At 36.4% G+C, this 105,668-nt stretch overlaps 7 protein-coding genes and 1 long non-coding RNA gene across 10 annotated transcripts; 5 read left to right on the plus strand and 3 right to left on the minus strand.

The window, feature by feature from the left end:
- Nucleotides 1-6,692: 6,692 nt before the first annotated feature.
- On the minus strand, nt 6,693-8,223 carry LOC115962563. The gene is made up of 3 exons (XM_031081420.1): nt 7,794-8,223; nt 7,554-7,684; nt 6,693-7,147 (listed from the first exon to the last, which is right to left on the minus strand). The coding sequence occupies exons 1-3, from the start codon at nt 8,098-8,100 to the stop codon at nt 7,016-7,018; spliced, it is 570 nt and encodes a 189-aa protein (XP_030937280.1). The 5' UTR covers nt 8,101-8,223; the 3' UTR covers nt 6,693-7,015.
- Nucleotides 8,224-22,723: 14,500 nt separating this feature from the next.
- LOC115963260 (nucleobase-ascorbate transporter 6) lies at nt 22,724-31,019 on the minus strand. 2 transcript variants are annotated; one of them, XM_031082203.1, is made up of 15 exons: nt 30,877-31,019; nt 30,246-30,484; nt 29,158-29,255; nt 28,868-29,047; nt 28,415-28,515; nt 27,971-28,046; nt 27,831-27,890; nt 27,492-27,676; nt 25,339-25,435; nt 24,863-24,949; nt 23,940-23,998; nt 23,752-23,843; nt 23,557-23,634; nt 23,304-23,464; nt 22,724-23,189 (listed from the first exon to the last, which is right to left on the minus strand). In XM_031082203.1, exons 2-15 carry the CDS (start codon nt 30,370-30,372, stop codon nt 22,974-22,976), a joined length of 1,617 nt encoding a protein of 538 aa, XP_030938063.1. In that variant the 5' UTR covers nt 30,373-30,484; nt 30,877-31,019; the 3' UTR covers nt 22,724-22,973. The 2 variants fall into 2 exon arrangements, with proteins under 2 accessions (XP_030938063.1, XP_030938062.1); XM_031082202.1 differs by having other exon boundaries at nt 30,246-30,685.
- Nucleotides 31,020-43,337: 12,318 nt separating this feature from the next.
- LOC115965499 (39S ribosomal protein L47, mitochondrial-like) lies at nt 43,338-51,611 on the plus strand. The gene is made up of 4 exons (XM_031084741.1): nt 43,338-43,606; nt 45,343-45,515; nt 48,402-48,559; nt 51,084-51,611. The coding sequence occupies exons 2-4, from the start codon at nt 45,359-45,361 to the stop codon at nt 51,189-51,191; spliced, it is 423 nt and encodes a 140-aa protein (XP_030940601.1). The 5' UTR covers nt 43,338-43,606; nt 45,343-45,358; the 3' UTR covers nt 51,192-51,611.
- A 3,500-nt stretch (nt 51,612-55,111) lies between these two features.
- Nucleotides 55,112-63,510, plus strand: LOC115965966. 2 transcript variants are annotated; one of them, XM_031085291.1, is made up of 4 exons: nt 55,112-55,713; nt 57,288-57,659; nt 57,774-62,211; nt 62,599-63,510. In XM_031085291.1, exons 1-3 carry the CDS (start codon nt 55,570-55,572, stop codon nt 62,169-62,171), a joined length of 4,914 nt encoding a protein of 1,637 aa, XP_030941151.1. In that variant the 5' UTR covers nt 55,112-55,569; the 3' UTR covers nt 62,172-62,211; nt 62,599-63,510. The 2 variants fall into 2 exon arrangements, with proteins under 2 accessions (XP_030941151.1, XP_030941152.1); XM_031085292.1 differs by having other exon boundaries at nt 57,288-57,602.
- A 1,291-nt stretch (nt 63,511-64,801) lies between these two features.
- On the plus strand, nt 64,802-72,247 carry LOC115965965. The gene is made up of 3 exons (XM_031085290.1): nt 64,802-65,550; nt 67,044-67,421; nt 67,516-72,247. The coding sequence occupies exons 1-3, from the start codon at nt 65,380-65,382 to the stop codon at nt 71,968-71,970; spliced, it is 5,004 nt and encodes a 1,667-aa protein (XP_030941150.1). The 5' UTR covers nt 64,802-65,379; the 3' UTR covers nt 71,971-72,247.
- Nucleotides 72,248-72,656: 409 nt separating this feature from the next.
- LOC115965299 lies at nt 72,657-75,516 on the plus strand. The gene is made up of 3 exons (XR_004086019.1): nt 72,657-73,012; nt 73,085-73,129; nt 75,459-75,516. It is a non-coding gene; the product is annotated as an uncharacterized LOC115965299 (long non-coding RNA).
- LOC115965298 (rac-like GTP-binding protein 3) lies at nt 73,225-78,515 on the minus strand. Its single transcript, XM_031084492.1, has 8 exons — nt 78,215-78,515; nt 77,764-77,851; nt 77,455-77,564; nt 77,259-77,322; nt 75,517-75,581; nt 75,368-75,433; nt 74,078-74,175; nt 73,225-73,700 (listed from the first exon to the last, which is right to left on the minus strand). The coding sequence occupies exons 1-8, from the start codon at nt 78,317-78,319 to the stop codon at nt 73,661-73,663; spliced, it is 636 nt and encodes a 211-aa protein (XP_030940352.1). The 5' UTR covers nt 78,320-78,515; the 3' UTR covers nt 73,225-73,660.
- Nucleotides 78,516-84,776: 6,261 nt separating this feature from the next.
- On the plus strand, nt 84,777-90,882 carry LOC115964126 (protease Do-like 9). Its single transcript, XM_031083460.1, has 9 exons — nt 84,777-85,539; nt 87,371-87,570; nt 87,663-87,843; nt 88,008-88,199; nt 88,477-88,709; nt 89,840-89,941; nt 90,022-90,072; nt 90,164-90,268; nt 90,364-90,882. Exons 1-9 carry the CDS (start codon nt 84,975-84,977, stop codon nt 90,460-90,462), a joined length of 1,728 nt encoding a protein of 575 aa, XP_030939320.1. The 5' UTR covers nt 84,777-84,974; the 3' UTR covers nt 90,463-90,882.
- The last annotated feature ends 14,786 nt before the right edge of the window (nt 90,883-105,668 follow it).

Below are 105,668 nucleotides of genomic sequence, written 5' to 3' on the forward strand. Positions count from 1 at the left end.
CTTGACTCCTCTAATTTTTAGCAAATGATCAATAATCACATGTTTAATGGGTATCGATTAGTAGGGCTGTGAACAAGCCGAGCCGAGTCCAGTATTAAAAGTTTAAGTTTGTTTATTTAATTTTATTTTGAATATGACACAAGTTGAGTTTAAGCTTATCACCAAACAAAATTACATGTTCAAGTTTGGTTCATTTTGTTATCGAACAGGCTTAAGCTTGTTCACAAGTTACTTGATTAATTTATTATTTTCTCATGAATAGAAAAATTATGACTAAAATTTATTACACCTTAACAAATCTATGGATTATTACTATGAATGGACTAATTATATTATCAATAAACTACAAATAATCATTTGACATCATATAAACCTATTTACAAATTTATACTATCCAATTTTAATCCTATGTAAATATATTTTTAGATAAGTATATATATAAAAGTATAATGGTATAATATTATGTATAATTAAATCAAGTTTCATGTTCACGAACATAGTATTATGTTTGAGTTGGCTTGCTTAAGCCAAAATTTGGGCTTGTTTTGCTAAACAAGCTCTTTCATGAGTTGAACTCGAGCTCAGCCAATAGCTAATAGATATCATGGGTTCAAGGAGCTAGTAGTAGCAGCAAAGCCAGCAATAACATTCTTATGATCGAACCTGGGCACAGACTAGCCTATGCACAAAATCAGTATTTGTTACAGTCCACTCCCCATCATGTATTGCTTAATAACCCCAACTTCTTTTGATCAAAAGGTTCGCAGCCTACCTGCTTTCTCTTTTTACACGCTTCGAATTCAAAAGTTGTCCCTCTTTCTTGTTCATCAACAACATCTCCCGCCATCTCCAACACAATCAACCAAATCCCAAATGATCACCCAACTCTACAAAGATATATTTGCTTTCAACTATGCTAATAAAGCAGCTTTAGAACTCTCTCAGCTCAACAAAGTCATGCCCAAATTGTCACTCAAATCTGAAATCACTCTCATCTCATGCTCTTTCACGACCTCTCTCATTCTCTGCCTACAACCCCATTATTGCATGAATCTTATTTGATCAAAGATTTGCCATCTACTTTAATTTATGTAACCTCATGATCAAGGCCTGTTCAAAGTTCCACAACTTCCAAAGAATCCACTCATCATTTCAACCCAATGCATGCTAACATTAAAAAATAGGGTGCTAATGGCTAAACTGGATATAAAGTACAAATTCACCTTAGTGATCTTCACTTTGTGTTAGGACCAAGGATTTCAGGAATATAGAGAAATGATCAGGGGCTAGTGATTATTGTTTATGCTATGATTCTGAATTCTGATAGTGACGTATCTAATGACATGCCATAATTGTCTTTCAGCTCTGAAGATCATCTCAGAAGTCTATGGGCTGATCATCGAATACAAATTATACAATACATGGATCCATTTTCGCACCATGGTGTATATCCGATCTTCTCTCTCAGTGTGTCCACATGCTATGAGAGGAGGATGCATAGTTGCATACATCTAATGCATGAGACAATTATTGCGTTTGTAAAGAATCCGTACCATAGTTTTTTGAGTTGTTATATAAATAGATGGCCTTTTTATTGTACATTATCCTCAAATGACTTTGTTTAATTCCAAAATTTTGATGCTTGGACTAGGTTTCTGAATGCAAAAAGTTAATGTTGGATGTTGACATATCAATATGTAAACAAAACTTGCTTGTAGTTTGTTTGGAATTGGTTCTTGGTTGGAATTTTACAGAATGGAACTACTCACATGGGAGGGGATGATTATTCTGTTAGGCCAAAGAGATTTTTCAGGCTTTTGTCAATTGAATGGATGCTAAATGCTATAAAGCTCTGAAGAGTTGATAATTTGATGTTGGGGACTCCAAATTAAAGGTTGGTCTCTGATGGGTATTGCTGGACGCACCCAATACATTGTCTGCCACCAGTCAGGGAACCGGGACATCGTGTAGTCTTCTTTTTTAGCAGATGAAGGAGCCATTGTCCATTGAGAAAGTTAGAACCAGTCACTAAAGTGAATGTGTGACTTTTGAAAATGATCCTCCCTCTCTCTTTTTAACATTTTTTTTTTATTTTTTTTTTTTTATAAATATCATGTATTCATAATGTGTACATGATAATAATGAAATTTCAAAATGATTGATGACGTATTAATGGAACTAGTCCCAGACCTATGCACGAGAATAATATACAATTTTTTATAGTGAGATATAATATATATATTTTTTTTTTGAAAAGAAATATAATATATAATTTATTTTCTAAAATATTTTCAAGATCATATATTAATATTAGTCATATAATCATATATATGTACCAAAAGTTTTTTCTCATGAAAATATTTCATTTTAGGTGTACTAAATAATTAAACAAAAACTCTCTTTTTTCTTGCCCTTTACAGGCAAATATATATATATATATATATATATATATTGCTAAATAAATTATCTGGATATCATTTTAGAATGACTTTGCTCCTCCAATTTCTAGCGAATAACCAATAATCACATGTTTAATGGGTAGCCAATAGTAGTGTTGTGAACAAACAGAACCAATTCGAATATTAAAACTTCAAAGTTGTTTATTTAACCTTGGCTCATTTTGTTATCAAATAAGCTCAAATTGTTCATGAGTTACTTGATTAACTTATTCTTTTCCTATCTATAGAAAACTAAAATATTTTACACCTTCACCAATCTATGAATTTTTACTAGGAATGGACTAATATTATTATCAATAAAATACAAATAATAATTTGATATCATACAAACCTATTTACAAATTTATACAATCTAATTTCAAGTCTATGTAAATATATTTTTAGACAAATATACATATAAAAATATAAAATTACGTATAATTAAATCGAGTCTCATGTTCACGAACACATTATTATGTTTGAACAAGGCTTGTTTATTAATCGAGCCTATATTTGGGCTTGGGCTTAGCTTATTTGCTAAACAAGATTTTTCATAAGTTGAACTTAAGTTGTTCATAAATAGCTAGATTTATTTACAGCCCTAGCCAAGCCAATAGATATCATGGGTTCAAGGAGCTAGTAGTAGCAGCAATAACATTCTTATGTTCAAACCACAGACCAGCCTAAGCACAAAATCAGTATTTGTCTCAGTCCCCTCCCCTTTACGCATTGCTTAATAACCCCAAATTCTTGTGATCAAAAGGTTCGCAGCCTACCGACTCTCTTTTTACACGCTTCAAAATCAAAAGTTGTCCCCTCTTTCTTGTTCTTCAACAACACCTCTGGCCATCTCCAACACAATCGACCAAATCCCAAATGATCACCCAACTCTACAAATATATATATATATGCTTTCAACTATGCTAAAAAAGCAGCTTTATAAGTCTCTCAGCTCAACAAAGTCATGCCCAAGTTGTCACTCAAATCACTCTCATCTCATGCTCTTTCACCACCTCTCTCATTCTCTGCCTACAACCCCATTATTGCATGAATCTTATTTGATCAAAATTTTGCCATCTACTTTAATTTATGTAACCTCATGATCAAAGCCTGTTGAAAGTTCCACAATTTCCAAAGCATCCACTCATCATTTCAACCAAATGCATGCTAGCATTAAAAAATGGGGTGCTAATGGCTATCCTGGATATAGAGTACAAATTCACCTTAGTGATCTTCACTTTGTGTTAGGACCAAGAATTACAGGAATATAGAGAAATGATCAGGGGCTAGTGATTATTGTTTATGCTATGATTCTGATAGTGACGTATCTAAGGACATGCCATAATTGTCTTTCAGCTCTGAAGACCATCTCAGAAGTCTATGGTAGAGGAATGATAGTTAGAGATTGTTCTCTTCTCCACACTTTCGAAGATGCATGGAACATTATCCTATTATGATCAGTGGTATTGATCTTTCTTCCAATGCAAGCAACACAGGCTATATGAAGTAGCTTTCAAACCAGTGATGATGATCATATCCTGGAGTGCTGTGAAGGAACACTTTTATTTGCCAAAGCAGTTTCGAAATAAAAGATAATAATACGGATATTCTTTCGCAACCAAAAAAAAAAAAGGATTGTAGTCGTGTTTGGACGGTGAAAAGGACGATCTTATTGAGAATGAAAAAGGAGTTATTCCTATTCATCACTCCAAGTCAAAAGTTGTTCTCTTTGATAAGTATTGAGAGACTAAAGGTCTCAAACTATGGTATTAGCATCTTCTCTATTTGAAACTATTTCACGGTTCAGATTATATATTATTAAACATGTATCTAGTGTCGTGTTATTTTAAAAGAATTTAACTGTGAAATAGGCTATCCCCAAATGAAACTATGGTTAAAATTTAAATGTTTGATACAGCTAACTCAATTAGGTACAGCAAAGCTTTTCAATATCATTCAAAAGAAGATGCTTCTCCATAACTTCAAGCATCTGATTGATGTCATTTTTAATGAGTAATCAAAAATAGAGACAAATTTTATATGATACTTTGTATTTGCCGAACAATGGGCAAACAATTGATGGCCCGCACGGAAGGTATTCTATGTACTTTAGCAGAAACTGAAGATGCGTAATGCACCTAAAAATTATAACTCTTGCAAAAAATGCTTGGTATGGTGAGCTGGATGCAATTTGTACTACTCAATAAAAGCAATCTACGAAAGTGGATCGAGCAATATCTTTAAAAGTTCCAAAAAAGAAAGAAAAAGCCATCTTTTGCTTTGCTAGCTTTGGTCTGTCTTGCTCTAGGCACCAAAGAGAAAACCAATCATGCATAGGGTAGTGAGGAAGATTCGCTTCTACTCGTGCAATAATAAAGGTCAATCTGATGGCTATCTCAAAGTCAAAAATTTACCAACATTATCATTGCAGGTATTCTATAACTCTTTTTTAGCTCAACTATTTCGGTTAAGGAAGAACCTTCTGCGGTGGAATGCTGATATATATACTGATAAAAAGCCTTTTTTTCAATAGTTTTCAATAGTTACGATAGAATTTCAATCTATGACTTCATGATGAGTGTTCTTTAGCATTAGTTAAAGACTTTAATTGATTTTTAGTGTAAGCGAGTTTTAAATCAGATTTTTATTCGACGGCCAAAAATCTATCAGTTAAGCCATGCAAGTCTTTTTCTTTCCTATTGGTCTTCAACACAAAGTTAAAGATTCCATACAGTCTCTGTCCATTTCTGTCAGTACATTTTAATCCAAGGAAGTGTTTTTTAATAAAAATTTCAGGATGTTTCAGTCTATTTCAATGAATGTTAGGTGTGAATTTATTTCTTTATATAATGACGGACTAACTCAAGTTGTTTTAATTAGTAAATATTATATGTTCTGCTAAAACAAAAGAAGTAAATATTATATATATGTATAGAATCATGAAATAGTACATACCTTGGTATCAAAATTTTTTTGTTTGTTTCTCTAATAGACAAACACAAAATGGCCACTAGAACAATATTTATAGACTTGCACGAGCAACGTATATAAAGAACTGTCCGAATCTTCTTCCATTATGGTTTATGAGAGATACCATTAAATGAAATTGCTTATGTGACATTGTCACTCTTAATTTTTTAAACCGGAATGTGTACTAAACTTTACTTTTGGAAACTTCAAGGGACAATCTGAAACTTAATATATTGATTACTGTACAAGTTCTTGTTAAATGATTCAGAGAAGACAATTAACATTAAAAAAACGACATATTTATTGTTCTTCCAAAGTCTAAATACTCATAAACTAAGTGACATGATTACATGAGCTGTTTTCTTTTTAGACTATTACTGATGAGCTTGTGGAGGGAATAAATTAAAAACAAGATTTGCATTTTTCATAATTCTTTCAGTCACATCCATGGAATCTATTTTGTCATAAATGGGGAGTTGGTGACAATTTAATGATATTTAATAGCTCTAATTTTAATTTCTAATTAGTTGGACTTTGAAGGCAATAATTAGAACTTTCTTGGCTTGAAAAATTGTAGATTCAATGTACGTACACCAGAAATAAAACACAGCACAAAACTGACCCAACTCTAAAATTGTTTGTTGGCGATTGGGTTCATTCATAAGTATTATCTTCTTCTTTTTTTTCCCCTAATGCAAGGCTGACCGAATGCTGGAAATATTACTTAGCAAGACATGAACATAGCAAAAAGTACATTTATGCATGATGCTTTTCCCCTTTACGGAGGATTTTGCAGCAGTAGTTGATTGAAACCCACTAATACTAACTATAGTGGTAGCTTATGGAATTAGTTACAGTAATTATAAATTATTGATAATCTGAAAAGCTTAAACAGTTAGAAAATGATAAATTTACCACCGCACACCCTTGATGCAATGATCACTTCACAAGTATAAGTGCTTGTAAAGTATAAGGGGTAAGGGTTAAGATTCAAGCCTCAGTTTCACACACCTATACACTTAGATTAGGTTAAAATAGAATTTCTATATAATATAATAAATAAATGACGAATTTAATTTGACACTCTTTTGCCAAGCACCTTTTAATTTATTTGCCACTAGTCCCTTCTCTCCCACTATTGTACCTATTGAATTTAGATAATAAAGGAGCATAACTCTACCAAAGATTTATACAGTATTTTTTTTAACATACGAATTTTTATTTTATTTTATAGAAAGTGAAGTGGAGATAGGGTTTGAACCTAATAAATTACGGATTGTCTCAAAAGATTAAATAGTTAGGAAATTGTGAATTTAAGGTAACAAGTCAAGTATTACACGAGCAATTGTCTAACATGAAAGTCTAATTTCTTTCAGAACAACACTAAATTACAAATGATGTTGGATATGTGCCCCTTTGCTATACACCACTATGCAGTCATTACCCAGATCAGAAATTGAAAAAAAGAAACTTTGTATCACTCAGCTTACAATAGGCCTCCTAGATGATCCAAAAAGATCTTCACAGGTTTTGATCTATTGAACATGAGTTTTGATCCACTGCTCCTCTGTCTCTTACACACCCTGTTAAAATTGTTGGAAACATGGTCAACTCGTAGCCTCTGAGATGCTTTTTAACGATGGTTGCCATGTTCTTGACCTGGCTGTGGTGGCAGAGTTAGTTGATGATGATGATGATGATGAGGTTGTCCTTGGTCGGTGTCTCTCATGTTTGGTTACCTGAAATGCAATGATATAATTAGTCAACATAATTCATGAATGAAATAATGGATTATTATTATTATTATTATTAGTACACCAGCACATATTATTCTTCATGGAATCCTTTAGCTTGAGTTAAGGAAGCTCAAGACTTTCCTACTATTTTTCACTGATCTAGTTCTAACTTCTAAGATTCCCTAATGTTCTAAATTAACCAGTAATAAAAGTTATTACCTTTAAATGTGATTTTGTCTGAATTATGTTGCATGTACTAGAAAAACTTCAATTAGAACCAAAGCTGACTAGAGGATCTGAGTTATCTTCCATTCAACTTAGCGAAGGAAAGGAAAATCTACCTTAAACTCAACCAAAATTGTAAAGACAACATATTGTAACAAAAAAATTACTGTTTTTGAAGTTTTACATGTTTGTCATTCTCTGCATCAGATCTTCTGGCTGCTGTCTCTGGCTGATCAGAACCTGGCTTCTCTGCTGATTCTGAGTGGCTTTTCCTCATCTTTGCTTGCTTCTTTGCCCACAAGCCTTTCATAACCTCTAAAACCCACAAAGAAAATTGCACTTCCTTATCAGATTAAGGCACAAACCTCAAAACAAAGTCTTTTTGTCACAAGTAAAAGGAAAAAAAGACAAACAAAACACAAACCTTGAGTAGTGATGAGTCTATAAACTTGGCCAAGAACAAGAGTGTCGGTGGGACGGAGCAGCTTGATCCTTGTTAAACGAACCTGATTGCTGTTGCTGTTGTTGTTATTGTTGTGTTCATTCTTAACTGGGCAGTTTTCTTTGTCACTGGTTTGACACAAAGTGGTGGAGATGAGAAGAGCAACATAGTGACCAGGGTTCATCTTCATGATCTCATTAGCACTCACAGGCCAATAGAAAGTGTCTACTTTCCCACTTGGGTGTTGAACCACTAGTGTTGCTGCATCAATGGCTTGGCAGTTTCCCATCTCTCTCTCTCACTAAGAAGATGATAATGAAGAAGAAGCAAGCAAGGAAGAAAACTGAAATATGTACCACCCTCTTTATTAGGCCACCTTGCTATAGTGCTAGTAAACTCCCAAATGACTTCCTAACTCTTATGCAAGCCTTAAATACTAGTAACTTGTTAGAATTTGAAATGCCAAAAAATAAAAAATAAATAAATAAATAAATAAAAGTCTATTTCAAAATGAAAAAACCAATTTGGTCAAAAATGCTTTGTACTAATCATTGTGAGACACATTATGATGATCAAGGACAATTTGGAGAATTAACCTTAATATAAAGTGACATAATTATGACATGGCGAGTTGTGATTGGTTGGCTCAAGAGACAAAGACGAAGTAGGAACCTGAGGTGATTGTTACACTTTCTCATGTACGTTACATTCTTTTGGTCTATACCAAGTCAAGTCCACCGTTTTAATTTTGTAACACTGTTACATAGATAGAGAGAGAGAGGCTGCGTGACTGCCACGTCACCAGATTGCATATAAAGCTGTTCTTGAACGGTTACATGTAGTTCTGGCTTTAAAATGCCAGTACTACTTGCCTTATTTGCCATGTGAATCACACGCCCCAATTGGAAATTTTCATTGTTCTTTTTTTTTTTTTTTTGCTGAATAATTTCATAGTTTTCATTCTTCATTTGCATCATACTGATATTATGAAATGACTTATTTTCATCTTAAAAAAAAAGAAAAAAAAAGCATAAAATAGAAAAGAAAGAGTAATGTTCATCAGTCAAAGGCATAATTATATATGGTATAATTTTGACTAATATATAAAATTGTTACAGCTACTTTGTTGTGTGGCATTTACAATCTTTTAAATTTTCATTTTAAAAAAAAAAAGTTGGTAAATTATATGATAATCTGGAATTAGACTTTGTGTCATTAGTTCTCAAGACAAGATGATCATTTTTCATTTTTTTTTTCTTTATAAGTTTAGAAGAAGAAACTCAAACCAAACATGTTTAATTCTTGGTTTGTGTTGCACTTTTGCCAACTTCAAATATTTAAAATTAATCCAAATGCACGCTACATTAGTTATTAATTTTAATTTTAATCAACAATATTTCATGAATTCTAGCTACTATTTTAAGGTCAAAAGACCTAGTCTAGTCCAATAGACTATATAGTTCCAAGGTCTGATTCTTAAATTTGCAAATTTTTTGCTTACTTTGAACCTTATTTATAAAGATGTAAACTTTTAACTAAAAACATTTTACGACAAAACTGGAAACTTGTTGGGCACAAAATTTATGGTATATAGTGTACATTTTACTTTAAACCTTATAAAGATGTAATTTATCATTTTGATTAGCCTTTTTTGTTGACTTATTAACTAATTTATTTGTGTATGAATTTTCAACACCCTACTTTTCTTTATGTACAACTGTACTTTTGCCAACTTCAAATAAATAAATAAAAAAAATTAATTCAAACGCACGCTAGACTACATTAGTTATTAATTTTAATTTTAATCAAAAATATTTCACGAATTCTATCTACTATTTTAAGGATTAAAAAGCTAGTCTAGACCAAAACTATATAGTTCCAAGATCAGACTCTTAAATTTTCCAAGTTTTTTGTTTACTCTAAACCTTATAAAGACATAAACTTTTAACTAAAAACATTTTACGACGAAAATGGAAAATTTTTGTCTCAAAATTTGTCATATAGTGTACATTTTACATTGAACCTTATAAAGATGTAATCCAGCATTTTGATTACCTTTTTTTATTGACTTATTAACTTATTTATTTATGTACAAATTTTCAAACACCTCACTTTTCTTTATGTACAACTGTACTTTTGCCAACTTCAAATAAATAAATAAAATTAATCCAAAGACATGCTACATTAGTTATTAATTTTAATTTTAATCAACAAGATTATATATTTCCCAAATTTGCAAAATGATTTTTTTTTTCTTTTTTTGCTTTGAATCGTGAAAACATTTTCCGACGAACCCGGAGGCTTGTTGGTCTCAAAATTAATGGCGTATAGTGTTATGGTTCAAAGCTCACACAGAGGACCACAAAGAGAGGATAGAGACGTGTATGGAGGAAAGGAATAGAAAACCTATCTCTAATCCTTATGTATACTACAGTTTTTTGAGAGCGCGTGGTACAGTACTTGTATGTAGCAAAGACAAGTGGGAGAGGAAAAAAAATACGTTTTGTATTGCTTACCAAACAGAGCGGGACCATAAGCGTGAAATTTTGTGTTGTAGTGACAACCGAGAGAGAGACTTCACTGTCAATGACACTGAAACAAAACGTGAAAATAAATAGACTTTTTTCACTATGGGTCCCTCATATTATTCTCATTTCTCACACACTTTCACTCGACACGTAATGAGTGTGTGTCGCGTGATGTGTGTGAGAGAGTTTTTGGGACACTTTTTTTTCTCTTTCTTTTTGAGTTACTTCCAGCTTTCTTCTTTGTCCGTTACAACATGCCTAGCCAAAATGAACACATAATGATGTATAATTTTGTGTCATAAGTAGTCACGTAATGAGTTGTGAGTGGTATAGGTGTAATGGTGGGCTATGTGAGAACACACTTCGACCACTCACGACTCGCTACATGACGAGTGTAAAGAGTTATGACATAAAATTGTACATTTTTATGTGTCTCTAACATTTGTGTTGAAATTATATTCCAAAAACTCCTACAAAAAAGAGGGATCCCCATTTTGCTAAGGTTCTTTCTTCCACTTGAACCAAGTAAAAGCAAACAAACACCAAATTGCCAGAAGGAAAAAAGGGATTTGGGAACAACTGAACAAGGCTGCAAAGTGGGTTCCTCTTCTTGTAATTTGAAGTGTTTGTCTTGATGACAAATCCAAAGGTTCTATTCTGAAAGAAATGTATCAAACTTTTGTGTGTGGTTTTTTCCTGTCATCTATTATAAAAGATTCTTGTTGTGTTCTTTTGTTTTTAAACTACAAAAAATTCGAACTCAAGTTTTTTCTTTTGGGGTGAAAATATGAAAATCTGACTTGAGTCATAACTTATGACACTCCTGACATAAAATATAACCCGGAGATGGAGGGGGAAGAGAGAACTCAACCTCTGTTCCAAATTTTCCATAATATTTAACCAAGAGATTTGTTTTACTCCACTTTTTTTCTTTTTTCTTTTTTGTGATTTTAAGGAAGAAATTTAGAATTCAAATACTTTTCTCCCTGTTATTGTAACTATTGGATTATAAATCTAGAGTAATTTTTTTGGGTTCTTTTAAGTTTCATTATTGTAACAATTGAATTATAAATCAAGAGTAGTATTTTTTTAGGCCTCTCACAACTGGCCCTCCATTTCTCCTTATTTCTATCTCATTAATATCAAAGTCATCTCATTAAGGATGGAAAAATGTCTCAAACCTTCCTCGACCTCGACCTACCTTGACCCATTTCACCATGCACGTGTTTTCTTTGTCCTAAAGAGGGGATTGGGCAAGAACAAGTCAACCATGGTCTGACCTTGTCTTGATTCATTGCCATCCCTAAACAATCCTGCCTTTCATTTTTTATGTTTTTATGTAGACAAATTTATACTAGGTTTTAAGACATTTCGAATTACTAAATAGGATTTCTGTTAATATTTTTCATGGGGAGAGAGAGTTAGGGTACAAATCACAGATATGGAATATCACAAATAATGTTATTATCACTGGGGATATCATTTGAATCATAATTTATTCTATCTCTAGGTAACAAAAATAAAAATAAAAATTTGAAATTAGTGATTTCATTATGGAAGAAGATTTTTTGGGGTTATTGCTTAAAAAATATATAGGAGAAGTGAGTGGGTGATAATAGAATTAACATGAATCGGCACAACCACCTTAATCTCAAAGTTAATTTCTAAAAAACGTCGTTTTAAGAATTAATTTTGCAAAAAATAGATTATATGTTTGGAAAGGAAATTTAATTTTATTGATGTGTGTATATATACACACACACATCAATGGTTAAAAGGGGAGAGGATTTGAACTCTAAATATTTTCGTTGGAGAACATCACAAAATGTCAACCAAGTGAACTTTAAGCTCTTGACTTATTGGAGGTCATGTTGATCATATTATTCCTAAACAAATTTCCTGACTTATGATTCAGAGGGATTTTTTTTTTCATTACAATAAGTGGGGGATGGGGAATTCAAATTTTGGTCCTCCATATTAGACAATACCATTAAATTACTAAACTTTTAGTCTTTTATTATTTAGAGTAAGCTTTGAATACACAGTCAATGGACAAGTTTTCTTCCATATTAATTTAGATTTTAGAGTATGTTCCTCAAATCATTACCTGTTAATTATATGACTATCCACATATATTTCATATTCATTAAGTAATTCAAACAAGTTGAATTGACTACAAACTAAATCATGTAAATTAAAGGTAAACCTAAATAATCATTTAAACAGCCAAGTCATTGTTCCTTCAACTGATTTAGATAGAAATTTTGTCCCCTGGGAAGAAATAGTATACACCCCCCAAAATGATTCCTCCATGGCTCCATGCCTTGAGCTATATCAGTGTTCAATGTGGGGACCATAATAAGGTTCCATGCCGGGTCGTTCAAACTGAGAACAAATTAATTGATACAGATCAAGTGGTGGAGCCACCATCCTGTCAGGCCTTTTGTCTTTGAAAGCTGTGTTTTGGCAAGGTCTATGGATATCTTGGTGACTGAAAATTAATTTGATCCAACTTTTTTTCTGGGTAAAACCACAGTTTGATTACAAAAAATTAAGATGTAATGTTGTACTAGGAAAAAAAAAATGAATTACAAAGAATACACATAAATTTCTCATACATATCCTTCCTCTTTTTATTTATTGCCCTTTGGTTAATTACTACTGTATAATTAGTATTTTTCTTTTTTATGTTAATGTGTTTTCTTAAGTTTAATTTGAAATTTGATCTCTCAAATTAGCCTTTTCAGGTAGTTGCATCTACAGAGGACAATGAGAAAATAAATGGTAGCCTCAGAAATATTGATAAAAATGATTATATGGCTAATTTTCTCGATGTTCATGCACAGTGACATGTAAAAGAAGAGAGTTTAGAGACACAACAAATTTTGAAACCTGTTGATGCAGCAGATTGTTAGTAGTAAGTTAAAAAATGATAATAATAATGAGCTAAGATGATAACTAGGGAAAACTAGCTAACTCAACGAGTACGAAAAAAGTTGTCAATTTTTTACAAAATGTTCATAATATTGCATACATCAATGAAGTTTCAACCCTTAATTTGAGAATTTCATCTTGAATAGAGCAACCATACCTAAAATTAAAATAATATGATATCTCATCTTCTAATCTTTTCCCTTTTTACTTTTTTTTTAGTATATAGTATTAATATTTTGATACTCCTGCATTTTTTTACTTTATCTTCTGAACTAAAAGGACCTCGTGTAATTAAGAAAAGAATAACTAGCACATCCATGCTCCATGTGAAATCAATCCAACCACATGCTAAAATGCACTTTTCCATATCTTGAAACACCTGTTTATAACTACAAGACTTTCCCCTCTTTGCTACAAGAATTCTTTTAAATTGGGTTAACAAGCATAAAGCAAGAGTTGGAGGCAACCATATCCAGAAAGCATTGGGAGCTTCAATATCTACCTGGGAAATAGAGACATGATCTTTGCTTCAACGGAAAGAGAACACAACAGTAATTATTTAAGAACATGCAAACTTTTGACTCCTGTAGATCTTTCAATCTCATAATCTATTCCTCGGGAACCTTTTGATAATTTTTTATTTTGTGTGGCAATGCTAACCTAGGCTAGTAACATAAAATATAAGAGTCTATGGACTATGGCTTTCACAAAGCCCCAACAGAAGTTTCAGTGAAACCACGAAAATCCTAGTAGTGAAACTTTAATTAGAACATTAATAACAATTTACAAAAGGAAAAACTTTTGCCACTAATTGTACCCAAGTTTGATTAGACAAAATCCCAGAAAGCATTTCTTGATATGAAAGTTGTGAAATCTTAGGTATTAAGGCTTCCAAGTTCCAACCTTAAATAGTGCACTTTTTTTCTTGCTCAAAATGTTGCATAAGGAGGTGGAGTTTAAGTCTATAACCATTAAATATTTCAAGAGAGATCTTAACTTCTTTCGTACAGAATCTGCAGAACCATATATTTTATATCCAAAGTCCACGAATTATTTGTGTTTGATTTGAGTATTAAACTAGTGGGTAGCATTGAGCTCCTTCTCCTTGTCATGACTCATGAATTGAATTGAGTTGGGTGGGTGCAACATTTGTAGGACCCCTTGTCATTACTTTGCCATTTAACATTGTGATCAGAACTTCCTCACCAAACAGCATGGAGAGGATTTTTGGGATTATTGTAAGACTAAGGATATGATTGTTGTTCATTTCAACTTATGTACCTAAAACACATGACATGAGCCAAGAAGCTAGCGAGATGTCATCACTTTTATATATATATATATATATATATATATATTTGTGCCTAGCTAGTTCATCGGAGGAAGAAACACGTGAAATTTTAATAATTATAATTGTTATTATAATAAAAATATATATATATTTATATATATATATATGTAAGGACACAATTCTCTGGTGGCCCAATAAGGATGTTGGGCTCGCGTACGAAAGATCCCTCACAATATGATTTGTAGAGAGTGGGCTTGAAAAGCTAGCCGCTGGTCACGGGGCGATGTCCGATCCTGGTTTTAGAGGAATTCAGGTAGAAAAAAGGGATTGGGCTTGAACATTTAAGCCCTTAGACGTCGCACCCTATGGGATGGGACTCCTCGGAGTAGATCCGAGGACCATTGAGGCCTTACCCCGGTTATCCAACGACGGACTTTCTTCTGTGAAGTCCGGTGTTGTTGAGATGTTCTCCCCCCACGTGATATTTCTTTTTTCGAGGTGGAATGGGATCCCCTTTCGATTTACTTACTTTCTTCTTTTATACTCGTCTGCATTCGTTATCCTTCGTCCACGTGTAGGGTCAGTCTTTACAAACACTGACATTTGTCCCATCAGTCCAATCCCGGAATTGTTGGGGATGGTTTGATAAAACTGCAGAGTGCGGCTCTGTCAAGCGCTGGGTCTTATCTGGAGGGGTAGTAAGGATAACCTCCCCAAGGTATCTTGGATCTCCTTACGAATTCGTCCCTATACCAGTTTCACCCCTTTGTTCTGGTGGGACTATGGATCTGCCGAGGACTACACTGTCCTCGGCTGCCTACCAAAATTCTTTTGTGCTCTGCGTTGTAGAGCTTGGGTCACAGCTCTCCTCGGATTGGGCCTTCGGACTCTCTAAAGGCAAATGGGCCTAGTCCACGAATTGTTGGGCCCCACAATAGCCCCTCAAAACCCTTCTGTCTGACTTCCGGGTTGGAAAGGAGGGTTTTGGCAAACCCGGGCCCTCAATATGGCCCATTTAGTTTGACCCCGCATTTATGTGAGCGGTTTCCCAGGAAGTCAGCCGGTTTTCAAGGGATTCCGTTTAATCCGCTCGTGATCTACTCCTGCCGCTTGGATGTCCCAGACGCGCCCTTAAATGAATTCCCTTTACGAGGCACATTTATGTCCGGCGGCTCATCTGATAAGGTGGGGAAACGGAACGGGCGCCTCTTTTCTCTTCAGATCCTTTTGGAAACTCTGAACGCATTTAATTCCATCCGTTTTGCCCTTCCTATAAGAAGGCAAGCAGGTGGCAGTGACTTTCGTACAGACTCCTCTCCTTCCTTCTGAAATCTGAAATCCGTATCCCCCTTTAGCGTCCACTTAGCCCGTTTGTTATATATCATATCTGCATACGCCCTCCATAACGAATGATGAAGGAAACACGCTCCTCCTCAAAACACCATATTCTGACAAAACTTGAAATGGCTCGGTCAGGGCAAGGGTGGCGCAGACTTAAGATCTGTCTCGCCTCTCTTTTAGCCAAAATCCGAAGCAGGGGCTCGTCATGTCGACTTCTCGGCGTGACTGAGTCGAGAACAACCAAGACCAGCACCACCCGGCTCCTCGCGAGCGTACCTAATATGGCACCCGCGTGTTAGGAGTCAGGGCTGAGGCAGGGGCTAAGTGCTTCTGCTTCTCCCTCTTTTGCTCCTTTTCTTTCTTTTTATCTCTTCTCTCTTCTTCTCCTCCTTCCTTACTCATGTCCTCCATCTTCTTCATTGATTTCTTCCTTACTATTTCCTTCTTCTTCGTTCTCTTTTTTTTTTTTTTGAAGTGAGTTCTTCTCTTAGTATGAGCAACAGTGAGGCAGGGATTGGAGAGACTTTGAAGACAAGTTTAAAAGGCGCTCGACCGTTTGCTTATCTGTACTGTGGATGTTAGTACTGCTTCGGCAGCCCCTCTTTTGTATAGGCTTGTTGAAGCCTCTTTTTGTACATTGTAATAATTTTTCATATTAATAAAACTTGTTTCTATTTCACTTTGCATGTTCTGTCTCTTTGTTTTTATAAATTTGTAAGCGCCGCTCGGAACAATCATATAGCATCTAAATCAATGACGACTAAGACCAAAATACTTAATAATAAAAAGATGTTGCCATAACTTTAATGGAAGTGCTCGGCATAATAAGGCAGACCAATAAAAAGTAATACTTACCCCCTTGGCTTGGGCCCGAGGACCATGCAAGGCCTTAGTTCTGTCCAAAACTTGTAATAAATAATTTTTTGTACTTGGTTTCCCCATAGGCTTGAGTCCGAGGACCATACAAGGCCTTGGTTCTGTCCAAAACTTGTAATAATAATAATTTTTTGTACTTGGTTTCCCCATAGGCTTGAGTTCGAGGACCATACAAGGTCTTGGTTCTGTCCAAAATTTGTAATAATAATAATTTTTTGTACTTGGTTTCCCCATAGGCTTGAGTCCGAGGACCATACATGGCCTTGGTTCTGTCCAAAACTTTATGCTCTTTCTTCAGGTGTCTCATAGTCTGCCGAGCAGGTAGTTGTCCTCGGCAATGGTTATTCCTTGGTGTGGGCCATAGTCCGTGGGCTTCCCTGCAGAACGGGCCTGGGCCGCGAATTTATTGGGCCCACAGATTTAGAGGCATTTCCGTAGTCTTTGGTCACGCGGTACTTTTTGGCGTCCCAGTATTCGAGGTGCGCCTTCACGAGGCTCCTTTAATCTCAGGGTTGCAGACGGCATTGGAAATCGAGCCGGAGACATTTTGTCTGTAGCGTTCCTTGGGACGCTGCGTGAATTCAATGCCATCACCTCATCTTTTAAATAAATAGGAGAGAAAGTTGCTTTACCTTCGCACGAATTCTTCAGTCTCCTCTCTTAGTACATCATGTTTGAGGCGAGGATTGGGGCAAAGGAGCTCTCTCCGCCACGAAAGCGCCGTGTCCTCCTGAGACTCCAGATAGTGAGGTACGGGTCAAGGAGGCGTAGACTCAAGAGAATATTTCAGTTCGAGAGAGGGGAAAGGATGTTTCTCCCTCTTTTAGTCAAAATCCGAAGCAGGTTCTGGTCATGCCAGATTTTTGGTATGTCCGAAGAAGGAATTTCCGCCATCAGCGCCGTCTGCCTTGTAGCAGGCAAATTTCTGCGGGGGCTTCCCAACTTCTGGCTCCCTGCATCTTTTCTGTAGATGGTGTTAGCCTGAGGTCAGGTTCTTTGGCTGCCTGAGTTATAGGGCATGTAGAAGCGTCGAGGAATAGTTTCCTTAGACGACATCTTGGAACAGTAGCCAACCTTTCCTCTGAGATATCTCCTCGGCATCATCCTCACTCTTTTGTACTTTTCTTTTGCTTACGCAGTTAACTCTAACGTAAGCTTGTTTCAGCTTTTATTGTACACTGTACTGTTCTTTTGTCTTAATAAAAGATGCGTTTGTTTCTTTATACATACTTTTTTTTTTTTGCAACGACCACTTTGGGTCTGAATATTAAGTCTAAGCCTGCCCTTAACAGTATTCTGGGCAGAAGAACACTTTAGCACAAACCCTTATTAGTTTAAACTCGCAAATATTATCAAGTATAACAATGGTAATCTTCAATAGATTAAATTCATGGAACTAACCGAGATAGCTGTTGAGTGCCGCGCGATGCACGCTAGACTAATTCCCGAGAATGATAAACTCTAAACAATTCGTCTGAGATGATAGTCGAGTAGCGAAGGACTTTGTGCTTTCGGGTAATATGCTATACCGTAGCGCATCATTCCCTTTGGTACGGGGGATCCGAGGGTAGACCGGGGAACCCGTGCAATTAAGGGATTGACCCAACCGTTAACGAGAAGTTCTCTTCGGATGGATCTTGAGGTTTACGTGCCATAGTACTTCCGAGGACCATGCAAGGCCTTGGTTCTGTCCAAAACTTATGATCTTTTTATGTACTTGGTTTCCCCATAGGCTTGAGTCCGTGGACCATGCAAGGCCTTGGTTCTGTCCAAAACTTATGATCTTTTTATGTACTTGGTTTCCCCATAGGCTTGAGTCCGTGGACCATGCAAGCCTTGGTTCTGTCCAAAACTTATGATCTTTTTATGTACTTGGTTTCCCCATAGGCTTGAGTCCGAGGACCATGTAAGGCCTTGGTTCTGTCCAAAACTTATGATCTTTTTATGTACTTGGTTTCCCCATAGGCTTGAGTCCGAGGACCATGCAAGGCCTTGGTTCTGTCCAAAACTTATGATCTTTTATGTACTTGGTTTCCCCATAGGCTTGAGTCCGAGGACCATGCAAGGCCTTGGTTCTGTCCAAAACTTATGATCTTTTATGTACTTGGTTTCCCCATAGGCTTGAGTCCGAGGACCATGCAAGGCCTTGGTTCTGTCCAAAACTTATGAGATCTTTTATGTACTTGGTTTCCCCATAGGCTTGAGTCCGAGGACCATGCAAGGCCTTGGTTCTGTCCAAAACTTATGATCTTTTATGTACTTGGTTTCCCCATAGGCTTGAGTCTGAGGACCATGCAAGGCCTTAGTTCTGTCCAAAACTTATGATCTTTTATGTACTTGGTTTCCCCATAGGCTTGAGTCCGTGGACCATGCAAGGCCTTGGTTCTGTCCAAAACTTATGATCTTTTTATGTACTTGGTTTCCCATAGGCTTGAGTCCGAGGACCATGCAAGGCCTTGGTTCTGTCCAAAACTTATGATCTTTTTATGTACTTGGTTTCCCATAGGTTTTGAGTCCGTGGACCATGCAAGGCCTTGGTTCTGTCCAAAACTTATGATCTTTTTATGTACTTGGTTTCCCCATAGGCTTGAGTCCGAGGACCATGCAAGGCCTTGGTTCTGTCCAAAACTTATGATCTTTTTATGTACTTGGTTTCCCCATAGGCTTGAGTCCGTGGACCATGCAAGGCCTTGGTTCTGTCCAAAACTTATAAGATTTTCTTTTTTTTTTTGCTTGATTTATTTTTTTTTTCGACCATAAGCCCCTACACCAGGGCGGGGAAAGTTGACTCGAGGCTGGGAGCCCCTAGAGATGCCCGCGCCCTTAGTACTGCGAGGCGTAGCCCCTAGCAGAAGCTTTCGTCGGAGCGACAACTATATGTCGCCGGAGACGGAGGAGATCCCTGAAATTTCTGCTTGCCAATGAGTTGATTCCACCGCCACCTGCGCCAACGCGCAAGCTTTCCCACAGACGGCGCCAATTGTAAGGACACAATTCTCTGGCGGCCCAATAAGGATGTTGGGCTCGCGTACGAAAGATCCCTCACAATATGATTTGTAGAGAGTGGGCTTGAAAAGCTAGCCGCTGGTCACGGGGCGATGTATGATCCTGGCTTTAGAGGAATTCAGGTAGAAAAAAGGGATTGGGCTTGAACATTTAAGCCCTTAGACGTCACACCCTATGGGATGGGACTCCTCGGAGTAGATCCGAGGACCATTGAGGTCTTACCCCGATTATCCAACGACGGACTTTCTTCTGTGAAGTCCGGTGTTGTTGAGATGTTCTCCCCCCACGTGATATTTCTTTTTTGGAGGTGGAATGGGATCCCCTTTCGATTTACTTACTTTCTTCTTTTATACTCGTCTGCATTCGTTATCCTTCGTCCACGTGTAGGGTCAATCTTTACAAACACTGACATTTGTCCCATCAGTCCAATCCCGGAATTGTTGGGGATGGTTTGATAAAGCTGCAGAGTGCGGCTCTGTCAGGCGCTGGGTCTTATCTGGAGGGGTAGTAAGGATAACCTCCCCAAGGTATCTTGGATCTCCTTACGAATTCGTCCCTATACCAGTTTCACCCTTTGTTCTGGTGGGACTATGGATCTGCCGAGGACTACACTGTCCTCGGCTGCCTCCCAAAATTCTTTTGTGCTCTGCGTTGTAGAGCTTGGGCCACAGCTCTCCTCGGATTGGGCCTTCGGACTCTCTAAGGGCAAATGGGCCTAGTCCACGAATTGTTGGGCCCCACAATATATATTTGTTCCTAGTTCATCGGAGGAAGAAACATAGATGAAATTTTAATAATTATAATTGTTATTATAATAAAATGTTTTGTTAGTTTAGGCCTTTCGGGTTCAAATTGAGGCACAGTTTTATTTCAAATAGGACCAAATAGGACAACATCAATTTAAAAAGGTTAATTGTACTCTCTCTCTCTCTCTCTCTCTCTCTAAACTATTGGAAAAGTGAATATACAAGGAAAATAGAATTTGAATTTCAAAATGAGAAAATTCGCTTAACAATAGATGCGAAACATATTGATGAAAAAATAAGGGAGAGTCAATTTGAAAATGTTTAGTCATGTGTAGAGGAGAGAAATTAATGCATTATGCACTAATGATAGAGAGAGAGAGAAAGTAAATTCATATAAGTCAAGAAAACAAACAAAGATAGAGAAAGACCTAAAATAACATTAATCGAAATAGTTAAAAAAAGACATGTTATTAAGGAGGTAACAAAGAGTATGATTTCGAATATAATCGAATACAATAAGATGATGAAATGATTAGTTTTACAATACTCTTAAATTAACCTACCACCTTAAACTGTCAAACACATGGTTGTATTAAATTAAATTATCCTTGGAAAAGATAATAATGTTTGTGCTTCATTGATCAATATATAATTTGAATTTGAATTTAATTGAGGCATCTAATATACTATACATCTATACCTAAAACTTACCCTTTCTATATGTTTATGGTCTATATTTTTTGAATCAAATTGAATATGATCTTTTCTATAAATGCCAAAAAAATAGGTAGAAGAATTTGTCATTATAAGACAATTATCAAGATAAAGAATTTGTCAATATAGGGTGGTCCACTCTTGTAGATTGTACACTCAATAGTCAATAACAACTTGTTGAACTTGAACCTAATCTAGAAATCTTGAGTTACAAAATAATGAAGCCTTGTAATTCCATCATGTCGGAGCCAAAGTCCTCAACCCCATTTACATCTATGCCATTAGGAGCTTATAATCTCTGATAAACATGCCAGAGTAAATCCAGATCATGGATACCTTATTCCTGTTACAACCCTTATTTAAGATGGGAAAAACCTGTACGAAATAGGACCAGGACAAGTTGAAGCCAAATAGAGTAAAGCTATTTTGACATCCCTAATAAGGTGGCACTAGCGTTGATGCAAGTAAACTAAATAAGACAAAAGGAAGAGGGACGACAATAGAGTTTTAAATAAGACAGTAAAAGTTGAACCCACACAAGGTGTTGTAGTATTGGTAGATCAAGGCAAGATAGAGACATTTTGCCATCCATAATAGCATAATAACTGGAATCATAATTGGTTTCCATGTTCTTGCAATCATTTAGATTAACCCTTTAAGCATATTGCTTTCATATGGTTCCCCTCACCTGGGTTATTTATGGCACATTAAAGTCCCCTGGCTCCATACATGGTATTTGATCTAGTCATTGGGTCAAATTGGACTTTAAATGGCAACGACAGGTGGATGCCCTATCAGTATCACCACTCATATCAAATTGTAGGGTGCCCTGTCACCTGATTAATTAGAGGTGACTCACAACAAAGCCCATGTAAATTGGGACTCCCTAGCTAGTTTACTGTGAAAATCAGAAATGAAGCTGCCAGGCCCAGGACTCCATCTTGTTTTTCAACTACTAAAATGAGTTGACTAGAAATTCTTACCCGTCTATTAGCAAGGAAATTTTTTTTTTTTTTTTTAATAACCATGGCCTTCTTTTTTACCATTTTATGCGTACAATTAGATTAAACTGGTTTTTTAATAGATACATTAGAATTTTAGTCTATAGCATCCATTCCATAATACTTGCTTTTTATCATCAAGCCAAAACCACCATTTGGTTTTTGGTGTAAATGGGGATCAAACCCTAAATCTCTTATTCAACAACAATAGACCTTTAAGTCTTTAACAGTTGAGCTAAACTAACTAGAACTCATAGATTAAGCTGATTTTAAGTTCATTGTACAAGTGCATTGTGATATAAATACAGATCAAGGAGGCATGGACAATCTCCACAAGCTAAAAAATCCAGCAGTTAAAATAGCATTCAAAATCATAATTTGCAGTTGAGCAAAAGTAATAATAATAATATTCAAGCATTTGTGTTGAAGTAACACGGACGGACAATTATAAAATGAGAATCAGAACCCGGCAAAAAGAATGAAGAGACATAAAACTGCTTCATTAGTAGTTTAAAATTTAAATCCAGTTCTGCCATTGGATTTACAACAAAGAAAACAATTAAATAAATGTTCTAAGGCATTCTATAAAGGAAGAGATAATCTTATACTGATGTAGCCTGTAATAAGATTCACAAGTAATAGAGACAACAATGATTTATAAAATGATCCTGCAAAGAGCCTTTGAACCTTCAACAGAGCAATATCTTATAGAGAACCTTATAATATCAGACAGATGGGAAATACTTGTTTAGATTGAAGGGCAGAGAATAAAATTCTTCACTCCTTGTGTCACCCTTGAAAGACCGGAACTTGTCCCACCAATGTTTACCTCTGTCTTTCCTGATATTAGCATCTCGATGCAGTGTGTTGTCCAGGAAATATGCCACCAAGCCAGCAACGAAAGGTTCTGATGAAAAAGGGACGTTTACGATATCGTTGAACTGCCAAGAAAAGAGTGATGTTTTAGTTAGTGGAATCGAAACCAACCATGACATGATTTTAAGATAAGTTTACTAAAGCAAGACACATTCAGGGTTCACATATGTCATCCATACCCATCTTGCTCCTGTATGGACAGGACCATAACCCTTGATTGCTGTATACTCGTTGAAGTACTGTGGCACTGACAAGCCCACGAAGATAGAAAAGCCTAAGATGAACTTTGTTCTGAAGCTGTTTAGGTTGCAGAACTGAAGAAAACTAAGACCAACAGAACCTGCAATGCAATATAAGAATAATTACGAATGATAAAAATGATTCAGATGTCAACCTACCTGCTTGTTAACCTGTTAAATCATGGACACCTACCCACATAAGCAAAGAAAAGACAGTACAGGGCAGCAACAATTGGTGCTGGGATTGAAGCGAAGACGGCTCCAAATTTTCCTGTACAATGATGAAAAGTTCTGATAAAAGGAACAAAATGCTTGCAGAGAAAGGCCAAGTAACACTAATTATTCAATTATCATGCATTTCAAAACATCTCACGCAACAACTTCTTACCAAGAATGGAAAAGAAAATCATAAATCCAGCTGATATTTGCACTACCCTTCGACTGCCAACACGAGTCAAGGCCAAGAGACCAGCATTCTCTCTGCAAAAAAGCAAGTAGAGTCCTCAAATCTGTTTTTCACTTAATTGGAATAGAATACTCAAAACAGGATAGGTGTTCCCTATTATTAAGACTTACACAGATACAGAGGATCCATTCACAGTTCCAAATAACCCAGATAACAGAATGCCAACTCCCTGTCAGCAAAAACAATTAACTACAATAAGAATCCAATTTTCACAAGAAATAGATCTTCAAGAAACTTGCATAATGATATTGAACACAAATTTTTACCTATATGGGTATTATTCTGAAAAATAGTCACCAAATCCCACAATTAATTAGAGTCTTCAGCAACAACCCAGAGATGGATTAGAGTAAATATGATAATTCTCTAAATTTTGGGTCCATACATTTCTTATGATATCAAGTACAACCATTTTATTGAGTGCTTATCTTTATATCTTTTATCCAGATATTTTCTTCACTAAAAGAATTGTTTAATCAGATTATGTAGATAAGATAGTGCACTCAGTAAACATGGACAGGCTGAGGTTTAAACATTGGTAAGAACATATAGGATATGAAGGGGAAGCATTAATATTTGGATACATTAATGTCAATTACATACATGTATAGTAGAATTTTCTGTTTCTTCTCTTGTTCTTAAGAATGGTTATTATTTATTAACATTTCTTACTTTCTGGTTCCTTTCATGCACATGCCTGTGTAGGAGAGAGAGATTTGCAGTATGCACTCTTTTTTCCCTTTTTTTTTTGGGGGGGGGGGGGGTAGGGGAGAGAGAGAGAGAGAGAGATTTGTAGCAGTGTATAGAAGCAATAACAGGCTACACATGATCAAGGGCACAATTAAAATCATTTTCTTTTATTTGTTTCATTGCATTAGTATATTGATAAATCCATGCATACAAGAAGAAAAATTAAGCTGGAAATTATCCACATGATCAATGATGAAAAAACAACTAGAACCTCAATTTTACATTGACAAGTTTGCCACATTACTTATATATGAGGGGACAAATCACAATCCTTCCTAATTACCTGCCAGCCAACTCCACGGCTGAGAATGGAAGGTGGCAATGGAGTTGCACTTGCATACCTTGCGACCGCATAGAAAGCACCAGTGGACTGCTCAAATCATTGGACAGATACAAGAAATGAGAAAACTCCAAGAAATCAAATGGTATTAACATAGTCAAAATAACAGGGTACTGAAGTCTGAAACAAAAATTGACTCTGAAGACAAGAACATCATAATGCCTAATTGAAGGTTAAATTGTCCACTCATGAAAAAGTATGATAATCATATAATCTCAAGATGAAATGGAGTTCTACTGATGAGGAGTATTTTAGTCTATCAACTCATTAATGGACTTCAAATGAAAGGCATAAGAATAACTGCAAGAGTACAAAATAATTTAGAACTGCAGAATAAATTATGTCAACAACAACGGCAGTGATGTAATGGATTTTGGTACTTAATTTGAAGCATTTCAAAAGGAAGAAAGAAAGCAGACCTCTACAAGAGCAACAAAAGAAGTCATCATCATTGCAAAGGCTTCACCAGCATCAAATGAAGGAGTTCCCCATTGAAAGGGATATGGAACTCTTATCCTGCAAACCCAAATTCCAATAATCAATTCTTTCCCACTCATGTCAACTATCAAACACATACTAATGTATGTTTTTACCAAAGTAAACATGATAATGCAGCATTTAATCAAACTATAATCACAATAGTACCACTTTTATATCCCAGATCATGGCTCCATTCAATAACATGTATACAATGTAATAAGGGTTTAAGATGATAACTCAATGAAAAATAAAAGGGCATACCACCTAAACTGGGCTCAGCTGTATGAATCCTTTATCAATTAATGATTTATGGAAACATAAAGATGAAATTTTTTCCAAGTACCTTTGAAGAAAATAATAAATATATCACAGTTCAAGATGCAAAAAAAATGAATGTCTTTGCAACTATTTTGAACAAATCATCTGTGAAAAATCAGCTTTTACCTCTACCTGTTCTAACCATCAAACTTGAATAACGCTTAGATTCAAGATCAATCAACACGGTATCAAGCTCTCAATAAAAGGCTAACAAATATGCATCACCTTGATTCAGAAAACAGTTTAAAATAATAATAATAATAATAATAATAATAAAATAAAAATAAAAACACAAAGAACACAATAATTTGGTGACAAAGTGGAAAACTTTTGAAGAACTTTACAAGGGTGACTTACAAAACCTTTGTAGCTAGACCCTATGTAACCAAGTAAACAACCCATACACTTCACCATAATGATTCCAGAACCTTAGACTGTTTCTATATGATCTCCACAATGAATGACACACCTGTTCCAAGCTGGAACTCCGGGAAGTCAGTGCACACACTAACACAAGGTAAGAATCTTGGCAGTTTCAATTAGGTTCAGGTTCAATGAGCAACAACAAACAAAGGATCTCTTTGATTTGAAACTCAAGGGAAGGCACTCAGGGTTTGCCTTGGTATGGCAGCCTTCTTGGGGTTCAAAAAGTCATGCATCATGATGGATTTATATGAAGGTTAAAGACCAGCAAAAATCTGCTCCGAGTAGAATTAGTATTCAGTGTCCTGAGATCTCGCTCAAGCAATCATCAAGCAATAATCACATGAACTCTCTGCCTGACTTACTGTTTCACTCAAGCAAAATTTCCAGTTGTGCAAAACTTAAAGCAGCTCTTCAACACTTGACTCAACCTAACTTGAACATACATGTTTTACAACCATTTTTGACACATACATTGTCATACAGGATTTGACAACTCTAAATCCTAACAATCTGTGTGAAATCTCAAATACCACCAATCCCCCCAACCACCAAAAAAAAGGGGAAAAAAAGAAAAGAAAAGAAAAGGTAATATCTCTAAATAGTCCATGAAAATGTAGGCATGCCAAATCTGCGTGCTACATGTAAATATGGCTAACCAAAGTTTGTCAAAGGGAAACTAAATGACTGTAAATAGCATAATTCACTTGCAAAATAATCATAAATTACCCAAACACATTCCCTACAGGTAAATTTGAGCTCCAATATAGTAACTAAAATAGCAATCAAACCACACAATCCAATTGAAAGAGATTTTAGCGCGAACTTTATCTAATGAATAAGAAAGTTTTTAAAAAAAGGATTAACAATAAACAAAATGATCATATAGAGCTACATATCAAGGCCTTGTATCCTGTGCCTCAATAATCAAATTTATAGTCATTATAGAAGAAATGTTGAAACTTTCAACTTGAAAGGAGCAGTCATATATATATAACCAAAGCTGAGAGAAAATCCAATTAGATTTTCAATTGGAATCTAATTTTGCATGTGTCACATCTAATTTTTAAAATTTTTGTGCCCAATGAGTTAACTCAATGCAAAAGACAAGGAGTTTAATATAAATTAACCATCAAAATCCCAATTATAAAACTAATTCTATATCTAAAATTAGAAGAAGAGAAAGTTTGAAAGGTTTTGCTTTTCAATGCCATTTGTTTGTCTAACTAAAAATAATTCAAATTGTGATATGTATGATGTGTGTGTGTGTTTTGTTTTTTATTTTTTATTGTGCCCGTGCATATGCATAGGTTTCTAAACTAGTTTCTTTGATGAAACAACCCATCCTTACCATGGAGCACCATCTATAAGTCCAGCACGATCAGTACGACAGGTATTTTGTGTTTTTGGTGATGCACCATTATATGCCCCGCCTACAGTAAGTAGGTGAGCATAGATCCAAACAATCACAACTGAGAAAATGACTGCAAAACGGTCAAAGAGATGTCTTCCTAAATGTATCACATGGGGCAAATACTGCACAAAAAGCATCAACAATAATAACCTCAGCTTAACAATAATCAATGCTCTGTAAGGTTTCAGAGATAAAATTCACATAAGGCAAGAGATTATAACACATCAATAAATTCAATACCATAAAAAATGGGTGTAACACATTAAAGACCATTACCTGTGAGATAAAAATTAAAAGAACAAGCTCTGGCAGCCCAATCTCCACGCATTTGGCAACCTAGACATTCAAGGCAAAAGTTAACATCCAAAAGTAACAAATGATCTAGTGTGTGCACATTGCAGAAAAAGAAGGCTTACCCCAGGAAAACCTAACTCGTAAAGCCCAAATCCAACTAATGCTACCAAAGGTACAGCAGAAAGTGGACTTAGAAACCTGAAGAATGGAAATTAGAAAATTATTCATCAAATTGTAATGAGAAAAAGTCCCAAACAGAGTATTCAATTATTTCTGTTTGATGAGACTATTTTGGAGTAAATGCGGAGATATGTCAGTATGAAGCTAGTGACAATAATTGCTATTTCAGAAATCAAGTTGATTAAGAGTAACTAAATTGAAATTAATATGAACCAACCAAAATTAATCCATGAAAAATGACATATAAGTCAAGAGGCATTTTACAGGATGCTTTCCTATATGGCCCAAGCAAATAGAATCTAGTTAATTCTATAAAATGGGGAAAAGTCCAAAGTTGCCCAAGACTTTTGCAATTTGATATAATTTTGTGTTGGTTTTGTACTAACCTTGTAACGTTGCGCCAAAGGCCACTGAATCCTAACACAATCTGAAGAGTTGAAGCAACAATAAGAGAACCCTGGATTGCCCGCATTGTCCTCTTAAATTTCTGTATAGGCATCAAGACATCGTGACATGGTTACAACCAAGCTGGAGCAAACATCAGCAAAATTAATGTGAATTTTGAAAGAATTATAGACTGATAGTCAATTTTCTTGTTATTTTTTTCAAATGGATATCTTTGTTTTTTCCAAAAGTGTGACATTTAGTGTTTTGGTTTGATTGTATGCTCGCTCAAATTAGGGGAAACTAAAGACACATTGCCAGCAATATCCCATGCTGGACACTAGTTTGTAATATCCCATGCTCAACAATACTTATGTACACCATATTAACAAGCAATTCGCCAACTTATACAAATAGCAACAACTAATATGAGGATGGGTTTGAGATCACAAAACCTCCACAGGGTCACCAGTGCCATCACTGAATCGACCAGCAAGGATAATTGAAATTGTGGCAGGGACAAAGGTATATGACCCTCCAATGACAGCAGGCAGTCGACTCCCAAACAATGTCTGCAGCAATGTGTTCAAACCAGCAACAAAAAGAAGGGTCTGGATCACCTCGGCCTTCTCCTTCTATTACAACAGTACATGTGATTTAAGTCAGAATTATTGGAGACACCTTAAAAATAAACAGATTTTTATTTCTTTTCTTTTTTTTGCAATTTTTTTCCTCGGAAGCTTACATTTCCACCTCCCATTTGGGGAACCAGAGCAGTGGGGATGAGAACTGACGTGCCAAGCATCACAAGATAGTGTTGAAACCCAAGAAGGATGGCCTCGGCTGCATTATTTCCCATAAACACATTGTTTTAATGATTTACTAATGAAAGCAATGGCGAAATTTGAAACGAAAGGTACTGAAGTAATTTGAAGATAAGAAACAGTACTCTGAACTATGACAATATGTTTGACTTGAAATTCTTCTAATTACATCAAAATTGCTAGTAAATATTTGGGTAGCCATCCCCAAATAGTCAGAAAGAGACATTCTTGAGTTGAGACTAGCCGTATAGTGTGTATTCTAAAGAACCAGGAAGGAATGAAAAAAAAAAAAAAAAAAAAAAAAAAAACCCAAAAAAGAAAAGTACTGTATAGAAAATTTTCTATAAAGGGAAATCAACTAACAAAAAAAAAGGAAATAAAGTGGTTGCAACATATAACATGGAATCTAGTGACTGAAAACCAAATCCCAAGTTTCTGAAACAATACTAATACATAGCATCAACAGGCCCAAAAAAAAATTTTAAGTAGGAGACTCAATCAGCAGAAACAAAAAACTAAAAATTTTCCACCAAAAGAAAAGTCATAATAAGTTTAGTGAAAAAAGCAGTTGGTCTTTTCTTTTTTTCTTTATTTAAAGAAAAACTAGAATTTCCCAGTGGACAAGTGAGGTTTATTTCAGTTTAAAAAAAAAAAAACAAATTCTCCACTTTACTTTCTGGAAAAAGGGGTATCTGCCACAGAAAAAAGAGAGAGACTTCAGAAAAAAGCTACTTTGAAATTTGAACGGTTAAAAGCAGAGAAAAAGTATCCAAATCAAGCTAACTTGTAATACTAAAAACCTACCTTAAAGATATACCATATAGATTCAGAAGAATCAGAGTGAGAAACTATGTCTACAAGATCCACCAACCATGAATAATTTAGCAACACTTTATACTTTCCAAAAATGAAAAATACTTCAGAATCCAAGCCATAAAGTCAGTACTCAGAAGCAAAAAAAAAAAAAACACAAACTTTTAGTGAATGAGAAAGAGATACTGTTACTCACGCCATGGCGGTGGGCTTGTAATGCAGTAAGCAATGTTGGGTAGCTGATCCTTTGGTGGGTGTGGCGCTGGCTCAGAAGATTTTCCTCCTCCTCCTCCACCACCACCATCACCTCCTCCTCCAGCCATTGATCTCTCTCTCTCTCTCTCTCTCTCTCTCTCTCGCTTTCTTTCTCTTTCTTTCTACAACTTTCTCTCTCTAAAACTCACTAGGAAACAAAAACTTCAACACCCACTTACACTACAAGAAGTAAAAAAAAAAAAGGTGTATGAAAACACAAATATAAGCACAACCCAGATCTTAAATACCTAAGAAACCCACTATAGAATGAGCATTGAGTAGAGGAAAAAACAAAAGCTTTACACTCAATAATATGAGGACCCAAGAGATTGAACCAACCACATGGAAACCCACTTAATATAACAGAAGGTTAGAGGAGAACTGTTACAAAGAAAAGAACAAATTAAAAAAAGTGGGAAAATGATAGTGTAGCTACAGGGCTTGGATGTAGTGTGAAAAAATGAAAAATAATAGTAGTAGTTATAATTTTTAATCATAGTCTAGCAAAGAAAATAGCTATGTGACTATGTGAGTGATGTGGATGAAAAAAAGGGTCCAGTGAAAAAAGGTACCTTTGTTAACACTCTTTCTGAAGCAAAGATCAAGTGGGAAAAGGCCTTTGAAGTCAATCAATCTGAATTATGTAAAGGTATGTACCCTACAACTAAAAAAATGTTTCAATAAAAAGTGGGGAATGATTATTTGAAAAAGAAGAAAAAAAGTATAGCTTAAAAAAATTGTGTGTGGGGGTATATGAGTGAATAGGTGAAGAAATGAAGATGTATATTGAATGATATATTTAAAAGGAAAGTGAGTGCAATTATAAACCAAGTGAGCTTTATTAAAGTCTCTCTTTTTCTCTCTCTAAATACGTGAAGTCACTCCATAACTCCATAACAAACATTTCTCATTCCTTTTCCATGAATGATGATAATATTTGTATGCTTTTCTTTTTTTACCATATTTGTTTGTTACCAAGGCAAGAAATTATGGGTGCAAGTGAAAATTCTAAAACCACCTTGCTTGGAGGTTAATTTTTAACTATGGATACTGATAATATTTGTATGCTTTTCTTTTTTTACCATTTGTTTGTTACCAAGGCAAGAAATTATGGGTGCAAGGGAAAATTCTAAAACCACCTTGCTTGGAGGTTAATTTTTAACTATGGATAATTTTTTTTCGTACTTTTCCTATATTTAGTGATATAAAGAAAAATCATTTCTTAACTTTTTTTTATTTAAAAAAACTTTATTGTACACAAAACTAAATAATAATAAAAAGTTAAGATTTAATTTTTTCAACTCATTTTAAAGTCACTACTAATTATTAAATATAACAAAATGAGATAATTTAAAATATATATATATATTAATGCCAAAACAAACCGATAGCGGTGTAATCCTATAAAAAGCTTGCCTTAGCAATATCACTTCCCGATTACCAACTTTTCCGGCTAAGAATGCACCTAGTTTTGACAAAAACTACACGTTATTTTCACAAAAATGACATTAAAACCCTTAGATACTAAAACATAATAACAACATAAAATAATTGAAGGCATGGGCATTTAGGGAATTATGTAGATGATGATCACGTGTAGCCTAGTATCAAAGGGAATATATATTGGGGCACCCAAAGGCCAAAGCAACGCAATGGTGATGAATAAAAGGACAGCCGACAGGAGCCTCATAACGCTTGTACAGCAAGTCGCCCAATCAATGGGCTTGAGTTGTGTTGCCTTGACCGGCCGTTCCGGATACAACTGGCACCCATATATGAATATATATATATATATATATATATAGCTTTCATTCAACATTCAACAATTCCTATCATTGAGCTTGTTTTGCAACTAATAGAGAATGTAAAACTATAAAATAAACCCTTATTAAAAGAATTGCCCTATAGCTAAAGATCCCACCTTGGGTTGTTGAATGAGTAATAACTAGGGTATGTTTGAGTATATATTAAATGGTCTTTGAGGGAATAATAACACACCTTTTAAGAATATATCACCCTAACTTCAATTTGCAACAACAACAAAAACAAATGTTAAAATTTAGGTATAATTATCTATGTGAAATAATATATTAGGTTACTTCCAATTCAATGCAATTTTATGTTTTAATTTATTTGGAAAACGTAATGTACCTCACTTAAAACAAACCTAAGTTTTATTTACCCTTTAAAAAAAAAAAAAAATTTGGATTTGATAAAGTATCTTACGAGGCCACCTAATGAAGCGTCTCTCTCGCATTTTGTAGGTTCCACATATTTGTAGAATTCACATATTATATGAGAGTTGCTTCACAAACAGTTCTCATACAATAATTTTTTCACAAGCTGTTCTCATAAGATATTGGTTTGTGTTTTAAAAAACTAACTTCAATTTTAAAATTAAGAAAACATAAAACAGTTTGTTAAGGGGTGTTTAGATTAAAAATTTAATAAACATATATATGTGCATAACAATTTTTATGAACCTTCAAGGGTTCGTTTGGACAGGAGGCTAAAAACTGACATCTATGATTTTTCCAACAACAACAACAAACAAAAAAAAAAAAGAGGACTTTTGAGAAGAGAATGCCTATTTTTAAAACAAATCTAAAAATATTATGGTTTTTCTAAAGAAAGAGCTGGTATCTCATGTGTTAGGTGCATGAGACCAACCTCTGACAGGCAGGTGGGTCTTACACAAGCATATGAGAGATTTTTCCCTAAAGAAAATAGAACAAAGACTGCCAATGTCTATTTTTAAAAGAGGATGTAGAAAAAATGAGGGTGTAGAAGGGAAGGATCAATAATTGCTTTTAAAGGAATGGCTTGGGTGAGCTCTTGATGAGATCATCATGATGTCATGCAAGCCACTATTTTTAAATTTCCTCCCAATTTTACTATCCCTAGTTCCCTTTTTCAAGCTTGGATGACCCTTCTGTACCAATTAAACCAAAAGGAATCCAGACCAAATGAAAATTTTCAAATATAAGCTCAATTCAAGGTTTATGTTAGAAACATGATCGGTAAACACTACAAAAAAAAAGGTTTATAGTTGCGTATTTGTGGCAGCGTAGGCCCACTTGCTTGTGAGAGGCAGGTCTCATGCACCTAGCGCATGAGAGATTTTTCCCTAAATAAAATAGAACAAGGATTTCTAATGTCTATTTTTAAAAGAGGATGTAGAAAAAATGAGGGTATAGAAGGGAAGGATCAAAATTACTTTTAAAGGAATGGCTTGGACAAGCTCTTGACGAGATCAAGATGATGTTATTCAAGCTACTATTTCTGAATTTCCTCCCAATTTTACTATCCCTCATTCCCTTTTTCAAGCTTGGATGATCTTTCTGCACCAATTAAACCAAAAGGAATTGAGACCAGATGTAAATTTTCAAATATAGGCTCAATTAAAGGTTTATGTTAGAAACATGATCTATAAACACTACCAAAAAACAGGTTTATAGCCGCATATTTGTGGCGGCGTTTTCAAAAAAAAAAAAGAAAAATGTAATTCAGTCTTTATCTAACATCACTTATTTCAACGAGACATTATACAAAGATTGGGCACCTATTATCACTTCCACTCTGACTCCATTTGTCTTGATTGTATTAAGCAACAAACCCCAATGTGAAATTGCTGGCCAAATCCTAAAAATAAAAATCTCAATTAAGTTTCACTAACTTTGATTAAGGTCCAAATGTGTCAATTTTTTGTTGAAAATTCATAAACATTATATATTCTATCATTCATATTGCTAATTGCTAAATTCCATAATTGACCAAGTTTGACCAACTTTAACTGAATTTTAATTATAAATCTAACTATCAGTTCGAAGCACTTTGTCTCCGTCTTAAAGAGCACAAAAGAAGCTTTAAATCCACTGTTCATGGAAGTTGAATCAAACAAGATGTCACAAGATCACGGGGAAAACTTCTCAAAAACTTAGCAAATTTTGCTTTATAGAACTATTGGATTATAAGCTTGATCTTGGTCAAACTGGGTCAAACCACCATTGTCAGGTTATGACAAATCCTACAATTTTACAAATATAGAGAATGAAATCTTGATCAAAACTAGTTTAAGGTGTTATGTTCCCATGCTCATAACTTTTCACATTGAGAGAACTGAAGTGCAAGCTTGGTACTTAAAGAAAATTGTGGTGAGGGGTTTGAAAGAATGCATGGCATTCCAAATTTCAGTACCATCTCTTTCATCATTCCTAATCTTTTCTTTCCTCTCGTTTATTCATCCTCCTACCAAACAAAACTTTATATCCTGAAATTATATCTCCTTCTCATATTCGTAAGGTTGTTGAATTAATATATTTCCTTCAAATTCTGTGGTTATTAAGTGCTTAATCTCAATCTTTTAGTATATTTATGCGTATGCAATTATAATAACATTACATCTTTAAATACTAGGGGGTGTTTGGTCATGTTGTTTGGACAACAGTTTTCATTGTTTAAACAATACAACACGTATTTCTACAATACTTAAATAACGTTACTAGAATAATATTGCCAAACAAGCCCAATGGCATAGGTTTTTTTTTTTTTTTTTTGGACCAATCGATTGGCATAGTTTTTAGTTTCATATCAACTTGATATTTTGCAAGTCTAAATATCATGATAAGTAAAACACCTTTAACGAACTCTTTTTTGTTCTTTGGGAGTTACCCAAAAGTATAATAATTTGAGTGCCCCACCCTTATCTTAAAAGAGGGAGAATTATGATTTCGCTAAGATTTGGTTGTATTATAAAGTAGCAATTTGTTCCCCACTCCACAAGTCATGTCTTAATTTATAGTTTAAATTACAATGCCATTAATGTAGTTGGTAAAATGCATAACATACACGTACAAACGAAACAATAAAAAAACTCAGTCACGTCTGTTTATTTTTCAATTGTATAGTAAAGTACTAGGTATTTTGGAATGGAGAGTTTCATTCGCGTTAGTTACAAAAAAGAGTTAAAATTGGCTCATTATTGTATATAACTAAAAATTTACTAGAATATACCCAAAAAATTGGAGTTCAATTCCCTCTTGTAATTGGTTGTAAAAGGAGGAAAGTTGGATACTTGCGCTCCCACACATTAATTGAAACACCCTAATTAGCTTGAAAATAATTGCTAAGTATTTTATAACTCAACTGATTTACACTTCTACATATATCCAACAGAGATATTCAAGTTCAAATTAATTTGTGCCCATCAATCAAATTATAAAATAATTAATTGTACCAAGTTGATGAATTGTGCAAGCATAGAGATGCATTCAAAAATCAAAAGTTACTTCACTTGTATTACTTCTAGATAAGTAACATACTAGAGGACAACATTAGGTGAAATAGAAATAGTCGGTGGTAGCAACCTTCCAAAAAAGAATAAGGTCGGCGAGACTTGGACTGGGATAAGGAAATTGCATGGAGAAATTCAATGGGTTTTTTCAAACATTGATCACCGAATTTAATATATGCAAACTTGTACTGTCGGATTCCTACGTGTACAAACGTTAAGGAAGACCTAGTGGACATGCTTTTGACGTATAGAAGCGTAAAATTCGCTAGATTTATGCAAATTATATTCAGGAAAAATCTATTGTCTTTATCAAATCTCTCTAATGCTCTTCGACTCATGGTAAGAGCATTCACAGTAGTGGAGCTAAATTTTTAGCAATTTAGCTCCATCAAAAATTACGTTATCCATTTTACCTACACACATGTTGCAGCAGTAGATCTATTTTAGCTTTCAACACAATAAAATAATATATTCATCACAATAAAATAATATTTCTACTACAATAAAATAATATATCACCACCACCACCACCACCACCAGTCCATAATAGAGAAAAAAAAAAAAAAAACCCAAATCCTCAATCCAAACCAAACAAAATCACCAACCGGAGACAAACCCAGCACAAATCGAAGACAAACCCACGCGTCGATGCTGCCCACGCTGTCAACATCCTCGCCAACGCTTTGGTTTCCAATTACGCTACATCGGAAAGAGACAGTGAGAGAGGAGAGTGGGACGGCGACGGCGTGGATTGGGATGGCGACGGCGTGGGCTGGGCTGGGATGGCGATGGCGTGGGCTGGGTTGGGATGGCGTGGGACGGCGACGGCATAGGCTGGGACGGCGACGACGTGGACTAGGCTGGGACGGCGACGGCGTGGAGTGGGCTGGGAGATGAGAGCTTGAGAGATGAGAGATGAGAGCTTGAGAGAACTGAGAGTCGATGAGATAGAATAAAAGAATGAAAAAAAAAAAGTGAGTTATATTATTTTAATCGGAGTTGGAATAAAAACTTTTTTTTTTTTTAGATGTGTGCTACAGTGCACATCTATCTATAGATGTGTACCGTAGCAAATAAGCTAAAATTTATAGGTTTGCCTCCATTGCTGCAAGTCTTTTTTGGTATATTGGTGGAGCTAAAATAGCATTATAGTTTTTTAGCTTCACTGCTGCAAATGCTCTAACATCTTAAGCCAAAAAGAAAGAAAAAAAAAAAAAGTTAGGTTTACAATATGTTTACAATAAATTTTATATAAAAATTTTACTAATAAGTGAGTAAAAGAGTAATGTTAGTGGTAGACTCAAATTATAACCAATAACAGTTTGTCATATAGAATTTGTTGTAAAAATATTGTGAAAATGTTTTAGACCCAAATTATTAAAAAACAAAAACAAAACAAAACATTATTCCATGTGTAGTGAGTTATGATACACGGATACTCTCATACTTTCTTTTTTCTTTTTTAAATACTCTCTCTAAGGAACAAACAAAGTTTGGCAACAACCGTTCAATATAAAGATGATATGTGTCTCCATCATATGCATTGTACATTAATTAAACCACACTTAAGTGATTGTATACAATAAAAAATTTTGTTGCTCAAGAACATACTTAATTATTATATTTGTTTTGTGTTAATTCTCACCAAATTATTATAGAGAATAATTATATGGGGGTGACCCTAAGGTGCTGACAAAAGGTTTCAAACCCAGAATCTCATGGATATTATGAGACCTTGGAAACCACTAAACCAATCCCTTGAGGTTGTTAGTTATTAATATGATTTATTATGATTGTGTTTGTATAGGACACTCGTTCGCATTTCCCTAAAATAATTTACAATTAAATAAATATATGATGTGTCAAGATTCTAATGGATGTTTTAAATATATAATAAAATTAAAATTCAATTATGAAATATATATATATTAGAATAATGAATTGTAAATTGTGATGCTTAAAAGTTTACATAGAAAAATACATAACGTGAACCAAAACCAAAAGTAAAGCGTCTTCAGTTTAATATATGTTATAGATAGATTATAAGTACGTAGTTTTATCTTGAAATAAAAGAAACAAAACCCATAAAATTAATCAACCAATAGATTACTCATATTCCGGTAGCTTTTGTCATAAGTCATGGATAAATATTAATATAGAGACATGGGTCTCTTTCTCTTCTTGATACCGTAAGTATGATAAACAAGTTCCATATTTTAATTTAACTCTAAACTTATAGTGTTTGTAGCCTACTATTTCACCGAATACATCAGTAAATAGTGATTAGTGTAGCGTGCATGCTTGCAAGTTACAACCCATAACATCCAAGAGCATTTCAAACTTCAGAATTTTATTGCCAAATGCCAAACACTTTCTTAACCCAAGAGGCATGGTTTCTCTAAAAAGCAAGCCACAGAGAGTCACCTATGCATAATGCATAGTTAATTAGCAGGCTGAGGTATCATTTGTTAATGAAAGTAGCTAGACAAATCACTTAACCAACTAAGAATGATCATGTACCACTACCCATAAAATTAAGAAGACCTCTTAATCTATTAATATTTACTGTCTACGTATTAAGTCAAATTAAAGCACAAGCTCCACTTTTTGGTGGTTTTTTTTTTTTTTTTTCAATTCCTTTAAATTTCAGCCTTATAACCATACTCCCCCATTCGTGATTGTACATGGGGCTATAATTATAAAACATCTGCCGACAAATCCATATATGAAACATGTTATAAAAATTTTCAACAACAATATGGAATACTTGGAGCTCTTTTTGGAGCTCTTGTTTTAGAGCCTAGCTTCATGTTTACCAACAATATCTAGTGAAACATGTGCTAAAGCCTAGCTTCATAAATATTAAAAAAAAACAAAAACAAAAAAAAGGCATATGCAAATGGCAATTGGTGTAGTGCATTGTACTGGCATTAGATTGAGAATATCAAGAAGAGGTTAGTTTAAATTTGAAGTTTAATGATTTCTAAGGCTATTCGTGTCTGCAATTGAAAAGCACAGGAAAAGTTAAACTAATTTTGATTGACATATAAAAAAAGCCATCATTATAGTCCGTTACATTTCCTTCTCTCACATGATAGCCTCAATTATGTCACATTGAAAGATTAGTTTTTTTTTTTGAGAGGCATTGAAAGATTAGTTGAACATGTTGATTGGACCACGTGAAATTCGTCAAGATTGAAAAGCTAAAGTAATTTAGGCCTTGGCAATATAAAATTAGTAAGGAGCGGTTTTTGTTTGTCCTTTTCTTGGTAATTCATAGATTTCTTTGTCAACTTTTGTGAGCACTCAATGACATATGTCAATATCATATTGGTGAGTGTTCAAAAATATTTATTAAAATCACCTAACCGATAAGAAGAGTGTATAGGTTGTTAGTAATATATATTATATACCGGGTCCGTTTTAGGAACAACTTACTTAGTTTTTTTATGAAAATTTTTTTTATTAAAAAAGTGAGAACTTTTTTTTAAAAGAAAGTGAGGAAAGAATGATTTATTAAAATCACCTAACCGATAAGAAGAGTGTATAGGTTGTTAGTAATATATATTATATACCGTGTCCGTTTTAGAAACAACTTATTTAGTTTTTCGAAGGAAATTTTTTTTATTGAAAAAATGGGAATTTTTTAAAAAAAAAAAAAGTGAGGAAAGAATGATTTTAAAAATCTGTACATAAAAAATAAAAGTTAAAAGTTGAAATTGATACCAAACAGATTCTATAGTAAAAAATAATGGCAATGTTAGAGGTGTGAAAGGGTAATGAAATATGGGCATGGATGAAAATAGGAAGAGGATTGAGAAAAGTGTATAAAGAAAAAAAAAAAAAAAGGGACAGAACATGGGTGTTGCTTTCAACTCTTTAGGGAATACTCATATATACAATGGCCAGCCAACCTTTTCATTTGAGGGACCACAGCTTAGCATATTCCTTGGCTTTTTTTTTAGATTATTGAGATATGGTTGTTTGGTGCTGTCACTTTCTCTCATTCTATGCTTTCTTTTTCTTTTTTTCCTCTTCAAATTTTGGAGATATATATGGTTGCTATTTGTTTTGTAATCCCTTCTAATACAAGCAAGCCATACATATTTTCTAGGTGTACACCCACGAGGTTGGACAAAGTGGCTGCATCGATTTCACAAAAACGTGATGAGACTGCAACAATTTATTTATTTTTCTTTGAAATGTAATTTTCATCCCTTAAATTTGGTCAAAGTTTATCTATGTGCTCTTGAATTTATAAAGTTACAGTTCTAAACCTTAAATGTTTGATTTTTTTTCAATTTGATTCTTCCATGCATTTATTGAAAAGGAAATGCATACAGGTGAATATGACATTACAGAAACTAAAACAGTTTATTAATAATATATATTTTTGAGAACCCCTGATAGACGAATTTTGAATAATAATGAATTAATACCTCAAAATTTACAATGTTAAAAATTTTAACCTTTTATATTTAAATCGAAATTGAACTTACCAAATTTTATGAATGAAAAGTGCATTTTCACTTTCTTATAATGAATAACAACCTATAATTCAGCACCAATAAAAGAAAAAGAAAAAGAAAAAAGAATAGCAACCTATACCAATAATTCACTCAAATTCATCAACAACCTACAATAAGTATATATACGGAATAAGAGAAGGACATGACATCTACATTTAATGCTACTTGTATTCTAATCTACCACTATTGTTTGTTTCGAAATTACTCAATGGGTGCCTATTTATGATATTTGGAAATTTAATTTTTATTAAGATTTACTCCATTTTTCAAGGAAAATTATAGTTATAATAACTAAGGAATAACGTCTTATATTGCTTAAGATAGTGTGTTGTGTGTATTGTATAGTACAATTTATCACACCATCCTTTAAAAGTTACCATGACTTTTGATTTGTGATATGCCTGTGTGTTAAAACTCATTTCTCTTACTCTTGTGTGTGTGTTTTTGTTTCTTAAAAAAGAAAAAGAAAAAAGAAAAATGTATTTTGTGGGTTCTAATTAATTCAAATTGTTAATAAAGTCTTTTATTATCAAAAAAGAGATATGTGGTTTGGTGGGTTCTAATTAGTTCAATTCTTTGATGGTTGAAATAAGAGTTCTAGGATTCAATTGTTTACACCAAAATCCGATTAGAAAACCGATTGATGTTTTAACCTAATGATAAAAAAACAATTATCATAGAGTGAATATCATAGATTCAAATTTCATTGTATCTATTTAAAAACACTATTGATTCACTGTTATGAAATTACAAAAAAGTAAAAGACATAGAATGTGTATGGACTGAGAATAGCAAGTCAGCCCCCGAATTGTGTTAGGCCCCATGTCTATAAGGACAACTTCAGCCCAATTCGGCCCATATCGTGAGCAGTTGGGAGTCAGCTAAGTAGATAGGGAAGTATCTGAGATATGCTGAGAACAAGAGATAATACTTTGGAGGAATTCACCCGCAGGGTATCAAAACCCAATGTCAAATTACAAGCGAGTCATTTTAATAGCAAGAGGTGGGTCCCCTTTGACAAAAGATATGATATAGGGAACCTATTGACATGCCAAATATTCCTCTACCATGGCTACCCCACTCAGAAAAGAATATAAAATAAGAAGGCAGAGGTCAGAAGAAGGGGTTGGGACAAAATTGGGGAGAGAGACATGAGAGAAGTGAGAAAAATACATTATGGGGAGAAGGTAGTCTTGTTCAGACTTGAGAGAAGGGGCTCGACTGCTTGGTAGCCTTCACAACCGAGTTGAAATTAAGATAGTTCAGCATTGAGGGATCATCATAACACCATCAGTGACACCACCAATCACTTCTTTGGACTTCCCATTGAGAGATAAGACCAATTCGGAGGACAAGTAAATTTGGGATCTAGACTCAATTGCCCTAGGTTATTGGAAATAGACCACCACAGAATGTATGACACTCTGATCATATGAATACATTTGGAATCAAAATTTTTTTTTTTTAAATTAAAATTTTATTTGTTGTAGTGTGCCCAAGTATAATTGTATCTAAAAAAAATGTAATTTTAAAATGCCGTAGGTTAACAAAAAAGCCAAAAATACTTTAAAAAAAAAAAAATTCAATGCCAAACGAGAACGTTAGACAAGTCCAACCCACCTCAAAGCTTTATCTTAGGGCCATGTTGGGTTATACAAGCCTTTTTGGTGGACCAATTAAAAAGACACTAACTCAAGCCCACTTTAGGCCCATTCATAAAACGAACTACCTAAAAAGCCCAAAAAGGCTAAAACCCCCCAAAGCTTCCCAAAAACCCAAGCACCACGAACAAAACAATCATAGTCGCTTATTACACACATACCCACAGTGAAAATTTCCATAGCATAGCACTACTAGCTCTTAACAACAAAATTGAACCATTTTCGTTTTTGGCCAATATTTACAGTGCTTTTGTTTTTCATTCAAATTCTTGCCGCAAAGGGCTCAAGTTCTCTTAGGTATACGTTTCTCTTTCCAAAGCCTTTGTTACATTCATTTAATTTTTGCATTTTTGTGGGATCGAATCCAATCTTTGGTGCTACGCTTTTAAGAGTCTGGTTGAAACTTCCTTGATGATTTATAGTGTATAATTTTTTTTTATTTGTTTAAATTTGTAGCTTATAGTATTGTGCTGTATAGCTTCAAATTTGACTATTCAAATTTGAAAAATCAGTAAGAAAATCTAGTTGCTGAGGAAAAGTTCGTAGTTTTTGGTTATTAACGTATATAGAAAGTTACATTTTGATCGAATATAACGATTAAAAGATATAGTATAACTAATGAACTACTATAAACTGATTATTTGGGACAGTAAATTGTGATTATTCTATTTTTTAGAAGGGAAAAAAAATTCTTACCCAAATTATGGATAGAGGCGGTCCTAGATATTTTGGGACCTAAGGCGAGAACTGAAAATATGGCATTTTTTATACTTATATATTAATTAAATTAATGTTTATTTAATATTTTTATATTATATTTTTCATCATTATTTTCATTTTCTTCTAAATTATTTTGAAGTTCATTATCAAGATTTGTTGTATTGCAAAATTGAACATCATTTTCTTCTAAATTATTTTGGTGAATTTCTTACTCATTTGTGATATTTTCATCTAAATTTTGTGTTATATTTTGTTTATTACTAATAACAAATTTATCCATTGATCCTTTTTGAGACTCAATTAATTTTTCTTCTTTTTTTCTTTTTTTAAGTTTTTCATATCCAGATGCATATTTTCTAGTAGACATTTCTAATCAAACAATATATTTATAAAGACTAAAATAAAAAATAACTTTCAAGTGCAGAGCAAATGAGAAATAGAACTTGATTTATATAAAAAGTATTGTTAGTTTCACTGAACAATAACAAGTTTTTAGCAATCTCAACCTGCATAAATTAAAAAAAAATTAAGCAAAAACATAAAAAATATTTAAGCACAGCCATAACACTGACACAAGACTTATTAATAAGACCCACCTACCCAAAAATAAACACAAAACAAATCCTATTTGTAACCAAAAAAAATAAAATGCAGGCTTTTTAAAAAAAAAAAAAAAAAAACTTGAAGGCCCAAACTTAACGCCCAGTTCAGGGAGGGTCCAGGCAGCCATAATGATAAACTGATAAGTGATGAACAAAGTTACAAAACCAGCCAGGGACAGGGAGGGCCCAAATAAACAAAGTTATCTTAAGTTCTTAACAAATACTAAAATGGCCCAAATATTTATAATCTTATACCTGATTCCTGAACCTCAGAACCTGATACGGTGAGGTGAGCAGTTGAGACTTGAGAGAGGCGGAGAGCAGAGAATCAGAGAGAGGCTGAGGCGGTCCAGCTGGACCAGCCGTCCAGGCGGAGGAGCTTCAAGCTTGCTGCCTTGCTTGAGCCTTGAGCTGTTGTCTGTTAAGCAGATGAGAACAGACTGAACGGTGGAGACTGGAGACTAGAGAGAGGCGGAGAGCAGAGACTAGAGAGAAAGGTAAATTTTTTAGGGTTTTGAGTGGATTTATTTGTGATTGTTTTGTGGTTAATCTCTTTGACATGATTTGTAGTTTATCTGGTTGTTTTTTGGTCAATGATTTTGTTTAGAACCAATGTTTAATAGGATTTACCAAAATTTTTGTTTTTTTTGGTTAAAAGGATGTGCCAGATTATTTTTGTAATTCATTTGAAACTAAATTTTTTTTCCTCTACTACCCGGTTGGTTCTTTTCTAAAATTTTGGGGCCCCCTTCCACTTGGGGGCCTTAGGCAATTGCCTAACTCGCCTAAGGGAAGGGCCGGCCTTGATTATGGATGAAATGACACTCCTCCCCACTCTTGAGATACGTATAAATCAGGTGGATTTTATTTTTTTAAAATTTTTTTTTTTAGATAGTATCTTCTGTTAATGAAAACCTAACTGTTGACTATTGCATTTATACAAATGTCAAGGGGGAGTGCCATTTCATAAAACTTTTGGGAAAAGTGTCATTTTGATAAACCTTAAGCGGGCATTTGGTTTGCCGTGATGTTACATTAATGTAATTTGAATACAAGAATACAATATTACATTATTTAGGAAGGTGATGAGATCAAGGTGATGTGATATATTTTGTAATTTTAGATTATGGTAATGTTAGAAAAAATAAAATAAACCAAAAACTTTAATGTCACATCGTCATAATGACGTGCATTAGATTATTGTAATGTATAAGGACACATCACAACGAACCAAATGCCCCTTATGGGAGGTTGGTATAATTTGCCATTTTTTGTGTGCGTGTGTTTGGGGGGGAAGGTAATTCTATAGGTTACAAGATTTTCCTTTTGGTTCAATTTTGTGGTTTCCATTTCCAGTATTTGACTAGAACAGATTTGTTGGATTCCTTCATTAGTGTCTCATAGAAGTCTCCAAAGTCCTTGTATCACTTAACATGATTTTTACCCTATTATTTGTCAATAGAGAAAGTATTTGTGTCACAAGGATCAAAATTCCATTGCACTTGATCTTTCATTTTCCTTTTTAATTTTTTAAAATTTATTTTGATTTCTAGTCGGTCCAAAGTCCAACCATATGAAACAAATCTAGAAACTCATTTCTAGAATATTGTACATAATTATAACTTATACTAGTGAGTTTGCATGCTTTGTCAGAGTACACAAGGTATATGGGGATATGTTTGTAAAGGAAGGATATGAAACTTGTATTATGATATTTTCTTCTTCTTCCATTATGTCTTATTTTTCTTGTGACTATCATTGTAGCAACTAGCAAGAAAAGATGGTTATTTGGAAAATTTGGCATATTGAACATTTTGAATGGAAGATGGTTATTTTGCACCATGAGAAGCATATTTGATTTTTTATATAAATATTTTAAAATGTTTGTGGACTATTGTATGTTATATTGTTGATTATGTAGTTGTTTTACTCAATATACATGTCATGAATGAGAGTGTTGCTCTGTTGCTTCATATAATTGTTTTGAATTTCAAGAAATGTTACTGATCTTCTACGCATACCAAAACACTAGAAAACGTTTTCAAACTCATTTTCCGGATCACTACCAAATACAAGAAAATGAGATAGTTATCTAGAAAATGTTTTCTTGAAAGCAACTCATTTTCCAAAATCGAAACAAACCAAGTGTTAGTTTGTGTTTATGTTGCCTACATAGGATAATTGCTGTGAGAGCGCTTCCTGATTCTGTTTCTGTAATTGCGTTGTGATGCAGCTAGGTGATAACAATAATGCTATTATCAAGAATTTTTGGGAGAACACTGTTTGCAGCGGCCAAATCAGAAACATCTAATGCAACAGCTGCAGCTGCTTCTGTAGCAAGGAACCCTCTGCAAGAGTTCTTTGAGGCTGATAGGAATATAGATGATGATAAACCTGTTGTCTATGGTATGGGGCGTTTTCTTGTTCCTTCATTCTGTTTGCTCATTGCTTTTAGTAGTTGTAATAATTTATTATTCATGGCTTTATGTTATAAGATATATAGCTGTTTTTTTTTTAATTGGTAATTACACACACCTTATAGCTTGCAGCAGTGGGAGTGTGACTTACTGGGACAACCTTTTTTAATTACATACACCCAATGGGTATTGAATCCAATACCTCACCCTCTGCCTTGTTCTTACAAGGAGAATAGGTGTCATTTGAGCTAGATCTCAGTGGTAACATATAGCTGGTTTTTTATTTTTTTTATGTTTATAATTATTATAACATCCATAAGAACAAGGTCTGTTAATTAGAAATGGAACTGTGGCAATAGAAGGGTGGAAACATGATAATGCTTGATGTTCATTTAACACTGAAGAGACCTTCAACCGAAGTGGAAAAAAGAAAAAGATTAAAGTGTTTTAAAGTCATTCAAGAGATTAGGCAAATAAGCTAAATGGTATTTACCTTTGAAAGGCACATTTGAGAATAGTTAATAATTATCAAAAAGTGGGAATTGAATGAAAACAAACACAACACTGGATATCCATGGGTTGATAGCACAAACCCCAGGTGCTTGATATAGGTCCTTGGGTTGGGGGGCTTTCTTGTAGTTCTATAATTAATGTTTTAACCTCATTGGTGTCTGTTTGTAATTCTTTAAGGTAGCTCACATTTGAGCAATCCTTCTTTCTAATAAATTATTCTCTAACTTATCCAAAAAACAAAAGTATAGGTTTTACATGATTACTTTTATCGCATCAAATCCTTCTATCAAACAGTCTTGTGCTTGGTAAATTAACTCACTCACCAAAGGGGGCTTGGAACCCCCCCAACCTCACACACTACCCCATACTTTTTTTTTGGGGTTTTTTGTTATAGGTACCCCATACTTATGGATGGTGGAGGGGCTATTTGGTCAAGGGCCATTGGCAAATCCTTTCCTATAGATTTAAATAATGAATTAAAATGTCATTGCTTCAAAGTTATTTGAATTTTTTTATAATTTTAAGATAAAATTTTGTCAAAATTTGAAGTCTTTTTTTAATTAGTAATAAGATTCCATTAAAAAGAAAATAAAAAAGGGATTAGCCCTAGTACGCTGTAAGTATACTTTATGTAGGGTGGGTAGTCTGCCTATGAAATACTTGGGAATGCCACTGGGCACCTCATACAAAACAGCATCTGTGTGGAATCCTATATTGGAATGGATGGAGAAGAAACTCTCAGGTTGGAAGCGTCTTTATTTATCAAAGGGGGGTAGACTTACCTTGTTGAAGAGTACTCTTTCTAGCGTTCCTACGTACTATCTATCATTATTTGTCATCCCTGTAGCTGTGGTTGATAGATTGGAGCGAATTCAGAGAAATTTTTTATGGGGATCTTTAGAGGAGTGTTTCAAATATCCTTTGGTGGCTTGGGAGAAGGTGTGTTTACCAATAGATATGGGGGATTTAGGGATTAGGAAGCTGGTGCATTTTAATAAAGCCTTGTTAGGGAAATGGTTATGGAGGTTTGGACAAGAAGGCTCTCATCTTTGGAGGAGGGTTATTGCAACTAAATATGGAGAGGGTCAAGGGGGGTGGACTACTAAAATATGTAGTAGGGCCCATGGATGTGGTTTGTGGCGTGGTATTCATGATGGTTGGGAGAATTTCTCCAAACATGTGGCCCTAGTGGTGGGTGATGGCACTCGTATTCTTTTTTGGCATGATAAGTGGGTGGGAGATAACTCACTTAAAAGGCTCTATCCTCAGCTGTATGTGTGTTCTAATGACAAGGAAGCTTGCATTTCTGATGTATTATGCTTCCTGGAGGGCGGAAATGATAGAATTTGGAATTTGAGATTTCATAGGGATTTTCATGAAAGGGAATTAGAGGCTGCCTTCTCTTTCCTTGAGTTCATTCATTCTCGGATCCCTAGAGGTGGTGGGAGTGACACTTCTCAGTGGTGTCTCAACGGGAATGGCAAGTTTGATACCTGGTCCTATTACCATAACATGAGGGGTGAAGTTGCCTCCAATTTTCCATGGAAGGGTGTTTGGAAAGCTAAGATCCCTAAGAGGGTGGCTTTCTTTGTGTGGACAGCGGTTCATGGGCAAATCCTTACACTGAATAATCTTAAACTTAGGGGGTGCATTTTGGTGAATCGGTGTTGTATGTGCCATCAGAATGAGGAAACTGTGGATCAGCTCCTCCTCCATTGTCCTGTAGCTCACTCTCTCTGGGTTTATATGTTTCAGATCTTTGAGACCCAATGGGTCATGCCAGGTTCTGTGGAAAGCTTGGTGTATTGTTGGAGCTATTGGCTGGAAAATTTTAATTCAGACATTTGGAATATAGTTCCTGGTTGTTTGATGTGGATTGTTTGGATGGAAAGAAATCGACGCTCTTTTGAGGATACTGAGAAATCCTTGGCTCAATTACAAGCTCTATGCCAGAAGACTTTATTTGATTGGTCTAGGTGTTGGGGCTTCTTGGATTGTTCCACTATCTTGGAGTTTATTGCTTCTCTTAGTATTGCACTTTAAGTTTTTTCTTGTTGTTTGATGCTGTTTGTTTGTTTGTTGCATTTCCTTGTGTTCACCATCATGAACACCTTATATTTGCTTTCTTTTGTTTTATAGTTTGTTTAATAATACTCTTATTACTTATAAAAAAAAAAAAACATTTTAAGTATACAAGAGATAAACAAGCATTTTGAAATCATTTTGCACATGAGATCATATTGCTTGTAGTTCTTCACTATCATGTGAATGAGTGTACTTCTAGAACAATTTTAATTCTGAAACCTGTTTTTCCCAATGATGTATAATGATAATCATCCTTTTAGTGCTTTGGTGCTGTCAGGTCGTAGTTGGAAGGCTTCTGAACTGCGACTGAAGTCTTGGGATGATCTTAATAAGCTATGGTATGTCTTGTTAAAGGAGAAAAATATGCTGATGACCCAAAGACAGATGCTTCATTCACAGAATCTACGGTTTCCTAACCCAGAGCGCATTCCCAAGGTATAACGCTGTTACTTTGCTTCTCCCTTGACGCATTATGTAATTGTAGTCATTTTTGGCTCCTTGAATGCTTGGCTAATTGTCAGAGGTTTAGCATAATTCGGATGAGATAACCAGTAACTCTCCAAATACAGGACATCACTAAAACTCGTGCTGCTAGTAATAGAGTTCTTGAAAAATTATTGGGATACTCTTCCAGTAGATAAATACAAGGACTTTAGTGTTATGAACTTATATAAACTGGAATTTGATGTTAAAGGTTCAGTATCAGTATGACCAATAGTCTTTTTTTTCTTGGTTTCCATGTAAGTACTGGATAAAGCAACCAAATTCATTTATTTAATTATAAGAATCCTTTTTAGTGAACAGGAATCCCTGTTGTTTCTTTGAATTCAATTTCTGTGCGGACTGAAATTTTTACTGATGTAATGATTTATTTCTTTTCATTTTAATACATAGCAAGTGAATGCATTCTTTTTACAAATAAAATTATCATTATTAAACAGATAAGTAAAACTCAAATCCAGTGAGTTAATGCATTGGATACAATATTTGACCATGAAATGTGCCTGCAAAGTGAAGCAAGACATTGCTCTTGAGATATTAAAATCTTCTTTAAGTATACCTTATGCCAATAGATAACAGTACTTACAATCTTGTTGTTCCACTCTTTGGGTGACCAGCCTAAAAATGTTGGAAAGTTGTGCATTACACTTTGCAGTCCATACTTAGTGTAGAGATGGCCCAAAGTATGTGAGAGAATGTGACATCCACCAATTTTACTCATTCTTACTCACTGAAATAGTTTATTTTTAAAAGTTATTCTGTATGTTTAGAGCAGTAAATATTTTGATCATTTTTGGTGTGTGACAATAACAAAAGACACATTAAATCTACTACCAAGTAAAGTGATCCAATTGGCTGTGCAAATCTAAGGCAGAAACGGTCTAAAATCTGCACCCCCCCCCCCCCCCCCCAAAAAAAAAAACCAACAATTTTTTAGTCTCATTCTTTTCTCACTGATTAGTGATTACCAACAAGTTAAGTGATCCGATTCCATTTTCAAGTTTTTTGATGATTCGATAGTTGGGTTAGGGGGATTTGAATCATGAATGTGTCTTCATTGGAACACCAGGAGATGCCAATTGAGCTTCAACGCTCTTGACAATCCAATTCCATTTCCAAGTGATTTAAGAAGGTAAGTACTTATGTATATTAATACCCAATTAACCTTTTGGAACACCCTTATGGATGCTGTGAACCCCATTCTGGTCCCTTCTAGTGCCAAGCTTCTATATCTCATCACCTTGCTTTGGAATTGCCTTTCCTCATACATTGGTTTGTGGTATTTGGTTGGCCATTTGTCAGGCCTTCTAAGAGATGTGTCTTTCCATATGTTAGGCATTCTAATGGGATTAGAGAATACCTTCAGAAAATGGATGGTTTAAAAAAAAAAAAAAATAATTAGCTAATCATTGTCTGCTGTTGCTTGATGCTTCCTTGAGTAGATCACGTAGTCTAAAAAACAAGAATTTTCCTGTAGATAACAAACAATATTCCATCTATCAGGGAGGGTTTCTGACCGGAATGGATTCACTGGTCTTATATACAGGGGCAGAATTTCTTTTTGATAAGTAGAGGGGCAGAATTACAATGTTAAAATGGAGTGCAAGCTATAGCTTTGCCAATATCAATATCAGATTGCATCCTAAATGCCATAAATGCGAGAGGTTGGGAACCATCTGAACACAAATGTTACCAATATTTTAAACATGCTACTTAAATACTTGACGTTCTTTTAATGTAGAGGGAAGAACACTTTTTGGAACTTGGCTTTTTAGAGAATCTCTCTTTTCTTGTTCATGGTAAAATTTGACTGCTAAAGTATTGAGTGCAGCAAAGTGAAATTGACTCCATGATCTAGTTCTACCTCAGCCACTGACTTGTATTACATGAAATAGCTTTGGCATTGTAGTTATATCTGCATCATTTTAGTTATATCCATCTAGTTCTTTAATTGCCATTTGGATTGCTCTGCCAAAATAAGGCGGGTGAAATTAATCAAAATTTTATCTAGGAGGAAAAGCTGATGATATGTTGAAAAATGAAAAGTAAATAGTTTCCTAGCATTAAACCTAATCATGTCTTGAAATTGCTCCAACAAATTCTTGGATTTCCTAATTGGTTTAGTATGTTAGGTCATACCTAGAAACTGGTTATATACATTTTATATAAAAATGTTTAGGGGTCAATTGGCATTGTTCTCTTTTTTTCATTGCTTTCAGCTACTCATTTATTCTGAAATTCATCTTGCATTTCACATTAAGTACTGTAACTAGAAATACCACATTGGATTTGTCTCACTGTGTTTCAATTGGTAGACTGAGTACATGAAAAACAAGTTTTGGAATATTATGATTTAGGCATTAAATTTGTTGCATGTGTTAATACTTTTCCTCCATCTTTCTGGAACCACAATTACTAATTGGCATTTCGGTGATTCTTGTTGTTGAATGAAATTAAGGTGAGGAAGTCAATGTGTCGTATCAAGCAAGTGCTCACTGAAAGAGCGATTGAGGAACCTGATGCTAGAAGGTCGGCTGAGATGAAGAGGATGATAAATGCTCTTTGATAACTTCCAGCTTGTGTCTATTCACTAAACACTGTATTGGGTATGTTTGTGGACTGCAATATGGCCACATTTTTCTGGGTGCAACTTTGAATCTTCTGGTAATCACCTAGTATCACTGTTATGAAGTAAATGGACAAATTGCAGCAATTCATGAATTGACAGAGTACTTGTTTCCTATCTCTGAGATTAGTTTTCCTGTAATGAACTAGTGATGTTTTTGAGCACATAATTAACACTGCTTGCGCCTGGTGGATATGTAGAACATAATGCATATTCTGTTTGGGCTATCATGTTTGAGCATTGTAGTCTCTGTCTCATTTTCATTTTTGAATTTCCTTCTTTTGTAGTCTCATGAGTTTTGGCACCGGGGACATGATCTGCTTGAAGGTCCTTTACAATGTTTGCTATAGTTTTAAACAAGTCAAAATCGTGAATATATTTAATTTGCATGGAATATATTTTGCCTTTTACAGGGAATAAAGGCAAAATATTTCATCAGTAGTGCTCTGGAATATTTAATCTTTCGGACTTGAGAATCTTCTGTCTAATTTTGTTATTTATTTTGGTTATAAGGTTGTGCTAAATTATCAAACTTTGGGTTTAGGCATGCATTTCAGCAGAAGTATAGACTCTAGTATTCTTTGTGTACTATCATCAGTTCGGTCGATGAGGTTCATGGCTTTAAAATTTAAATGCATGAGGTTCTTCCGATGATAAGACAATAATCAAAGTTGATATATGTATGTGTGTGCATTAATTTTTCTTTTGGCCGAAATCATATTTTCTGCAAAATCTATTCGATTGGCTGATGATATGACAATAATCAAAGTTGATATACGTACGTGTGTATTAATTTTTCTTTTGGCTGAAATAATATTTTCTGCGAAATCTATTCAATTGGCTGTTGGCATCAGAAAGTCTCTCTTTCTCAAACTTATTAGAGTTTGTTGATCGTTGTAATTAAAGTATTCAGATGTGATGAGCCTCTAGTATTGTCTAGTATACTTCCTGTGTACTTGATGTTTTCTTTTTTCTAATAAAACTTATTAATTAATTATATATATATAATTTATTTTCGATAATTAAAGATGTTATTTACTCCCTGAAGGTTGGTACTGGGAATAGTATCAGAAGTCTTAGTAGGTGTACAGTTTGTGGTGGGTATATGTGATATTTCAAACTAGGCCATCATATTGACTTTATACTCTTTTGATAGATAGATTTTGCACCACATGGTCTGTTTATGTTGATAGAGACTTTGAGCCAATTACATAATTCCACAGCTAGGCTAGTTTTTGCAATTACAATTCTTAAATGATATGTTAAAAATATTCTGTTATTGCCATGGTGAAAATGGTTATAAAGATTACAACAATTCTAGGTTTATGCATTTATATCTGTGCCTTCAATCGTTCTGCCTCTTGCTCTACTAGGTGTCCAGAATGATAATAACGTATATGATGCAAATTACAGAACATGTCGTTTGTTTTTATTGTTTTTTTGACACCAAACTCACAAACATGTTTTAAATTTCTAACGTGGCAAGGAAAACTGATAAGAGGAAATAGAAGCTGGGTCCATATGAAAATTTGGTGTTGCCCAGGTTTGGATATCCGTGCACGCACGAAATAAGATACATGAATAGGAAGTTAAAGATTAAGACAGCCTAGATTGTAATTCCCCATCTATTTGGGTTTGCAAGATGGGCAGAGTTGATGGTACAAGTAGCCCTGGTTTTTCTTTAAAGACACATTATTAAGTTTTGGAAAAAGATGGAGGCACAAATGGACAAACTCAACATAACCCATCAAAGAGGCATGGACCCTTTTGTCAATATAGAAAGCACCCCACATGCCTTAATGGGAAAATATGGTTTTGTCACTTTTGAAAGCGATGTTTTTACATTTGATTTGTAGACCTTCATAAACTTAATATTGTTGTGATGATGTTTCTCCAACTTGCAGTTTGGCATGATTTTTCCATACCATCATTATACAGGTTGCACAAGAATAATAAAATATAGATGACCAACAAAAAGAATTTGACCTTAAAAATTACTTTGTTTTTTGTTTTCTTCCTTTTGTGATCAACTATATAGATTCCTTTTGTGATCAACTATATAGATTGCCTTAAGTAATGATGGTGATCTTGAGGTATAATCAAAATCAATTAAAATATAGTTCTAAGCACTTCTTTTTAATATTTTAAAAAAAGGCGAGGGGTGACTAGTGCAACAATTTTTATTTTGATAAATATATTAATTCTTTTATCTATTGAGAAACTGTTGTTTGAGCGATTAAACAATAAAGAAGTTGAGGTAGGGGGTTGAGTCATAGCTTGATGTAAGTCTTATTCAAATCACCAATAATTTTTAGTGGTAATAATTTTAAAGTTAAATTGGTGCCAACTTGTAACTTCCAAATGTTTAAACTCAAGATCTACACCTATATCAAGACCCTAATTGGTGGATTACCCCAACTTTGAGTTTGAGTTGAATCATAGTTTAATGCAAGTCTTATCCAGATCACCAATAATTATGGGTGGTATAATACAATAATTATGAAACTAAACCGTTGTCAAATGTTTACTTTTGAATGTTTGAACTCAAGATCTACCTATATCAAGACCCTAATTAGTGGACCACCCCAACTTTGAGTGGTGTTTTTTTTTTTGTCAATAGAGTTGTAACAATACTTGACTATAAATACTACATCATGGTTCTAAGTTCTAACACATTGAAGAGTAGAGGATCCAAACTCAACCATCTCCACCTCTCACATTTATTAACCATGTGAAATGTGACTAGGTGGCAGTGCGGCAACTCAAAATAAAAACAATGGAAAGAAAAATCCCCAATTTTTTTTTTTGGTTTGAGAATTCCAATGGTACATGATTTTCAGGCCCCCATATGATCTCGAATTGCCTTATGCTTACTTAAGCAACAACCTCATAAATCATTTTCCTGCCAAAAACAGAACATTTACATCATCCCTTTATTACTTTTTAGTAGTGTGTTGGAACAACTCAAGACAACCTTAACTTCTCCATCATATGCCCTCATGTGGATGTTACCTAATTTGATATTACAATCTTACCCCTCCCACCCTATACCCATCCATCACCTACAGGTCACCCAATCACTGCCCGATTAACCCTAAAAAAATAACCCACAACACCAAACAAGTCACACAGAAAGATTAAATCAACTGGCCTCGAAATCTCAGAGCCCCCGAAGTTGTCTGGAAACTCAAAGTCAAAGCCCCTGGATGGGTCAACATTTCTCACTTCAACCATGCCACACATAAAAACACATATTTTACAACTGTTCCACATGGTAGATTTTTTTTTTTTTTTTTTGACAGACCACATGGTAAATTTTGAATAGTAAATAAAAAGATGACGGGTCCATGTGACATGACGAACAATAATCACCATGATTTAAAAAATTGGACTATACTGGCTGGTCGAACCAAGAACCAAGTACCAATCTAATCTAATAAAAACTTATAAAATATGTCAAAAAACTGGCCATAACCGATCAAAAATTGTGAATCAGGAGCAAAAATGTTCTTTTTAACCATACCAATTTTTAAAATTATAGTATCATAATCAACTACACAAGACAGTTCTAATAAATAATATAAATTTGTGTGCAATACCTAGCATTTAGATTCTCTAAAGTTCTCTTCACACACCTCCTTACCCCAAATGGGCCCAAATCTTATAAATAAATAAATAGGTAAAATAAAAAAGAAAATGAAAGTCTGAAAGTGCTCACAGTCAGTCAGTCAGTCACATTCCCTTTAAAAAATTAATTGACAATCATAAATAACCTGCGTCACAAGCGTGTAACTTTATGATTCTCTCCTGCCCGAACTGCCCGATCTGCCCGAACTCTGCTCTACCCAAGTACCAAGTACACCTTTCCTTTTTGCCGTCTGAGGCTCGCTCTCTATTTTTCTCTCTCTCTCCGATATTCTCTCTCTTCGCTATTTTCTCTCTCTAGATTCTCGCAGTTTCTCTCTCTGAATCGAAAGGCGGCTCGAATTTCTCTCTCTCTCTCGCGGTCGTTGTAGATCTGAGGCTTTTGATTAGATCGGTTAATCGGATTCGACGTGGAAACCCTAGAAATCGGAATCGAAAATTTTTGAGGTTTTTGGGGGAGTGGAAGAAGAAAGGGGATTTAGGGTTCGGAGTTTTTTGAAATTGAAATGGTGCGTGTGGGGGGTTAGGGTTAGGGATCGATCTAGGGTTTTTTTGATTAAGCGTATGTGAAGAATTTGGGGGAAAAAAAAGGAGAGAAGTGGGTTTGGGGTTTTGGGGAATTGATGGTACTCGTGGTAGGGATTGAAGTTGGGAAAGGGGAAAATGCAAGGCTATGCTGCATGGGCGGGTTGGTGAGGAAAGTAAACGGAATCGGCACATGTGGACAGTCCCCACGCGTGCGACCATAGCTGCTTCCGCCACCGCAACCGATGGTTCTTCTTCGGTCACTTTGTGTTCCTCTAATTCGTTTTGCAAGGTTTGCTTTTGATTGTTTTTATTTTGATTTTGATTTAAATTTTTTTGTTTGTTTGTTTGTTTGGTTGGATTTGACTGTTTGGTGTGTGAGAAAATTTTTTTGTGGGTTTTGATTGTTTGGGACTTGAGATGATTTGGGATGTTTGGTAAGTGAGAAGATGAGGTGGGGTATTTGTGTTTGATCGATTTAGAAAGAATTTTTTTTTTGTTTTTTTTGTTTTTTGTTTTTTATTTCTGTTTTGGTTTGGGTGTTGGGGGAAATTCTTGATATGAATGAAAATTTGTGTGAATTAATGTGAAAGTTGATTGATTTAGATTTGAAGGAATGAACCCAATTTTTGTGAATCGTTTGTGTGTGTGTGTGTGTGTGTTGGCTCGATTGATTTGGAAATGGAGTCCCATTTTTTTGAATTGGTGTGATGGATGTAATGCAAAAATGAACTTGGTTTTGCGAAATGTATCAAGAAGCTTAGAAGGGGTATTGAAAGCTACTATTTTGGCTAACTGTTGATGGGTTTTGAAAACACTGAAATCTTCTACCTATTTTGTGTTATGTGGGGATAAAGTTTTTCTATTGAACTGTTTAAATGAGTGCAGGGAAGGATTTCGGCTCTGCAATGACCTTTAGATTTAAATTTCTCTTGGGATGGAACTCCTTTTGATGGGAAATTATGTAAACATTTGGAATTAAATTTTTTCTACAATCTGGTTGTTCTTATGTTTTAGGTGTCAGTTCTGGATGTTTATTCATGGTCAGGATATTATATGGTTGATGGGCCATTGCAGATGACACGATATTGGACTATGTTGACTGGTATTTTACCTGTTTGGCTCATGTCCTGATATAAATATTATTAATGCTTAACAACATCATAATGTGGTCACGTTCACAGGAACAGCTTCTTTTAAGTGAACATAAAAATGCAATTAGTTTATGGAGTAAATATTTAGATTCTAGATGACAGAAAATACACCAAGGTTAGCATGCATTGTCGGTCAATTGAATTGAGAAAACTTATAATATATTTTTATGTTTTTGAGACATTCGTTGCTTGCATAGGAGCAGACATTTGTTGCTTGCTTAGGAGCAGTAGATTCTTGTTGAATCAATATGTTTATGTTTACAGTATCAAGTTAAATAACTTTCAATAAGTTTATTTTAATGACGTGTATCAAGAAATTATCAAAACAGAAGAAGTATGTATTGTTGCTTGGCATTGGCACTGGTATTGGTATGTATAGGCATTAAGTAATACTGCTAAGGGTTAGACTTGGTGGCTTTCTGGCATGGAGTTAAAGGCCTTAAAAAGTCACCTAAGTTCAAATTCTTCTACTTTAGCCGTTGATTGACACGAGTTAAGTGTTATTGCTTTTTTGACTGCCAGATTTCTTATTACTATTTGAAATTATTCCTTAGACAAACTGAGTGCATTATAATGCCTACAACTAGCCAATGAAAGTCCTCTTTCTGCCCTTCTGTTTGTAATGTGCATCGATTGTGGAAGTGCGTTTGGTTTTCTCAAGACCTTCAAATTTATAACTGCCTTAATTCCTTTTTTTGCCTCCACTTCTCAGGACGGACGCAAAATTAGTGTTGGTGACTGTGCTCTTTTCAAACCACCTCAGGATTCCCCACCTTTCATTGGAATAATTCGTTCATTGACTCAGAGTAAAGAGAATAAGCTAAAGTTAGCTGTGAGTTGGCTTTATCGGCCTGCTGAAGTAAAGCTTGGCAAAGGCGACCTGTTGGAAGCCGTGCCAAACGAAATCTTTTATTCCTTTCATAAGGATGCGATTCCTGCTGAATCGTTACTCCATCCGTGTAAAGTCGCATTCCTTCCTAAAGGTGTTGAACTTCCATCAGGGATTTCATCATTTGTGTGTCGGCGGGTATATGATATTACAAACAAGTGTTTATGGTGGCTAACTGATCAAGATTATATTAATGTGAGTTTTTAACGCTCTTGCAGATACGTCTCCTTGCTTACATATGCTATTTCTTTAGGGTAGTTCTGAATATTCTTACTTGCACAATGGAAATTCATTAATTTTCTTTTACAGGAACGACAGGAAGAGGTAGATCAGCTGTTATATAAGACGCAGAAACAAATGCATGCAACTTTACAGCCTGGTGGCAGATCTCCAAAGCCAATGAGTGGTCCAACATCAACATCGCAGTTGAAAGCTGGTTCAGATAGTCTCCAGAATAGTGCATCTTCCCTTCCTTCTCAAGTTAAAGGAAAGAAAAGGGAGCGGGGAGATCAGGGCTCTGAGCCTATCAAACGAGAGCGTGCTACAAAAATTGATGATGGGGATTCCAATCATACTAGACTGGAAAGCAATTTAAAATCTGAGGTTTCAAAAATTACAGAAAGAGGAGGGCTAATAGACTCTGATGGTGTTGAGAGATTGGTGCAGCTCATGCTGCCTGAAAGAAATGATAAAAAAATAGATTTGTCTGGGCGGTCTATGCTTGCTGGTGTTATAGCTGCCACGGATGATTTTGATTGCCTTACTCGGTTTGTGCAACTCAGGGGTCTGCCTGTATTTGATGAATGGCTCCAGGAAGTCCATAAAGGGAAGATTGGTGATGGTAGTGGCCCCAAGGATGGTGATAAAACTGTTGAGGAATTTCTCTTGGTTTTACTTCGTGCCCTTGATAGGCTGCCTGTAAATTTACATGCCTTACAAATGTGCAACATTGGGAAGTCTGTGAATCATTTGCGCACTCATAAGAACTTGGAAATCCAGAAGAAAGCAAGAGGTTTAGTTGACCTATGGAAGAAACGTGTTGAGGCTGAAATGAACATCAATGATGCGAAGTCTGGCTCAAATCAGTCTGTCCCCTGGTCTGCAAGATCACGCCTTCCTGAAGTTTCCCATGGTGGGAATAGACACTCAGGTATGTCGTCTGATGTTGCAATGAAGAGCTCAGTTACACAGCTTTCTGCATCCAAAACTACTTCTGTGAAGATTGTCCAGGGGGAGAGTATCACCAGGTCTGCATCTGCATCTCCTGGGTCCATAAAATCAGTTCCATCACCTGCACCAGTGAATACTAACTTAAGAGACAGCCAGGCTCGAAATGTTGTTGGTAATGCTGCTGATCTCCCTCTGACAACAGCAAGGGATGAGAAAAGCAGCAGTTCTAGTCAGTCGCACAACAACAGTCAATCATGTTCTAGTGACCATGCTAAAACAGGGGGACATTCAGTGAAGGAGGACGCAAGGAGCTCTACTGCTGGTTCAATGAGTGGAAATAAGAACTCACGGCATCGAAAATCAATCAATGGCTTCCCTGGTTCAGCTGTATCTGGAGCGCAAAGGGAAATAAATTCAATCAAAAGTTCCTTGCTCAAAAATCCAGCTTCAGAAAAATTATCACAGTCTGGATTGTCATTGGAAAAGACACTTGAAAGCCCCTCAATTGAGGGTAACAGTCAAAAATTGATTGTTAAGATTTCAAATCGAAGTCGCAGTCCTGCACAAAGTGCCAGTGGAGGATCAATTGAAGATCCTTCAATCATGAATAGCAGAGCTTCTTCTCCTGTGCTTTCAGAGAAGCATGATCAGTTTGATCGTACCCTGAAAGAAAAGAGCGATACTTGTCGAGCTAATATTACTTCGGATGTGAATACTGAATCCTGGCAAAGTAATGATTTGAAGGATGTACTGACTGGGTCTGATGAGGGTGATGGATCCCCTGCAGCTGTTACTGATGAAGAGCGCTGCAGGACTGGAGATGACAGCAAAAAATTGGCAGAAGCTAAAGCTACTTCCTCATCATCAGGGAATGAACAAAAATCAGGGAATTTGCAGGAGGCTTCTTTGCGCTCCATAAATGCTTTAATTGATAGTTGTGTTAAGTACTCTGAAAGAAATGCATCTATATCCATTGGGGATGATGTTGGGATGAATCTCCTTGCTAGTGTGGCTGCTGGAGAGATGTCGAAGTCTGATTTGGTTTCACCTACTGATTCTCCGCAAAGGAACACCCCTGCAGTTGAGCATTCCTGCACAGGTAGTGATCCCAAAGTTAAATCATCTCCAGTAGACGACCTTGCTCAAGACCAAGGCCAGTCTAATGATGGTGCTGGTGATGAGCCTGAGAAGCAGGGTGTTGTTTCCTGTAATATTGGGACAAAAACTGTTGAAAGCACATCTATTTGTTCTTTGTCTGGGGAGAAACCTGCAGGAGAGAACCATGGTCATTTAAGTAGTTCTTGTATGGATTTTCAGCAAACTGTAGACCCATGTGTAGAAAGTGATGGTAAATCTACTGAAATAACAGTAGCTGCTTCAATGACTTCCTCACCTGTGAGCACTGTAGAGAAAACTATGGATATTGACGGAGTCAAATCACTTCAGGAGAAAAAGGCAGTTGGTGAGGTGAATGCAGATGCCATTCCAGATGTAAATGAAAAGACAAGTTGCTCTTTGTTGAATGAAGATAAGTTCAATGTAGTTTCTGCTCTAGAGTTCCAGATGGAAGCAGCTGAAGGGCTGGATGGTGGTAACCAGACAGAGCTGAAGCCACCTTTATCCATGATGCATATGGAAGATGTGAAAGGAACCAAAGAGGAAGTTGTGGTGCCTTCTGGTGGTGGGAAAGATATTGCTTCAGAGAAAGTAAAAGATCTGAAGGCTGAAAAGATTGATGAAGCAGATGCCAGGAATCATGTAAATCAGGCTGAAAAACAAAGAAATGAGCAGGAAAGTAATGACCCTACAACTTCTGAGAATCGAACTTCAGTTGGTTTAGCTTCCACTGTCACTGATCATGATGGTGAGTACGTGGAGGAGAATTCGGAAAGCAAAGCAGGTCATGATCAACAGGTTAGACCAGCTCCTCACACGATTTCACCTGCATTAACTGCACAAGAAACAGAACAGCCTGAAATGACTAGGGGACCTAAGAGGACTGGCACAGAAGCAGTTGACACAGAGGAAAGTAAATCAACCAATGCAGATGCAACTTCTATGCCTGCTGCCAGGGCATCAGATATGAATGCAAAAGTGGAATTTGATTTGAATGAAGGCTTTACTGTGGATGAGGGAAAATTTGGGGAACCGAATAGCTTGCCAGCACCAGCATGTTCATCCACTGTTCGATTGGTTAGTCCATTACCTTTTCTTGTTTCTTCCGTGTCTAGTGGCCTTCCTGCTTCAATTACTGTTGCTGCTGCTGCAAAGGGCCCGTTTGTTCCACCAGATGACCTGCTAAAGAGTAAAGGGGAACTTGGTTGGAAGGGATCAGCAGCCACTAGTGCCTTTCGGCCAGCTGAACCCAGGAAAGCTCCAGAAATGCCACAGGGCACTGCAAACACCCCTCTTCCTGATGCTGCAGCTGGCAAGCAGAGTCGCCCTGCGTTGGATATTGATTTGAATATACCTGACGAAAGAGCCCTTGAGGATTTGGCTTCGCGGATTTCTGCTCAGGAGCCAGGTTCATCATCTGTCCAAACAAATAATCATGACGTGGCACGTGATGGAATGATATGTTCTGAACCTGTACGTGGCTCTGGGGGACTTGATCTTGATTTGAACCGAGTTGATGATGCTTCTGATATGGGCAATTTCTCAATCAGCAACGGTCGTAGAATGGATATTCCACTTGCGCAAGTTAAGTCACAATCGGGTGGTGCTCTTAATGGTGCAGTGAGTGGCCGCAGGGACTTTGATTTGAACAATGGGCCTTTAGTTGATGAGGTGTGTGCTGAACCATCACCTTTCAGCCTGCATTCCAGGAGTGGTTTTTCATCCCAACCATCCGTTTCTGGCCTTAGAATGAACAATACAGAAATTGGGAACTTTTCACCATGGTTTACTTCAGGAAGCAATTATCCTGCTGTGCCTATTATGCCAGATAGAGGGGAGCAGTCTTTCCCAAATGTTGCAAGTGGTGCGCCGCCAAGGATGTTGGGTACCACTGGTGGCGGCAGTCCATTTAGTCCTGATGTCTTCAGGGGGCAAGTGTTGTCTTCTTCTCCAGCAGTGCCCTTTTCCTCCAGCACTTTTCCATACCCTGTCTTCCCTTTTGGAACCACCTTCCCACTGTCATCAGCCGCATTTCCTGGTGGTTCAACAACATACATGGATTCATCATCTGGTGGGAAGGTTTGCTTCCCTGCAGTCCGTCCCCAGTTTTTAGGACCTGCTGGTACTGTTTCTTCTCATTTTCCTAGGCCTTATGTTGTTAGCTTCCCTGATGCAAACAACAGTAGCGCTGAGAGCAGTAGGAAATGGGGAAGACAGGGTTTAGACCTTAATGCCGGGCCTGGAGGATTAGACTTGGAAGCAAGAGATGAGACTTGTCTTCCACCAAGGCAACTGTCTGTTTCCAGTTCACAGTCCATAGCAGATGACCAAGCAAGGATGTACCAGGTTGCAGGTGGTCTTTTGAAGAGAAAGGAGCCTGAGGGAGGTTGGGATGGATACAAGCAGCCCTCGTGGCAGTAGGAATGAGTAATGGCACAATCTGGTGACCCATGAAAAGCTCGTAAGTTTTCGTTTCTGTATATATAGCACATGTGAGTCTAGTCACCTAGGAGAGTGATAAAGGTTTCTTTAAGATTTTTTGGATATTACATAGGAAAACTAGAAAAAGGTTTTGGTAATGAATAGTTTGTAAATGACATAAGATAATTTCTCAGTGTTTGTCCATGTATGCATCTCTTTTTCATTCCTCTGTAGCTAAATAGAGGGAGTTTCGACTTTTTATTATTATTTTAATAATGTATTTATCTTTTTCTCTGAATTCATTGTGGTTACTGTCTTTTCCATAGTATTTATGTATTTATCTCCATTTATTATTATTATTTTTTGTACATTAGAGCTGCCATTCTTAACTTTTTATATTAATTATTATTTAATTTCTTCTCTTCAGTGCTTTGAGGATGGGTGTTGGCTAATCCCAGAGGTTGTCATCTAACTTGTGTGCTTTCGGAGGATGGGTGGTAAGTGAGTTATCTGATGTTGTTCATAGTCTCCGACCCCCATCCCTTCGCTGTATCAAAATGTAATCTGTCCGGGGTCTACAAGCTATTTGTTCCTTGAATTTGTTCTGGGTGGCTGCAGATCAGTTTCCCCTTTGTAGATATTTTAACTGTTGGAAAGCATGCAGTCTGTGTTGCCCAGACATTCAAAATTGGTTCCTTTACTGGTATTCAGTGCAACAACTATATATGACATTGGACCCAAAGCCATCCCTTCCTTTTCCAACACTTCCTTTTATGGAGGTTGGGTTACTAAACTGCTTATAAGCCAACACCTTTTGTATGTGATTTGTTGTTAATTTATCTTTCTTTGCCTTTCCCCTTCTACCTTCTAATCACATATATATATATAAAGCTGACTGGTCATCGAATTTTGGCAACTGAACTTCTCTTGTTTTGTCATGGTTTAGTTGCTATGCTTGATGTTGTATTCTAATTTCATTTTATTTTATTTATTAACACTAATATTAGTCTTCGATCCAGTTTGGTTTTCTGTCCAGACTTTGTTCCAATGTTCCTACTCATCAAGATCAATATTTTTATTACATGGTGTTTTCCCACAAGCCACATCTAGGAGCTGTTTGGTTAACCATTTTTCATTTTTTGAGGAATCATTCTTCTGAAGTGTGTGTTTACATATGCATGGTCAGTTATTGTGCTAAAAAGTCTTGATGTTCAATGAATGAAATTGTGCATCATCTGTATGATTTTATGCAATCATTGACAACTCTACAAGAGAGGCCTTAGCTTTGTATTGTTCGAATTATTTGGTACTGTAAACATTCTTTTTAATTTTTTATTTAGGTTGGATGTTGTATTTTTGTTTATTTGCCCAAGTTGCTGTATACTAATTGTTGATGGGTGCAAATGGCTGTGGGAAGAGTTTGAATGTCTTCCTGAAATAGAAGTTATAACATGGATTATAATAAGATGATGGAAACACTGTGACATGGAGCATAAAGATTTATTTATTTTTTCGAAGTCTCGATGCAATTGAAAAACCAGCAATTTCACCATTCCTAGCCCCTTTTAGAGGTGGGGGCATCAGGCATGGACAATTGGTTAAACAGAGCAAATTTGTACCATGATTATAAGGAACTCTCCCTGTTTCAGCGCTTTGTTAATGCATGTGCGTTTATGAGGATAACTTTTGGCATAAATTAAATAAGATAGATAGCCAACTCAAAAGTCATTATAGCTTCCAGTACCACCACTTTGTACTATATTTGTCTGTGGCTTAAGATAAGAACTTAATTGATAAGGCAAATAACTTGCGTACCAAGGATAATTTATATTGAGCAGTTTGTGGTTGAGAAGGCATTGAATTAAATGGCTCGCTTTAGCTATAGATGATGGCATTGGTCTACTAAGATAGTATGGGGACAATTCTGCCCAACCCAATTATGGTCTCCACTTTCCACAGAAATTTCAGTACTCCCTCCTAATATTTGATGTCATTAAGCTTATCGTCTTAAAAAGTTGTGTAAAAGATAATGAAAATTTATAACTCATACATTGTTCTTAAAATTAACCTACAGAAACCTACAAGGATTAGAGGCATTTTTTTCCCTGCTTTTACAGCAAAAATTCAAAACTTTTTGCTGTATTGAGACTATAATCAATTAAGCAATGAAGCTATTCAGAAAAAGAGGAATTTTTCCTTTGTTGTTCAATTCTTTTTACTATGGCAAAATAAACAACAATTGGTGTTCAAATAATCATTATAAAGACAATTATATATAAACAAATGGGAAATAAAAAGAAAATAGCCACAAATAATAAAAGTGATTTGTAAACATTACCATCAGTGATTTTTTTTTTTTTTTTTCTAAAAAAAGAAAGAAAGAAAGAATTGATTTAGAGGATAAAATCAAGCGTTTTAGCAAATTCAACAGGCCCAAGAAAAGGGACTGGCAAACACAACTAAGAATAGAATATGATAGTAAATGTGTGGGGAATAAGGGGATAAAACTCATAAAAAAAGGGTAGGGCATAAAAAAAGAAAACAAAATGAAGGGTCATTATCAGTTGACCTCACCTAACAAACAACACAATATATATTGCATTGCTTTGAAAAACCCAAAAAAAAGAAGAGAAGAAGACCCGATTCCGAAAAATTAAACCCGAATCCGTAACAGACTTTAACCCAAACCAAACCCAACCCAAGACAGCCCCGTTGCCAAGTCTAAACTACACCTTTCCTTTTCCCGTCTACCCCTCTCTCTCTAGATTCTCGCACTTCTTTTCTCTCTCTTTCTCTCTCTAACTTTCTCTCTCTAGAGACCGAAAATTTCTCTTTCTCGTTCGGCGGATCTGAGCTCCAATTAGGCCGATTAATCGGGCACAGAAAATCGGAGTCGAAGTTTTTTTTTTTTGAAAAAAAAAAAAAAAAGAAGCAAATTAGGGATTGTATTATTATTATATTTATTATTGAATTAAGTTTGTTTGGTAGTTTGTTTGTTGGCGTAAGATATGGTGGGAGCTAGCTAGGGTTTCGGATCGATCTAGGGTTTTTTTGCGGAATTGTGAGAAAATCATTTGGGGGGGATTTTGGTGGTGTAGAAAAGAAAGTGGAGAGGGTGTTTGGGGGAATTGATGGTTTTCGTGGAAAGTGAAAAAGAAAAAAATTTAGGGATTGAAGGACGAAGGATTGGGGAAAATGCAAGAGGGCTATGCTGCAGAAGGTGCATGATGGGAGTAGTGGTGGTGGCGGTGGTGATGGTGAGGAGAGGAAATCGACGACTCGGCACATGTGGACTTGTGTCCCCACGCGTCCAGCGAATTTGATCCCAGCCGATGCTTCTTCTTCTTCTTTTGTTTCTCAGCCTAATTCATTCTTCAAGGTCTGTTTATTTTATTTTGTCTTAATTATATTATTTGATTTGATTTAATTTGGTTTGGTTTTGTTTGATTCTATTTGTTGGGTTTGATTGTTTTGTGGGTTTTGGAATAAATGATGGGGTTGTGAATTGATGGGGGTTTCTGGGTTTGATTGGTTTAGAAAGTAGGAAATGAACCTGATTTTCTGAGAAAATGAATGTTTTGATTTTGGGGTTTTTTTTTTTGGGTATGAATTATAGGAAATTAATGAAATTTTGTTTCAATTATTTGAATTGCTGAAAATGGGCCCTTCTTCTTCCAATGAAGTATGAAAGAGGAGGTTTATTTCGGTGTATTTAATTATATATATGAGCTAAAAAAATTTCAATGAATGTTCCCAATTGACCTGTAAATAGGAATTTGAAAAGGGAAAGGTATGGGGGGATTCAGTTTGTAGTTTCATAAATATTGGTGCTAGGAATAGGATTCATGTGATGGTATTTAAGTAGAGGTAGAAATGCCTAGGGGCTAGGAACCTTGCCCCAAATCTTGGAGTAAAGGCACCTCAAGAAGCATGAGCCAAGCTCGAATCCTATTAGTTACCTCTTTGATGGTAAATTGGTGGGATTTATCCTAGTAATTGCCAAGTAATTGTAGCCGATAAGGTCTTGCTCAAATGGCACCTCCTCCCCTTGTAAGAGCAAGGTGGAGGCTGAGCCCGTGGGTTCAGGCTCCACCAGGTGCATGTGTAATTATCAATTAAACAAATGCCTGCTACTTGTTATAGACGTGCTCGGGATTAGTTGCGTATTTTAAGAGTTCTCCTCGTTGGCCCTTAAAACCAAAAAAAAAAAATATATATTAATTTTTATTTTGCATTGTAGTCCTTGTTAGAATGACTATTAAATTTACTGGCCCTTAACATTTTAAAATTTTAGTGCTTAGGTGGTTTTTTCTCATGTGCTTCTACTTGGCTCACGCTTTCTTGGCATATTTTAATAAATTATATTACTCTGTTCAAAAGAGATAGCAGTCAGAGTACATGAGACATTTAATTTTTTTTTACTAGTCTGGGAATATAGAGATTATCTTGAATTGACTCCCTACTTTTTACTTTTATACTTTGAAAATTCTGAAAAATTGCTCACTGTTGCGGATGGATTTGAATACTATCTTTATTCTTCTAATAATGAAGTTGCATAATCTAATCTTTGGCTTGCTAATCAATGTAATCAGTGATGTGTATTTGGTGCTTATTTCTCTCTTGACCTTGTGGATTCCCAATTATGATATGAGAGTGAAAATACATTTCTAAAACCTTCAGTTGTTTATTTGGGAGTGACTAATCATTGATACTACTTTTTATTGTCTTGTTAATAATTTCTGCCATCTATTTTATATGTTATTTTCTCTATGATAAAATAGGAAGAATCCTGTTTTTTCCCCTCTTTGGTTTTTGGTTCTTCTTTCTATTAACTGTTTTTTTTTTTTTTTTTTTTTTTTTTTAACTTTACAGGATGGACGCAAGATCAGTGTTGGTGACTGTGCTCTTTTTAAACCGCCTCAGGATTCCCCACCTTTCATTGGTATAATCCGTTGTTTGACTACGAGTAAAGAGGATAAGTTAAAGTTAAAGTTAGGTGTTAACTGGCTATATCGACCTGCTGAAGTAAAGCTTGGCAAAGGCGTCCTATTGGAAGCTGCGCCAAACGAAATCTTCTATTCCTTTCATAAGGATGAGATTCCTGCTGCATCGTTACTTCATCCATGTAAAGTTGCCTTCCTTCCTAAAGGTGTTGAGCTTCCATCAGGGATTTCGTCATTCGTTTGTCGGCAGGTTTATGACATTACAAACAAGTGTTTATGGTTGCTAACTGATCAAGATTATATTAATGTGAGTTCTCTTTTTTATATAAATTCTCTTGGTCATCTTTCATTTTGCTCTCACATGCTGAATCTTTAGGTCCTTAATGTCTTTTCTCTCTCAGGAACGTCAGGAAGAAGTAGATCAGCTGTTAGAAAACACACGAATTGAAATGCATGCAACATTGCAGCCAGGCGGGCGATCTCCAAAGCCAATGAGTGGTCCGACATCAACATCGCAGCTAAAAGCAGGTTTGGATAGTGTTCAGAATAGTGCTTCTTCCATTCCTTCCCAAGTTAAGGGAAAGAAAAGGGAGCGGGGAGATCAGAGCACTGAGCCTGTCAAACGAGAGCGTACTACAAAAACAGATGATGTGGATTCTGGACACAGTAGACTGGATAGTAATTTAAAATCTGAGACTGCCAAAATTACAGAGAAAGGAGGCCTTATAGACTCTGAAGGGGTGGAGAGATTGTTGCAGCTGATGCTGCTAGACAGAAATGAGAAGAAAGTAGATTTAGCCGGGCGGTCAATGCTTGCTGGTGTTATTGCAGCCACAGAAAAGATGGATTGGCTTAATCGGTTTGTGCAACTCAGGGGTCTGCCTGTATTTGATGAATGGCTCCAGGAAGTCCATAAAGGGAAGATTGGTGATGCTAGTGGCCTCAAGGATGGTGATAAATCTGTTGAGGATTTTCTCTTGGTTTTACTTCGTGCACTTGATAAGCTGCCTGTAAACCTTCAAGCCCTACAAATGTGCAACATTGGTAAGTCTGTGAATCATTTGCGTACGCATAAGAACCTGGAAATCCAGAAGAAAGCTAGGAGTTTAGTTGACACATGGAAGAAACGTGTTGAGGCTGAAATGAACATCAATGATGCAAAGTCGGGTTCAAATCAGGGTGTCACCTGGACTGCAAGATCACGCCTTCCTGAAGTTTCCCCTGGTGGGAATCGACAATCAGGTGCATCCTCTGATGTTGCTGTGAAGAGCCCTGCACAGCTCTCTGCATCCAAAACTGCCCCAGTGAAAGTTGTCCAGGGTGAGAGCACTTCTCGGTCTGCGTCTGCATCTCCAGGGTCTATGAAAACAGTGCCATCAACTGCGCCTGCAAGTACTAACCTAAAAGATGGTCAGGGTCGAAATGCTGTTGGTTTCACCTCTGATCCCCCTCAGGCAACAGTGAAGGATGAGAAAAGCAGCAGTTCTAGTCAGTCTCACAATAGTCAATCTTGCTCTAGTGACCATACTAAAACTGGACTTTCCGGGAAGGAGGATGCAAGGAGCCCTACTGCTGGTTCAATGAGTGGAAATAAGACCTCAGGTGGTTCTTCACGGCATCGGAAGTCAATAAATGGCCTCCCTGGCTCTGCTTTATCTGGAGTTCAAAGGGAAAGTTGTTCAAGCAGGAGTTCCACGCAAAAACATCTGGCGTCAGAAAAACAATTACAATCTGGATTGCCATGTGAAAAGGCACTTGATGGGCCTGTCAATGAGGGTAACAGTCATAAATTGATTGTTAAGATTCCAAATCGAGTTCGCAGTCCTGCACAAAGTGCCAGTGGAGCATCTTTTGAAGATCCTTCACTATTGCATAGCAGAGCTTCTTCTCCTGTGCTTTCAGAGAAGCATGATCAGTTTGATCGTAGCTTGAAAGAAAAGAGTGATGCTTATCGAGCTAATATTACTTCAGATTTGAAAACTGAATCATGGCAAAGTAATGATTTCAAAGATGTACTGACCGGTTCTGATGAGGGTGATGGATCACCTCCTGCCATTACAGATGAAGAGCGCTGTAGGAGTGGTGATGACAGTAAAAAGTGGGCAGAAGCTAAAGCTGCTTCCACATCATCAGGGAATGAACATAAATTAGGGAATTCAGAGGAGGGTTCTTTACGCTCTATAAATGCTTTGATTGAAAGTTGTGTCAAGTACTCAGAAGCTAATGCATCTATTTCCATTGGAGATGATGGTGGAATGAACCTGCTTGCTAGTGTGGCTGCTGGAGAGATGTCCAAGTCTGATGTGGTTTCACCTGCTGATTCTCCGCAAAGAAACACACTTGCAGTTGAACACTCCTGCTCAGGCAGTGATTCCAAAGTCAAATCATCTCCTGCAGATGACCTTGCTCGAAACTGTAGCCAGTGTAATGATGGTGCTGATGTTGAGCATGAGAAGCAGGGTTTAATTTCCAGTAATGTTGGTCCTAAAAATGGAGAAGGTAATTCAGCCTCTTTGATGTCTGAAGAGAAAGTTGTAGAAGGGCACAGTGGAAGTTTTCATTCTTCAAGTAAGGATTTGCAGCAAACTGCAGACCCATGCAAAGAAAGCAATGGAAAATCTACTGAAATGACAGTACCTGCTTCAGTGGCTTCTCCTGCAATCACAGTAGAGAAAACCATGGATATTGAAGGAGGCAAACATCTTGAGGAGAAAAAGGCAGTTGATGGGGTGAATGCAGATGCCATTCCTGATGCTAAAGAAAAGGTGAGTGATTCTTTGTCAGATAGAGATAAGGTTGATGTGTCTGCAAGGCTAGAAGTCCATAATGAAGTCATTGAAGGCTCATCATCACACCCATCTTTAGAAATTGATGGTGATGACAAGAAGTTTGTAAATGAAGGGTTGAACAGTGGTGTGAAGACAGAGCAGAAGCCTCCTGCTTTGATGATACATTCTGAGAGTGTGAAAGGAACCAATGAAGAAGTGCTCCGTCCTTCTGGTGGTGGGAAAGATCTGGTTCCCGGAAATGTCAATGAATTGAAGACTGAAAAGACTAAGGAAACAGATGTGAGAAGTAATGTTAATCTGACTGAAATACGAAGTAATATGCAGGAAGGTAATGCTCCTACAATCCCTGAGAATCAAATAGTCGGTTCAGGTTTAGCTATTACGGATCGTGAAGGTGAGTATCTGGACGAGAAGTTGGAAAGCAAAGAGGGTTTTGTGCAACGTGGTAGACCAGTTCCTCACAAGGTGTTTCGTGCATTGCCTGTGCAAGAAACAGAATGTGAGCAGTCAAGGGGGTCCAAGTTGACTGGCATGGAAGTTGAAGATACTGAAGAATGTACATCTACAACTGCAGATGCTGCTTCTATGTCTGCTGTAGGGGCGTCAGATATGGAGGCAAGAATGGAATTTGATTTGAATGAAGGCTTTGCTAGTGATGATGGAAAACTTGGGGAGGCAAGTAATTTGACAGCAACAGAATGTTCAACTGCCCTTCGGTTGGTTAGCCCGTTACCTTTTCCTATTTCTTCTGTGACTAGTGGCCTTCCTGCTTCAATTACAGTGGCTGCTGCTGCAAAAGGGCCATTTGTTCCGCCAGATGACCTACTGAAGAGTAAAGGGGAACTTGGTTGGAAGGGATCAGCAGCTACTAGTGCCTTTCGGCCTGCTGAACCCCGGAAGGCTCCTGAGATGGCACATGGCACTGCAAACATTCCTCTTCCTGATGCTACAGTTGGCAAGCAGAGTCGCCCTCCATTGGATATTGACTTGAATTTTCCCGATGAAAGAATTCTTGAGGATTTGGCTTGTCGAGATTCTGCTCCTGAGCCAGGTACTTTATCTGGACCAATAAATAATCCTGAAATGTCACGTGAAGAACTAATGGGTACTGCTCCTGTTCGTTTCTCTGGATTACTTGACCTTGATTTGAATCGTGTTGATGATGCATCTGATATGGGCAATTACTTAACTAGCAATAGTTGTAGAACGGATGTCCCTCTTGTGCCAGTTAAATCATCAAGCAGTCCTCTTAATGATGCTGTGAGTGTCCGCAGGGACTTTGATTTGAACGATGGGCCTGTTGTTGATGAGATGAGCGCTGAACCTTCACCATTTAGCCTGCTTGGTAGGAGCAGTCAGCCATCCCAACCACCTGTTTCTGGCCTTAGAATGAACAATACAGAAATGGGAAATTTCTCACCATGGTTTGCTACAGGAAGCACTTATTCAGGAGTTATTCCATCAATCATTCCTGATAGAGGGGAGCAGCCTTTCCCTATTGTTGCACCTGGTGGGCCGCAGAGGTTGTTGGGTCCCACTGGTGGCAGCAACCCATTTAGTCCTGATGTTTACAGGGGGCCAGTGTTGTCATCATCTCCTGCCGTGCCCTTCCCCTCCAGCCCATTTCAGTATCCCGTCTTTCCTTTTGGAACCACCTTTCCGCTGAGTTCAGCTGCTTTTTCAGGTGGTTCAACAACATACATGGATTCATCATCTGGTGGGAAGGTTTGCTTCCCTGCAGTTCATACACAGTTTTTAGGACCTGCTGGTGCAGTTCCATCCCATTACCCTAGGCCTTATGTTGTTAGCTTCCCTGATGGTAGCAATAACAGTAGTGCTGAGAGCAGTAGGAAATGGGGAAGGCAGGGGTTAGACCTCAATGCCGGGCCTGGAGTCTTAGATGTAGAAGGCAGAGATGAGACTTCTTCTCTTCCACCAAGGCAACTTTCTGTTGCCAGTTCACAGGCTATAGCAGATGAGCAAGCAAGGATATACCAGGTAGGTGGTGTTTTAAAGAGGAAGGAGCCTGAGGGCGGGTGGGATAGTTACAAGCAATCATGGCAATAGATTTGAGTAATGCACAATTTGGTGACCCATGAAAGCTTGTAAGTTCTTGATTCTGTATTTGCCAGTTCTAATATGCAAGTCTAGTTACCAAAGAGAGAGAGGATCTCTGCAATGTTTCTTGGATTGTGCAAAGGGGAACAATGGGAAAAGGTTTTGGTAAAGAGTAATTTTTAAATGACAAAAAGAAATTTTTTTTAGTGTTTTCTCCATGTATGTAACTCTTTCCATTCCTCGGTAGCTAAATAAGAGAAGTAAGATTTTATTTGATTCTCCTGAACTAATATGTTGCATATTGCATTGATTGATAAGGCCAGTTTCTTTTGGCCAAAGGAAGAAAAAAGAGATAAAAGAGAAAATATTCATTTAGTTCATGTCCTTGGTACTCGTTGATGCAGAAATGTGAGGCACTTTTTCTCCCATTGGATCTGAATGAGGCATTGGTCAAGACTCAAGAGCCATTTATGCCATTATGTTTTATTTTTTTAATCAGGCTGCTTAGCTATCATTGTGGTTGTCAGTTGTCATTATGATATGAAGCTTCCCCAATTTTGTTCAGCACCTGAAGCACCTCGTTTTCATTCTCTTTTTTCAGATAGAAATGAGAAAATAGAAAAAAGAAAAAAGAAAAAAAATTCTTAAAAATGAAATAAAAGTAACTGCATTTGTGTATTCATGTGCAGACATGTCTATACCATATTCTGTACACCTGGTTAGCCCACAGAGAGAGAGAGAGAGAGATGAAATGCCACTTCCTCAGCGGTCTTCATGTACCACCGAATTTTAGTTTGTGGATCAGATATTTCATATGAAAGCCATTGCAAACGGAAACCCCTAAATGTGCAGGGTTTAAAAAATGTTGTGATATGAGGTAGACCTTAAAAATCTCTCCGAATAGACCGTAGCTCGTATGGGCTATTACCCCATTGCTTCAAAAAGATAAGTAGGCATTGCTCCCACGGCCAACATAAATACATAATTCTTCCAGTGGCAAAGATGACTCAATTATCGATCTCTATGACAACGAAATACCAAACATCGGCCTGTAAGTGTGTAGCTACAGTTTTTTTTTTTTTTTTAATACTCTTTTTATTGGTAACATTGAAATTGTAAATAGTGCATCTGGGGATCTTCATACAACAACCTCAACAAATTACTCAAGGTTAGTCGAGCATATTTTTCTTCCTCCATTTTATTCTATTTGAAGTAATACTCTTTGTTACATTCGATTCAACGCATTGTTACACTCCATACATGAGTATGAGTCGGATCCATTCATAATACATGAGTATGAGTTGATGGGGCAACTGAATTCTAACGAATTCACCATTTCACCTTGGGAAGCTTAATGGCTTTTTACAGCTAATTTGAAACCAGTAAGTGACTACTATGAATAGCAAACCAGTCTCTTGTTTGAGAAAAAGAAAAAGAAAAAGAAAAACCTTTCAACTTCAATTCTTTACAATGAACAAATAACACAAAGATTAGTTTCCAAGGATATACGATTTCCTGATAATTATAATAATAAAAAATAAAAATAAAAACAGAAAAAGAAAGTGAAAGAAAATAGCCATAGAGCTCCGATATTTCTTCAGACATCACATGGAAATAAATCTAACAGGATCCTTACAGCCTGACTACAATGGAAATCTTCTGGGTGACATAGCCAAGGTCAAAGCTTAAGTAGATTGTTTCATTTGAGACACACGAAACTGCTCCCACGAAAAACATTTCTGCAGTTTTAAGCAACAGATTATTCCCAAGAAACGGAAGCATGAAGGTTACAAAAGATATCAGAAACAGGATAGTTAAAGATGACTTTTGGTTACACTAGCAGATAGTCAGGCACTAACAAAATACTATCGAGAGTAATGATGCTAATTATAGAAAAGGCTATATCGGCAGTAACATGAGAAAAAATGATGCAGAAGCAACACAACCTTACTAGAGTTTGAATTTCAAAGGGTGAGATATATATACATAAGAGCACTTGTACTACATTCATTTAGGATGGTAATTCACAAACGCAGAGTGGGATATGGTGCCCAGAAACTGCATAATTGAAGGATGGTAGAAAAGTCTCTTAATTGTAAGAAAGGAAAGTACTAACAATAGGCATCCACGACGTGGCTTTTTCTTCTTCTCTTTTTGCTTCTGTGGTGGTTTGATAACCACCTTGATTGCAGCATCAAAAACTGCTTTCACATTCTGCAATTGCAATGTAAATGGTCAATTACAGCATAAAGACAGATACAACCTGTAGTAACCTTTTAAGACAGAATAGTGAGGACAAGTCCCCAAAGCAATCAAACTATGTGTAAATAGAGAGGCAGGCAAGATTCTTTAAGAGAGAGAAATGTAACACCCAAATTCATTACAAGCATTGCAACTATCCAATCTGTTTGGAGAGTAAAAGGGTCATGATACAGGCTACTTAAATGGTCATTTTGTCATGCCATAATTTTATTTTCTCTAAAAAAATAGGTTTTCATTCAACTATTTAAGTCCATCGTTCAATAAATGATTACAATTTATACAATTGAGCCTAATATTCTAATTTTATTTATTTCTTCAAACAAAATTTCCAAATTTATGAAAATGAAGTCTCAAAATACCAAAATAAATCAAACTAGTAAACTTAAACAAGTCTCAAACCCAAAATCAATAAAACTCACAAAATCCACAAAACCAGCACATCAGTTGGATTTTTTTTCCCTCAACTGACAATTGCCAACGAGTTCTAACTTAAATGACACTTCCTCCTCCCTCAATAATGGATACCCATGGGGAGGATGTGTACAGAAAAAAGGGCAACCCAGCTCCTATTTCTATGAGTCTGGTAGGCAGTCTTGCCCACAAATTTTAGAGAAGCTAATTCCCAAGGTCAAACCCGTGACATAGTGTTTGGGCAGAGGACACTTACCATCGCACCAAGGTCCCACCTTTATGTGTAACTTACCAATAATTTTATTTTTTTGGATATGTATCTCATTTGAAATAAAATATTCCCAGGTCTTACTTTTTTCAATAATATGTCAAAATATTCAAAGCAGCAATGATTATCTGCTAAATTGTAGAACTTTTATTACAGCATAAATGGGATGATGGTAATTGATTCCTTTTTATTTCTTCTAGGATCCCACTAAAACAAAATGAAGAAATGTGCCAAAGATTGAAATACCCATCTTTTTAAGTTGTCAGTTTTCTAGGTGCTACTACTTGATTAAAACCTGCTGCCAGAATATTTACACAAATCAATAATCGATTTGACATTATATCTTTGGTCAATATAGTTTATTTTGGTTGCATGAGCATTCCACATTTTCTCATATTTGCAGCAGAAAATATACCGTTGCATCAATCACATGATAAGAACATATATATGCCAGCTCATACATACCTGCTGAGTTTTTGAGCTGCATTCTATATAATATGCAGCACCAATCTGTTTACGGAGTTCCTCACCCTGATTATATTAAAACTGTTATCAGAAATGGAACCAACCATAAACATCAAGTTGTAGAGAGCAGCTACTGGATGAAACCACACCTGTGCAGTCGTCACAGGCACCATTCCTGGATGATCAGCCAAATAGTGCTTATCCTCACGAAGATCTATGTGTCCATTATAAACCATGCATTAGTTGCAGAAATCAGCACTACTGCAAATAACTAATCACCACAATAATTTAAAGACAAATGTCAATACAATCTACATAATTGTTAATTGGAATGGAAAATTTTCTGTTTGTCACTGTTACCAGAATATTGATTGTAATCGTATGAAAATGAGAAGTTTTTTTGAAATATGACACTAATATGAGAGCTACCATCACAGATATTGGTTCATTCAGATCAGATCAAAATAACATATTTAAATAGCATTAAAGGTTCTAAAGTTTTCTTATGCAGTAGTTAAATTTCATAAATTCTATGTTAGTCCTGCTTATTAGATACCCAACCCACAAAAATTTCCCATTTGAAGAGAATGTTCAGAGATAGAAATCCCATTGCTTGGCAAAAGATAGGAGACCTATTAGAATTGACAATTGCAACATCAATTTTATTAAGGTTATTAAAATGTTGAGCTTGCTCTTTCATTATATCAAATAAATATAGACGACAAGGTGAAATGATATCTTTGAACTAAAAAATTTGGATTCTCAAAACTAGATTGTTTGGATCAGTGACAAAGCGTGATCCATCGAAATCAAAGAATCAAAAAATTGTAAGAGAAAGATATTTAAGTTTCACAAATTTTAGGCATGCAACGATTTTATATAGCAATCTTATTAAATGTAATTCCAATAGAGGGAAAAAAAAACTAATGGATAAAAAGCCATCCCTTTTAGCTAATTAATTTATGGGAATGTATTCCTTTTAGAGCACTATGCTAATCATGCATAAGAGTACAGAAGGATGAACGATCCCTGTCTTGATATTTATCCCATGTGATGGGATGTATGTGGAGCCTAACTTACTGTATTGGTTATGCCAGGCCCCAAACAAAATTGGTGCCTGTACAATTATTGGGGGTATTTCTGGTATTTAAGTACAATTTAAATGCCCTAGGCTTTTTATTGTAAATTTTCACATACATGTAGCCCTAGTAATAAGGGGGGGTTTGTATTTATGCTAATGATCCTTATAACTCCGGTTATACCCGTCATAATAAAATTGCAGCAACTTCAATGACGCAATCCTAGGTTTGGGTGAACCATGTAAATCTGAGTGTTTTGAGTTATTAGATCTGGGTTAGGTTGCTACTTTCCTAACACCGTACTACTTTCAAATGGGATATGACCTTATTCCATGCACCAAGATGACATTCATGAGCCAACATAGCAGGGTCCCTATCAAAAAGATCTTGCCCTGCTCACCACATTACTAATATTACTACATGAAAATCACAAACTTCTAAAAATAGTGAAAATTTTGGAATATTCATGTCCTCATGTTTAACAAAACAGGCTTCTTCTCATACTAGGGTCAGGTTTAGTTGATACACGACACGTGGACGGTGGACACCTACAATATATATTTTCCTTCACAGAGAGCTGCTGTCAGTGCATTTATGGATTTTATTTAATGCTAAAATCAGTACAAAGTATATCAAATACATTTTTGGAGCCCAAACTCATTACATTAGTAGGAAGAAAGCAAGAAAAGAAGTGGTCATACTGAACGATGAGTAACTAAATACAAGTTTCGAAAGATTGCACATAACAAGAAACTAGCCACAAACAAGGTAGGGTTCAAAGTGCATATTAATATCAATTCCTTTTAACTTACCCAATTTGGTGCCAACCAGAACCACGGGAATGCCAGGGGCATAATGCTGAAGTTCAGGGATCCACTGATCAAGAAATTGAGTATTAGAAATCACGTTTATTTACAATTACAAATCATCCCAGCAAAACCATAATTACAGTGAAATGTAATGCTAAAGACAACTCAGTCAAAATATAAAATTATCAGGTAAATTCACCTTTTTAAGTACGTTTTCGTAGCTTGCACGACTAACTAGTGAGAAAGCTAAGACAAAGACATCTCCCCCTCTGTAGCTCAATGGCCTTAATCTATTGTAATCCTCTTGCCCTGTGAAATACATTGAAAACAAATAAGACATAACAAACCTGTTTTATTACAAAATCAAAATCTAATTGGAAACTTTTAGGCACAAGTTAAAATTTTCAAAGAAAAAAAGGGAACTTTTCAGCTCAGTTTAAGATACAAGTAGAGAGCAAATTATATTTAAAGCTAAAAATGTTATCATAAACCATCAAATAAATGATACCAGCTGTGTCCCAGAGTCCTAAGTTAACAGTGGTGCCTTCAACCACCACATTTGCACTGAAGTTATCAAACACTGTGGGTATATAATCCTGATAAACAAAAAATAAAAGGCCATTCAAATTCAAAAAATAATTAAGAACTAAAAAGAGTCTGAGACAACAACAAGAACAACAGAACAGCAACAAGAAGTTGAAACCTTAGAAAAAACATAAATTTGTTAATAATAATAAAATAGAAGGTAAATTGCTCAACAATATTTTGGTGTGTGAGAGAGAGAGAGAGCAATTGCTCTATAATTAAATCATAAAAAGCAAAAATCTGTAAAACCCAGATGCATACACTCATTGAACAACACAAAAATGCCAAAAAAGATAATATATAAATTAATCCAAAAAAAAGAAAAAAAAAAAGAAGAAGACCCAGATGGATCTTTGAAAGAAGCAATAACATACAGTGGGGAATTTGTTACTTGTATAGCAAATAAGCATGCAGGTCTTCCCAACAGCCCCATCTCCAACTGTCACACACTTGATGAACCTTGAAGCACTTGAAGCCATTAAAACCAAACCCAGAAGAAGAAGGCTCAGCGCTCAAATATAACACCAAAAAGGGGTTGTTGGGTTTTAACAAGTTTGTTGCTTTTGATTCAAAGTGAGATAAAGAGAGAGAGAGAAAGAGAGAGTCAGTGTGTGTAGCAACTCACATGAATCTCACTCATTCACTCTTCTGTAGCAATTCTTTTTTACTCTTTGATGTTTTCTCTTTCCTAGTTTTAAATTGATTCTGATTTATTTATTTATTTATTTATTTTTTTAAGGAAGATTCTGAATTTTTATATAAAATATGTTAATAAGTTTCTTCTTTTTTTTTTTTTTTGGGTAAAAAAAAGTATTAGTACAAAATAGTGAATACCCATTATTAACCTTAAAACTGAAAATGGGTATTGTTTTCTTAAAATTACAAAAATGGGTATTAATATATTTAAAAAAATCTTAATACTACTTGATTACGACTTTATTAACTTTTTTTTTTTAATTTGAAAGATTTTTTTTTAATTTTTTAAATTTATCTTTACTTTTCATTTTTTATTCCTTGAATACTTCTCTTTTATTTTCCCTTGAAAATTTACCCAAAAAAAAAAAAAAAGAATAACTCAACTCATCAATTTTCATAATAGTTAGGTTAAATTTATTGATTTTCACAACAATATAATTGACAAATATTTATTGAATTTTATCTTGACTTATCACAAATATCATTTTTTATTATCTATCATTAATAAATCACCATTGCAAAATATTTTGTGAAAATTTGTACAATAATATCATAGACAATTTTTTTTTATGATAAATTTCGAAATTGTTGAAATAGTAAACTATGAATAATATATATAGACTTTTTTTTCAGCACCCATTAGGCCATTATTTCAATAATTATAAAATGTATTGTAAAAAAAAAGTTGTTTCCATAACATTATAAAATTTATGGGTATTAGAGCTTTTTTTTTTTTTTTTTTTTTTTAATAGTGCATTTTGTAGTCCCAATTTATGTTCGTAGAAAAGCATGTGAGAGTGTATTACTCTGTACCGCCATGCACCAAACGGCTCACTCGTGACATTGCGTGCCCAATGTAACACGTAATTTTGTTGTTTCCATTTTTCATTTAATTATTTAGTATCTTATAAAATAAAATAAAAACAATGTTTTTTGTTATCGAATAAAAGATTTTATGCTAATTCTTATTTACACCAAAAACCACAGATTAGTGTTAGATTTTAAATTCAATTTTTGCCTACACTAAAAACCAATTGATATCTTGACTTGATGATAAAGAGCAATCATCTTAAAACAACTGTATAACCTTTTACCTAGTTAATAGTAATAAGTAACAATTAATCTACCATTTTTCAGCAACAAATATTGGTGAAAAGTGGATGCTCAAATGCTTTATCCAATTTATTCAAGTGATACTCTAGTCTAACTGCAACATTTAACAATGTTGGACCACAACAAGGACCAAATTGAAATAATACCAGCTATATGAAAACAATGACAGGGATTTGTGGAGATTCTAGGACCACAAACATTACTCTGATTCATAGAGATTGGAGAGGGGAAGAGTCAATGTTGACCTAGAGTAACAATCGGATTCTTACTCTATTATTATAATGTAACAATCAGAATGAACCTCTTCTATTTAATCCTTCACAAGTAATACCTGACCTAAAATAATTTAATTTATCGTTGGGACCACAAAAACTGAACTATAGTGTTGTCTTTTAGAGACTATATTATATAACTTTGGTATAACAATTGGTAGCTAGAATTTTCGTGGATATCCCCTGTTTTACTTTCAATTAGTAGATCCATTAAAAGTTGGAATTATTGTGAGCACTTTAGTACTCTACAACATATTCATACATTGAGAAGTATAGTCTAGGGGTGTCAATTCGGATTAGCGTGTCGGGTTTGTGTTGTGTCAAGGTAGGAATATTTGACTGTATAGCTCAATTCGAACCTGGCCCATTTAATAATCGTGTCATGATCCTTCAACCCTAACCCAGCCTATTAATAAGGTAGGTTGACCTGATCCAACCCACTTGACACGCTTAATAAATAGGTTGTATTGGGTTAACGCGAATGTGACACAACCCATTTTAACTTGCTTAATATTACATATAACATCTGTCTAGAAGGTTTTTTTTTTTTTTTTTTTTTTTAACATCCTAAAAGTAGTCCATACACTTCAAGTCTTCGACCCATTTCAATTTCGAATTATATCCCTTGTAAGTTTTTGTAATTACTTATTTTTCTTTTTAAGTTTAAAATCTGGATTTGATATAAAAGTTATTTGACAAATCTAAAATAAAATGAATATTTATTTGTTATATAAGTTAAATGGGTTGTGTTAAATTTGTCATTTCGGGTTAACACGAATAAATTGGTGTGTCAAACGTGTCTATTGTAGGTCATGTGGGTTGACCTGCTTATGACATGTTTCTTATCGTGTTGCATTTGGGTCGACCTGTTTATGACCCAAACCCACTAAGACCCAACCCTAACCTGCAAAAACTCGTATCAGATTCGTGCCGTGTTTGTGGGTTGGATCAAACATTGAATAGCCAATATAGTGACGTAATTTCCTGTTAGTACAATTGTAGAGCACAATAATATACTTCTACATCATCATTTGCATGTAGAAAGTACACTAGGTGATCTAGCAAGAAGTATTTCTATTTGACTTGTGAGTTTCTAAAAATAAGTTTAAGGGATTTAAGGCAGGTCTATTTTTCAAAAAATTTGCATTAAATACCCTCTCCTTCAAAGCTTTATGGTTTTTGTGATAGGTGTTAAATGTACAAGCTAGCGTAGAGAAGGATAATAGTTAGCGATGGAGATGACAAATGAAAACAAACAAAAGAGCTTGAAAATATTTGGAGACCTTAGTATTTGCTTGACATCAATTTATAAGCTCAAATTTTACCTTTTAACTTTTATGTATAGTTTTTTAAAACTTCACTTTTTCAAAATACAAGTATAATTTAGTATACTTTTAGAGAAAATGTATATAAACTATTCCCAAATGAACAATAAATAATTTTTGGGTGAGCTTATATTTGTTGGCTTGTTTTGTTTTAAAAAGTAAACTAAATAAATGTATAGTTGTACTAAAAAAAAGAGAAAAAAAGTAGACTTGAAATGTTCCTTGGTCTTAATTGGAAACTTGAGCAAAGAGTAGATTATTTTTGTTTGTTTGTGTTTTTTTTTTTTTTTGAGGGGGGGGGGGGGGGGTCGGTTATAGATAAAGTAAAAAAAAAAAAATCATTTATTTATTTTTATCTTTAGTTGGTGTAACTACTAAAGTCAATGAAAGGCAATTGTTACTATTTAAAACTGAAATTAATATTTTAACAAATAGACTTGTAAGAGAAAGAAAGAAAGAGTAGAATAATTAAATAATAATAATAATAATAATAATAATAATAATAATAACTTTCTAAAAAAAAAAATTAAAAAAATAATAATAATAAAGGCTATAGGTAGGCCTTTTAAGTTTTTAACTATTAGTTTGAAACTCAAGGCATAAAAAAGCAAGGCAACCCTAAAGCCAAAAAATAGTGAGGCAGCTAGAGAAGAAGGCTAGAATAATGGCAGACTTGAAAAGGGTTGGTCGGGGGGCATAAGTAAAGATTAAGCAAACATAATAAGAAAAGGGTCGCCCACAATGGGAGAAATATAATTAAAGAGGAACAAAAACCATTAAGCTGTGTTTCGTGCTTGGTTTCTAAAATAAACAAACTTATGAAACTTAATTCTTTATCCAAAAAATGACTTGGTACAGTACAGACGTGACCACATATTTGATTAAAGGTGTGTTTTGACCATGTTTTTTATATATATATATTTCCTTATTATGGATCATGATTCATTGGTTCTAACTTGTGCTGTCTTTAATGATTTTTGGGGCTATATCAGTTTATTGTAATGGAAAACATTAGGGGCTCTAGAGTTGTATAGATAAGCTTGCATTATAAGGTAACTTTAATTGGCAGCAAAGTAAGGGGGCTATTGTGTGCTGAGCTTTTTCTTTGGGTGCGTTTTGTTGATAGGTAGGTTTGAGTGCAAAACCTACTGACGGTGAAAAATGAATGAGTCTAGCTAGACATGTCCTTTATTCAGTGGATGAAACCAAATGCAATGATAATAGCAACTAAAACTTCAACACTCTCAATAGTCTTATGTGCTCCAAAAAAAGGGAGTAGATTCAATTTATAAATCCCTATCTTGTATCTTATCTTATATAGGAAGTTCAATCAAGAATATAAATTAGATTTTAATTGAACTTCAATTTTGTACTAAATGTCAATATAATAATTGTCTCCTATAATTTGATGTCAATTGTCAGGTGTCTCCATACTTTAAATGTACTTCAATTTCTTGCAAGTTTCTTCTAATTATACTTTGATGTGTGTAACACTATGTTTGGTTGAGGTGAAAATAGGAAGGATGGAAAATAGAGGTAAGAAAATAGGGTAGAAAACAATGTTTTCCACTGTTTGGCAAAAGAAGGAAAATGGGGAGGAAGGAAAACCCGGGAGAAAGTTCTCTCCCGGGCCCACAATTTTCATCCTCCCAAATTGGGAGGAAAAGGCTGGAGAGAAAAGTGCTCTCACAACACTTTTACACAAATACTCCGTTCTGGAATCAAGTAAAAAAAAAAAACAACTGAGAGAGACCACTGGAGAAAAAAAGAGAGAATGAGAGCTACGCCTACTAGTGCTGGAACCTTCTTGAATGAGGGAGAAAAAGAAAATAAAAGAAGGGGGATAGAGATAAGGACAACGTGTGTGGAGGAGAAAAAGAAGAAAAAAAAAAACGTATGGATGAAATGAAGGTTGAGAAAGAAGAAATAATATAATGAATAAAAAATCCTAATTGAGAAATGTTACCACAATATTTTCATAATAAATTTTAAGTGACAGATTGTTATTAGTTAATATTGGTGAGTAAAAAAATAATTTCAGTGGTGAGTTTAAATTAGAACTAGTAACAATTTTCCACATAAATTTTGTTGTGAAAGTATTGCGAAAAATGTTGTGGATGTAACACTTCTCATTGAAAAATATAATTGTTGGTAAATTTTATATTATTTAATGAGTACAAATAAATTTATTTCTTACCTATTATGTAACAAGGGTATAATAGTCAATTTATATAAATTACATTTTTTATCCTCCCACTTTTCTTTTTAACCAAACAAAAGAGTTTTCCACCCTCCTACTTTTCCATCTCTCCAACCAAACACACACAAAGGAAAACTAAATAATTTTTATCCTCCCACTAATTTTCCATCCTCTCACTTTTCCATTCCTCCAACCAAACAGACCCTTAATGTCAATTGTGGTTACATGCAATTTCGTCTTTCTTAACTGGGAAAATAAAAAGACTAGATTCAAATTTATATGCTTTTATATAATACTATGAATGTGTACACTTTGGGTACGTGGCATCTTTGGGTAAAGCTTAGTTCTCTTAATTTATTGTCGTAATGCTCCAAGCTTAATTATCTCACGGAGAGAAATGCCAAACTAATGTAGCTATGTTGTTCTTCACCAACTTGATACATTCCCTTCTCTCCTTGACATTGTCCCACACTAAAAGATTGAGTAGAGGCCCTTGGGAGATAAGCCTTCCTTGATAGGGAAGAAGCAAAGCCTCACCTCTAAATGACTTTGACACGCACTTTGGAATTGAATCATTTCCTTTTCATGGAGTTTTGGAAAGTTTAAACTTCTTAGAGATAGAGAGAGAGAGAGAGAGGTAGGAATTTATTGGACGAACTACACTCCTTTGCATACATTAAGAGTCCATTAATGAGAAGTAGTTAGAGAAGAATGTGGAGCAACCATGCATGGTACATTTTGATTGTGTCTCCGAGGTATAGCTGAATGAGCGACTTATGAATAAAGATTATTATTTGGGATCCTTCCTTTTTTCAAACAAAATGATCTGAGATAGAATCAAACTGATTTCCTAAATAACTCTTTGGATATTCCTCAATGTACCAACTTTCCACGGAATGTGAGAAGTAGATGAACCTCCATCAGCCGCATTAAGGGAGTGAACAATAGGAAGAGCAGCTTTGATTATGTATGACTAGGTATAAGGCACTAAGGACCAGAACTATGTGGGCCTGGCCCAGTTGGGTTGACTTGGTTGAATTGGTCTGGCTTGATTTGTTTGTCCAGGCTTACAGCCTTTTTCCCCGCCAATAACGTTTTGGAAACTTTTTCATTCAATTTGCAGTTGTATACTTCTACGCCTTTAATACCCCAAAAAAACAAAAACAAAAAAAAGAAGGGAAATTCATGTTAAAACTGAAACGGCAAGTCAGTTTTTTTTTTTTTTTTTTGGATTTTAAAAAACGACATAGTAGAACTACAGGTCGTCTGACTCGAAAACAAACGACAATAGCAGCAAATCGTATATACATTAAAAAAAAAACGACAGGACACATTTAATTCCGAAAACCGAATCGTAACGAAAGTAACGAGTCTGTCTCTCTGTCTCTGTAGCTCGCTTCCTCCCCAATTTTGCTCACTCTCTCTCTCTCTCTCTCTCTCTCTGCAACTCTGTTCTAACCTCTTTCTCTTTATCCCATTGAATCTCCCTCTCTCTTTCTCTTTCATTCTTAGCATTTGAATTTCCAATATGGGCCGCGAGCCCACCAAGCGGAAAAGAGGCCGTAAGCCCAAAAACCCCTCTGCCGAAACCCTAGATAACCCTTCCAGCACCGCCACCACCTCCACCGCCGCCTTAGACGACGTTTTCTCCGTCGGAAACGTCGAGCTCATCGACTCCCCCAACGGCACCACCTCCGTCGACGATTACCGTCCCCGCGGCCGCCCTAAGAAGCGTCTCAATCCCGACAAGCCTCAGCCGCTGCAGAGGAGGGAACCGCCGAGGGTGTTGGAGAACGGCGGAGAGTTTATCGACGTGGTGGTCGGAGAAGGGGATGGACTGGGGGCCAGGGTGGTTCCGGCCATGGACGCGGTGGTGAAGGTTTTCTGCGTGCACACGGAGCCGAACTTCTCGCTGCCCTGGCAGCGAAAGAGGCAGTACAGCTCGAGTAGCAGTGGCTTCATCATCGCCGGGAGGAGAATCCTCACGAACGCTCACTCCGTCGAGCATTTCACTCAGGTGAAGCTCAAGAAGCGTGGCTCCGACACCAAGTTCCTCGCTACCGTCCTCGCTATCGGCACCGAATGCGACATTGGTACGCCTTTCCTTTCTTTCTGGTGATTGTGTTTGGAATAGATATTTGAGCTTCATTTGTGTTTTCAAAAAAAAAAAACTTAAAATTTGAGTGGAAGTGTTAATTCATGGGCTAGTTAGTTTTGGGGAGCAAGTTTGTGCTGAGATGAGTTTTTGTGGTAGTGTTGATATGTGTTGCATTGGGAGATGAGGGGATTCTACATTTGTTTCCATTGAGAACAAGTTTTTGGCTTTGTTGTTCTGGTTGAAAATGTTGGCAACAATAAAGTAAGTATTTTATTGAACAAGCCTAGGAGTCTAGAGAATAACAAAGGTTATGTACATTAAGATAATGATTCTAGGAACTCAGGAATAAGGTTACTTCACTAAAGCCCCATGCTTGAGAGCAAACAAACAATAATCTAGCAAGCACGTTATTGTATCCCTAATATTTTCATATCCTCAAATATACAACAAGTCCATTCCTGCCACAAAGTTCACATCAAGCGTGGTGGAACCAAGTTCCAAATATCTGAGGAATGTTTGCTGACCCACTTTTTCCAACCAAACAAAAGGTTAGGAACTACCCCAGTAACACCCAATGAAACCCAAAGGAATGAAAGATGAAACTCCACAATGCAAATGCAACACTGCATTGTAACAGAATGTGCTCTCTGTCTCCCTGCTACTATGACACATAGAATACCATCCTACTATCCTCTCTTAATAAGATTCTCACTAGTGAGGATCTCCCCTTGTGTTGCTGTCCACAAAAGAAAGATCCCTCCTAGGTTCCTTGACACACCAAATACTCTTCCAAGGAAAAATCATATCACAAGGCCCCTTAAGGCATCCTAAAATGACTTAATGAGTCAACATCAAAAAATCCATTCCTTTTCAAGCTTCATTTCAATCAATCTCTGCCCTCTTTAGAAAGGATGTGAGAATATACTTATAATAGATATAGAACATTGAAGAAAGAGGTTACTTCCTCTAACTCCCAATCATTAAAGTCTCTCACAAAGTTGTCATCCCAGCTCCTCTATTCCCTGCCATTTTGTCTTTCCCACAAGGAACCAACCGAGACATCTTGAACCAATGCACACCACATCATTTGTCATACCAAAAATGAACTCAGCTGTCCTTCCCTTGGAACTCATCCCACCCCATTGCAATACTTTTCCATAAGCCACAACCATGAGTTCCTTCAGCATTAACCTCCCCACTTCTCTCCATATTTTACAGCAATTACCTGCCTCCATAATAACTCCTCCACGCAAAGCGACATAACCAATTTCCTGAAAGTGCTTGGTTAACCTTTAGCAATAGGTGTGCACACCGTATCCCACCCTGCCAAGTGATACCTCATCTCATTCCCCATACCACCCCAAAGAAAGTTTATCTTTCAATTCTTATTTGCAACACTAATGGGAATGGTAAACTGTGAGAGAGGTAGATGTTAAGATTAACAAAAGCCTACTATGAACTTGGTTTCAACACCTCTTGTGGTGCTTGAGTGCTGGGGTTCGAACCCCACCATCTCTCCCCCCCCCCATTTACCTATCCCAAAAAAAAAAACCTGAAGAGCTATGAGCTCTTGCAAGAGGTGACGAGATAGGGGTTATAAGTAGGGTATTGGGAAGAGAGTGGGAAGGATGAATCATTAGCAAAGTTGTCAATACTGTATTCAATATAGATGGGGGTTGGAGAGAGGGAAGTTGTGAAGTAAGGTCACAGGTGCATTGGTGCTGCACGTGTAAAGTCTTTTTGTAGCCTTTTTATTTTGTTTGTACGTGGGCTCAAATTGTGGGATTTTTAATTGACTTCAAGTTTTGGTTTATGCGATGTTGCAGCGATGCTTACGGTTGATGATGATGACTTTTGGGAAGGGGTGTCACCTGTTGAATTTGGGGATTTACCTGCACTTCAAGATGCTGTCACTGTTGTGGGTTACCCAATTGGGGGAGACACAATTTCTGTTACAAGTGGTGTTGTTTCGCGAATAGAGATCCTCTCTTATGTTCATGGTTCCACTGAGCTTCTGGGCTTGCAGGTTACAACTTCGTGGTGCCAGCAGTTTGTTAATAATGTGGTTTGCGCATTTAAAAAATGTCCTGATACCTTTCTTCATGATTGCTTTTGTAGATAGATGCTGCTATAAACTCTGGGAATTCTGGTGGGCCTGCTTTTAATGATAAAGGCAATTGTGTGGGTATTGCATTTCAGTCCCTTAAACATGAAGATGTAGAGAATATAGGTTATGTGATACCAACACCAGTCATCATGCACTTCATCCATGATTATGAGAAGAATGGAGGATATACAGGTAATTTAGTCACAGGTTTGATTATTAAGTTTTGGTACTAACTTTTTGAAAGTTGTGATCCATCTTGTGGCTTTTCTTCATTCATGTGTAATTATACAATTTTAATAATCACAGCTACTTAGTTTTTTCCCCTTTGAATCTGATTATCATTCATAACATGCCAGGATTCCCTATCCTTGGGGTCGAGTGGCAGAAGATGGAGAATCCTGATTTGCGGATGTCAATGGGTATGAAACCTGATCAGAAGGGTGTTCGTATTAGAAGAATAGACCCCACTGCCCCAGAATCTAATGTTTTGCAACCATCAGATATTATTCTTAGCTTTGATGGGATTGATATTGCTAATGATGGAACAGGTAAGCATGATGTCTTGTGATTGTAGGGAAAAAAAAAAAACAATTTTCAAGTGCATCACCAGTGGCACACCCTGTTTTGAGAGATAATAAGATGTTATGGGGTCAATAAAGACATAAGCTTCATAGCTTTACATTGACAACATATGAAAATTTTGCATTAGGGTTTTAAATGTAAACATGTGAAGTTCTATACTTGTTTTTTGTTACTTTATTGTTCCTTCAAACTTTGAACCTTTTGTGATATGGCATTTCATCCTATTCCCTGGTGATATTGCAGTTCCTTTTCGGCATGGAGAGCGCATAGGTTTTAGTTACCTTGTCACCCAGAAGTATACTGGGGATAATGCAGCAATTAAAGTACTCCGCAATTCTGAAATTCTCAACTTTGACATTGATCTTGCAACTCACAAAAGGCTTATTCCAGCACACAACAAAGGCAGGCCTCCCTCATACTATATCATTGGTGGATTTGTTTTTACTACCGTATCTGTTCCATACCTTCGTTCTGAGGTTTGTAGTTAAACTTTTGAATCCCTTTGTGTGCTTATTTCTCTGTAATATGTAAGTCTGCATAGGCAACGATCTAATACCTTTTGCATCTACCATTTGTTCTCTTGATGTTCTAGCTGATCTTTATTTTACATCCAAAGAACTTTAGCATGATGGAGGCTGTACAACTTGTGTAATTAGTTAATCTGATTGAATTGAGTTCTCAATTCTTTCTTTTTGCATGAAATGATGAGGATGGTCGATTATCTTACATCAATTTTCTAATGATTGACAATTTCATACTTTTTAAATTTTATATGCTATAGTGACAAGGCATCTTGGTCTTTTGAGCATATGCAGTTGCATTGGGTTGGTTGATTGCTTCGTCAATTCATCCCCGTGAACCCTGTTCTGCTAGTCTTTTTTATCTACCTGGCTTCTATAATATGTTACAGCATGCTACTAATTGAAAAACAATGTTCAATTAGTCTTCTTTATCTGAAGGCTTTTACAATATTTTAGAGCATGATACTTGTCAAGGGAAAATAAATATATTTCCTTCTTGCTTTGGGATCACTGTTACTTTGAATGTGTGAGGATGAGCTCCAATTGCAGTTGGGTTGTCATCGAATAAGGCACCATTTAGGGTAGCTCCTTAATGCTGCTGCAGCTTCTTGTATTAAAAGGCAAAAGCCCTACCAAAATGGCTCTAACTACCATAAAAAGGAAATGAGTTTTTTTTTTTTTTTTTTTTTAATTTTTTATTCTAGGCTTGATGTGATGTTTCTTTTATTTATTAGAGGTTCTAACTGTTTGTTCCTAGTATTTCAACCTGCACACGTTTAGGCTCTGTAAATCTTCTATATTTTGATGGTTTCTTATGCAAGGAAAAATGCATTTCATTTCAAACTTTTAATGGCATTTGAGCTTTCAATATATCATCCACCTTTTGCTTTTGATAATGCCCTAATCTGTTTATTTTATTTATGAAGAGTATTCTGTCCTTGTGAGTTGCAACTTGCACGTGCATTTGGCAGCCTACTATTTTGATCTCAAACATCTAATTACCAAATTTAGTATTGTAATGAATGACTTCGCAAAGTTTTTGCTTGGTGTTTCATAATCCTGACGTCCTTCTGCATGATGCGCAGTACGGAAAGGAATATGAATTTGAAGCTCCAGTCAAGCTTTTGGATAAACTGTTGCATTCAATGCCACAATCACCAGATGAGCAGCTTGTTGTGGTTTCTCAGGTACTTTCTGTCTGCCTGTATGTCTGTCTGTCTGTCTCTCTCTCAAAATTCTGGCTTTTACCTTTAATGTTTTGTTTAAGGTGCTTGTTGCTGATATCAACATTGGGTACGAGGAAATCGTCAACACCCAGGTCCGTAATAGCTGTTTCCCGCAAGTGCTTTGATGTTAGTTGCTGTATTGCTTCGGTCACTGAGTTTTTTGTAGCTTATATATTTGTGTAGGTTCTTGCTTTTAATGGTAAGCCTGTGAAGAATCTAAAGAGCTTGGCCACCATGGTAGAGAGCTGTGAAGATGAATTTTTGAAATTTGATTTAGATTATCAGCAGGTCCTCTCTCTCTCTCTCTCTGTGTGTTTATATATGTGATACAGACACGCACACATGTTGCATTCTCATTTATTCGTAAGTGTTCTTTTGTGCAGATAGTGGTTCTTCGGACAAAGACTGCAAAAGAAGCTACTCTAGATATTCTTGCAACACACTGCATACCATCAGCAATGTCTGATGATCTCAAGTCATGAGGTGGATCATAGGTTCATTTTGAACTAATTTTCTTAGCCTGCGCTGCCTGTGTGTGTCTTTTGTTTAACATCTGGATAGGAAGATGTCAGATTCAGAGGCCAGACTTACTAGCTCTATGTTTGTAGTTTCTTAGTATGTGATGTTACACATTGGCTCTGGAGAACGGTTAGGTGCAGGTACCTTACTGGGGATTGATAGTTTTCTGTTCTTTGCAAGTAGCGAAGGAAATCATACGGCTTGTAGAATTGAAGGGGGTGGTCCTCAGCAAACATTTTCCCTCTTCTATAAATTTTGGAGAGAGATGCTAGGCATATATTTGTGTAATAGCTACCATAAATTGGATGTGAATGGAATCTCAACTTTGCTGATATTCGAATTTAGAAAGAAAAAATATAATACCATTTTTGTTCTTCCTTATACTATGAAATATCTTGTCTAGCAGTGGCATGCTTTTTAGAGGGTTTGTCCACCAGCAATTACAAGGGGAATGTTTGAATAATTTTATCATACAAATAATGGCATAAGGGACATATAAATATCATCCTTATTTTGTTAACAATTGGGTGTGAGTTTTGTGGAACATTGGAATGTGAGGTTCTTAGTTACATTTAGATATGGATTCTGTTGAATGCCCTAATCATGGGGGCATCTTGATAAATGCCTTGGGAAAAGGGTGCATGTGTTTGCTGTTTGCACGAGGCCATTTTGGAGAAAATCCTATGCTGATTCTTTTCTTTTTTCTTTTTTCTTTTTTCGATAAACTTACTGGCATGAGGCTTCTTTCATTGTCCTCTCCAATATCAATTAGCTGCCATAATGAAGAAAATGTGAGAATGTTGGCCTAATTATTGTAGCTCCTCTCTCTTAATAAAATTTTCAGTTCAATGAGCAAGGTAAACCGTGACCACCACCTTCAATACCTACAAGCGACCTCAACAATCCCCTGTACCCGTGAGTTTCATGCTGAGGAGAGGCTGTACCCGTGAGTGTCATGCTGAGGAGAGGCAGTGAGTGATTCTCTGTTACTGGCTACTACGTATATATATAGATAGATAGATACGTAGTAGCCAGTAACAGAGAATCACTCACTATATATATATATATATATATATATCTAAAATCTCAAACATAACATTTATTATTGTTACGCTTCTGTTAAACCATCTCATCCTCCACGTCATTGCCGCATCATTATATTTTTCATATTTATTTTTTACCTTTAATTTTTTTGACAATATTAAATATATAAATATATTAGTTTTACAAATTTATCTTAGGAAGTTTTAACTTTACATATTCATCTACTTTAATTTTAATGTTATAACTAAGTATTGTCTATACATATATACCTTTTAGACGGTTTTAATTTTACATATAATTGTGCCATTTTATCTTCCTTTATTGGCTTTTCTTATTTTCATCTTCTTACTATAAATTTGTCACTCTCTCCCATTTTCTGCATATTTTTTTTCCCACACAAAAAAGTCATTTCTCTCTCTCTCTCTCTCAATTTTTTTTTTTTCATTTTTTGTTTGATTTTTAATGAGGTTTGTACTCCCATTGTCTTGTTATTGACTAATTCATAATTTCATATGTGTTCCTTGGTGCAAGTATATATATATATATATATTTTTTTTTTTTTTTATCATTTTATTTACAATACTAAATACTTTTTGTAGGGGTCAATTAGCCAAAAAGTACTATTAAAAGCTGTACAAATTGGGTCTATAGCCCAATCCGAGGATATTAACTAATCCGAGGATGGTCAAATAAGGTTATTATGGGAATGGTATGATAAAAAAAAAAAAAAGGATTGTGTGTGATAGTCCAAAATATGTCCGAGGAGGAAAGTCATCTTGGAAACAGAGGTCCGAGATCAGTAAGAATGTCTTATCATCCTGGACATCCTTCGAGGTTGCATCACGATTAGAAGTCAGACATTGAATAAGGGATGAGTAAAGGGAGGCAACAAATATCTTCAAAAGCTGCTACCTCCACATTAAATGCATCCCAGCTAACTCTCTGGCCGCATTAATGTGGAGGTGATACATGAACAGTGGTTAAGCAGCCTTACAGCTATTAGTTGAAGGTTCTGGGAGGTATTGGATGGGACAAGAAGGAGTTCTTAGAATCTAACCTACACGTGTATGATAGAGATGATACTAAGATTATAGTATATAGCATAGAAAGGTGGCCAAAAAAGAGAGAGATCGGAAAAACTAAGAAATCTTTGTAATAGTCCTTTGAAATCTTGTAATCTTGTTCATCAATAAGACATTCTAACATAGCTCCTCAGGCCGTGCCGAGGACAGATTTTCTTATCTTAATTGTGTTTGATGCTCTTAAATAAACAATTGTTATTGTCTTCCTTATTGGATAGAACTAGTTCTTTCACCCACGCTCTACAAATTCATTGTTTGGGCTTATTGGGCTAAACCCAATCCTATATTGGGTCCAATCCAAATTCTGTCTCTATAATTGGCGTCGTCTGTGGGAAGAACTTGATCTATTCTGAAAGAGATTCGGGTGCAACGTTTAAGATGGAAGAAGCAGGTCCACACCAGGCAGCGATAGGTCCATACTAGGTGGATGCTAATCTACACTAAGTAGAATCAAGGGGGTCTCAACATATTAATCCGCGTAGGAGCCTCGAACGGAGAGGAGATCGTGAGGGAAGTGTGCACACAGCTCATACTAGTAAAAGCCAGTCTCGAGGGAAGAGCCGTGTTTCCCATGCAAAGAACAATAGAGACATCCAACGTGAAATCGATGAGTTGAAGAGGGAATTGCGCCACGCATGGCGAATACGTTCATTGCCTAACTCCGAGTTGTACTTCGAGGAGACAGATGGTGCTAGTTATAGACAGAGATCCAGAACTCCGCCCAGCGAGTCTTTCTCCTACGACGAGGAGTACCACCATAGACGTAGACACAAGAGCTCGCCTCGCAAAGGCCTGGGGAACGATGCCATGAACAAGGCGTTGAGCCAAGTTTCTAAGTCATCCTTCACACGAAACATAGAAGGCGCGAGTCTTCCTCGGCGATTCCATCAACCCACATTCACCATTTATAATGGTTGAACAGATCCAGTGGAACATGTTAGTCATTTCAATCAAAGGATGGCCGTTCATTCCAAAGATGAGGCTTTGATGTGTAAGGTCTTTCCATCTAGTTTGGGCCCAGTGGCGATGAGGTGATTCAATGGTTTAAAGGCGAATTCTATTGACTCCTTTAAGATGCTCACCCGGGCCTTTGGTGCTCGCTTTATCACTTGTAGTCGGGTTGCTCGACTTTTGGGATCCTTATTATCTATGTCTATGCGGGAGGGGGAGACTCTGAAGGCCAACTCAGATAGATACTGGGAGATGTTTAATGAAATAGACGATGTGGCCATTAGTACTTTCAAGGCTAGCCTCCCAGCCGAGCATGATCTGAGGAAATCTCTGACTAGTAAGCCTGTAATCAGTGTGCGTCAACTTATAAATCGGATTGACAAGTACAGAAGGGTAGAAGAAGACCAAATACAGGGGAAAGGAAAGGCTAAGGTGATCCCTCAAGAAATGAGGGATTTCAGGTCGGACCGGTACAATAATAACCGACCTCGGAAGGACTTTGTTGGGTAGCCAAGATCTGCCAACACCTAGGTGGTTAATGCTGTGTTCCGAGAACCAGTACAACAAGTTCTGGAGAAGATTATAAACGAGCCGTTCTTTAAATGGCCAAACAAGATGGTAGGAGATCCTATGAGGCATAATCAAAACTTTTATTGCCAATATCATCAGGACCATGGACACACTACCGAGGATTGCAGAAACTTGTGGGACCATCTAGACTAACTGGTCAGGGAAGGGAAGTTAAAGCAACTCTTGCATCATTCTAGTGGCCGGGGAAGCTAAACGGGTTTGGAGTTTCGGGGAGATGCTTCTTCAAGACTCCCTCTTGGCACAATAAATGTTATATTTGTTGCCCCAGGGAGGACCAGATTTTGTCCCTTTAGAGTAATGTCGATATCCCATTACCCAGCTGAGGAATCTAGTTCAATGCCGAAGAGAGTCAAGATGGGCATCCCACTGGTGTTAGGTTTTTCAGATGAGGATAAACTTAGAACCATATAGCCTCATGATGATGCTTTGGTGGTTACACTTAGAATTGGTGGGTACGATGTAAAAAGGGTGATGATTGACCAAGGCAACGGTACTGAGATAATGTATCCTGACCTATATAAGGGGCTAAATTTGAAACCTGAGAACTTAACAGCCTATAGTTCTTCTTTGGTGAGTTTAGAAGGTAAAATGGTCGTTTCGAAAGATCAGATCAGATCAGATTACTCGTGTAGACTGGCCCAGATGTGGTGGAAGTGGACTTCATCGTGGTAGATACTTTCTCTCCATATACGGCCATTATGGGCAGACCCTGGCTTTATACCCTAGGAGCTGTTTCCTCCACTCTTCACCAAAAGGTGAAGTACCCCTCTGGAGGTCAGGTTTTGGAAATATTAGGAAGTCAGTCTATAGCCAGACAATGCCTGGTAGCGGCCATCCAACATTGGCCTAAGGTTGAGATCTCGGCCATCGCTGATAATGGTTTATAGCAATCAGAAACTCCGGCGTTGCCCTTCAATGGACCAACCGATGAAGCGAAATGTGAAGATCTAGAAAGGGTAATTGTTGGCGATGATCCGGAGAAGTTCTTTCAGGTCGGAGCTCAACTGCCTCTGCAGGAGAGGGAGTAATTGGTTGAATTTCTTAGAAAAAACATTGATGTGTTTGCTTGGAGCGTGTACGAAGCCTCGGGTATAGATCCAAATTTCATTTGTCATCATTTAAATGTTAACCCTTCCATTACTCCAAAGAGGCAACCACCTCGGCGTCCGTCCAAAGAACATGTCGAGGCTGTCGGAAATGAGGTAACAAAGCTTAAACAAGCAGGGGCTATCAAGGAAGTTTTCTATCCTCAGTGGTTAGCTAATACGGTGGTGGTGAAAAAGAAAACTGGGAAATGGCGTGTGTGTGTGAACTTCACAGATCTCAATAAGGCTTGTCCCAAAGATCCTTTCCCTATGCCTCGGATAGATCAGCTGGTGGATGCGACGGTAGGCCATCCTCGGATGAATTTCTTCGATGCCTTTCAAGGATATCACCAGATACTACTAGCACTGGACGATCAGGAAAAGACAGCTTTTGTCACTCTCATTGGAAACTATCACTACAAAGTGATGTCCTTTGGTTTTAAATGCAGGGTCTACTTATCAACGGATGATGACTAAGATATTCGAACCACAGTTGGGCAGGAGCATTGAAGTCTATATTGATGATATGGTTGTAAAGAGTAAGGTGGTGTCTGAGTATATGGGAGATCTCACGAACATTTTTGAAATTCTGAGGAAGCATAAGTTACGTCTGAATGCATCCAAATGTTCATTTGGTGTAGGTTCGGGAAAGTTTTTTGGTTACATGATGACTCACAGAGGAATTGAGGTGAACTTAGATCAGATTAAGGCCATTGTTGAGGACAAATTTTTCACACCACATGGCTTCATTTCATTGGCGACCCGCACCACATCAATATTATCATAGATTTTGGGAGAATCTATTTTAAAGCCCAAAAGAGTCCTTATTCACAAAAATGATGCCAAAACCCATGGTCCAAAACTCATGGCGATATAATCTCATCAAGGCCCATAATTCGAGCTCATGGCACAATATCTCATTTTTGGCTCATGATCCAAGCTCATGAGTCTTATCGGGGGAATTTTGGGAGTCGTGGTTTGGAGGGCCAAGAAGTATGTTCAATAAAACTCCAATGGTTAAAAGTTGATAAAGGAAAGCATGTTGCTTGACATGTCTTCCATAATTCCCTGAACTCTGACGGGTCAGTGTGCAAAAGGTAACATTTGGGTAAGTCTCTCATATCACATAAGCACTTAAAATGATAAAACTTCTCATGTTCTTTACATAAAAATTAATGTCCATCATATAATATAAGTTTTAAAATATAATCATATCATTCCATATTAATTATTTTATTATTTTCATATAAATCAATTCCAAGCACATTACATCTCATATCTAGCATTAAATGCTCTCTTTACTCTCCAAGATTTGGTTAAAATACAAAAAGATCATATTTATATCTCTAAAACTTCATCAAATATCAACCAACTAGTCTATTACTTACCAAAATTATATATGGACTAAACATATAATTTTTCCAAGAGAAGAAACTTAGCCAAAAACACCAAAAACGGCTCGAGCGGAAGCTGCAACAGCTTCTGCACAAGCTGTAACAGCTCCAGCGGAAACTGCAATAGCTTCTGTAGAAGCTGCAAACAGCTTCTGCAGAAGCTGTAACAGCTCCAACAGATCTGTAGCAACTCCAGCAGGTTGACACATGTCCTAAAATGATGTCATTCGCTCATAAATGCCCAATCCCAGCAGCTGTGGTACCAGAAACAAGAGGATCCCTTAAAGATCATCTTACCATCTTTAGTTAAATCATGAATTTAATGCCAAGTATTTTTTCTCCAAGCAAAGGATGTCATCCACATGACATCATCCAGCTGTGTCAGCAACATTTAAGTCTCAAAATTTCTTCTTTTGGTTAAAAAACAAAAAACCACTTACTTTGTCAAAGATTTTCCCTTATTTGCTAATTTTCCTTCAACTAAATTTTGATCTAGTTACATAGCTTGGCTCTATATAAAGAGGACCAAGCTACACACTAAAGACATCATCCATCCCCCCCTCTGTCTGATCCCTCTCTCTGATCTTCAATAATTCTGAAACTCCATTCATCTTGTTGCCATATCTCTAAAAGATCTCCATGTCTTTCTTCATCCCTCTCTCATCTTCCATTTTCTGAAACTTTATTCATTTTGCTGTCATATCTCTAAAGATCTCTAAACTCTTCTATACTTCTTCATCTCCTTACAAAAATATATCTTCCTAGATAGCACCATTACACACTATCCATCTCTCCCACACTTTAATGCTCTGAAATTTCACTCATTTTTATTGCCCAAAACATATCTCCATCTCATTCTTTATTTCCCATACAAAATCTCCCTTCTTAGAAAGCAACATAACCCATAACACGAAAAATCTCATGTATTTACTATATTCAACCTTCATATTATCTATCTCACACTTCCATATATTTTATAAACACCTTCCTCACAAAATACCTATACATACTCATCATATATCTTTAAACTCCATGCCTCACATAGCATACAAGATCCATGTCCAACAAAAAATCTACATATAATTCCCATACATATTACAAACACCCATATCTCACAATATATACATATTTCTTACCATTTCCACACATCTTAAAATATATCAAACGCTTTTCCAAGAACTTATTACTAAAAGCCCTTTCTTATGAAAGGCAAAAACTTATAAAATCAAAAGCCTGTCCTATGGAAGGCAATATCACCCATATTTGACTAAAAACCTAAAAGAGTATTACATAGAAAAAGTCATTTAAGTGTATGATGAAAGGGGATAAACTTAACCAACCTATGCACAAGGCTGGACATACTTTCTCTCCTTCTAGTTGCACCCATTTTTCCCCTTCAATCATGGAATCGCCATGGAATGACTCATAATATCATATTGTACCGCTGGACTCATTCTATCACGCTGCTGAAATGTCTAAGTCTACTGTTGTCCTACGGCTAGAGCCACAAACTATGAAAATAAGTCATTATATTTTACCTTCAAACATATATTATCAAGTATATTTCGTTTATTATTATTATTATACCACTCAACTAATGTCATTATACTGCTGGAATCTTATTAACTCATTAACACTATAAGGCTAGAGCCACAAACTATGAAGCTCACCAACATTATATGGCTGGAGCCACAAATCACATGAAGAACAAAGTGATGCTACACGGCTAGAGTCAGAAACACAAAAGATAAGTCAATGTTTTCTCCATCTTTGAAATTACATTATTGAGTATATGTTAACTCATTATCATTTTACCATTATCTCACCATTTAATAAACATGGTCTCACTAATAATAAACATACATATTAATAAATTGATATATTACTAATGGACATATATTATTTGGACATAAACCATTGTTGGACTTGTATTATTTGGACATGAACCACCCTTGGACATATATTATTTGGACATGGACCATTGCCGGACATACCTTATTATGTTGAACATGAACCATGAACTGCAACTAAACATGGACTATTGGACTCATCCCATTGTTGGACATTGGACATCTAATTAAACACTTTCTAATATTGAACATAACTTAATAAACATAATAATAACGTATCAACTCACCATTTAATCAAAGCTATTAAGCTAAGCATATTATTTATTTATTTCAACCATTATCATGATTCTAAGACTTTGGGTTTTATCTATTTTGTAAGCTAAAAAATACACCGGTAGCCATTGGTCTATGCGGCCTAATGTCGAGTTTCGGGTTGACCTCCCCAAAACAAATCTGGGCCTAGCAAAGTCACACCTCCAAAGGCACGTGGCTGCGCGCAAAAAACCGCCCCCGATAGCCATTAACGACTTGCAATCACCTCGGAATCCCAAAGGAGGTCCAAAAACTGACCGGGATGACTGCCGCTTTGAATTGATTTATATCCAGGTCAGCAAATAGGTGTAGACCCTTCTTCCTTTTGCTACATAAATGGAAGTGATTTGAATGGACCGAGAAGTGTGCTGTAGCATTTCAACAGCTTAAAGAGTACCTATCTCGGCCACCCATCATGTCTAGTCCTAAGGTGGATGAGGTTTTATTTGCCTACTTGGTGGTAGTCTCTCATGCGGTAAGTTTTGTTTTGATATGTGTAGACAGTGGTATACAACGACTAGTCTATTACGTAAGCAAGTCACTTCATGAGGCCGATGTGCGGTATTTACAATTGGAGAAGGCCATCTTGGCGGTAGTGTATGCTACACGAAAACTTCCCTATTACTTCTAGGCACACACTGTGGTTGTCCTAACTCAGTTCCCGCTTAAGTCAATACTTCGGAGCGTGGATTATACCAGGAGGATTGCTAAATAGGGCACGATTCTAGGAGCTTTTGATATCAAGTACATGCCTCATACCTCTGTAAAAGGCCAGGTCCTCGCCGACCTAGTAGCCGAGTTTGCTGAATTTCCTAAAGAAATAGATATGAAGCAGCATGGCATGGATGAAAAATCAGTTGGCCTAATCTCCATACAATACCCTTCACCCTGGAAAGTATATGTGGATGAGGCAGCAAATTAACGGGGATCAGGAGTGGAGCTGGTTCTGGTATCTCCTGAGAAGATCACCATTGAAAAATCATTAAGGTTGGGGTTATCGGCTACAAACAACGAAGCAGAATATGAAGCTTTATTGATGGGAATGACGATGGTCCAGAAAATGGGTGGAAAGACAGTGGAAATGTTCTTAGATTCAAGACTGGTCGTAGGCCAGGTAAAAGGGGAATTGGAAGCTCGGGATGCAAGAATGTAGGAATATTTGGGTTAAGTTAGGTGTATACAAACAAAATTTGAATTTTTCGACTTATCGCATATCTCTAGAAGTGGAAATACCCATGTAGATTCCTTGGCTACCCTTGCCACTTCCTCGACATAGGATTTGCCACGAGTAATACTTGTCGAAGACCTATGCACCCCTACCCCAATAAAGAGAGACTTGCTCCAAATCCATCAAATCAAGGTCGGGCCGAGTTGGATGGATCCTATACTGTAGTTCCTTGAAAAGGATATATTGCCTGAGGAGAAGTCAAAAGCTGAGAAAGTACGAAGGAAAGCTCCTCGCTTTTGGTTGTCCGAGGACAAAAAGTTATACAAACGTTCTTTTTCTTGACCATATCTGCTTTATGTACATCCCTAGGCATCAGAATTACTCTTAGAAGAACTACATGAAGGAATTTGTGGAAGTCACACAGGAGGAAGATCTTTATCTCACCGAGCCATTACTCAAGGATACTGGTGGCCGGACATGCAAAAGGAAGCACAAGAATATGTTAAAAAATGCGATCAATGTCAGAGATTCGTGCTAAACATTCATCAGCCTAAAGGAGTTCTTAATCCTCTTTCTAGCCCTTGGCCTTTTGCTCAATGGGGCTTGGATATTGTGGGTCCTTTCCCTAAGGCAGTAGGAAATAAAAAGTATTTGCTGGTCGGCACAGACTACTTCATCAAATGGGTCGAAATTGAACTTTTGGCTAATATCAGAGATGTGGATGTCAAGAGGTTGTCTGGAAGAATATCATTACTCGATTCGGGGTTCCCCATACTCTTATCTCGGACAATGGCCTTCAATTTGATAGCAAAACTTTCAGGAAATATTGTTATGATCTTGGGATAAAGAATAGATATTCCACTCCAGCCTATCCACAAGGAAATGGGCAAGTTGAAGCTGTCAACAAGGTTATAGTGAGCGGACTTAAAAAGAGGCTGGACGATGCAAAGGAAAGATAGGTGGAGGAATTACCACATGTCCTTTGGACGTATCGAACAACACCTCACCGGTCAACGGGAGAAATCCCTTTTTCAATGACGTATGGGGCTGAGGCTATAATTTCTCTGGAAACTGGTTTCCCAACGCTGAGAACAAATGCATTTACCTCGGATGGCAATGATGGGTTGCTAGAAAAGAGCCTAGATTTGATCGAAGAGCGAAGAGAGAATGCAATGGTCTAACTGACCTACTACCAACACAAGCTCAAGCAAGGTTATGATACCAATGTAAAGCTGAGACCGTTAGCCCCAGGAGATTTGGTATTGAGAAAAGTTTTGGGTACTACCAGGAATCCAGCTTGGGGAAAGTTAGGGCCTAATTGGGAAAGACCGTATCACATCACTTCAATGGCAGGAATAGGTGCGTACTATTTGGAGGATCTAGATGAAAAAACTGTACTCCATATTTGGAATGTAAACAACCTAAAGAGGTATTATTATTAATAAAAACAGTCCTATTTAGTTCTTCTTTTATTCGTTTCAATCATGTATCATGTGTTTCCCTATCTATTGAAGTATTAAACAGAAACTAAGTCATGTCAGGTTTCTCGGACCACAGACTTAGTGGAAATTAATATCCCTTAACATCTATTGAAGTATTAAATAGAAACTAAGTCATGTTAGGTTCCTCGGACCACAGACTTAGTGGAAATTAATACCCATTGACATCTATTGAAGTATTAAACAGAAACTAAGTCATGTTAGGTTCCTCGGACCACAGACTTAGTGGAAATTAATACCCCTTGACATCTATTGAAGTATTAAATAGAAACTAAGTCATGTTAGGTTCTTCGGACCACATATTTAGTGGAAATTAATACCCCTTGACATCTATTGAAGTATTAAACAGAAACTAAGTCATGTCAGGTTCCTCGGACCACAGACTTAGTGGAAATTAGTACCCCTTGACATCTATTGAAGTATTAAACAGAAACTAAGTCATGTTAGGTTCTTCGAACCATAGACTTAGTGGAAATTAATACCCCTTGACATTTATTGAAGTATTAAACAGAAACTAAGTCATGTTAGGCTCCTCAGACCACAGACTTAAAAGAAATTATTAAGTATGGTACCTGTTAAAGTGTTAGTCAAACATTAACTCAAGCATTTAAAGGAAATAAACTCTTGCTTCCTTCTCTCGGATCACAAGGTTTATTATCACCCAAAAAAGATGTAAACCGCAGTAAGCCCAGGAGCATCACTTAAAGCATTTTAGGATGCCCTAGACTTGGTTGTTATTTGGTCAAACATTATAACATTTTCTTAAAGTTAAACTTGATAGAATTGATAGATTCAAAATGTGTCTTAATAGTACTACGAATTCAATGGTTTTGATCCACTCCGATTACCAATTAAAAATATGTGTAAACTTTGTTCTCTGCTTGTGTAAACAACTTTGTACTTTCATGGCATATGATTATATTCAAACAAAGGACAGTCAAAATGAGAATTACATAAATAAAGAAAATAACTCATACAAATTTGAGAAAGTAAAAATGCATATTTCATTAAAACATGTCTTGGAAAAAAAAAAAATTTCATTACAGAAATCGTAACTACATTACAAAAATAAAGATTCACTGTTTCAATTTTATCTGAAACTTGTCCTTGGAAGTCTTGTTAGCTGGTTTGGCCGCTTCAGTAGGAATTGTTTTTTCTTTCTCTTTGGGGGCTCCCTCGGCAGGCATGGTAACTGAAGCTAAGGCCTGTTCAAAACCTTGGGAAGCTGCCCCATCTTGTGGAACCTCTACGGCTTTGTCCGAGGATGTTTCCTTGGAAACTTCAGGTTCCTTTGTTTGCTCTTGCTGATTAGGAGGAAGAAGATCCTGAGGCTGTGCTTCTTCGACCGGAGCAGCAATTGTAAGGGACACTTCACCTTGAATGGAAGGAAGGTCCGAGGCTCGTATGGCCGGTGGGAAGTAGATATTTTCTGGCCTTCTCAGCTCAGAAGAAGCCTCAACCCCGGCTCGGTTGAGGGCTTCCTCCCAAGTTTGAGCACAGTAGGTTCGACACACGGCAGGGACCTCTGCTGGAAGGGCTTCCTCGGTCTCGGCTACGCCGACGTTGTAACCATGCTGTTCAGCCTCGTCTTGAGCCTTTTCGTCCTCTATTTTTGCCTTCTCAGCCTCAGCTTTCAACTTCTCAGCTTGATCTTTGAGCTTCTGGGCTTCTTCTAGTTTCTTCCGGAGGGCGGCCATTTGCTCTTTGGAAGAAGCCAGTTGATCATTGGCGTCGTGCAAGAGTTGCCTCTGATCCTCGGCCTACCTCTAAGCGCTCTCCAGAGCTGATTCAGCACTCTTCTTGGCCCTTTTCTCCTCAATCAGCTTATTCCTTAGATCTTTTTTGCTTTGATCGGCAATGTTGAACGACTGCACGACTGTTACGCGCCTAGCCCGCTCTTCGTCCAACAGCCGATAGCAAGAGTTGGTTATCTCCTCAACCCTGAAGGTGGCTTGGACAGCCTAAAAGAAAAGGGTTAGTAACCTAACAAGTAAAAAAAAAAAAAAAAAGGATAGTATCATACCATGCCCAGATACCTTTTGAGGTTAAGGAAAACCTCATTCTTCTTGATAGACTGCAGCTCGGCCATATCAGTAGGGAGTAATAAAGCCTCCTCCAAAGCTGAGGCCATATGGCACCCAGCACCTCCATCGAAATTCCTGAGTGATACATCATCCCTCAATGCTTCACCATTGAGCATTAGAGCTGGAAGCCAAGCCTGAGGCTCAGTTGGCTGATTATCTCCCTTCTCCAAGGCTCTTTGCCATGTTTGGCCAGTCTTTTGCTGCTTTACCGCTCTCTGGGCCTCGTCTTCATGAGCAGGATGAGACCTCTCGGCGTCCACTACGTCTTTGCCTTTTTGCTCTCTCTTCCTTTTCGGATCAACAGGTTCAAGTCTGGAAGGTAGAGATGGCTGAGGAGGAGGAAAAGGAGATTTGGGAGGAGGAGGAGGAAGTTTGGGCTGTATGGATTTCCCCAGTGCATCTTTTTTGGGCTGAGATTCTATTAATTCCATCAAACTTCTTTGGGATTTCCTTTGGATACCCATTTCGTCCAAAGTGATGACGTCTGCTTGTTGCTGGAAGTTAATGTCAGCCGATGTATTCTCGGGAGATGGAGGTTGATTGAACACTTCAAATTCGTCCGAGGAGTCTGACAAAGTCACATTCCCCTCTGGATTTTCTTCTTCTTCTTTCTCTCTTTCTTCCTCCTCTTCCTTAGGAACGGGTTGGGATGATGATGCTCCTATTGAAGGGATTCCCACAAAGAGTGGTTGAGTAAGGGGTGTACCTGCAGGAATTGGGATACCCTCATGAACAACAAATCCCTTGTAGGCTACACTAATATGGTGAAACTGAGGATCGTTGGCTTTTATCACACACTTGGGGGCTTGAAATGCCAAAGAAATGGGTGTATACCCAAGGATTATGTGTGCTGCTCGTAGTTGACCATCGGCTTCGTTTACGAATACCTCAGACCGTAAAATTCTATCTAGGCTCTCTCTGTTGACTAAGCTAAGCCGAGATTTGGTAGAATGTCTGTTTGCAAAATCATTAAAGTAAAAGGAAATTTTGTCAGAAGTAGAGATAATGTAAAACAAAAGGGAAATATAAGTCAGGGTGCATAAATTTATGACTGTACCCCCACTTGGTGCTCCCTCCTCAGTCGAACAGGGTAGGCCATCATGCCATTCCCCAGAAAAAATTAAAAAATCCTCCTTTAGCCCTTTGTTTGATGTAGGGAGGTATTGGATTAACCTTACTTCAGGATATCTTGACTTAAGGTAATATCCCTGCCCCCATCAAATGGTGTAGGTTGTATACTCAGTTTACATCATGATGGGTCAAATTTAAGTTCATTCTCTCGTTTAGGACTTTTATACTCCCCAATACCCTAAACATATTTGGGGCGCATTGTGTGGGAGATAGTCTAAAGAACCTAAGATAGTTCAAAGAACCTAAGATAGTTCCTAGTGATGTTACCCATGGGAATGATCATCCCTCCCTCTATGTAGGTGATCATTGGGATGACCGCCTCTCATGTTTTCCTAGCATCTACCCATTCCCCCTGGGCAGCGTATCTCATGCCCACTGTTGTTGGGATCCTGTACTTAGCCCTAAACCTTTCTATACCCTCCTCGGACTCAACTAAACGCTTGAACTCACCCATTTTCTAAGAAGTTTTGAAGAGAAATTAACAAGTTTGAAACGAAAACTAAGAGGATTCAAGGAAACTTACAGGTTTGAAAAGAAGGTCCTCAGACAAATTTTTAGTATTTGTAGATGCACAGGGAAGTGAGAGAAAGTGACAGGTTCAGTGTATGAGTTCTAGGACTGTGTGATTGTTGAAAATAGGAAAATGAATTGATTTGAAAAGCTATTTATAATGGCACAGAAGTTACAAGTGGGAAAATTCCCATTCGTTAACCTAGGAAAATCCTCCACCGTTGGATTTACATCCTGCCGTTGAACGTGAGGGACAAGGGTGCTGCCAAAATTTAATGATGGCATACTCTGGACACCGAAGCATCAGGAGCGTGTCTTGAGCAGGTAAAAAGGCATTTAGGAGTTCGGGTAGACAGGGTATAACCATAAACGAGATGGGCTGAGGATATCAAAATCCTCCTTTCCTCTCGAGGAGTCGAAAAGTAAGATTTTGAGGGGTTATTGTAGGGGCTAGTTAGCCAAAAGGTA

Source organism: Quercus lobata, chromosome 10 (assembly GCF_001633185.2).
Source record: "Quercus lobata isolate SW786 chromosome 10, ValleyOak3.0 Primary Assembly, whole genome shotgun sequence".
Lineage (NCBI taxonomy): Eukaryota > Viridiplantae > Streptophyta > Magnoliopsida > Fagales > Fagaceae > Quercus > Quercus lobata.

Coding starts and splice junctions, on each gene's coding strand:
- LOC115962563 (XM_031081420.1), bottom strand. CDS start 8,100: ATGGGAAACTGCCAAGCCATTGATGCAGCAACACTAGTGGTTCAACAC. Junction 7,685..7,793: donor TAGACTCATCACTACTCAAG/GTTTGTGTTTTG, acceptor TGTGGGTTTTAG/AGGTTATGAAAGGCTTGTGG. Junction 7,148..7,553: donor ATGCAGAGAATGACAAACAT/GTAAAACTTCAA, acceptor ATTGCATTTCAG/GTAACCAAACATGAGAGACA.
- LOC115963260 (XM_031082203.1), bottom strand. CDS start 30,372: ATGGCTGGAGGAGGAGGTGATGGTGGTGGTGGAGGAGGAGGAGGAAAA. Junction 28,047..28,414: donor CTTTGGCGCAACGTTACAAG/GTTAGTACAAAA, acceptor TCCATTCTTCAG/GTTTCTAAGTCCACTTTCTG. Junction 24,950..25,338: donor CTTTTGTTGCTCTTGTAGAG/GTCTGCTTTCTT, acceptor TGATTTGAGCAG/TCCACTGGTGCTTTCTATGC.
- LOC115965499 (XM_031084741.1), top strand. CDS start 45,359: ATGCTATTATCAAGAATTTTTGGGAGAACACTGTTTGCAGCGGCCAAA. Junction 45,516..48,401: donor TGATAAACCTGTTGTCTATG/GTATGGGGCGTT, acceptor TGGTGCTGTCAG/GTCGTAGTTGGAAGGCTTCT. Junction 48,560..51,083: donor ACCCAGAGCGCATTCCCAAG/GTATAACGCTGT, acceptor AATGAAATTAAG/GTGAGGAAGTCAATGTGTCG.
- LOC115965966 (XM_031085291.1), top strand. CDS start 55,570: ATGCTGCATGGGCGGGTTGGTGAGGAAAGTAAACGGAATCGGCACATG. Junction 55,714..57,287: donor CCTCTAATTCGTTTTGCAAG/GTTTGCTTTTGA, acceptor TCCACTTCTCAG/GACGGACGCAAAATTAGTGT. Junction 57,660..57,773: donor CTGATCAAGATTATATTAAT/GTGAGTTTTTAA, acceptor TTTCTTTTACAG/GAACGACAGGAAGAGGTAGA.
- LOC115965965 (XM_031085290.1), top strand. CDS start 65,380: ATGCTGCAGAAGGTGCATGATGGGAGTAGTGGTGGTGGCGGTGGTGAT. Junction 65,551..67,043: donor AGCCTAATTCATTCTTCAAG/GTCTGTTTATTT, acceptor TTAACTTTACAG/GATGGACGCAAGATCAGTGT. Junction 67,422..67,515: donor CTGATCAAGATTATATTAAT/GTGAGTTCTCTT, acceptor TTTCTCTCTCAG/GAACGTCAGGAAGAAGTAGA.
- LOC115965298 (XM_031084492.1), bottom strand. CDS start 78,319: ATGGCTTCAAGTGCTTCAAGGTTCATCAAGTGTGTGACAGTTGGAGAT. Junction 77,565..77,763: donor AGGACTCTGGGACACAGCTG/GTATCATTTATT, acceptor TGTATTTCACAG/GGCAAGAGGATTACAATAGA. Junction 75,582..77,258: donor TCTGGTTGGCACCAAATTGG/GTAAGTTAAAAG, acceptor ATGGACACATAG/ATCTTCGTGAGGATAAGCAC.
- LOC115964126 (XM_031083460.1), top strand. CDS start 84,975: ATGGGCCGCGAGCCCACCAAGCGGAAAAGAGGCCGTAAGCCCAAAAAC. Junction 85,540..87,370: donor CGGCACCGAATGCGACATTG/GTACGCCTTTCC, acceptor GCGATGTTGCAG/CGATGCTTACGGTTGATGAT. Junction 89,942..90,021: donor AGCTTGTTGTGGTTTCTCAG/GTACTTTCTGTC, acceptor GTTTTGTTTAAG/GTGCTTGTTGCTGATATCAA.